General features: G+C 35.3%; 5 protein-coding genes and 1 long non-coding RNA gene across 8 annotated transcripts; 2 read left to right on the top strand and 4 right to left on the bottom strand.

Moving 5' to 3' along the window:
• The first annotated feature begins 4,716 nt into the window (after nt 1–4,716).
• LOC128203104 (activating transcription factor 7-interacting protein 1-like) lies at nt 4,717–34,541 on the top strand. Of its 2 annotated transcripts, XM_052904382.1 has the most exons (11): nt 4,717–4,845; nt 9,060–9,990; nt 10,283–11,727; nt 16,193–16,405; nt 17,762–17,806; nt 18,452–18,505; nt 24,734–24,901; nt 26,583–27,218; nt 27,459–27,573; nt 28,567–28,682; nt 31,541–34,541. In XM_052904382.1, the coding sequence occupies exons 2-11, from the start codon at nt 9,111–9,113 to the stop codon at nt 31,709–31,711; spliced, it is 3,843 nt and encodes a 1,280-aa protein (XP_052760342.1). In that variant the 5' UTR covers nt 4,717–4,845; nt 9,060–9,110; the 3' UTR covers nt 31,712–34,541. The 2 variants fall into 2 exon arrangements, with proteins under 2 accessions (XP_052760342.1, XP_052760351.1); XM_052904391.1 differs by lacking the exon at nt 18,452–18,505.
• On the bottom strand, nt 26,969–39,794 carry LOC128203120 (uncharacterized). Its single transcript, XR_008255866.1, has 5 exons — nt 39,420–39,794; nt 31,588–31,697; nt 28,317–28,413; nt 27,425–27,556; nt 26,969–27,099 (listed from the first exon to the last, which is right to left on the bottom strand). It is a non-coding gene; the product is annotated as an uncharacterized LOC128203120 (long non-coding RNA).
• A 6,232-nt stretch (nt 39,795–46,026) lies between these two features.
• LOC128211267 (ADP-ribosylation factor-like protein 6-interacting protein 1) lies at nt 46,027–58,539 on the bottom strand. Its single transcript, XM_052915859.1, has 6 exons — nt 58,433–58,539; nt 56,459–56,598; nt 52,585–52,704; nt 51,892–52,009; nt 51,236–51,320; nt 46,027–50,767 (listed from the first exon to the last, which is right to left on the bottom strand). The coding sequence occupies exons 1-6, from the start codon at nt 58,478–58,480 to the stop codon at nt 50,652–50,654; spliced, it is 627 nt and encodes a 208-aa protein (XP_052771819.1). The 5' UTR covers nt 58,481–58,539; the 3' UTR covers nt 46,027–50,651.
• A 121-nt stretch (nt 58,540–58,660) lies between these two features.
• Nucleotides 58,661–104,240, top strand: LOC128205132 (leucine-rich repeat serine/threonine-protein kinase 1-like). Its single transcript, XM_052906578.1, has 34 exons — nt 58,661–58,773; nt 60,680–60,912; nt 61,426–61,466; nt 64,404–64,569; nt 65,013–65,048; nt 65,456–65,582; nt 69,160–69,292; nt 69,549–71,305; nt 71,562–71,736; nt 74,233–74,400; nt 74,874–75,019; nt 78,593–78,701; nt 78,968–79,117; nt 79,405–79,527; nt 79,793–80,048; nt 80,204–80,336; nt 86,941–87,038; nt 87,647–87,766; nt 90,172–90,350; nt 90,583–91,632; nt 91,902–92,012; nt 92,609–92,674; nt 93,016–93,261; nt 93,565–93,819; nt 94,442–94,564; nt 95,174–95,260; nt 95,707–95,830; nt 95,973–96,088; nt 96,552–96,643; nt 97,540–97,821; nt 98,105–98,298; nt 100,080–100,187; nt 101,481–101,663; nt 102,361–104,240. Exons 2-34 carry the CDS (start codon nt 60,714–60,716, stop codon nt 102,603–102,605), a joined length of 7,398 nt encoding a protein of 2,465 aa, XP_052762538.1. The 5' UTR covers nt 58,661–58,773; nt 60,680–60,713; the 3' UTR covers nt 102,606–104,240.
• Nucleotides 80,392–86,902, bottom strand: LOC128205140 (uncharacterized). The gene is made up of 2 exons (XM_052906590.1): nt 85,411–86,902; nt 80,392–84,292 (listed from the first exon to the last, which is right to left on the bottom strand). Exon 2 carries the CDS (start codon nt 83,502–83,504, stop codon nt 82,125–82,127), a length of 1,380 nt encoding a protein of 459 aa, XP_052762550.1. The 5' UTR covers nt 83,505–84,292; nt 85,411–86,902; the 3' UTR covers nt 80,392–82,124.
• Nucleotides 104,241–107,300: 3,060 nt separating the features above from the next.
• LOC128219616 (uncharacterized) lies at nt 107,301–111,383 on the bottom strand. Of its 2 annotated transcripts, none has more exons than XM_052927497.1 (2): nt 111,278–111,383; nt 107,301–110,423 (listed from the first exon to the last, which is right to left on the bottom strand). In XM_052927497.1, the coding sequence occupies exon 2, from the start codon at nt 110,418–110,420 to the stop codon at nt 108,264–108,266; it is 2,157 nt and encodes a 718-aa protein (XP_052783457.1). In that variant the 5' UTR covers nt 110,421–110,423; nt 111,278–111,383; the 3' UTR covers nt 107,301–108,263. The 2 variants fall into 2 exon arrangements, with proteins under 2 accessions (XP_052783457.1, XP_052783446.1); XM_052927486.1 differs by lacking the exon at nt 111,278–111,383 and adding an exon at nt 110,693–110,786.
• Between the last annotated feature and the right edge of the window lie 598 nt (nt 111,384–111,981).

The raw sequence follows: 111,981 nt of genomic DNA, 5'->3' as shown, positions 1-111,981 counted from the left end.
GCTGGCAGATTCTCAATGTCATATTATTTTTCCTTTTCCAGTTCCTTGGGTATTTTCTGGCCAAGCAGCTTGTGTTCCTAGTTCAGCTATGCCTTCATCTAATTCGTTGCTTCCAATCTTTATTCAAGGGATGGCATCGAGTAGTAAAATTGGAACTCGAGTACTCGGACAATCTTCCGATCGAGTACTCGGGTACTCGATTACTCGGATAACTTGAAATGGTTTTCGGGAAAGACAAGGTTGTGTTACATGTATCGTTCATGTTCTTAGTGCGTTGGTCGATACATTGGCCATTTTCAACTTTAAATAAGACTGTCATGATGTACCTTAACAGAAAAATCAATAAAAAGAAAACAAATGTACTATAATATGAAACCGCATTTTGTCTTCCTGGAAACGCACCAGATCTGAACGTCTGTAAATTGTATATTTCGTAAATTAATTTTTGTTATAAAAAATCGCGTATTCGAGTAGTGATTTGGTACTCGGTGACTCGGATGTTTGATCGAGTATTCGAGTACTCGGGTACTCGTTGCCATCCCTATTTTATTCTAATTGCCATATACACATGCATCTCTGTACTGAGTGGATTTTCATTATTTCTCTTTCTGCGACGCGCTGCAAATATATTGTCTTAGCTTGAGATTTCACTGGCTTCCGTGTATGTGGTCTTTTGACGGATATGCTTTTCTGGTTTAGTCGTGCGTTTGGGTGTTCTGTAAGGAGTAAAAGACGCTATCACTGAAAATCGAATTACCATCGCTGTCATCACACAAGCGCGTTTTTTTCAGCAGCAACAGGAACGCATTTTCTGTTCGTGTATTGACGGATCTCTTTGTCTCCTCGGTCTTGGGTGACTTTCAGTTTAAGTACGAGTACGTTCCTGAAGTAAAAAGGCGTTGATTTTAAAGATGATCACATTTGAGCCAACTTTGAAACTGAAAAAAATCATTATCATCAACAATTCTCAGAACGAAAACAAATTCTCTCCTCTACCACAATGGATACATTTGCCCCGGGTTAGTTTATTGGACGCGCCGTTTTTATGACAATTGACGAAAAAATAATAGTTTTAATAAAATGTGCAATTTTTGCTTCATAATAAAATATATATTCATATCATTTGTTTTAATTATTCCCGAAATAATTTCAATAGTTTTTGTTGGAAAGTACCTTAGACATAATTATGAATCAAATATTATATTACTAATGTATGCTTTAGTATCAATATCTGTATTTAACTACTCTCCACTTTTCGATTGTTGCAGTAATTTCAGGAAATTAATAAATAAGAATTTAAAAATTACTGTCATACCGTCAGAAAAGATCTAAACAGTACGTGTTTATGTCCGTTTCTTTCTCAAAACAAATGAAGAATAAATATTAAGTTCAAGTTGATACCTTCCAGCGTATCAGGTGAAATAAGAGTGCGGTCGCTTTTATTTAAATGTATTTGAAAGCAAATACCCTATCTTATGAGTCACAACGAAAGACCAAATAGTCAAACATGAACATGAAATATTTGAATCAGACATAAACATGTTATTTCAAACATTTCACTCCTTTGTAGAAACAGCCTGGTGAGATATTTCAAAGAAGTTTTGGTAGAATAAATAAATTTGAAGTTATAACAATATCCTTTCTGTATGTGTCAATAAGCTACTACAAAACACTGCCAAAATCAAAATACCCCCGATGATTATCAATTGCAGCCTTTATGTGACATGAAATACCCACAGGTGTTAGTTCAACCCACCTCCTGACTTGGAACAAAATTTGCGCCCGAGTGTATATATGCGTTCATACACGTGGGCTTCATGGAATAAGCTCTCGCGCCCTACTGCGTTCATACAACATAAACGCAAGATGAAATTGGATCAATACTTAAACGTCTCTGTCGGCACATTAATCGGACGTCCCAAAACTATTTTTGCACGTAATGCTTGTGAACTATTTGACATAGTATCAACATAATGTACGGTCAAAATGCCAGTTATAATAATCAGGATCAGAATTCATTGTCCTAAGATTAGAAAACAATTAGTTTTTCACCTTATGGAAAATCATACGTTGACACCTTACAAAAGAAATCAGTTGAGATTTGTATGGAAGCAGCTTGCATATGAGTATTGTTGCCAGGCCTCAGCTTTGAATTAAAACAGAAATGCAGTTTAAAAGTTTCACGCGAGGAATGGTCATTATTTTACTGCCAAGGTCAGCTTTAACGCTAAAAATGATCAGTCATCGGATGAAAAAATGAACCCTTGTTCCATTTTAAAAGGGGTCAAAATTTGATGTTACAAATCAATGTCAAATATCTGCAAGGTTCTAGTGAGACAGCGGGGAACGTTTGCGAATTTAATATAGTCCTATACTATACTTTTCCACCCCATTACACCCGCCCATCTCAGCCTCGGCCATGGCGGTTGCTTGATGTAAGTCTTTCCTCTTTAAATATGATACCATGCTTTGGACTTGACTTAGTGTAATACTTGCATTGTTATTTGTTACACTTGTTCATTGATATCATCGAAGGATACGTATAAAGAATAACTGTTGACATAATTAAAGAGGGCAAATATATTCAATCTCCCGGAGTGAACACCAAAAGCTATATGCCTCTAGTGAAATGTATAGTTTTGGTATCCAAGACTGGGGTGACAGTCATCGCGATTTTACATTAAAAGTCACAGTGCCTCGGTTTTTTTTATAAAAAAAAATATGCGCGCGGGGGGGGGGGGGGGGGGGGAGTGTGCCCCCGTACCCCCATAGACCCTTCTGCCTCGGTGTTTTTTTTTTTAAGTCTGGCTACGGCACTGGAAACAAAACCAAAATTATCTCTATAATCATCCCTTTATATGCCTTAGTAAAACGGATCTAAAGTGCCAATTGTATATTTTTCAGAAAAACGAGTCCAATCTCAACGTCACGTTATTTCGCAAATATATGACGCCGTGTAAATGGTGTCAATATATGTATTTACTTGAGTGTGAAACAACAGTGAAAACGTATTATATTGATACGTTTGCCTTTTGCAGTCAAAAATGATAATATGCTGACAGTGAATAAACCTATCTAATTGTACGCTATACGACCTTTCAAGTATATGCAGCTTACGGTATAGTGGAAGGGAAACAACTCGAACTGTACTTGTTTTAAGCTAGCGTGTCGAAATGGAGAATATGGGACATCAGTGTTGATCGCGTTCTTTGCAATATAATGTCACATAGGCTATCAATTCCATTAAAATAAGATTCGCAATCCGCTTTTAATTGTGTACACTGCAGAATGGAACGAAGCGGGAGTCACGATATGATTTTGATGAGATTGATAATCTATATATACATGTACAGTACATGAAGTATCAACTTACTTTGTTTAACAAGCATTGTTTTTGCCTTTATAAACACTGAATCTAGGGGAGGGATCGGGAGCATTCTTCAAAGAGACGTCGAGGAAATGGAAAAGGTTCTTTGTTCACTGAATGTGGACCAACCGATAATATGGTAGAAATAGTGTAGACGTCTTTATATCCATACTCAGTACTGTAATCCGGATAGGCAATTCGTTATAATGTGTTAAAAATACTACCATTACAATTATATTAATGTCAAGATAAATCTGACAATTTGGTTAACCCAATATAACTTTACTGCGCATTTTTAAAATCTGACCGCTTTGGCACCATATTTGGATTATATTTACGCTGCACATGAAGTGAATGAAAAGCGATCTCCGTACATTCGTTGTTAACATACAATTCGATTATACACATTGAATTTCATGTTTACATAAAATATAATTTGCACTTAACTTAAACATTAAAGCAGAGTAAAGATACTCAATCTGTCTAAAATAATAATCGTTGTTTGTAAACCAGGTAATAAATAGTATGATTAACTCGATTTTCTTTTTACCGAAAAGAAATTTTCTTCAGCGTAAATTGTCCTCTTAGACTAAGGGGCGCAACTACTGATTTTCCAAAATGTGATCATCAATTTATGGTCTGTTTAGCACCAATATGGCAAGAATTTGTCCACTTGATGTTTTCTTTCAATAAATATAAGTACTTTAAGTTCAGCATGTGCCAATTAGTTATATATTTAGGAGGGAAAAACACGTAAACATACCGTGTAACAATTGACGAAAAATCTGTCCGGGTGAGCTGCTCGACAGCAAAAGATACGTCATGGACATCCGCTCGTCTGGGCATACATAATATTACAAATGTCTCAAATATAAAAGTAACTAAACCTGATACTTCTTATCAAACAGGACTATTTCAACAAACATATATACTGTATAGCTAACTGTACATAGCTTAATATAGCTAGGCTTAATACAAAGGGCTTGTCAGCCTATTAGACGACTCGAGGTTTGTCACGTGATTAAAATCATAATTAAATAAATTATTTTTAGGTTCGAAGTCATGGGTCTCTACATGATTTGAAGTTAAGTTACTTAGTTAGTGATAAATGACGCTGTGTGCGTTTAAAAATTAATGACAACGTTGCAATTCAGAATCTGACGTCAATCTAGTAGTCGGTCAAACAAATTTGTCATGTAAATTTTGGAAGTGTAGAAATGGAACGGATAACCAAAAAATGTTCACATTTGTAGATCCAAGATGACGGAAGTCCACGTCCCATATCAATGTATCTCGTAACGTACCAGTATAGCGATATTTGACGTCTCGAGTTTCAGACGTCTTTCTAGACTCTTTCCACATGCACGTTGTGTTTGCGCATGCGCAGTACAGCTGTCGTCGCCATCTTGTTTGTTATGCTCGGCTCTTCGTAGCGAACAACGAGAAAAACACGCTGTTTTGCTGATAGTTGCCGATCGGTATGCATTTTGTTTTAGTTCAATTTGTTATGTAGTTATTTAAGTTGATTACAATACAATAATTTGTGCTTAATATGTTCAGGTAGAACAAAACGCTGTCAAGTTCCATATTCTTTGTATCGGAAGGGTTCGGAAAACGGAAGGTTACGACGTCAGAATATTTAAAAAAAATCAATTGCACGAAACTGTTAACAGTGAAAAGCAACAATACAGTGTTCTATTTTAAAGTTTATTTCCTTAATGGCAAAAATATGCATTCTGTTTAAATAATGTTTTTATACGAAATTATCAAAATTAGTGTTTTGAGACGGTCCCCGTCGTCTTTAACAGTGTTGGTTTATCACGTGACTGCATAATGAGTAGTAGAAAACTGTTTATAATAGCGAAATTCAAATTTATATATATGTAAAAACTGGTTCTTTGCATTATATATAATATATATATTTACATATATAATAATGAAAAAATATTTAAATGTGTGCTAATTTTTAAAAATAAATATAGATTATGGTTAAAAATGGTCTGGTGTTTTAGAATCTATCTTTTGACAAGCTTTTGCAAGTGTAATTTGGATATTAAGATATTGGCACATTAATTGATATTTAAAGAGTTTCAAAGAGTACTTGGAACTTAGAATGGATTTTCTCGTTTAGGTGCATTTCACTGCTTTCGTCTGGAAATATAAACTGTATGCTCTCTGAACCCGCGGCCGCATTATCCGCAGATCTAAGCTCATCTTTAATGTTTAAGCATCCAGAGAGCCATTTGTTCAGATTTGTTCAGAACCAAATTGTTGTTGACATTTAAACGTAAAATATTTAATGATGTGAAGTATCCATTAATCTATCAGAGCAGTTAAGGTTTAAAAGTTAACAATGATGATGTAAATAACGTTGTTATCTTTTACAAAGTTATGAACAATCGGCCCTGGTATGTTTGCATTTGAATCCACCCGATCAGATTAATATCAGTTTATTCTATACTACAACTTATACTTAATACTTAATAAAAAAATTGTGAACAAAACCGACACGAACAATGATGCCTGAAAATGTAAATATCATATTAACTAATTATTATGCAGTCTTGCATTGTCATGTATAGCGATCATCCGATTATCAATTATAATCGAAAATTGATTGGTTGGGCCTGTTTTCAGAGACAGTCGATTGTTTTTGGTCCTAATCAACCATTGTCGGAGATTTGTTTTTCTTCATTCCTCTCATTATTTGCTTTGGTTTAATTTCAGCCAATTTTCTCCTTTGAGTTCGTTTATACACATTTGGAAATGTCAGTTGTCAACGCTAACAATATAAAATATATATATATATATATATATATATATATATATATATATATATATATATATATATATATAATATATTGGTTGAAGCAACAACAACACTAAATAACTTCAAACATACACATAATTATGAATTATGTGTTATTGTACAAAATTAAAACTACAATTAGGGTTACCGATTACCAACAAAAGTCATTTAAACCTGTTTTATTATCTTTCAAAATGATCATGTCTATTGAGGCTTGGTGAACACATGCACAGCCAATCGTGAAGGGTGCTTATAGTTTTTATTAAACTCATTCTTTTAACTGTACATTACTTTCGTTATAATCTTTAAATATTGTCCCAAAGAAGTTGAGAAAAATAAATATCCCCAACTAATCATTTTGTCCATTGCACAGTTTTACTTAATGAATCCATTCTAACCAGTTTCATAAAGCCTTGACATCCCTTCCACCTTTTGAAACAAATATTCCTTTATTTTCTATCCGAAGACTGTGAAAAAAATATTAAACTGAACCAATACTGCTTAATTTTCTACAAAAATATTGAAATGAGAGTCAGCATAACCAAAAATACCATTTTTAGCTTTTAGCACCGCAAACGTGTGGCATGCTTCGTACGGAGTACTGCTTAAAAATCCCCTCATACCACACAACAAAAAGTGGTCAGCCCTTATTTATAGTTGTAATTCTTTGTAATGACATTTAAAACAATGTTTCTTTTTCTCAACGGTAGGTAACCTATTTAGTCATCTAAAATGTTTTCAGTGGATCAACAGTGCTTATAAAAGTTGGTGTACATAAAATCTGACACTAAAAGAAAGTTTCAAAAACAATGGAGTTCTGTATTGTATTAAAATGTTTAGTACATGTATATATACATTGCTTAAACAGTCCGTTGTAAAATGATATCGTTTTGTGTTTGATTTTTATGATGACTCATTTTATTACTGTCAACTTTATGCATTTCCTGGAAGTATTTTTTTCATATATTTAGTATATGTTAACCATCAATACATGATGGTGCAAATGTGTATTCCCTACAAACGCGTGTTTTGATCAAATACGAGATAAGTTGGCCTTCGTGGCCAGTGTATTGATCGGAGTGTTTGCGTGGTTGCCAGTCTATTCATGCACGGTACACAGTTTACCGCTGAACTGGGTCAGTCGGCTAAAAATAGACCGTCGGCTGCAAGAAAGTTCGGATTATATCGCGAAAACCTCGAACTTTCAAATTTTAAGTTTATCAAGGATATTGAAAAAAACATCACCACTACTTCTTTCAACGAAACCACATGACGTGTGCAATCAAAATATTGTGGAACAACATAATGATTTAAGGCAGCCATAATTCCAATTCTATCGGCGTACACATTTTCTGAACAAATATTTTAAACAAAGTTAAAAAATGAAACTAAACTGGCGTTCTTATTATATTTAACCGATACAGTAGTGTTTTGTTTTATATTAACTTTGCATATACGATTAGGCCTATGGAAGTTTCGAAAAGGTACGTTAGTCAAACATATACACCTATGTGAAAGGCATATTTAATTGTAATAACAAACATATACCAGTCGGTGTACGTGCGATATTAATACGTTTTAATAAATGTAAACATGTGAAACGCGTGCGAATCTCTGTATCTGAAATAGTGTCGCCATATTTCTAAAATTTCGTCACAATACACCATGACATACGGACGACGCGTATAATTCACATGTGTTATACACATAGATTTTTTTTTTTTCTGTCGAAGAGCTAAGAGACAACGCTCCTAAAATGATTAAAAGAGTCCTACTGAAGTTAAGTTCTCTAGATGCATATTCATTTCGCCCATCATTCGAAAGAATAATCGATTGAACAATCAACAATAACGTTGAGAACTCCCCCATCAAATTACTCTGCTCACTGCTCAAATATTGGGCGCCCATGCGCATGCGTTAATGTGAACAGAGTCCATTTAATATTATTTTACCTAGTTTTTTCTAACTCTTTTACGCTTATTTATGTTGCTGAGGTGCTTAAAAGTGATAAATGAACAAATGTGCATAATAAGGTGTAAATATGGCACTTATGTTATACACATGTCTAGTGGATACGCTGAAAATACCCCATCCTTATATCAGCGATTTTAAAACCATTTGGAATGCAATGACCTTGCAATACATAACCTTGCAATATGAAAATCATAAGTCCACCTACTTGTATGTTTCCCCAATGAAATTATAACCCCCTTGCCAAGAAATTGAAGCTACAATTGTATAAATGTCGTATATAATATATATAATTTAATGCGTTCGTGGATTCTTTCCAGTTATAAAATGTTGATTGCCCTGGATTTTGTCCGTAATGAAGTTTGACTGACTTTGTATTATGAACTGTATACAATAGTAGAGGTGACTTAATTTGTTGCAGATACGACTGTAAATCGCTCTCTTACAACATGTTTTTTTTTGTAAATTTGCATACAGGTCGCTCAAAATTGGCGGCATCGCTAGATATTTAGTTTGATAGATGAGTCATATGCGTTTAACATGGTATGCCTTTGACTGTAGCTACATGCGACTTCAGAAACGCGGAAAAGCCCGAAAGTACACATAGCAGTTCGAAATTGTCCGATTCGAAATTGTCCGATTTATGATTAAAAAAACAACGTTATAATTTCCTGTAAATTCATGTTCATAATTATTCTAAATATCATCACAGACTGCGCGCGCAACTCTTACATTAATCGTGCGCAGTAAAATCTGCCGATAAAGCACCGCGTCTACATATTGACGAGTGTTTACATCGTGGTCGAGTGCATTCTCTCATCTGGCTATACTGAATGGTATCTACCGCCGGCCTGTTCACTGTATTGACGTGATTTGAATGCGTCATTTAATTAATTTGCCGATTGCGTTTAGTTTCAGTCGCGGTCCATCGCCTTCAGTCCTGGCATCTGTCCAACGTCCGCCATGGATGATATAGACGAGGGGATTGGCTCAAACGATAGCTCGACAGGCTGTGTTGCTATGACAAACATCTTGCAAGATCTCAAACATATAAATGGCCAAACTGTTTTAAAAGATCATAATGGAGGTGATATATGCGAGAGAGATTTTGAGAAAAATGGTACTGAAATCGGAGGGGATGACGGTGGCAGTGTCAAACACGAAATGAATGGCATTGTTAAAGAAGGAGAATATAGTATTGAAAATGATGACATTAAAGGTATTGAAGACTATGTAGATAATATCAATGAAAACAGCGAAGAGAAGGGCATGGTCATGGGAAAAGAAAAAGAGAAAAATGATCAGGACGAAAATGACACTGAAAAAGAAGCAGAAATGAAATACAATCAGTCACCCCCTTCTAATGACTCAGCTGCTGCTGATTTAGCAACTAACATAGAAGATGACATTGAAGAAAATGATGATAGTTTAACTAAATCACCTGAAAATAATGGCCTCACTATTGAAAAATCTGAACAAAAGTTGTACACTGGTGATGAAAGTAAAGCTGATATTCATGAACTGATAGGTCATTCTTCTGGGGACTGTGATCAAAAGAAGTGCAGCAATGACAGTAGTGATGAACCTAGTGAAACTAAAGAAAACTTAACAGATGATAAAGATAATGAAGACACTGAATTAAGAAAAGAAAATGAATGTTCACCATCAAAGTCAAATGTATCAGAAGCAGATGATGGGCACAAATCACCATTTGTATTAAATGAGGGCGTAAGAAACTCTTTAAAAGGTCTAGTTGCAAAAGTGAAGTCATTTGAAAAATTGAAAGATAATTCTAACATAGAGATGGAAAAGAAGTCTAAGATTGATGAAGTGGACAATGCAGGTAAAACTTGAAAATAAACTGTATACATGTATGTTTATACAATTACTATTATGAAAATAAACTTGATATGTCTAAAACTGTAAGAAATATTCCAACAGCGTACTTAATTTATATTTCACAAAATGAAAATGTTGACAGTTGTGCAGGTAGGTACAGAATGACTGTGGTTAAAAAGCAACTTTGTATAGTGTAGATTTATTTTGGACCTTTTGTATTTGAATTTTATTGTATTATTAATGTGTGATTTACATTTCCTGTTAAAAAATGCTGATTAACCAGAACCATATTTCAGATTTGATAACTGAATCACAGCCAACATTGGAAACTGTTTCACAAGATTCAAATGCTGAGAATGAAGATGATCTCTTAAAGGATGATGAAGAAGGAATAAGTATGGAGATAGCATCTGATGATGACCTACTTCTAGTTCTTTCACCTGATGAAAAAAACAGCAGTAAAGAGGATAGACAGTCTGATAATGTGGAAACCAAAAACACACTTGAAGAAGAAAACAATCAAACATCACAAGAAATTGATCAGAAAGTCCAATCAGGCGATGATGTCAATGATGTGATAAATATATCAGATTCTGCAATAGTTGATACATTGGAATCAGATGTAAAAAAGAATGAAAATATCAACAAAATAGGAGGAGATAAGAATGTCACATCAGCTGAAACATCAGAGGTTCTGAAAAACAATGAGAATAAAATGGAGGAGGAAATGGAAACTGATGAAACAGAAAATGTGAAAGAATTTGATCACGGTACAGAAGAAATGGCAATTGATCATGAACAAACTAACTGTACACAAGAAAATGGGCTTAATCAGGAGAATGAAGATAGTTTAGATGATGTTCAGATAATTGAAGATGATCCTGACACAACTGATCAAACCAAGACAACATTTGAGAAACCAGAAGATGATAAGTCTAAAGAAATTCAGGAAGTGACAAGTGACATGGAAAAAGAAATAAGTAAAAACCATGCTGTAAGTACTGAAAATAATGAAGAACAGCGCAGTGGTATAGAGAATAATAAAGTACAGTTACAAGAAGAAGCAGATGATGACATTATTTTTGAAGGTGAAAGTAAAGAAAGAGTATTAGAAAGCAAAATAACAACACAGGCCTCAATTGATAAAGATTCAAACATTGAGGAAAAGCCAAATGAAACTTGTGATAAAGTTGTAGAAGACTCTGTAGGAAAAGAGATTGATACAAAAACCAATGAGGGTGCTATTCCAGAGATTAAGTCTGAAAAAGATAATGTCAGTAATAATGTTGAAGAGGACGATGAAGATGATGATGTTATTTTTGAAAAAGAAGTTAAGCCAGATACCAGTCATAAATCTTTTTCTATCTCTTCAGACAAGTCTAGTCAGGAATGTGACAATTCATCTCAGACTACAGAAAAAGAGAGTAAAGGTGTTGTGAATAACCACAAAAAGGACACCTTAGAAAGTGATACAATGTGCAATAATTCTAAAGACTCAAACGATAGGAAAAGACCTTTAAGTTTCCCGGAACAAACGGAACATTCACCAAAGAGATCTAAATTGGATAACTCACCAAAAAAGAAGCGATTTGACTTAAATGGATTGATAAATAAATTGGGGTCTCGGGCTGAACCAGTAGAGGTTGTTGATTCAGACAACGAAGAAACTGACACTGCTCCAGAGATGGATGAATGTGATAAAGAAAAGCCAAAGGATAAATACATCACCATCTCTGAAAAGGTAATTATACATTAAATCATGCATTTCTAAACCTTAAACACATCGGTAGTGATTGGGAAGAATAAATATTTATACCATATTCATTTCTTGATGTCATGTTATTTTATACCAGAAAGCAAAGCCTTGAAACACCCATTTACCATTTCAATTAATTATTGTGTTCATATTAGAGCACCATTACAAACTTAAAAAAGATCTTTCACTGACCATAATGATAGTGTAACCCATAAGATTGTATACAAGCCATGCACTAACCTTTGTGCATTTCACTCAGACTGCTAAGCTGATAAATGTTTTGTCGCACTGGGGTTGTGGTGAGACCAAGCTAATAACATGCGTCACAAAAATTAATTTCTGTTCCAATATATCTTCTTTTTGAAAAGAGAAGAACGCATTCATACACAGTATAAAATCAGCAGTTTCAGTTTGATGGAGACGTCATGCACACGAATGGTATGTGCCACATTGTGAATGCAATGTGGACAAAGTATGGGGTGACTGTTTACAGACGTCCCTGGGTGCCAACGGCCCCCGGTTTGAGCTTAACATTCAGAAAATTAATGTATTATTTTGATATGGATTGTAGTGTTGAAATTATTGATGATAATCAGAACAAAATGTTCTTTTGATCGATCAAAATTGAAAAACGATCGATGATCTATTAATAATCATATATTTTCATCTTTTTCAAACACTTCACTGTTTGCATTTTGTCTTCATTATTTCAAACTACAAATTCATTGTGCATCACTTCAGCTGTCTGTTTTTGTTTTTTCTGTCACCTAGCATTGATCAATTTGTTTGAAACAAGTTGAATTTAAGAGGAAAAAATTTCTTTTTAGATGAAGTTTTTAAAGACAGGAAATGGGTCAAATGGTATATAAACCAAAGGGATACAGAGATATATTATGACAAAATCAGTATTGATGGGCGCCATTTCAAACATTTTCTACCGAATTTCTCCTATAGTCGATCAACGTACAACACAGGATGAATTACATTCTGGCACTGTTCATGACTTAAAATATACTACGATACCTACAAAAAACATTTGAATGAAAAGATCTTAAATTTTGAGAATGTCATTCTCACCTTCTGTAAATTTAAACATCGATTTTCCTACATCATTGGGAAAAATATTTTTATGTACAAGCACGAAATGCTGAGGTTTTAAGTGTAAAAATGATATTTAGTCGCAACATTTAATATTAAAAAAAATCTCACCTAAAAAATCAATGTTTTTTTTTTGGCAGTTAAATGAGAAACAAACAGAAACCTTTTTGCGACCTGACTCAGCCAAACTCTTTTGCCCAATACGCATGACGTTAACTGTTAACATCAATAAAATTAATAAATGGGATATATAAAAAGAACTTGCCTTTAATCAATTTGGTTTTAAGTTGTATCTAATGTGTACTTCGCCTATTAATATATATATAGATATGTTGAATAAAATACGTTTAAATCAATCAATTTGAGAGAACAAATATAAAATATATTGTATAATTAAAGCAAATAAAATGCCAAATAAAGATATACATTCAAACAGAAGTATAACATGTCCTTTTTAGAAAGTCAGTACTTCTAAGGGTATTCCCTTTTCCCACAATTGATGATATATATTGAAAATAATTGAAAACAAAAGTGTTTCTATGCCCCTGCAAAAAATAAGCAATGTAGGGGAGGTAATACAGCCTAGAAAAGAGATGTTATTAAATTATGCCCATATGTATGGCCTCCCTTGAAAACAAAATAAATGTATGGCCTCCCTTGAAAACAACTATATGTTCTGCTGCAAAAAAAGGTCTATGTGTGCACACAGCAGTTAATTCTATACACATGAAGAGAATTGGATTCGGCATGGTGCTAGCTATGAATTTATTTTCATCCCAATTTTTTCTTAGGATTGTAAGTTTTCAGAAAAGCCTCCTTAATTCACACAAATGACAATCTAACCTTTCAATCAAGCCTTTAAAAATGCTAAACACTGGTAGACTAGTAGAAAAGGATATCCATTTTTTGGACACAGACACTCTCAACAATTATGCATTTGCTTTGGATTTTGTTAATAGTAAAACAAGGGAGATAATGGCTGAATGTGAAAGTTTGTATCATTTGCTTCCCTTTCACTGTTAAACAGGCAAATGCCTACTCATGTTTTGCTAGGGGGAGGGAATAAAAAGTATAATTCATGAATTATACATAGTTTCATTCTTCAAAATCATTTAAAAATGGTACAATCATGCATTTCTCTTTTTTTTAGTGTGTTTATTTTAAAAAACAACATCAAGAAAGATTAATGCTAACATGTATGTCTGTACATGTTGCCTCCCTTTAACTGTTAACCATAAAATTTCATAGGGAGTCCATTACGAATGGATAAATTGAATTTGTTTGAAGTATTTTTGCCTATAGTATTAAGTAATATGGTAATAATTGTGCTCACAATTTCTTTTTAGATTAAATAAAAAATATGTCTGGTATCATTGCTGAAAAATTCCGTAATTTCTTTTGGGGATTTTAATAATATTTTTTCAACCATCCGTGAAGGACTGTGGTCGCATTTTGATATGAAAATACACAGCTTGACCGACTGAATCTTGCTGTTGATGTTGAAAGGTTATGTGCACACAAATAAGAATATTGTTGTAGACGCAGATGTTTTTTAATGCAAACAAAAACATCTCAGTCAGTTTGATTATTTTTTGGTTTCCAAATAGAGTTGTCAACATATTTGATCCAAGCAAAAGTTGGACGGTACTTAGGCGTAGATGGGGTTGCCTGAACCAAACGTATCAATTTCTATGGCCTTAAAAGATAATAGTTTGTAAAAAAAAAGTTATAAAAAGCCTTGATAGCATCTGGTTTCTGCTTGTGTGTACTGGAAGAAACAAGGAACAAAATGGCCATGACCTAATAAGATTTTAGCATGCGGATTGCATCTTATATAATATTGAGTTTGAATAACATATAGGATATGGTACATTAAGATGCTTGAAATATTCCTTTGTTGATTTACAATATTGGTCATGAGCTTGATCCTAGATGAAAATTTGTTTGCGTCTTGAGCAAAAAAAATTGCATGGCTACATTAGATGACACAGATAGAGTTGTACCTCAACATATTTGATCCAAGCAAAAGTTGGATGTTACTTAGGCGTAGATAGGGTTGCCTGAACCAAACGTATCAATTTCTATGGCCTTAAAAGATAATAGTTTGTAAAAAAAGTTATAAAAAGCCTTGATAGCATCTGGTTACTGCTTGTGTGTACTGGAAGAAACAAGGAACAAAATGGCCATGACCTAATAAGATTTTAGCATGCTGATTGCAGTTTATATAATATTGAGTTTGAATAACATATAGGATATATGGTACATTAAGATGCTTGAAATATTCCTTTGTTGATATTCAATATTGGTCATGAGGTTGGTCTTAGATGAAAATTTGTTTGCGTCTTGAGTAAAAAAAAAAATGAATGGCTACATAAGATGACACAAACGAGAACCAAACTTTTAAGCAATTTTAAAGCCACCGCCAACCTGAAATAGACCAAAACAACATTAAAAGGGACTTTGCAGAAATTTAGAGAAGAAAAACTGTTTTCTTTTTCATTTCATTTATGCGAAAAATAAAATATTTATGCAAGCAGGGTATTTTATTTTATATGTAATTGCAATTCAAACATATGCACACATGCTCTGATTCCTCTGAATGAGTAGCCAAAATTGATCAAAGTTCCTATTCACAGTGTATTCATGCTTCTACATTTTGTATTGTCAAGAAACAATGCCCCTCCCAGCTCTCAACAAGAACAAACTTCACACTCGTACATTGGTAACAGAAACATTTACAAACTGAAATAAAAATTAATGTGTTAATGATACACAACAAACAACTACGTCCTATATTTTCATCATAATTGTTATAATAAAAAACGCTATTATTTTATAACTTTGATGTGTACTACACCCTGCTTGCTAGTTGAATGATTTACCAAATCAGCTTCTCACTAAATACGTGTTTTTCCTTGAGGAAAATGTAAATGTTTATATAACCAATAGCACTGCCTTATAGAACCTTATCATTTCTGATTTATAATAAATTTATTTTGCTGAATTTTATGAACATTATTGAAACAGAAATTGGCAGATATTCATTTCAACCGAATTTTATAAACGCTAGCCTAACCTTTTGGTGCAAAATAGAGCCTTTCTCTGTCATGTTTTGAATATTTTTAATAATAGAGCTCTAATTTGAATTTTTGATGATGTTTTATTGTTAAAACAAGCATTTTGTTCACATTTCACACAGAATAAAAAAAATGATATCTGACCCTAAAAAACATGAATGAGTCCCTTTAATGTTATTTAAAAGCACTGAAAAATGAAAGCAAGCTATGACAATCATTATTGTGAGCCACAGAAGTCCTTATAAAACTTAAAATATTAAAACTTCCCCACCCAGGAGTTGGATGCCTTAGTAAGGGAGAAGGTGAAGGTGTACATGACGTCCCGACAAGACGTGCTTGTGACGAAACTCAGTGCCAAAGTCAAGGAGCTTCAAACAAACAACGACCTCTGGAAGCGACAGGTCAAGGACTTACAGATCAAGGTTAATGATGTAACCATTCTTCAGCAGAAACAGGAGAAAAGGAAAGCTGCGACAGCGGCACACAGGGTAGGCATGCAAGGGTACCTTGAGCCATGGTTACGATCAATCTCAAGTCTTGAGTTCATATTTTCAGACTCAAATTTGTAAATCTTTATTTCATTGTAAATTTCCTTCTAGCAAAGCATTGATGGTACTCTTAGCTAAATTATATAACTATTTGAATGTTTTTCTATTATTTACAAGAAATGGATTAAAACTGTTTTTTTGTTCCTTCTTAAAAATTGGCTTAAAAACACAGACTTGAGACTGTTCATAAACATGGGCTCTGGTATAATGTTATGCTTCACTGCTATTGTGGTGTAAGTACATTCTTTCTGGTGCCATCTTTTTTTAATGGTTTATTCTCGGTCATAATTAAATTGAATTTGAAACAAATAGACTAGGTTTATTTAAATTTATAATTTAATTTTTATGTTATCCCTCAATTTTCTTGCATCTCGTGAGTTTGGACTGTCAGCCATTATTATTTCAAATGAAATAATCATTAATTAAAAAAGCTAAAAATAATGAATTTTATTTATTTTATGATTATTAATTTCTTCCAAACTCCTTCCTTTAAAGGAATGTCATTGGTGCATCATTTTCTCAAAAGATTTATGATTATTAGTTGACACATGTTTCCCTAGCAACCGCGGTTTTCGTCCCGATTGATTTAGACTAGATTCATAGTCTGTGTTTAAAACTTAACCAATCGATTAAAAATACAAGAATGAATCTTCAATTTTTTCTTTATGTTCCATTAAGATTCCATGTTAGAAAAACAAACTAGTATTAAAAGTTAGTTGTACGTAATTGTTGCACATCATTTCAATACTGTACTTTCATTATGATGTCATGTGCATGATGTCAAATGTTGTATTCAAAATACACAATACATGGTCTCACCTGTAAACATGTATCTAACACAAAATGATCATCATGAAATGTTTTAGTATTGATTCCTGAAATTTCATTTAATTCAAATACACAATGAAATAATAAAAGCAAATTTAATGTTTGTCGTAACTCCGAACGCCCCAAATCAGGTGAGGTGACTCTTATGATTATGATCTAGTGTATACTCAAGTTCAAAGTGTAATTAGGATTATTGTTGTGGAATTTTGTTCATTCAAATTGGAATTACTTTGACAGGATTATTGTTTTTAGTATTTATTTTTTTTCTTGAGCATTAAACATTTATACATGAATAATAAAATGATGGACACAAAGTGTTTTCTGCCTTCTTTCAAACTTAGAATTTAATTTTGATTGCTTTTATATATGCTTTAAAGTTTTTCAGGTGTAAATAAAATTGAGTCAAGTAACCACTTTTATATATGTCAACATGGCTTTTTCTAAGAATCAAATATTTGTATATTTCAGAATATTACAACGCGCAATGTGGCAGTCCAAGTTGAGGATGGCAAGGTTGGTAAAATAGCAAAGAATTCTAAGAGTTTAGAATGTTTGCGAAAGCTTTTATTTTAGCATTGTAGCACTGTGAATTTTGTACTTGGGTGAATAATGATTGAAATTCATTTTAATGTATTTTTTAAGAAATAATTCATTCAAAATCAATGATATTTAAATGATTTTGTTCTTGAATTTTCAGGTAATTTTGAAGAAGAAAAAAATAATTTGTGCAATTATTTTTAACATTTATCCCAAGTATAAATATTTGTATGGAATGACATTATATCATACTGGGTAGTTGCATGAATTAATACATATGTATATATTCACATTTTATTCTCCGTACAAAAGTCAGCTGCTTGTGTGTTATTATTTCGAGACAAAGTAAAAAAAAACAACAAAAAACAGATCCACATTAAAAAGGAAAATTAAACTTCCGAAAGAAGTATTTGTTTTGTTTCCGTGACAATGTCCCTGATTATTGTATATTCAATACTAAAAATTAGTTGCCAATTTTAGTCAACAAGTTCAGTTAAAAAAAAAAGTAGTATGAAAATGCAATGCTCAAACTATTACACAAGTAACAATTACATTACAATTAATGGAAATGAAAAATACATATATAGACTGGGCCATACTAAAATAATGCACACATTTCAGAAATTGTCTGGATTGCCCCAATGTGTTAGTGAAGCGAGTGGTAGTGATTGTTTGGTACGTCTTTATTATTTGAATGGCTTGTGGTAGTATGCTTGAATGGCTTGAAGAGACTTTTATCCCTGTTTAAACAAAGTTTATTAAGCATGTTTAAATCTAACTATCTGCTTTCATTTGCACACTCATGACTGTTGATTCGTTTTTAGATCATTATTAAATAATGATGCTTAAATGAATAATATGTCTGTAGCATGTTAAACATATCTTTATGTAACTAAAAATTGAATGTTACTAATAACTGTTCAAGGTTAAATGATATCGCATGTGTGATTTCAGGTGATAAAGAAATACTGCATGTCGATAGTATGTTGCTGAAATCAAATTTATATCAACTTGTTTTTTTTGCACTTATTTGGAATTCTTCAAGCACAAATGTTTATGTATACTTGTTTTTAGCTCTTTTTTTAGGAAAAGTCAGTCATAGAATCATCATAGAGTAGGCTGGCTTTTGTTGTCTAAATTGTGAATATTCGGCAAACACCGACATGTTGTATTATCTTTAATGGCCATTATTCCAAAAAAGTTCAAAATATTCACCTGAATAAAACCATAGTTACTAAAAGGGTGGCCGAAAGCACAATTGACAAGACACACAACACCACAAGACAACAGTCACATGAAGAGATGCACACCACCACAAGACAACAGACACTTGACGAGACGCACACCACCTCAAGACAACAGACACTTGACGAGACACACACCACCACAAGACAACAGACACTTGACGAGACACACACCACCACAAGACAACAGACACTTGACGAGACACACACCACCACAAGACAACAGACACTTGACGAGACACACACGACCACAAGACAACAGACACTTGACGAGACACACACCACCACAAGACAACAGACATATGACGAGACACACACCACCACAAGACAACAGACATATGACGAGACACACACCACCACAGGACAACAGACATATGACGAGACACACACCACCACAAGACAACAGACATATGACGAGACACACACCACCACAAGACAACAGACATATGACGAGACACACACCACCACAAGATAACAGACATATGACGAGACACACACCACCACAAGACAACAGACACTTGACGAGACACACACCACCACAAGACAACAGACACTTGACGAGACACACACCACCACAAGACAACAGACACTTGACGAGACACACACCACCACAAGACAACAGACACATAATGAGACACACACCACCACAAGACAACAGACACTTGACGAGACGCACGCCACCACAAGACAACAGACACTTGACGAGACACACGCCACCACAAGACAACAGACACTTGACGAGACACACGCCACCACAAGACAACAGACACTTGACGAGACACACGCCACCACAAGACAACAGACATATGACGAGACACACACCACCACAAGACAACAGACATATGACGAGACACACACCACCACAAGACAACAGACACTTGACGAGACACACACCACCACAAGACAACAGACACATGACGAGACACACAAGACAACAGACACATGACGAGACACACAACACCACAAGACAACAGACACATGACGACACACACCACCACAAGACAACAGACACTTGACGAGACACACACCACCACAAGACAACAGACATATGACGAGACACACACCACCACAAGACAACATACATATGACGAGACACCACCATAAGACAACAGACACATGATGAGACACACACCACCACAAGACAACAGACACATGATGAGACACACACCACCACAAGACAACAGACACTTGACGAGACACACACCACCACAAGACAACAGACACATGACAAGACACACACCACCACAAGACAACAGACACTTGACGAGACACACAAGACAACAGACACATGACGAGACACACACCACCACAAGACAACAGACACTTGACGAGACACACACCACCACAAGACAACAGACATATGACGAGACACAAGACATATGACGAGACACCACCACAAGACAACAGACACATGATGAGACACACACCACCACAAGACAACAGATACATGATGAGACACACACCACCACAAGACAACAGACATATGACGAGACACCCACCACCACAGGACAACAGACACATGATGAGACACACACCACCACAAGACAACAGACATATGACGAGACACACACCACCACAAGACAACAGACACATGACGAGACACACACCACCACAAGATAACAGACATATGACGAGACACACACCACCACAAGACAACAGACATATGATGAGACACACACCACCACAAGACAACAGACACATGGCGAGACACACACCACCACAAGACAACAGATACTTGACGAGACGCACACCACCACAAGACAACAGACACTTGACGAGACACACACCACCACAAGACAACAGACATATGACGAGACACACACCACCACAAGACAACAGACATATGACGAGACACATACCACCACAAGACAACAGACACATGACGAGACACACACCACCACAAGACAACAGACACTTGACGAGACACACACCACCACAAGACAACAGACATATGACGAGACACACACCACCACAAGACAACAGACATATGACGAGACACACACCACCACAAGACAACAGACGTTTGATGAGACACACACCACCACAAGACAACAGACATATGACGAGACACACACCACCACAAAACAACAGACATGTGACGAGACACATACCACCACAAGATAGCAGAAATATGACGAGACACACACCACCACAAGACAACAGACATATGACGAGACACACACCACCACAAGACAATAGACATATGACGAGACACACACCACCACAAGACAACAGACATATGACGAGACACACACCACCACAAGACAATAGACATATGACGAGACACACACCACCACAAGACAACAGACACTTGACGAGACACACACCACCACAAGACAACAGACATATGACGAGAAGACACACACCACCACAAGACAACAGACACTTGACGAGACACACACCACCACAAGACAACAGACACATGACGAGACACACACCACCACAAGACAACAGACACATGACGAGACACACACCACCACAAGACAACAGACACTTGACGAGACACACACCACCACAAGACAACAGACACATGACGAGACACACACCACCACAAGACAACAGACACTTGACGAGACACACACCACCACAAGACAACAGACACATGATGAGACACATACCACCACAAGACAACAGACACTTGATGAGACGCACACCACCACAAGACAACAGACATATGACGAGACACACACCACCACAAGACAACAGACATATGATGAGACGCACACCACCACAAGACAACAGACATATGACGAGACACACACCACCACAAGACAACAGACATATGATGAGACACACACCACCACAAGACAACAGACATATGACGAGACCCACACCACCACAAGACAACAGACACTTGACGAGACACACACCACCACAAGACAACAGACACTTGACGCACACCACCACAAGACAACAGACACTTGACGAGACGCACACCACCACAAGACAACAGACACTTGACGAGACGCACACCACCACAAGACAACAGACACTTGACGAGACGCACACCTCCACAAGACAACAGACACTTGACGAGACACACACCACCACAAGACAACAGACACATGACGAGACGCACACCACCACAAGACAACAGACACTTGACGAGACGCACACCACCACAAGACAACAGACATATGACGAGACGCACACCACCACAAGACAACAGACACTTGACGAGACGCACACCACCACAAGACAACAGACACTTGACGAGACACACACCACCACAAGACAACAGACATATGACGAGACACACACCACCACAAGACATATGACGAGACACACACCACCACAAGACAACAGACATATGACGAGACGCACACCACCACAAGACAACAGACATATGATGAGACGCACACCACCACAAGACAACAGACATATGATGAGACGCACACCACCACAAGACAACAGACATATGATGAGAAGCACACCACCACAAGACAACAGACACATGATGAGACGCACACCACCACAAGACAACAGACATATGACGAGACACACACCACCACAAGACAACAGACATATGATGAGACACACACCATCACAAGACAACAGACACTTGACGAGACACACACCACCACAAGACAACAGACACTTGACGAGACACACACCACCACAAGACAACAGACATATGACGAGACGCACACCACCACAAGACAACAGACATATGATGAGACGCACACCACCACAAGACAACAGACATATGACGAGACGCACACCACCACAAGACAACAGACATATGATGAGACGCACACCACCACCAGACAACAGACACATGATGAGACGCACACCACCACAAGACAACAGACATATGACGAGACACACACCACCACAAGACAACAGACATATGACGAGACACACACCACCACAAGACAACAGACACTTGACGAGACACACACCACCACAAGACAACAGACATATGACGAGACACACACCACCACAAGACAACAGACATATGACGAGACACACACCACCACAAGACAACAGACATATGATGAGACACACACCACCACAAGACAACAGACATATGACGAGACACACACCGCCACAAGACAACAGACACTTGACGAGACGCACACCGCCACAAGACAACAGACACTTGACGAGACGCACACCACCACAAGACAACAGACATATGACGAGACGCACACAGAGACGCACACCACCACAAGACAACAGACATATGACGAGACACACACCACCACAAGACAACAGACATATGACGAGACACACACCACCACAAGACAACAGACATATGACAAGACACACACCACCACAAGACAACAGACACAGACTTCATAAATCTTATAATGTTTTATATAAATTTTTGGGTGACCGCTGCAAAGGTCAGTGAAAAAAATCCCTGGAGGCTCAGTGGAGGTATACAGATGTGTGTGATGAATCCATTCACTTAAGCTAAATAATTTACTTATTCAGGTATGCCAATTGATAAAGAAGAAATATGAGCATTCATGCTCATGTTTGGTCATATTTTGCCATTTTTTTCCAGCATCGTTCAGGTTAATGAGAGAAATATTTACTTATTTACTTTTCTTCTGATTATTCAGATACGCTCCATGCTTTTTAAAAAACACATCATGGACATATTGGCACCCAATGAACAAAAAACTTGGGTTGAGTTTATCGAGGATCTTTCCAGGGTAGCTAACAAGTTCTTAAGTTTATTGGTTCATTTTTATTCGCCCATTCATAGAACGGGACGTATTACAGTTTCATACAATAACTTAAAAAGCTTTTGTACAATCATCACCAAATTTGACTAGGACTGAGTATGGGCATAATATCTAGGTTTAATAACCAGCCATATCGCTTGTGTCATTTGAGAAGAAGGCCCATTTATTATAATAACTACCTAAAATCAGTTTTGTCCGATCAATAAAAATAGAAATCTTAAGTCAAATCATCACCAAATTTGGTCAGAATGTGTCACGCTATCTTGGGTCACGCTCTTTAACAAGCCATGTCACCTCATTAATTTAATAGTTATCACCCTTGAATTGGAAGAAAATGTATTTACTGTGTCTGCTCTCTAAATTTGGCTAACTTTCAAACAGTTATCACCAAATTTGGTGTTTAAAGAATAGGACAGGCATATTTTCAATAGTTGGCGCTCTTGTTTTTTGTTTGGTTTATTATGTTCTTTTTTCTTTCAGTTTTATAGGGTGCAAATTTTGCTTGGATTTTTTTGTCCAGGATTTTTTTTTACTTGTTAAAAGTGTTGCACCTTATTTTACTTTAATGATCAAATATTTTCATTTTCACCTGAATATGTGAAAATGAACACTCCACTGAAAATAAGTTGTTTTCAGAGTATTTAATGGTTGGTTATTAATTATTTGTTTGCATGCTTATCATTTTTTGCCCTATCACAATAATTGGAAGAAATACATGCTTGTTAAAATGAAATTTTAATTTTCGATGAAATAAATTATTTCTCCAAGTTTCATACACTAAGTACTGTTATATTTATGTATAATGAAAATCAAAAGTGAGGCTAGATAGAATATATTACAAGATTATTTTTACCAAAACATTTTGCAGTTTTATCAGGATGATTTTTTTCAAATTTACTGTGATATATTTTTTAAGTGTTCAGACTTGTGGTGTATTAAAAACATCCACTTATATTCCACAGACGTCAAGCGGGCGAGCATTGAAGCCAACCTCATTGCCAGCTAACACCACATACATCCAGATTCAGCAGGCTCCCCCTGGCAGTGCGCCAGGAACGGGAACCATCCGTCTGCCTATCCCATCCTCTATGGCCAAACAAGGAACTACTCTAGTCCCACAGCAAATGGTGGTAAGGACATGTATCATTTGCTAAACATTAACTGATGTATCTCGATTTTTATGCATAAAATCAAATATAGGCGGGCCACTGCTTATCCAATTATCCTCCATGGTCAAAAAAGGGAACCAGGCTTGTCCCATAGGGAAGCGTGGTAACTATGTCAGTAAATGGCTGTAAATGTTGTCTGCTTCATGGAAGATAAAATACAGGATTAAACCTGAAATAAGGATTGAGAGCATTACATTTCAGTTTGCTGTATTATTATGTTAAACAGTTGTTTTTTTGCATAACATATATGCATTACCTTGTTGTGCATATTAATGACTTTGAAAAAAATTTCAAGAGGGGTCTCCCTTAATTAACCCTACTTCCGGCAAGAATCTTTAATACTCAATCTTCCTCCATTTACCTTTTTTTTACAGATTAAAAAAAGTTAAAAAAAACAAAACTGGTTGATGATGGTAGTTACTTTATTTGTTGCTAGTATTGATACTCCAGTTAGTTTCAAATCTGAAGTCAGGAGAGCCGTCAAAAGGGCTTCTTAAAACTAAAGCTAGTTTTGCTTCTGCGGTAGGCTGCTTTATTCCCGTAATCCCCTATTTGGGGCCAAAGGCGCCCCCAAAATCCACGAAATGGTTTAAGGATTAAGTTGACATTTATTTTACAATAATTGCTATGAGCAATTTACAATATTATATAAAGTACTCTCCTTGGCACGATATTACACAAGAGTGTGGTCTTGTATTGTGGGGAAACAGGAGTACCAGGAGGAAACTCACTTGTCTGACTTGGTGACCACAAACTAGACTCATGCACCCAGGCTAGGAATAAGTCCTGGTCGCCTAGCTGAGAAGCCAGTGCACTAACCACTTCACTTACTGGACAACCGTTTCAGCCTATAAGCCACCAGGTCAATCACAACCTGTATTTGTCTGAAAGCAAACCAAAAAACTAATTGTATCAATCCAAGTAAAGCCGTTAGTTACCTATTTATTAGGTTATTTACCTGTGAATTGCTCATGTGTTGGGATCCTATTGCACTGATTTTGCAGTGATGTGTTTCTATTTTAGACGCATATCAATACACAGTTTTGAACTTTTGTATCAGTTTACAGATTGATTAATTGTAGTGCACATATTTAGTGGCAATCATAAATCTGACTGAAAATCTCGAAAATGGGTTCAATTACGTGCCCGCTGATAATTTTTCGGTCCACTACAATCCCCTTTATATCTGAGTTTACATACCAATAACAATGAGGTGCTTCCAAGAATAAGGATTACAGGAAACTAATACTTGTTAGTTTCAGTTTCATGATAAATGCGTGTCAAATAAGGAAATTGAGAAATACGCTGTACATACTATCAAATTAGTTAGAATAAATTAATTCATGATCACGAAATGTAACAGTTTGCTTATGAGTGTGGCAGAATAAAATCCAATCTTGCCCGTTTTGTGCCAAAAAAACCCCTGCATTCTGTGTAAGATACTCTGGCATGGTTACAAAAGTTAACATGACATGTGCATATGATTAAAATGAAGTATATTTTTTCCTGTTGAAAGTGATCAAATGATATTTAACTTGTTTCCTTTGTATTTTTATTAAAAAAACGATGAAATTTCAGTTTATAAAAGCAATCAGTTTGGTGGATTCAATTCATGTATTTGTCAGAATGTTTTACTTTTCAGGTTTCTGGTAACATAAACACTCCAAATGTGAAGACCCTTCTCGACACAACCCGGATCCAGCGAACTGTCGGCTCCATGCCACTTACTACAACGAGTACGGCTGCAACACCCCTTATAGTGCAATATCCCCCCGGCTTCATTCCAACCTCCTCGGGCGGACAAACATTTGTTACCATTCCAACTCAGTCTCTCACACCATCACAACCACAGACACACGTTCTGAATAATGTCTCACCTTCCCAACAGCCACAGAAACCCTCACCAGCTAAAATGTCCCCGTCGTCGAAAGTTATTGATCTCACGGATGACGATGATATTTCAAAAACACGACTTATGAGTGTTCCAAAAAGTAACAGTTTAACTGTTCCTGTAAACAATACTGGTGTGCGACAGGTGCTTACGCCTCAGGTTTCCATGGGGACACAATTTCTTTCACAAGGACTAGGGTCTCCACCTACGTACCAGTTAGTAATGACATCTCCTCCGGGAACAAGACCAGGCATGGTGACGGCAGCCCCTGCAATAGGCAGCAATCAGCTTGTTACATTTCAAGCAAGTCCTGTAACTCCAGGAACAGTTATGGCACGTGCAGCGGCATCCGCTACACCAATGGTCATCCAAGCTCCACAACCTAAGGTAATTATAAAAATAATGGTGTTTACTAGCTGCGGCAGCACACAAAACTGTTAAGTTGTTCATAAATTTATGTTATAGATATAACTTTCTTGAATTTATACATTTGTTTTTCCTCAATTTTGTAAGGAAGTTAGTTGATTGAATTCTTGTATCTTGTTATTATGCACATATTCACTCATTTCACAATTGCAGAATATATTTCATACCTCATTATTTCTAATATCTGACGTTTTCCTCCAGCCCGAGCCCAAGGTTCATCCAGCACCGTTCCCAATGTTACCCGCCAACCAACCGACTGCGGGGTTCAAGAGAGCACCTCCAAAACCTATACTCAGGATCTCCAGGGGAAACCAGGGTAATATATTCATGGCCTTACAAAAATAATCTTACCCTTTACAATATAAGTGTGGGGCGTCTGAAAGCATCTATAATTAAAGTATTTGCTATAGTCTTGCAGACATGCTTTGATATGTAAGGGATGGAAACAACTTTCTGTATTCTTAACACATTTTATATATACAATAATTAAGATCTTGGATGCCTGGCACCCCAGTATTATTTTGTTGTCGAGGGTGATAGAGTTAATAAGAATGGAAAGAAAATGTGAAAAGTATAACCCAAACACAATCACAAAGGTTTTTTTTGGATATGAAAGATTGCAAAACAGTTCATTTTGCGTTGACATGAATTGAAATAAAATGAGAGGACAAAAAATATAATCTGTCGTGACTTTTTAAATTTTGTCTGTGATTTATTTTACATAGTAGTCATCGGTAAGGAATAATCTCTCCTAGTGATACCAAAACGATATGGGGGTCACCAGACATAAACGTCCAATCTCAGGATAAAACAAATTTCTTATTTATACCTCAGATACCTTAACTGTGCAGGTTTTTAATCAGATGTAAAAAAATGATCTTGCTTAGATTATTGTCCTTCGTCTATCTATTAAAAATAAAGTACTGGTGAGTCTTGTTTTACCTGTACAAACAACCTTATCAATATGATGATGATATAATTCCAAACAGTCACCAAAAAAAACCAATGTCTTCACTGATTTCCATTTCATAAAAGCTCTGTCTTGTTCACCACTTTTACCTGCTGTGTTTGTTGACTCTATGCATTCAGTGTTCTCAAGAAGAACAGGTTGCCGGCCAAAATGGACGGTTCAAATGGCAATTGGGCTGGTTCAAATCTGGAAAAACAAATGAATTAGAAGTAGAATAAGTAGAAGCTGTTCTGTTACTTTTCTATTTGAGACGGTTTAACCAAAACTTATTGAGAACCCTGGCATTGATAGTTAATTTGATTTATCTTTTTTGTCATCATTGCACCAATCTGTTTCCAGGTATTGTCTTGTCATGGAATATGGCGATGATGCCAGACATGGCTATAATTGCTAGCTATCAACTGTGGGCTTACCAAGAAACATCTGCGGCCCCAGCACCTACATTGTGGAAAAAGGTGAGAGGAAATTTCTCTATATACAGGCGAGAGGAAGTTCTGATGCAAACTTTCCATGGTAGGACTTGGATCATTTAAAATGATTTGAAAAAATCACTTTTCAGCTATTAATAAAATCATACACGGAAAGAATTACATTTCCCCGGTTAAAACTGAGTTTTTACTAAATTACTTCCTTTATACTGGAAATTATTTTTGCAAATTGTTACTCATCACATCTGTCATGAGTCGTCAAAAATACACAATTTTATTTAACAAGTGCAGGAAATGTGATACTAAGCAACCTTTGGCAAGCTTACAGTGCTTATAGCTAACATATTTGGTGAACGAGTTGAATAAAATCATTCGATGATGATGAGTGTCGGATTCTTTTTGTCGCATGTCTTCTTCCAATAAATAAATAACAAAGAGAAGACCTTCCTGACCTGATTAGCACAAACTGACAAAGCAACGCCATTTACTACGCTACATGCATTGCAGAAATATAGTACTCAGAATAATTTGAAACAATAATTTCTAGATATCATCTCAATATTCAATTCACTTATATTATATATAGTTATCTTATCTTTTTAATTCCATTTATAAGTGAAATGAATATTGAGATGATATCTAGAAAGTCTTTCAGAATAAACTCAACTTTAACCAAATTTTCTGTCTTTGAAATGGTGATGTCACACCAGGATAGATGAGGTCATAATTTTTGTCCTATGTTCTTGACATCATTTCCTGTTTAAATATTGAAAGAAGTGAATGTTTTAAGAATGTTTGTCAAAAGCCAATAGGAAATATGTTTAATTCTATGAAGGATTTAAATGGAAATAAACTGCTATATTCAAATAAATATTGATCACTAAAACCAAATGAGAACTAATTGTTTATCTTGTTGGAATATTACCAATTAAGCAATTATTGTTTCCGAATAATTTTTAATCAATCATGCAGAGTGATATTAATGTATTCCACATGTATTAATTAATGCAGAAAAATATGTGATGGTTATATTAAACCAAAAACTAGACATAGCATGTGATTAAAGTGTACTCTAAATTTCATCGTAGTTTCGAGTTTATTTTCATAGAAAGATAATAACAAAATGCTTCATGGAATATGTCCCCCTGTTTTATAAGTTTATTTTAAGTAGTTATTGTTCCATTTTCAACGAAAGATTTAGATACTGATACTCATTTATGATGAGATAATATTTATGCAGTATGGCAAACTTAGATAGCTTACGTTACAAACTGCAGAATTATCCTTGTGAGAGGTTATGAGTGTCTTGTAACATAATGATGGAGTCGTAAACCGATATTTGAAAAATGCAAGAACATCTTTCCTTATTTTTCTTTTAGGAAAGGGAAGTTTATACTTGAGATAATAGATAATATTTTATGAGTTACCGGTATTATGTATTTATTTAATTACTACTCAGAATAAATGAATTACAAATATGGTATTGAAACATTTCAGAGCTTGTTTATACTTCTATGAACAATATATTTTATATCTCTCACAGCTCATGCTATTAAAATAGAATAAGTAGAATAAATGAAGTATATAATTAGTCATAGGCTGACTATGTATTATCATACACTATTTAATTCAGGCATAGTTGATGTACCAATCATGTCAAGGACACTATTCCTTGTTGAAATATTCGAGATTGTGATAACTTTCATAGAAATTTTGGAAATCTTTAAAATTTAATGAACTTGATACCAAAGGTCATATCAGTGTTTACGCTTATGTCTATCCACCAACAAGATTGTTAGGCAGTGTTTTATTAATGTTTGAGAAAGCTTCACGCCAATAAAAAGATAATCAATGTTTATATTTCTTGTTTTTCTAACCTAATATTGGCTGTAATCAGCTAATGCTGATTTAAGGCCAATGCTGATTTAAGTTTAAGTTTAAACATAATTATTTTTCAACGATTGTGAAACAAGTTATAACAACATTATATTAATCACTCTCATTGGCACGATTTTACGCGAGAGTGTGGTCTTGTGGGGGAAAACGGAGAACCCGGAGAAAACCCACTTGTCCGGCTTGGTGACCACAAACCAAACTCGCATGCGCCCAAGCCGGGAATCAAACCCGGGTCGCCTAGGTGAGAAGCGAGTGCGCTAACCACTGCGCTAACCGGACAACCCAATGCCGATTTAATAATTTAGTAAATCAAAACTAAACAAATCTATACATATACTATTGGGAACAAGGGAAACACAGCTGTACAGAAATTGATCATCATCATCATAGATTTCCAGTAAACAAAGCCTTCATGTATCTCTTACCATATCAATTCATTATGTATCTCTTACCATATCAATTCACTTCCCGCTTGGTTTGAAGCTTAAATGTCAAGGTAAAAAAATGAAAAAAACATAGGTGTAAAACATTACTACAATTCATGTGACACAAAAAAGTGTTAAACAAGATGTTGGACCAAATATTAGAAACATGAACCTAAAACAAATAAAACAGCAGGGAAAATCCCAGTCTGCCAGGTTTTGATTTAAGGTACCCAGACCTTTTGGCCCCAGGAAGAATTTAACTCGCACAAGACTTCTACATCATTTTTTGAAATCTTGGTTCAGAACTCAAATATTCTTATATTTAATGGTAAAAATACATACACCCTTTATTCTATGTAACTTTTATTTTAAAAAAATGCTCTTTTAGCCCAAATAGGTGAAAACATCAAAAGTGTAACTGAGGGTTTTACATACTGGCGTGTGTCAATTTTAAGCACTGAAAATAAAAAAAAGCTTAGTAATATTTTTAAATTTGCAATTTTAATTTGAATGTGAACCCCTTTGGGCACAATGATTACAATGTTAGCCTTGTTTTTTTTGTAGGTTGGTGAAGTTAAAGCCCTGCCACTGCCAATGGCCTGTACACTGACCCAGTTTCAGGTTGGGAACAAGTACCACTTTGCTGTTCGCGCTCTCGATGTGCATGACCGAGTCGGCAATTTTAGCGATCCAGGCTCCATCCATCTAACTGCTGTTGTGTCTGTAACAAAATAAGCATTTTTCTCGTCTGAACTTACCACGCAATGTCTGTGATGATTTTGGCTATTTATACATGTATTTAATCATGATCATGGCCTCTTACATGATAAATGAGTGTCATTATGGGAATAATTCAAATCTAGTAGTGAACTATTGTTTTGTCTTTTGCAATCTATAACCATTGCAAGAGCTTTTACCTTTGTGTTCAATTAAGCATTCTTTAGGATCACACAAGCTTAAACAGTGTCTGTCATGCAGAAAGTGTGTAAGCAAAACACTTAACAAACCTTTTTGACAGGGAGAATACCAGTCGTTTTGCATTTAAGGCTCTTCTTTAAATGTCCACATATGAGGTTACAGTGTATTACGAAATCTGTGTTCTTTAGACATTTTCATAGTTATCACATTAGGGGCCATCATTATTTTAGTGATTATTTTTCAAGCTCAAGGTATTATGAAATTTGAAGGCTTAGCATAAGACTGTTTTTACCCTGTCTATTTTTATGTTGAGTAGCAAAGGTTTTGCACTAAGCCCGCAAATTGTTTTCAGTTTTATCACCCATGTAAAAGACATTGTATGTATATGTTTGAAAGGTAACTTATTTATTATTCATTATTCATTTCTTAAATATTCTTTTACATTATTCAACTTTCATATCTACATAATTCATAATCATTTTATCATACATGTTTGCTATGGGCAGCAAAATTGATTGCAATGATATTTTGTAAGCAGTATCATTACATCAATAAATGTTCACATTTGCTAGTAAAATAGATGTTCTATGTTAGAACACAATTATGGGATGCTTGATTCCTTGGTATAACAGTCTTATTTCATTGGTTTTTAATTGATATTGCCACACAAGTTGTTACTAAGGCTCTGAATGCATGTAATGAATTAGACATGTTATTCATGGTTAAGAAGGATCATGCGATAATTTTGGCTTGCAACAGAATATAGATATCTTCGATATGGATAGATACCGAACTTTGAATCTAGAGATAATTAAGTAAAACATTATCGTCCAAATGCATGTATTTCATTTGATGTTTCCTCTTTATAATTCTGTGTGAAAAAAATACTTATATTTCAGTACAATTGACAATCTTTCATCACAATTAAAAGTTTCACAATATTACATCATAATGTGAAATCTATAAGTACACAATAGGTTAGTCTGACAAATATTTAAATGACTGTTCTATGACAAATTAGAATCCCAGAACTCATTATTTAGTTATGATGGAATGTAGAACTTATCATTGATGATTGATCAGAAATGGGAGCGTTCAATTTTACATTACTGTACTTTTTTAAAATTTGTTTTTTTGCTGGATGGTTGCATAAGAAGTGGAAAGAAATGTCTTGAAAAGTTTTTTAAGGGATTTCAAAACACTTAAACAACATGATTCTAAGCCCCTTAACCTTGCTTTGGGCCCAAATCCCTCGTACCTCAACCCAATTATCAGGATTGGTATTTTAGGTCTGTACTTATCCCTGTCTAAATAATGAGCTGACATCAGGTTTCCTCTATACATACTTGAAAGGTGATTTCATGTAATCAATAATGTGTTTATTCAATATATAACCTTGGGCTCAGTTTGAAAAGGACAGAGACTCATACAAGGAAGTAATGATCAGATTTCAGAAAATAGAATATCCTGCACAGGTACTCAATAAAGCAATGGGTTATGCCTTAGTTTTTGCCAAAGAAGATCATTATGTAACTTGAAGGAATGTCAGTACTGGTTTTAACCAAACATTTCAAACCCTGATTTAAAAGATTAGCCAATGGTGAGATACAATTCAGGGGTGGTCATGTTAGTAGGATTGAGGGCTGTAGTTAGAACTTATTCATTTAACACTGATTGTGAAGAAAGTTATATTAACTTAAGTCACTGTAGTTGGCATAAGTATGATGTTGCATGGTGTTGTGGGGGAGCCAAAGGAAATCAACTTGTCCTGCTTGGTGACCAAAAAAGTCACATGCATCCTGGCTGGGAATAAAACCAGGGTTGCCGTGGTGCACTCACCTGATAAACCTGGAAATGAGAGTTTCTGTTTGCAGATTGCTTTGAACTTGTAAGGTTTGTGTTTGGGCTAGATATTTGCATTAGAAATAGCCAGAACGACCTTAAAATGGATATAAATGGCTTTAAAAACCATGTCAACAGGGTCTTGGCCCCCTTTCCTTGCTTGTTGCCTGAATCTCTGATAGACTTAAGTAAGTTTTCAGGCTGGGGTTTTATGTCCGTTTTCATCCTGATTACATCAAGTGGTATTCAAACATGATTTGGTTCTTTCTTTATAGCCATTCTAAGCTGTAAAACACAACATTAAAAATGAAAAATTAATAATCTAAACATACGACTTCCAATTCTGACATCTAATTGGGAGGGGTGAAGGCAAACATAATGATGAAGCGAATAGAGCCATTTATTAAAAAAATATTTTTCTGTTCCAGATATACTTGCATATAATTCTAACTTACAACCAGTAAAAACATACAAGTAAAAAGTGTAAAAAGGTAAAGTTGAAATGCATGCATAAGCTTGTTTTATTGTTTTAAGTGTATGACGGTAGGACATGATTGTATGATTGTTTTGTTTTAATATTATATGTATATAAGAATTATATAGTTGTTGTAATTGTAATTATTTTACTGTGTTCATGTTACACAGAATCATGAAAATGTGTCTACAATGCAATTCAGGAGGACATTAATGTCTGAAGAGATCCTTCAAAAATTTAAACGAAAGGGGGTTTAACAATAGCCATGTCCTCATGTATGTTGTAGCTTAATTCGTATTATACTTAAGAAATAAATTTCTAAGATTTTTAGTCACTTATTCCTGAATGACCAACTTTGAATTTATATCTTGATTTGTACATGCAGAGGGTTGTTGCGGAATTTTACATAAAAATTACAAGTTCCGTTCACAAGGTTTGCAAACAAGTAAAGTGAAACGCGATCTACACGGTTTGTAGAAAGAATTAGATTGTGTATTTTTTTAAACGCTATATAAAGATTTCTGGTAGCCATAACAACACACCTATATGCACTTGACGCCGGTCAAAACTACCCCAACCTTTGCGAAAAGGGTATAGAGTATTTCTGGTTTCAAAAAGGATGCTTTTCTTGGTGGACTTGGAGCATTGATTCTAAGCATGGTGGATGGCTCACCCAGTATCTCGGCATCTTTAATTGGGTTTTCCCTGATCCTACATACGTCAGACTCATCAATAAACCATTGAGTGCATCTGCTGAAGTTTTGTTCAGATTCACACAAAACGAGGCATGCTTCAATGTTTTCATTTACAGACCAAAACTCGATGATCCTGGGAAAAATACGTAGCAAACGCACTTTTGTACATTTCACCAAAAAGCGCCTGCGCCGTACTGTCATCATAAAGCGCAGTAATTTTAAATCACTATTGGCGTCAAATACATGTAGTTCCTCTAAAATCGCGGTTTTACGATTATTTATTTTCAATTTTAATTAAAAGTCTTGCATACTTATATTTTTGATTGTGCTTTATTGAAATGGCATATGCTTTTCATAAACCATACAATAAATGAAATAAGAAGTGCCGCGTTTTTGCGCGTGACTCATCTTACATTGGGTGTAAGACGGATTTTTTCAGCACTGGTCACGGAAACACACGTCCGGTATGCAAGAAAACGTCTTCTAATTTTCCGAAATTGCTTCAGATAACGTCTTAAACATTCAGGAACTGATGTCAAGTTGTGACACAGCACACATTAGTGTGGGGAAATCATGGTTAGATGTTCGACTTGATGTAATGGGCAAATAAGGCTTCTTGAACCAGCTCTATTTCATCTATTTCTATATGAGCATTAATTCTTTTTGCTGATGCGATTCTTTGTTCTTATTCGGGGTTTTGGTCTGTCTATTGTAAAAAATATACATTTTTCGAAAATGTAATAATTTTGACGTGATTGTGTTGTCATGGATACCAGAACTCCAGATGTTACTTTGGAATACATAATGCCTCCATCATAAATGCGGATTGCAATGAACTTCTTTCTTTTCCCGAACAACCCTCATGTATATAATTTCGAAGTACTTTAAAGACTTACACTAGGATTGAAAGTGTTTTCGAAATATTTAATACAAGACAATTTTCAAATTGTAGTTATACGTTGTTAACTTATTTCTTTATGTCGACAATCTATTAGGGGATATAAAGTATCTATCGTTTGTTTCCGGTCCGGATTGAAAATTCGACCCAAGGACACGCGCATAAGGCGGTAACGAGGCTGCATTTCTTATTTCATTAATTTATGGGAAAAAACAACAACATTATGCCATTTAAATAAAGCACAATCAAATGTATAAGGATGCAAGACCTTTAATTAAAACTGAAATAAATAAACACCAAGAACACGATTTCTAGAGGAACAGTAATCTAAAATTACTCAACAACGTCGCTGGCGCTTTTACGTGTAATGCATGGGTGAAAGTTTTCAGTATTGATACTGAATTCAGTATTTTGGAAAATATTTATCCTATATAATGCATTGTAAAAATGGCATTTTCCTATGTAAACACCCTATTTTCAGTATTTTGAAAAATTCAAACTTTCACCCATGGCAATGTACAAAATGCATTTTATACGTCAATGTTTCCACAAATTGATAAGTTTAGGTATCCAAGAAAAAATATGTCTTCCGGTGCCCAGTTATTCGGCAAGCCTCGTAACCGGCTTGCGCGCGTGCCACCGGGTCGGGTATTTCGATCCGAATGTGTAGAAACACATGGTAGATACTTATATTACTGAATCGATGCCGCTTATAAATACACAAATACAGATGAAGTGTAATCAGGTTTCATGCTAACTATTTTTCCCCCACAAGTGATTTCTATCAGTTTTGATGTTTTGCTTGACTATACACCCGGGCATGAATGATAGCAGTTTCGTCGGAATGAAATATAAAAATAAAGTTTAACCACGTAACAAAGCAGCTAGAAAAGTTCGTGTTGCGGCTTAACCGGACACCCACAATTTAAAACAGAAATATACGAAACAAACCGAAAAAGCACGTGCATATAGCCAAAGAAAAAACGAAACAGTTTAAGCAGGCCCTAACAGTAAGTCAGAAATAAAAGGAAACAGTGAAGGCAGATCCACGCAGTCAGAAATAAAACATAGCAGCTTATGCGGGTCCATGCCATTTAAAATCAAATAAAACAATTGTGGTAGGCCCACAAAGTCAGAAATCAATCGAAACAGTTATGCACCACGCAATTGACCCCCCCACCCCCCACTTTTGTGCTTGAACAATTGTCATACAAGTATGTTCCAAGAAGAATGCTTGAGATCATTAATGAAGAATATTTGCTACTTATGACAAGGTATTGTTCATTTCAATTTTAAAAATATTCACACTTAAACCTTTACTGGGATTATAAACAACAAAATTGGAAAAATAAAACGGGTACTGTTCATTTATATGATTTCATCGGTGACCAAAAGTGACCAAAACTGTATATGTCCGTTCACCGAACATTACCAGGCCCATGATGACGAACAGTATCAAGCCCGAGGCTAGACTTTAGACTCAAAAAAGTACTTGTTTGAATTACAAAAATAATCATATATATTCCTTTGGTTTTACAAAACAATGTTTATGATAGTACCACTAGCGGATTCAGGATACTTTTATTTCAATAGAGGAGAAGAAAAGTTATAAAATACGCCCAAAATGCACCATTTCGGGCTAAAATTGAAAAATAATTCTTGGGGCTGGACCACCAAACACTTTAAACCAAATTAATTACGTTTTTGGGGGAGGGACGCAAGTCATAAGGGAACGCCTCTAAGTTACGCCCCCTCTAACGTCGAATCATGGAGCCGCCCCTGAGGACCGTGTGACTTTCAACTAGTGTTAAAATTCTGTAAATTTCATCATCAATACTCACTCTTCTAGAAGAAAAATTGCAATAAATGGAGATTTACAGTTTTAACACTTGAGTCTGAATTAAGACATGAGACTGTTCGTAGTCATAGCCTCAGGTTATTGTGTCCATCAGAAAACGGTCTGGTTTCCCATTGGCATAAGGCCAAGCTGATCTCATTGTCCGAGGTTGCGTGGGTTCCCGCGTCTTACAAAACCTTTGTCGCAAGGTATTTATTCCTCGACAAATTGTTCATTGTTTATCATAGAAGCATTTTATTTAAGATTTCTTCACTTTTTAGGCTGAATTAAAACAGCCATCAATACTTAATTAAACTATTTGAAAATTCGCGCTATCTGTTAAGTAAACCGAAATATTATTTTATCATTCAAATATTTTGTAACAATAATTTGCGACATTTTTTTATAACTGATGTTTTGGTAAACAAACAAATATTTGCTTGTATTATAAATATAAAATATCAATTAAGTAAATCTGAATCGGTATTTACAAGTAAATCGATCGTTAATCTATGTCTTAACGCATGAGACACACAAAGAGTCCTGCTGGTCCAAATATCACGAAAATACTTAAGACAAATATCGACCTCAATCTTAACTCAAATTACCACTAAAGAGCATATACAATGTGGAATTATTCAAAACATCTATATTTGTTTGTTTTAATTTTTTTATTGAAAAGGCTTATTTTCTCATAGAATTAGTGGATAAACCCATTGTCGATATTCAATTATACAATAAACTCTAGAGCAAACTGTTCAGTCGGGTGTTATGTTAAGAAACTATGAATTGCACTCAAATAAAATATTATATCATTTAAATATGGACAAGTGTTCATCAACATTTATGAAAGAATGCGTTTTTAAAAAAAAGGTAAAACGGAACTCGATTTTTAACCACTTTTGATGTTATCTGAATAAATGAATTGAGATTGAGATTTGACTTAAGTGTATTTGTGATATTTTGGTCTATACTTGAAAGCAGAAATTGTATCGCGTCAAAACTTGTTTATTCGATCAAAAAAACTGACTGGCTTTTTATTCAGTAAACCTGATTTTTTTGTTACAGTATTTGTGTGAAAACAAATGAGTACAGTATATTATATACGATTGTCTGTGTTTATTGGTAAACAAAACTGACATTTTCTTGAGCCAAAAAACCCTCTGTTTCTCCCTTAGCTGTCGGATAAAAGAAACGGACCATATCTTGAGTAAAATACACGAATATTCCCGTTTTGGGGTCCCTGCTTAAATTTGTAGTTCATATAGAAATGGATTAATATTTTAAAAACTCAGTGACCATTTGTTGAAATTGATGAGTCAACTAAAATAAATGTATAAATGTTTTACAAATGTCTTCATTACAGACCATTGTTGTTGTTTTCCTGAGCAATTGTGGCTGAAATTCGGCCTTATTCACATGTCTTGAACATATTCCTTTTTTCCAGTTGTGAAAATTTAAGGGACCCAAAACCGTTTCTAAATGAAAAGAGTTATTGTATTTATTTTATTAAAGAAACAAACTTATCATATTCTCCTTTCTTTTGGTCCATTGTTTTAAAACATTCTTGTTCATTTCTAGGCAAAATTGGATTTACCAATTTTAGCCAAAATGACGCATTTCTTTTCAATCTGAAAGACCCGGCCCAATTTCCAAAATGGCGAAAAAACGACGCTGCAAGAAAAACTGATATGCTTTTGTAATTGATATATACATGTAGCACAACACTTTATCGGTAGGAGGAAATTGTTTAAGGAAAGGATACAATTTTAACTTACCGTTGATTCTGTAACAAGACCCAAGGACACACACCCATGCGTCGATTTTCTAGGAGCTGTTTTGTCCGTATCCTGGTCCACTTGATGGAGTGATTGGGCACAGGAACAGTTTTTTGTCCGTATCCTGTTGTACTTGACGGTGTGATTGTGCAACTTCACTGGCTCCAGAAAAATACGGACACATTCTTCCAGCGACCATTTATGTTCATTCAGGCTGAACAACACTTCTTAAGTTCAAATAAAATAAATCCAATTATTATCAGCAAACTTTATTTAATTTATTTATTTAATTAAAATCAGTAACCATTGTCGAAATCGCCGTTTCGGCCTTCGGGCGGAAACTTCTTGGGGCATTGCAGTAATTTGTCAGTGAAATGCCAGAAGAAATCCCCATCCGTTAGGCTCAATATCTACCCGCATAATAAATAAAATGTCTTGGGGACCGCGCTTTTAAAACTCGAGCGTTAAGTCATAAATATAGATAGCCTTCTGTGAAAACGAAACGAAACCTGATACACAACGAATACGGGATTTTCCAAAACGTCATTTTCCTCGATAGACCGGCATCCGGAAGGCAGAAATGAGTCGAGATCGATGAGTACCAAGTCGAAACAAAATATATAGGTTTATATGCATATTATGCGACGGAATCACAGTCACCAACACTGCTACTAGTACTATAAGATAGTATAATTACATTCACTTGTGCCTGACCGCACCAAGGTGGTTCCACCAACATGCATCATTAATTAAGTGTTGCATGTGATTGTCATGTGTGGTTTACGCACTCGTAAACTTGTTTAACCCACTATGATTTAACTTTTAAATATAGCAGTTGTTTATATTTTTCAATGGTGTCGTTTATGGCGTATTTGTGATCTGTTCTTATAGCGTTTGATCATAATTTTCTGGTCATCTGTGAGCTCGTGGTTCTCCCCTAATAATTTTACTGAACGTTTGACGGTAATTTTAATATGCATAGGTACACGTACATACGAGTACAGCTACTGCTAACGTTCTTACGCTTTTTTCATACGCAATACTTCCAGAAAATAAAAATTGCCAACGGATGTTATTTAGACTTCTCGTCGATGTCTTGGGCAAACGGTATGAGAGAAGGAAAGGAGTTGTGACTGCAATGTTGACGAATACATGGAGATAGGGTAAATAATAGTTCTGGTCAAGGACAAAAATACGTCATATATGAGTTATTGGTTAATTCTGGTTTTGAGATTCGTATGTATAGGGTTAGTTCTGGTTTTGGGACAGAGGTACATCCAACCTGTCAAATCGGGTTAGTTTTGGTCTACATGTGCATATCGTTAGTTCTGGCCCCAATATCACGAAAATACTGAGATTGAGATTTGACTTAAGTATTTTCGTGATATTGGAGCCTGGTCAGTGACTGAGGTAAGTCTTTCCTACGTATAGGATAAGTTCTGGTCAGAGACAAAGGTACGTCCCATATGTGTTATGGGTTAGTTCTGGTTTTGGGCAGAAATGCGTCCTACATGTGTGAAGGGTTAGTTCTGGTTTTAGGATAGAGATACGTGCTAAATGAGTAAAGTGTTTGTTCTGGTTTTGGGACAGAGGTACATCCTAAATGTGTATAGGGTTAGTTCTGCGCCCAATTTCTCGAAACTTCTTAATTCCCTTATAACTAATGTAAATAGGTCAATGTTTATAGGGCTAGGGCTAGTTCTGGTCAGAAGCAGAGGTACGTCCTATATGTGTACATGGTTAGGTTTGGTCATAGACAGAGGTACTTTAGTTCCGGTCAGAGACAGAGGTGCGTACTTTATTTGTATGTGGTTAGTTCTGGTCAGGAACATAGGTATACGTCCTACTTGGGTATAGGGTTAGTTCTGGTCAGGGACAAAGGTACGTCCTTTATGTGTATATGGTAAGCGTTAGTTCTGGTCAGACACAGAGATACGTCCTACTTATGTAAAGGGTTAGGGTTAGTTCCGGTCAGGGACAGAGTTACGTCAGTTCTAGTCAAGGACAGACGTACGTCAGTTCTGGTCAGAGACAGAGGTACGTCCTACTTGTGTATAGGGTTAGGGTCAGTTCTGGTCAGGGAAAGGGGTACGTCAGTTCTGATCAGAGACAGAGGTACGTCCTACTTGTGCGTAGGGTTCGGGCTAATTTCGGTCAGGGACAGAGGTACGTCTTACTTGTGTATAGGGTTCGGGCTAATCCCGGTCAGGGGCAGAGGTACGTCCTACATGTGTATAGGGTTCGGGTTAGTCCCGGCCAGGGACCAAGGAACGTCCTACTTGTGTATAGGGTTCGGGCTAGTTCCGGTCAGGGACAGAGGCACGTCCTACTTCTGTATAGGGTTCGGACTAGTTCCGGACAGGGACAGTGGTACGTCCTACATGCGTATAGGGCTCGGGCTAGTTCCGGTCAGGTACAGAGGTACGTCATACTTCTGTATAAAGTTAGGGTTGGTTCTGGTCAGGAACAGAGGAACGACCTACATGTGTATATAACGTTAGTTCCGGTCGGGTACAGAGGAAGTACCTGTGTATATGGTGAGTTCTGGTCAATGTCAGGGGAAGGTCCTGCCTGTGTATATGGTGAGAGACAGAGGTAGGTCCTTCATGTTTATAGGATGGCCAAAGTCAGCTATACATGTACAAAGATTCGTTGTATTTGTTCATACAAGGGTCTGGGTTGGTTCTCGTCTGAGGAAAAATCTCTTGCATGAAAATTATAAGGTTTCAAACCAGTTAGAATTGCTACCGTGTGCCAGTCTATTTTGAAGAAACGATTCACTTCCTGCTCTGTGAAATAACTTAAGGATTGTCCGTTATCTAATTTTAAATTGTACCGCTCGTAAACACAAGTTTAGGAATAGGATGTCCTATTTCCATTCTCCAATGTCACTTAGAATTGTGTGATTTAATCAAGGTCAAATAACGAGAATTTCTTTTCATACCAATAACACTTCATTAGTAGGACTTTTTTTTATTTCCCCCAGATATTATGAAACTTATTTAGTCCGATAGAGTATTATTCTAGCAGTTTGCTTTGATATTTTTAACCAGATTGATGAGCTGGATTATTTAAGAGGAAGTAATACTTGGAATCCCCACCTCTTTGATAGCATGACCGCTGATTATTTTTAGAATTGGCAGTGCATTGGAATCTATTGATTAACATAAAAGTTTATTACCTCAGACAGTTTTGAAGAAGAACTGCCCTTATTTTAGGTTTTGCGGTTAACGTTCGTAATTTGTGATTCAAAACAAAACAGCTAACGTTATGCACTAGTAAAGTGTAACCACGCCCCACCCCAGGTCCTGGAAATAGCGGCGACTTTGATTTTCGGTCTAGTCAATCCCAGGTAAAACCCCCGCCGTGCGGGTACAAAATGCTGGTAATATCCCCGTGAAATGCCGCGCACCCACGGGATATTCTAGGTAAGGCCCATTCTCCGCTATATTCGGGGCACTGCGGGGCCACCTGGAAGGTAAAAACACGGCCCATTTCCCCGGCTATCTCCGATATACCCCCTGACCTGGGGGTGGGGGGCGTGGTTACAATTGACTGGTGCATTAATGGACTAGCATTTTATTATGCAATAAATGAAAACAACGTTTCTATATAGAGACTTTATAAAGAAAATGAATCACTGTTCCAAATTGTGTTTTTTATTTAATACTATCCTCAAAGAAGGATTAAAAAATGGCTTTGACATAGTTATAAGTTCAAAGCGTGTGTGGAAGGACGTGCATGTGCATGTGGATGAGACTAAAATCAACCATGTATGCTTAGAATAGGATGGGGTTGATTGTATTCCAGATGTTAAATGGCTCATTTTTTAACATTCAACTTATAAAAAACGGTGTCTTGTGATATATATAGTATACAGGGGGGTAGCTAGGACCTTAAACACTTGTAGGCCCGATGAATCTATGTGAGTTTGGGGACTTTAATATGCACATTACACACACTCAATTATACTTGCAATGATTACAATAAAATCAAGCAATACACCCTGCATGTTGTTGAAATAAACATTAAACTTGCTTTGGTTAAAATAAAACAAACTTTTGAGTAGTTTAAAGTGTTTAAGTAATTATTAGTTTTTATTGCATTTCTGGGTTATTTAAATTTTGTCAGTTTTTAAAAAAGTTGTAGGCCCAGGCCTACAAGGCCTATATGTAGTTACGCCAATTGTTACTTTAATAAAAATATTTCCAATCGATCGTCCACATCGGCTATGCGTTTTTTGGTATATTTTCAATATGATTTAAACATCTATAGAGCTATGCATTAAATTGACAACTGAGGAATGTTTACCCTTTTATGATTAAATATCAAATCCGATCACTTCACCCTGATCGAATCAAAAAAGTAAACCGAAACAAATTTTACAAGTCAAAAGCCCCCCCCCCCCCCCCCCCCCCCCCCCACCACCACCACCACCACCACAATCTCGTACCTCATAAAGACGTGATCGGGAAACAAAAAACCCATCTCTATCCGCTCTATTGGTGGGTTTAGCTTTTTAGGTTTAACCATGACTAAATGTGCAGGTATGTAACTTAATTAACGCTGTTTTTCCGCATTACTTTTTGAACGAAGCACATTGTGTATATTTAAAATCACTCGGTCGAGAAAAACCGCAACTAAATAAGAGATATTTTGAATTTTCTACAACCCACACAATGTCATTATGTTTACCCTCAACCCAGTTTCATGACTATCCTTGAATGTTTTATGGAAAGGGGGGAAACAAGAGCGCCGCGGAGCGAACACCAACGCTCATCTATTATTGTTTTTATTAAAAAGGGACAAAGTTCAATGATTATTAAGGCCACAGTTATGGGCATTGCTATAGATGTACGTACTGTGTCTGGCAACGCATGTACTACGGTTTCGTTTGAATATCTTGAACGTTTTTTTAATTATATCAAAGATTGAAGTTCTTGCACAATGCCGACGCCGACGGCGCGTTGCTATAACATGACATCGAAAAAAACATACAAACTAAAAATGCCATCGCTCAGATCCTTTTATTTTGAGCATGCTTCGTTGAAAAGAAAACTTTTTTACCATTCTAGATTTATTGGCAACCTTACCAGGTTGCTGTTTTAGATAAAAAAAATACCAACAATAAATATAATAATAAATGATATACATTACCAACATTGGTTACTGATTCATCATAAAAGTATGTGAAACTACATATACGAGTATTTCAACACTTGCTGTAATGGTAACAGTCAAGCAGCAGCCCCTGTCCGCTTTAAACGAGAACGGAACACACATCGCCTCTGTAAACTTTAAAGTACATATAACGTGCGTATCAAAATGAGATTGAGTCATTTTTTTTTTATTTTCAATAACACAATGTACTTCTGAAATGTCTGTTCCGAAACGCAACCAATTTCTTGTTAACTATTTGTGTAATTTAAATTCATCAAAATTTGTTCATACAGTCATGAATTTTATGAAGATATACTGTATAATGTTTTGCATTGACTTCGCTTTGAGCGAAGAGGATTTCATGAATTGTATATGACGTCTGAACGAAGCACCAACATTTGTTTCTAGTTAAGTTCACTTTGACCTATTAACCCCAAAGCAAAGTAGGAGTGACACTAACCGTGCTCAAAGTGTATAGCAATACATGGGCATGTATAACAAACATAAATTTTGAGTGATGAACCTTTAACTACTTACACTACTAATAAATGCATCTATGAAAAAAATAATTATTGATAACAAGATTGTAACCATGTATTTAATAGCTGAAAATGCTCAGATGTTAAATGACTGGTGGGTCCTAAAAGATAAACAATGATCAAATATGGTCTCATAAGGTAGTTATACTGTGTTTTCTTCACCCTTCCTTTAAATTAAACACTGTCCTTCATAAGAACCAATGTTTTCGATATTTATTCATCCTGTTCGGTAAATCAAAACATTTGAATTTATTGTGGTACTGCTTATTTGGGAATAAGAGTGCATCTTTAAAAGGTTATTCATGAGCTTGAACTGTTCAACTAATCAATAGTGATCATCGAGACCAATGCATATACTACACCAAATTGTTAACAAATTTATGACCTTGACCTATTGACCAAAACACCAATTTTACTGTGCATGACCAGTGTGCATACCAAGTTTACACAAAATCGTTCAAAGATATTGATCAAAAACGAACTCGACCATATATTTTTTTTTAATTAATGTCAACATGACCTTGACCTACTGACCCCGAATTCAATAGGGTCAACTAGTGACCATGACCAATTTACAAACGGAATTTAAGACTATACACCAAGTCGTTCAAAGGTCATTGAACGGAAACAAATGTGACACCGACAAAGAAAACTTTGCAAGTGAAACAAAAACTCATAGATTTCTAGAATCCATTGTCAATTAAACATAGGCTATCTGAATCTACCTTGAATTCCATATATGACAATAGTAAAAATATAACATTTGTTTTAATTTTATATTTTTAATGACAAGAAAAGAAGGATAACAGAATTTGACATGGTTATGTTAAACATACAATGTTGTTCACAAAGCAACAACAACAATTCTGAAGACTGTGACTGGTAAGTTTCAGACTTGAAAGATAAAACTTGTTTCTATTTTTATTATTCCTAAAACAAATCTATAATTGTAAGTGTACATGAATAGTGTCACAAAAATGCCTAGTCACTGTGAAATGCATGCCCAATTCTATGAATTCCTTATTTTCTAACCTTATAAAGTTCACGTTTCAGCGACAAACATCTACATAACATAGTGGTGTATCACTATCTGTTCTAATGTAAACATGGAAAAATATATCTGTCGCATAGAAATACTATCCTTCAGAGTTTAAACACACTTCCACCAAAACAGAAAAAAAGGGCATTCCTTTTTCAAGGTTATATCGATTTACCCAGTATACAATGTATGGGATAAAACACTCAACATAATTTGGCATAATCTGCAGTTTGATCATCGCTGGTGACCAAAGTTTTTAAGACAAAACAGATTTACGACACAATATTGACATGTTAAAAAAGTATAAAACACATACAACTTGACTAGACATTAACAATTCAATTGCATTAAAACAATACATGTACAGTCCAAAACAAAATGCAGTAAATGTCCTATTAGACGCGCTTGCCCTAATAGAAAGATGTTCAGGGTTGGGTCTTTTCATGGGTCTATTTTCTGATTCTGATTGAGCAATGCTTACCGATACTCAAATTTATTCCTATGAAGTGTTACATCGGTACCATATGTTTATAGTGCATAACGCACGTGCTCAGACAGTTATATGTGTTACCTGCTTGAGGAAAATTGTATACAGTTATTAAAGCCATGTTTTCAGTGACCATTATATTGACTTACACACCAGAGGGTGTATAAACCTATGTTCTAGCAGAGACTGATCGCTGATTGTTCAGTTGCAGACTGTTGACACGGGCTACCATCTAGGTATTGGGTAACAGTGACAAGAGTACTGGGTATTCGAAATTTATACATGACTGATAATCTAAATATGCTGATTTTATCAAGTTTGATGAAAGTGGAAAATGGTTCTTAATAAGCGCTCAGGGTTCTAAAAAGGCATGCGTCTTATAGGTCATCAACGGTAATTTATGCTAAAAGCTTATGGTTGGGGTTGCAAAACCTAATGTGTGCGTGTAGCTGCAGTCAAGTTTAAATGTTATGTTTTTTAATAAGGACAGAAAAGCACATCTTCTTGTGCTAAAATATAAAAAATTCTCTTAAAAGAAGTCCTCACATACACAAATGCACACACACAGTGTTTCGACACCTCTCCGTTAACAAAAAAAAAAGTATTCACCTCAAGCAAGTCAAGCACTATACAAGTACATGTACATCATTATAATGGTTATTTCCTGTTTGTTTTCCTTCATTATTTCATTCAAATCAGCAAGAATGTTTGTGTATGTTGCTTATTATGCCAAAGAATACTTAAATGATATAACTGTGATATGACTAAAATAAAGGGAGCCTTGCCAGATGGAAATGAATGTAACCCTTTCACATATGAGGATAAAACAAACACATACATTATAATAAACCAGCTAAAATATGTCAGATCTTTAATACTACAGGGGTTCTAACAGATGGTAAACATCGATCCTTAAAGAAAAGATGGGGGTTGTTTGAGTATGTTGAGTTCATGCCCAAAGTTGGGTTAAGGGGCTAAGACCCCTTTTGAAATTGTTTTCAAAGTAATTTATATTAATTTCAAGGTACTTCCTACTGTTTTTGATGCAAAGGTCCAAACAATTTACAATATTTTCAACTGTACAAAAGTCTGAAATTAAGAGTTCTCAATTCTGATTTCCTGATTAATCCTGAACTATAGAACCCCTGCATGCAGATGAAAAACTGATATAGAAATACACATGTATGAAATCCAATTGCAAACACACATAAAAACCAAAAAAACAACATAAAACATAAAAAAAATAATCTCTAACTTAAAGCGTATTCTTTAATAAATACATACACACTAGCTATGTACAGACTTATATACAAGCATTACACAAACAAAACAACTGAATGCATCAAATATTCTTGGAATGATGGATTTCAAAGTTGAAGGCATGAAAGGCACAAGCTAGCAGATTAAAAAAGTTCATGTAGATAGAATTACACCTTAATTAATATCTGTATATTGTTGTTGATTTTTCAGTCTTATGGATGGCCTATTCATTTTCATTAAAGATTTTCAGTTTTTTAAGCCATTCTCAAAGTATGACCAATATACAAATCAATTTCTGTTTTCCCGAAATGGCAAGAGCCTAAAATCAGGAGTGGTAATCAATAACATAGGGGTTTAAATACATGCAAATTCTAAAGGTTTCAGTTTACTGTAATATCACTGACTGTTGACATTTATATTTCTTGAAAATGGTTCTTCAAATACAATTATTAGTTTTTTAAAAACCCAAAGGAAGAGGATACAAAATAATCCAAGTGAATGGGGACACAACCTCTCAACCCAGGAGGCATTTTGGGACTAAATTTATAAAACACCTTTTCATGTCGATGGTTCACTCTAAAATACAGGAGTGCAATTCACAATGCCTCAGGTAAACCCCTGTCAGTTACAGTTACTCCACTTATTGACTCTTTTTATTCTGGTCTTCATTTATTCAAATCTATGCTCTTAAGATTATTCTGTTGTTTTCTACACAACAATAAAAGTAATTGATTTTAAGGCAATTAAATTATTTTCCTTATCAAAGACAGAAAAGTATTAAATGCCTCTATATGAAATAAATGCATAAAAGATAAAAAAAATAAATAAATCTGTAAATTGAAAAAAACATCAACCTAGTTTCAATACTGTCTGTTTCAATAGTAATATTTAAATAGATATACATTGATATCTCTTTTCATTCACATTTCACCATTATTTTGTTCATTACTTCCTTTATTATTGCTTTCTACTGTAATAAATACTCTTCTTTTAAATTGATTTGTATGATTTCTCATTTAATTCTCATTTTAATGAAGCTCACAAAAACATTTCCCACCTTAGTCACATAAACGCAAATGAAAAAAAAAAATGTTTCAATTTGATTTCAAAATAATACCTAGAACTTCAGCTAGTATATTATTATAAGCTTTGTAAAATTGAGGTCCAAACGTACTACATCTTATTTTCTGAAAGCACCAAGCAAAAACCTGAAGATACAATACTATAAAGTGAATACTTTTGTACAAGCTACAACAGCATAATTATAATTTAGATAACCACTATACATACCATTCATAAAGTTTGGACACTGTGTTTAAGATTGAAGCACCAATAATTTGCGTGAATTTCCTACATCAGACCTAATGCTATCAGAATAAATATATTCTAATCAAATCATGTCATTTCACAATAACAGGTTAAATATGAAAATTGTCTATATTTTATTTTGTCCACAAAAAATAGTTTTAGCAAATATTAAAGCGAATGCTTTTAGCGCTATTTCATGAACCTATATTGCTCCCAAATCAAACTAATGTAGCATAGGCAGTAAGGCTTTAGCGGAAGCTTTCAGCATCATTACATGTGACTGTATTCCTCCTAAATCAAACTAGTACTTCAACCATAGACTCAAAGCAAAAGCGTTGTATAATAAGTTTTCAGCTTCTAAAATACTATTTTTCATATTCAAATACATACATGTAGTTATGAAAAAAAACACAACATGAATTATTGCACAACAAACAAAAATAATTGACTGAAGAATGATTTATATCTATTTTCAAATCAATTTTCAATTTTAAGTAAAAAATAGTCTAATAGAGAGAAGATTTAAGCATGTTTTTACACGGATTAAATATCTCGGCAGTATTTATAAAATACCTTTTGTAATTTCTGAACTGAAGTCAACTTCCTTAATTTTTCATAGTCATATTAAAGATATTCAAGAGGTATTTATAAGAGCTTCAAACTTTAGAACAGTCATTGAAAATAAAAGTTTTTCAAATATTATTAAGTCATTATTTCATATGACCAGTTAGTTTACTTCAGAAAATGACTTCAGAAAAAACTTTAGATGATTTATTAATACCAACCCTGCTTTTGAATGTAAGAGGAAAAATTTCCCAATTCAATTAACTAGTAATACATTGTGGAGTGTCATTCTTCAGTCAATTTCTCATACTAGACAAAACACCAAACTTGGTAAAACATGGAAGCCACATTGTATTTTGATCAATAACTGACACTTTCACTATTAAAAATCATAAAGCATATCAATTTCATCTACTCAGGTGTAATACCCATTTCACGAATTATTAAAACTATGTTTATTTCTAATGCCTGTTGTATTGAATGTTGTAAGGAAATGGTATATTGATATTTCTTTTCCTGTTCGTAAAAATAAAAAGAAGAAGATTTTTTTGCAATATTCAAAGTTTCTGTAAATTTACAATAGAACATTTAGGTCATTTAAGTATAATATCAAATCTGCAACGTATCCTTTTAATAATCAATTGCTATCTTAATCAGATCCCGGATTCAGAATATAAAAAATTGTCTTGATAAATTAAATTACAAGACAGATACAACAAACTTGACTCATTCAAAAAATAATATCATCTAACATATGCTTATATGTGGGCCATGCTATGGCACAAAATGTAAGTTATCTTGGCTTGATGTAAATGCAGATTCATAACGAAGGACATGGTGCACCAGCAGCCGTCTTTCAAAGTCCGCTACTTGGCCTATTTCTTCTTGGATTTTCCGAGGACGACGGTTTTAAAGATGGACCCGACCTTGTTCAGGTATCCCTGTACAACCTTCTGTCTCCGCAGACCTGGCATCATCAGCGTTATGTTCACTGAAAATATGACACATGGTCTTAACAATGTTCAAGGTCAAGGTTTGTTGTTGATTTACATCCAAACTTCAACAACACTTGTGTCGATTTTTTATTTTGCCATATTGAAATACAATGCAATATTGTTTACCTTAAATTTGAACAATATTGCGTGGAGTGAACACTGATGGTCTCTTAAGTAAGCAGCATAATTAAACTACTATAAAAGTTACAGTTATGAGCCTTGCTCTGCATGTATCTATTGCCTGTCAACATGTGTACCAATTTTCAGTTTAATATCTTGAAAACAAATTGAGTTGCAGCCAAATCTTTGGATAATGATGCCCACCTGGACTTTTCTCCAGAGGAGCTTACAAGAACAGTACCTTTTTTTAGCTAGCAAATTCTGAAGATGGTAAGACTTATGGAAGTATGTTAGTACCCTATCAGTTTTAATGAACTCATACCAGATAGTCATTACAAACTTACACATAAGATAAGTAAGAAGCAGATTGTCTATTTGACTGCCAACCCATGCGAACACCGCCAGCAAACCCATCACTAGGATGAAATACTGAAATGGAAAATATATGAGCCAGCTTAGTAATGGCGCCACAATAGTGACAATACACTTATGAAGAAAACATTATATTCTTTTTTTCTAATGAAAACAGCAATAATCAGCAGCTGATACAGTGATACATCACAGTCAAAATAGTTTCCATATCCTGTCTTTAATATGACCCAAGACATCTGGGCCAAAGATACCTTTTGACAATAGGTCGACCTGCACAAATGGTCGATGAGCTGGTCGAATACAAGAATTAAAATCAAAATTTGGTAGAAAAGTGATAATAGCTAGATGGTGATATTACTATTTATCATACTAAATAGCCATTGTCAACTCCTTAAGCACTTGAGTGTTCAATTGACTGAATCTGAATCGATCAAAGCTGAACTATTAACTATCAGTTTACTTTCTGCTTTGTTGAAATCATCAAACATATGCTTTGTTTTATATGGATCTACCATATGAAACCAAAACCATGTTTGATTGAATACATACCATTCTTATTAAAAGCCATTATCTCCCTTTGTAAACAACCCATATAAAAAACTTTAGTGAATGAACACTCTTGTCATACCACTTTAGGTCTCTCGTTCTTCAGGGAAATCATGGTGCCTGTCATGTCAGAGAGATGGTAGCGGAAGTTGTGGATACGGATACAGATCTGCTCATATTGCTTCTCCTGTATGCCTGTCCTGTAATGCGTAACATGGTTTTTGGAAAAAACGAATATGTATTGAAACAAATAATGGCTAAATTCCCTTCTCATAAAATATATTACAGCTTGTGGCTGTACTCATGAATATATGTCTTTGTAAAAGCCATATAATCAACATGTGACTTGAGTACACTCATGTGATTACCAGCAATTAGGATGTCCTCATGGATAAGCTATATTTTTCTATTCACCAACTTTCACATTTCAGGCCCAATGAGTGGTTTTGTACATATTTCTCTTAATAGTCAATAGACAAAAGTAATCAAAATAACTTAATTTAAAAGAAATTTCATTGTGGCCTCATTTAAGATAATAGAACTTGTCCATCTTACATTGAGAACTATGTTAGTGAAAACCCTTCTTTAATTGGATATAGAGAAACCACATGAAAGTAAGATATCCATGAAACCAATTTGTAAGTGTAAAATTATCTAGATTTTAAACTGTACACATGATTTCAGCAGAACAAGATAAATACAGGACAAATGGTAATGCCATAATGGGAAACTCAATAAAGCAGAAACATAACCAAAACACTCTGAATTGACTTACCACTTGCTTCTTCCTAGAACTGTAGGCCCCACAAGGGGTACCAGGAAGTCAATGAGACTGAGTGTGAGGCCCAGCAGAGAGAACGTTGTCAACACTGATGGCTCAAAGTACCAGATCAACCTGTAGTCAAAAGTTGAACAGTCATTAAAACCCTGGTCACATCCACATTTTGAGCTCAGTTCAAGTAGGTTTTGCAAAATCTTAGTCTGTACAGACATAATTAGCTGGTACAAGCATCAGACGGAACTTGTTTCAACGAGCTCCATATATCTTTATACGATCTTTCATGAGTTGCAATTTTATACAAAAAGTTTAGGTTCGTTTAGGGAGAGTTATAAACCAAGCATTTTGGCGATCTTTAGAACTTTTCCTTAACAAGTTTCATAATAACATGTATTTAATGGCAACAATCTTAAAATTATTTTTATCACATGACACATTTGAAACAAAAATATAATTTTCTACGTTTGATTGAAAAGAATTAGGAGAAAATTGTTTCCCCTTGTATCGTTCCGAAACGATACGCCTGGGGGCGCTATGATTTCGCGCTCTATCGAGCACGTGTTTACCGTGCAATATTGATTGATTCATTCAGCGCATGGTCACCAAGCTGTGTACAAGCATGTCCGACGTTTTTTATTTCAAAAAACTTAACGGGTTCATTCATATCAAACATCGGAACTCATCATTATATTCTTGAAATCAGTATACATTATGATATACAAAATTTTGTCTTTATGTTTAACAAAAGTTGTGTTGTTACATAGATATATCAATGCTTTTTGAATAATTTCAATGAAAATGTGTTGTTTATGTTAGTATATGTTGAAATATGTGAAAATGTTTGTGTATGTACAGTTGATTGGCCATGACGCTTACAACAAATTAAACATTTGTATAATCTACATGTTGTTTTTCGTCTTAGTACAAGATCGAATTAGTAAGATAGAGTGAGTAAGGATTGATTCTAGGGGATATGAAGATTGATGCTATATTGTAAGACGAATATGAGTCATTGTTGAGTTATATTAAAGATGCACTCTTACTACCAAATAAAATTACCACAATTAATGCATTTTTTGATATACACCAAAAAGGGTGAATAAATGACAAAAACAATGGTTCTTATGAGGGATGCCGAGTTTAATTTGAAAGAAAGGTTCAGAAAGCACAGTATTTCTACCGTATGAAATGATAGTAGATCAGAGTAAATCTTTTAGCATTCACCAATCATTTAATATTTTTGCGTTTTCAGCTAGTAAATACACGGTCATAATCTTGTTATAAGTAATAAAGATTTTCCAAAAGTGCAGTAAGTTTAGTAAGTAGTTTAAGCTTTATCACTAAAAATTTATGTTTGTTATACATGTGTATGTATTGACTTTGAATAAGAGTGTCACTTTAAACAAGTGAAGTATAAGAAAATATGCTTTGGTTGTTTAACACTTGAAACACATAGTCATTTAATAAAAATAATACACTAATTTGAAAATGTGTCGGGAATGCCAAATAATTTTAAAATCTAACCTTGTATGACAAAGATATGGAATGGACACAAACTATCATCAGTAAGGCTTATATAGAATCAAAAACGCGAGGCGTTGAAAGACTATCTGCGGGCAAATATTTGAGAGTTTTATTTTTTATTTGAACTATGGGAATGGGTGAAGAGTACATAAATAAAAGTGAAAAATGTGCCGACAGCGCTTTTGCCCACACTGGGCTAAGGAACAAACATATCTATATCTTTATGGCGTCTTGTGTCATTTTGTTTTTGTAAATGTCACTTCAATCGTCGTAATCCCCCATCCCCATGTATTTAGTGTTACAATGTATTATGCCCCATTTCAATCGTTTCTAAAGGTTTTTCGTTGCTTTGATCAGATATCATACGATAGGAAAATACAATACATCATATATATATACTTGAAACACATAGTCATATATATCATTTCCTTTTATTAACATACACGTTTTGTTTAGGGAAAATTATTTTTTTACAAACAACTTCAGCAATAATTCCATTCAAAATGCACAATTTTATATCAATTATCGACGTATCCCCATGTATTTAAAGTTACAGGAAATGCTCTTTTCAACCGCGTCTAAACGTTTTTCGGTGCTTTGATTAGAAAGCATACGTCAGACAAATTTTATAAACTTACACGTTCTAATTCTTTAAGTAAAATGATTTTATTTTTACGAGCAACTTTAGCAATAACACCTTTTAAAATGCAGGGCTTATCAGATGGTCGTTTTCCCGTGGTGAGGACAAACATGTGGACAGTTAATGTATGTAGAAACTATGTTTCGATTATAGGTCAGTTAATGAAGTTGAAACTAGTTTTAGATTATCGGAACTAGTCTGTTTTTTATGAATGGGATTAGGATTGTGTTTTTTAAAGTTTATTGATAAATTTAATGTTATTTATGTTTATTTTTTTTTTTTTTTGTAAGTACCTGTGTAGAAACAGTACTAGTGCTGTTATGAATGCTTCGTACTCTTTGGATGTTAAACAGGTTTAATCCGAACTACTTTGCTTCACCAAACGTATGCACGACTCACTGTCGTATCAGGGCATGTGTGCTTATATAAATTGAAAGCCTAATGTCTAAAACTATGCCAAGAATACACCGGAACGAAGGTTTTATGCAAAAATGAAAACATCTCATTAGAAATATAAACGCCTAAAATCGTAGAATGAATAGTATCTTGTTATTGTGTAGCAGGTAAATTACAATGTATAGTATTTGAAGCATTATCAATGCGAAACCTGAGATACAACTATTTTAACACTATGACAATAATTATATTTGTTTCTTATCTCATAAAAGTCAAATAAAAAATCACCATTACAAATAAGCGTGCTTCAGGGTCACGTCAGGTTTAAATAACAAACCCTGCAGGCAATGGGACACTTGCGGTCAGTAATAATTCCTGAAACATCATGGGCTAAACTAGAGTGAATATCAATACTGTATGTTATCTTCCTACCAGAGCCTCCATTATCTTGACCCCCATTAATCTGATAAATATAACGATCTAAAAATAGTTATATTCAGCTAAAAAACAACGGGATACATAATTATAGCGCGGAAATAGCCAAACAAGCAAAAACTCATACTCGGACTGCAACACGACCAATCCATTTGTATAGTTTCGAGGTCATTCTGCTAAACATAGAGCGCATTGAGACAAAAAAATGGGTTAAAACGACATGAATAGAAGTAGTTCTTTGGAGTTTGTGGTCTTAAAGACTACCTGCGCGCATGCGCAGATAGTCTAAAAACCTACTAATTTCAGAGGGTTGCTGATACCTTGACCTTGAAGGTAGGGAAGTTGATCCTCATGGTGGTCACTTCTGCCAAATAATTTTAAAATCCGACTGAGTGGAAAAAGAAATGGACCAGACATTAAGGGACAGAGAGTCTGAAACATACTAAGTCATAAGGTTGCCGTTACCTTGACCTTGAAGGCAGGACACAGGTGCTGTACTCGAAACATCAGCATGCTATTGTGGTCTCTTCTGCCAAATTATTTTAAAATCAGACCCTCAATGAGAAAGATATGTTAAACACAATCCATTATCAGTAAGGCTTATTTAGCATACTAATTTCAAAAGGCTGTGGTGACCTTGACTTTAAAGGTAGAGACATGGGTCTTGAGCGCAATACATCCTCATGCTATGGTGATTACTTCTGTTAAATAATTTTACAACCTGACTATGAATAAGAAAGGTATGAACCGGACAAAAACAGGATCGAAGGACGTGATGACGCACATCATTCCAAATTAGCCCCCACTTCACTTAGTGAAGCAGGGGTATAATAATAAATTTTGACAGTTTTTCATTCATTCAATAATAAGTCATACAGAAAGATAAATGATGTGGTGGCGATGATGATGCCAGGGTAGATGGGCTTTTCCCAATTCAGGAGCTGGTTGAGAGGCAGCAAAACTTCACGCCATCCTTCAAGATCATTCTTAATCTGACTCAGAGGGTCTAGTGTCTCCTGCAAATGTAATCACATAATATTAGTGCTAGGTTTTGGACTACAGATATATCAGAGTTCGCGCAACCCATCTGACCAACCATTTAAGTCTGGTAAAATTAGAGTGGAACTGGTATTTATTTTTCCAAATTTACTATAGACAATAAGATTTTTTCATAAAATAGGATTTTTCTGTCTGGTAAAAGCTAGAAGCCTTTCGCATGTCTGAATAAAACACATATATTTAAGGTACATAATTACTTTAGGGTTGTAGGTAAAAGTTATGGCAGGGTGCTGTACTCTGTCCTGACACTTCTGCCCTGGGCAAACTTCTGTGTTATAATATATATAACATTACACAGACAGGTTATGTTTTTTAAAGCCTTTATATCTGAACATTTCGGCATTACACTTTCATCAGTAAAAAAAAGACAATCAAAAAAAGGGAAGTGACTTCAACTTTGTACACTGTTTAATGATGGCATGTCGTTTAGCAGCAAAACCAATGATGTTGATAGAAACAAAAATATGATATAGACATATACATAGAAACATAGAAGTATTTAAGATCACAATTGATACAATAGCCTATTAGAAATTGCACAATAAAATCTCAGAGGTCTATCTACAGTGCTATCAAATTCAAAATCAAATAAGTTTACCAATAGAAAAAGAGTGTGATTTAAAAAATAAATTAATTTGTATTGGATAAAGGCAGAAATAAAGAGTAAACATGCTGTAATCTATAAGGAAAGAAGGGTGCTTCCAAAAAGGGCAGGGTGCAGCACCTTTGAGGTTTTCTATTCTTCAAAACAAGTAACTTTAAAGTTGATTGGATCATTTTGTGTGTTCATTTTGTTTTGTCTGCTTCTTGGGTAATTTGCAGGCATGCCCACAGGGACTGCATTCATTCAGCCTGAACATAAAAGTTAAACATTTAATGCATTCAATCATTAAAACAACATTTGCCTTAATTAAAAAAGGTACCAGATGAAAAGTTTTGTTAGTATAATCAGTCACCTTTAAACAATTAGTTTTAAAGAAGCATAATTACTGATGTATAAATCAGCAGGTAGTTCAAGTTGATAATTTCCCTAATGATGCATTTTGTAAAAATGTTTAGTAGAGTGAGTCGCCAGTATACACATGTCATCTGGGTGAATTGCATAGACAGAGCGCCATTCAGTGGGACAACTGTCTTATCAAGCAATAACCCCCTTATAAAATATGATCCATCTACCTTCCACTATTTTCTACTTTAAGTGTGGCTCAATATAAAAAATTATCCACATGGTTGTTGAATTTCCCTTTGGATTTATTTTAGACACGCTCGGAGGCGGAGCATTATTGACTAGGAGGAATTTAAGAAGCTATGACTAGCTGTTGAGTACAAAAGAGTTTGCCTAAGCAAAAACCTAACAGAAACAGTGCTATCTCATTAAAATATAATTAGTTAATAGAAAAAGAACATGAAAGTCTGAATATGGCATTTACAGTTCATTTGAAAAGCAGATTTTCTTTGCAATAACCCATATCAATAAAGCGCTCTCCTCAATGCAGAAAATTCTACCTATGTGAACCTTGGTGCATTCTATGATATTGTACCACTGCATAGGATTTGTTTGTGTAAGGCTCAAAAACAAACAATGCACCTTAATAAATCTGGAAATGTAAGTCTACCAGCCAATAGGCAATATTATCTAGTAGCCATACATAATAATAATAATACCGTTATACGTATACGTATCACTTTTTAAGTAATACAATTGAAATTCGGTTAATGATTGTCCAGCTGTTAGCACAGCAATGCATTTATAAGGTCGCCAAATCATACAACAAATCATTGTCTAATTACCTCCCGATCGTCGTTAGAAATAAGACTATGATTCGTTTCTGACTCCATTTTGCATGAAATTTCTTTGGCTCCATGCTTGAGTTCTTTTATTTTGTTATAAAATTCAAGAGAAACAGGGAACCAAATATTAGGAATACAAGAATCAAGTAAACGTTTGGTCATTTTCTAAATAGACTTCATCGAACAAAATAAAGCGTCTGATTGATTCGGATCATCACATGAGTTGGAGATCCTTTGGTTTTTCCCTAAGACGCAAAAAGAAAGTTATTACACAAAATTAATATCAAAAAAAATAGTGAAAGTAAATGAATACACTTAAAGTGAATTATTTCATTTTTTAGGTAATGCCTTATAATTATTTTCACCATCTGTTGCAATGTCATACAGTAAATAAATCTGATGTCACTTTATATTGTGATAATTTAAGCTTCTGTTTAAGGAGACTGATCATGTCATAAATAATATCAAATACGTAATTAATATAATATCAAAAAAACTAAACTGGTTGTACAGTATTCTATGGTTGTTCAATTTTACACATTTCTTGTACGGCATATGTACAGCAGACAATAATCAGCTTTAAAACAACTTTTTCAAACTTAAAATATGGTGTATTGTGAATAATGTATTTATTGACAAACATGAACATTATCCGTTATAAGAAATATGTAAGTGAACATGGGTATGATACAATGGTACCTCAGCCAGGTTTTTATATAAATTTGCTGTATGATATGCCAATGTCGGCCAATTTGAGTGCAAATCTGGGCCAGCAATGTGCCATATCGTCTGTACCCCCAAAAAACAGTGCGAGAGAAAGTGAAACAATGCAAAACATTTTTTTGCTGTTTCACCTGGGAGTAGAATTATTGTTCCCAGATTTCACTGAACTGTCATATTCCATATATAGTGACACTTGCTGTTGTGGGTATTTAACTACCCGGTAGTTTTCAATCTGTCCATGATGCATTACATGTAGTTGTCAATCAATGATAATGGTGTTATATTATTTCTTGTTAATTTGGCATTAATACATGTAGGTTCATCAAAACTTTTTAGAAGAACCATGGACAAATGATTTTATTGCTGTTTCCAAATTTTGAGTAAGATGTTTTTTTGCTAATTAGAAGTGTTCTTTTTGTTTTTTTTGTTTTATTTTGGCAATAATACTTGTTAGAACCATCCTTCTCAAAAAAGTGCGCATTTAATCTGCTTTAAACATAGCGGTATTGACACCATATTTTTTGTTACAGAGTGGATTTAAAACTAGAAAAAAGTGCTCTTTTTGTGACTGAAGTGCATTAATTCTGCAAAAAAAGTGTACTCATTTAGGACTAAAAGTGCATTTTTGTGCATTGAAAAGCGCTTTTTTTTTTGCTAAAAGCATTTTTTTACTTCATTTTTTCTATAAAGGGCATTTTGGTAAAAGGGTATTTTTTGAGGCCTTGGCTGAGGCAAAACAATTGATATGATCTCATTCATGACTTATTACGAAATTCACCAGAAGTTTTTACTTCCTTATTTTTTGATGGCTTTAAAACTTCTTACAGTCTTAAATTAAGGTTTACATGTCTTCAATTTGAAGAATAAATAAAAATGATTGCAGTTCTTTAAATTTACTTTTTATATACTGTTGGTCTATGTGACAGTGTCTATTCTGGAGATATTAAATGTTCAGCAACAATTCAAATACCCTCATTGATGTATTTTACCAATGGTTCAGAAAGTTCTGTCTTATACATGCACTTAAGTGGTCTTTCAATACTCAGTGGTAGGAAATAAAAGCATAATTGACAGTCTACAATTTACATAGATAAAATGTGTCACTGTTGTTTTGTTTTGGAGACAGTCTGCGCAAATAGCACAAGCCTGAAAGCTTAAGGCTTGTAAAATCTCTTCTGGATCTATAGAAATTCCAGAGCTTCATTCCCAAGGGCTTGAACTTCTTTGAGCATGCTAATCTGAACAAAACTGTATGGGCTTTCAAGTCTTTCATTAAGACCTATGATTTTGATTATTCATCAGCCCTAAATTCTTCTACATATCATTTCTTTTCCTTTATTGATACTGTATATAAAGCAATAATAGAAATTAGACTTAGAACAAGTCCAAATTCTTACATTTTTATTTTGCTTAAGGAAATATAACAAGCCCAGCTATATAAAATTCAATTTTTGAACAAACCTGGCTATCATTTTCCCAGTGCTGGGCTTGTGCTTATTTCGGCCACTTATTGTTTTATTTTAGTTTCAGAATGATTTGACGAAAACATTTAAAAAGCATGATGCTTGAAGATGAATGGAAAGGTCAGACATTGCACCAGTTTGCAATGTTTGATCGACATGATGCCATGTCCGATATTCTCCTTGGAGAGGAACGCATGAATATCAATGCCCCGGACCGTCTTGGCAGAACGCCAGTATTTACAGCTGTGTCGAACAACAGCATCAAATGTCTGGAGGTTCTTCTACAACATGGAGGTGGGTGAAAGAAGAGAGGCAAAGTAAATTTCCCTCAATTTAATGTACTTACAATAGATGATCACATAATATCAGGGTACAAAATTATTCAAGGTTATAAGTGTATAATGCTCTTAATTACAATATATGTGTAATAGTTAAACAATATTGTGAAAAATCTTCTGAACTAATAAGCATGGTACTTATTGGAGGCTGATAGGCTGAAGGCTGAGATCTCATTGGCTGTAAATGTAGGTTTTAGTCTAAAGATATGTTAAGATTTATTCTACAGGCTGTGAAAAATATGAGCTTAATTTAGGGAGTTATGCCCCTTAATAATCTGAAAATAACAATTAAGATGATTGTTTGCATGACTAGCAGTGCATTTGTTTCTCCTAACACTCTTATAAGAAAAGATAAAAAATGTAAAATTAATATCAATAAATAAAATTTGTGTTCAGGATGTATATTGATATGTATGGAGGTGACATTGTAATAGAAATGATAATTATGTACATGTTTTCTCTATTTAAGCTGATTCAAGTGTTGCCACCAATGAACAGCTTAACAAAATGGTAAGGTATTCTTTTCCTGTAATATAGCAGTCGAATTTAGTCCATCTGTGCATTTGTATATCTGTCCATAACATTTTGCCTATAACTTATTCATTGATGAATTACCTTGATTTCAACTTGATTCAAATGTTGTCCACATTGAGACGATGTGCAGTGACCTTGACCCTGGTCCATACCTCAAAGGCCAAGGTCACACGAGACATTTAAAGGTCAGAGTACACATGCTCGTGGCCACGCTATAACTTATTTATGCATTGATGGATTACTATATAAATTGGTACAAATGTTGTCCTCATTGAGATGATGTGAATTGACCTTGACCCAGATCCATACCTCAAAGGTCAAGGTCACACAAAACATTTAAAAGTCAGAGTACACATGCTTGTGTCGGCGCTATAACTTAATTATACATTGATGGATTACTATATAACTTGGTACAAATGTTGTCCTCGAGACAATGTGCATTTACCCAGATCTCTACCTCAAAGGTCAAGGTCACACAAGACATTTAAAGATCAGAGTACACTTTGGACTGCCTTGTTCTAACTTAAGATACCAATAAATAGATATTTTATAAAATCGAATATGGAATCTTCATGTAAAGGCCCATTAGCGGTTATTTGAATTAATCCAATACAAAACTGTTCTGATTTTTTTTTACTTATATTTTATAAACTAAATAATAAAAAAGATATTAATATTAGAAATTAAAAAAAGTAAACTCATTCTGTCGGCATCGATATTCAAACAGGAGAACTCTAGGTTGGCAGTTGGAGACCATTACCATAACACCACTTTTTACTGATAAAACTAGAGGCGGTTATGTTGTTACATATAAACAAAATTTAGAATTTCCATCATGATTCATCAACATTGTTACAAAAGTTGTCATCATTTAAATGTTTATTGTTATTGTTTAAGGTGGTTGAACATTCTTTAGAACAAAGCTACATTTATGTTGACAATTTTTGGCTACAGGTTAGGTAGGGTAATGAAAAGCTTTCAAGAGGTGATATTCAACTTTCTTTTATTTCCCTATTAGCTGCTTTCATGTTTCAAGAGTATAATCTGTTGATTCAGATTGTTTCATAGAAAATGTTGAATATTTTGCTGACCTTATCTCAATTTTATCTTGTGTCATGCTTAAGTCCTTTAAGAATGTATGTGAAAACCCAGCCAAAGCAACTGGTGTTATCTATACTTTGTGCAATAACTGATATTGTAATGTAGTGCTCAGTTTGGACATGTACATGAATTTCAGCTTTTAGTTTGGAACAGACAAATTGATAAAAAGCTGCAAAGCAATTGAATTAGGAAAACTGAGTTATTGTGATCGGTCTTTGACCATTGTCCATCCGTCAATCCGTCGGTCAGTCAACAAGTACTTAAAAAACATCTCCTCTGAAACTACCTGGCCAAATTCAATGAAACTTCACAGGAAGTTTCCTTGGGTGACCCTCTACAAAAATACAGCAAGGGGTCGCGATTAATCAACAACAACAACAACGAAATGGCCGACTTCCTGTTTTGCTTTAAAAAGCATCGCCTCAGAAACTACGAGTCCAAATTCAATGAAACTTTACAGGAAGCTTCCTTGGGTAACCCTCTACAAAAATACAACAAGGGGTCGCGATTGATCAACAACAACAACACTCTGGCCAACTTCCTGTTTTGCTTTAAAAAACACATCTCATTTGAAACTACCAGGCCTAATTCAATGAAACTTTACAGGAAGCTTCATCGCATGACCCTCTACAAAAATACAACAAGGCATTGAGATTGATCAACAACAACAACAACAAAATGGCGGACTTCCTGTTATGCTTTTAAAAGCATCTCCTCTGAAACTACCAGTCCAAATTCAATGAAACTTTACAGGAAGCTTCCTTGGGTAACCTTCTACAAAAATACAACAAGGGGTCGTGATTGATCAACAACAACATTCTGGCCAACTTCCTGTTTTGCCTTAAAAAACATCTCATTTGAAACTACCAGGCCTAATTCAATGAAACTTTACAGGAAGCTTCATTGCATGACTTCTACAAAAATACAACAAGGCATTGAGATTGATCAACAACAACAACAACAAAATGGCCGACTTACTGTTTTGCTTTAAAAAAAATCTCTGAAACTACCAGGTCAAATTCAATAAAACTTTACCGGTAGCTTCATTGCATGACCCTTTACAAATATAAAAAAGGGCATCGTTATCAGTAAAGATATGTTTAAATTGCAACATTTTTATTAATGCTTTATCACAACTCTCTTTGCTTAGGTGAGCGCTTTAGGGCCATCATGGCCCTCTTGTTTCAAGTAGTTGTTAGAATATGTGGGGGAATAAGAGTTATTAAATATAATATATATATAGTGACCAGTTGATAACGTTTTTGTCTAGCTTTTGCCTGTGCAAGGAAAAAGCCTGTACTTTATTTTTTTTACATGTTTAAAAGTCCGTTCATTTAACTGGACATGTAATTGTTTTACCTGCCTCGAAGATACCGTTCCAGTATTATGTCTGATCAAGAACTTAAGAAGGCTTCAGAGTTATGACTCTTGAATTTGCAAAGAACAGTATTTACAGTGTCTGTTCTCTAAGTTTGGCTTTGGTGTCCTACAATGAGGATGGGAATATTTTATGACAGTTGAAACTCTGCTCTTTAAAGATAGTACATGTATGTTTGATTTGGAACACATTGTGAAACATGTTTACTTTTTGGCATTGAGGATGTATCCAAAGAAAAGCTATAAAGCAGCTTAAAGTCTTCTTAGCCAGAATACAATAGACCACCACAGGAAATTAAACAAATATCCCTATGCCATGGTGAATTATGTGAATTCAATTTTTTTTTTTATATCTGTAAGATGCTATTTTGTTAAAACAGAATGATGAGAAAACTCTTTATATCTCAGTAGTAAGACACAGTTTTTTTCTTATAGACTCCCCTGCACCAGGCAGTACAGGATGGCAAGATGGACGCTGTTAAGCTTCTTCTCACATACGGAGCTGACCTTAGTCGACCTGATATGACGGGGTTGTCGCCCAATGAACTTGTTAAGAGCATTGGACAGCGAGACTTGATAGATGTTTTTAAGGCAGAAGATGGTTCGCAAGATATTTACTTCTTGGACAACTATTTATGAAAAATAGCGTTATAATTTATGAGTTAAAATTATGCAAATTTTAATGTTTGAACTGAAGAGAAGTTACAAGAAAATACGAACACCCTGATTATTCAATTACTGACTTTTTTAGGCCCTTACAGTTATATCCAGATTTCTTTCATTAGTCTATGGACAGAATTAATGTAATCCACATTTTGCGCCACTAATACAAACAGGGACCTTTTACAGTAAAAACGGTGTAGACTATTTTTATTACATATAGAAAGAAAAACAATTTCTATAATATAACCCTTAAAAGAGGAAAGTATTATTATTTGTTTCCTGTTCTGCACTTTGCATCAGTTATTTAACCTCCCAATCTTAAGTGGCTAGTCATGAGCTTTAAAAATAGTGAATATGAATTTTCCAATGTTTTACTTTCAGAGAGAAGGAAACAGAATGCTTGGAACGTGATAGCTGGTAAACAGAATATTAAATATTAATACAGATATACTTCTGCTTTTGAACAGATTTTATGTTAGCAATATATGGATTAGTCAATATATGGAATACTTAATTTATGGATTACTTAAAAGAGAAAGATTTGAAATTGTTAAGAAAAATGATATATAATTCATAAAGAAAAAGAAAAAAATATCAATGTCATAGCTTTCCTGGTAATAATAAGACAAGAATCTTGGTGGTATTAAAATGAATAAGAATTTTATCACACAGACAGGTAGAACTGAGTGTTAGATTTAAACAATTCAATCTTTTCCTTAGCTGATTAAGACATGACTGAGGTTTGCAACATCCTTGGAACGCCACTGCCCACTTGCTTTGACTCCCGCTGACATCACACACTTATACTGTTACTTATAATGCAGACCTAATCACTGCCTGTGTGACGGAGGACATTGAAGAGGTTCGAGATATCCTTCGAGTGCCCCCGCCCGCCGGCTGGGATCTTGCTAACATGAGCCCTGACGGGGATGACAGAACTGCACTTATCGTGTAAGTCTTCACTTTGCTTTCCTGATATTTGCAGTCTAAAGTCTGATTAGAATTAGTGCAGTTGCTGAATGCATTAGAATTTCTGAAGAATAAACAAAATTATTGTTTTAGTTATCATCAAAAGTTTAAATTAGAGCTGTAATGTTGATATTTACGTTTTAAATGTGGCAAAAAAATTAAAGAAAAGTTGCTGTTTGGTTTGTGTTAAAAAAAAGCAAGTAAAATAATTCAATTTCAAGTTAAAAAAAGAATTGTTGCCTACATCAAATCTGTGAACGAGTCCATTTACAACAACCATTGAAACCTTGTCAAGACTTGTGTCTAAGCTATTAAGCTATAAATTTTTTGAAAAGTTTGCAAACCATTTTAACAACTTTTTTATTTTTTGTCTTGGAAAGAGCAATTTGTTGGGTAAATACCTGCAAACCAATGAAATAAGATTGCTGACAAAAAAGCAGATCGTAGATTTTTATATTTCCGTTGGAAAATTAATGTTTTATGACTTAAACTGTTACTAATTTATATAACTAGTTTTCATGAATTTTTGTAAAAATTGGCTCGTTCTGAGACAAAAAATTAAAAAGTTGTCAAAACATTCAATCTGTGAGAGTGCAGCTTTAATGGGCACATTCATCTCAAATTTATGAAAAAAGAAGGCATTAGGTCAAATGTTCAAAAAGCCTTGTTAATACTGTAGACACAATTGTGGTCACATTATTCTGACAATCTATCAAGTTGATGGGTAAAGTACAGCAGATCACATACAGCTTATAAATCACAAAGTATCCATGTAACTTCAAGAGCAGTAATGATTTCAAAGTTGTCAACGATAATGTTAACAATGTTGTTAACTTAAACAAAGTCCTAAACAATCGGCAAGTGATAAACAAATTCAGGACTAGTCCTAAACAATCGGCAAGTGATAAACAAATTCAGGACTAATCTTGAAATCAGGAGGGTGAGCTTTCAGTTTCAGAATATGGTAGATTCATAAAGTTTTTTTTTTAAAGAATTACCTTGACATGGATATAACAGCTTTTGAAAAAAGTAGGATCCAATGCCACTTAACCATGCATTGGGTCTGAATCCCTAATACTCAAACAAAATGTTCAGGATTTTCACGATGAAGTTTTTTTTTTATCTTTTATGCTCACTGGTGAAATGCATTCTACATCAATATGCTTGTTTTTCAAGTGGTTATCATCTTAGTTTTTAAAGTGTGTTTCAGTGACTGACTTTCTTTTAAGTAGTGAATGAGATAACTTTCATTTATTGATAAATTAGGCCTAGAATACAATATATGTGTTTTAGGTAACACACCAGGGTTCTGTTTCAATAAAGGTATTACGTCAGAACTTCAAAAATCTTAGAATAAATCTTTAGTTTTCATCTTTGATACTGGCTGAAATTCATTTCTTACTAAATTTTGCCAAATAATGAAAATATGACAAATGGATAATTTAACTTAAAGACAATGATCTTTAGTAACAGGTCCCAGACACTTAAAATTGAATGTTTCTATTCATTAGAAAAATCAGTAAATACATGCTTTTGACCCAAAACCTTACCAAAAACAATACACAATTGTATATCAGGGCTCTGGTGATGAAGCTTACTAATTACAAAACACATTTGTATATCAGGGCTCTGGTGATGAAGCTTACTAATAAAAAAACACATTTGTATATCAGGGCTTAGGTGATGAAGCTTACTAATTACAAAACACATCTGTATATCAGGGCTCTGATGATGAAGCTTACTAATTACAAAACACATTTGTATATCAGGGCTTAGGTGATGAAGCTTACTAATAAAAACACATTTGTATATCAGGGCTCTGGTGATGAAGCTTACTAATTACAAAACACATTTGTATATCAGGGCTTAGGTGATGAAGCTTACTAATAAAAAAACACATTTGTATATCAGGGCTCTGGTGATGAAGCTTACTAATTACAAAACACATTTGTATATCAGGGCTTAGGTGATGAAGCTTACTAATTACAAAACACATCTGTATATCAGGGCTCTGATGATGAAGCTTACTAATTACAATACACATTTGTATATCAGGGCTTAGGTGATAAGCTTACTAATTACAATACACATTTGTATATCAGGGCTCTGGTGATGAAGCTTACTAATTACAATACACATTCGTATATCAGGGCTCTGGTGATGAAGCTTACTAATTACAATACACATTTGTATATCAGGGCTTAGGTGATGAAGCTTACTAATTACAATACACATCTGTATATCAGGGCTGTGATGATGAAGCTTACTAATTACAATACACATTTGTATATCAGGGCTCTGGTGATGAAGCTTACTAATTACAATACACATCTGTATATCAGGGCTCTGATGATGAAGCTTAATAATTACAATACACATTTGTATATCAGGGCTCTGGTGATGAAGCTTACTAATTACAATACACATTCGTATATCAGGGCTCTGGTGGTGAAGCTTACTAATTACAAAACACATTCGTATATCAGGGCTCTGGTGATGAAGCTTACTAATTACAATACACATTTGTATATCAGGGCTTAGGTGATGAAGCTTACTAATTACAATACACATTTGTATATCAGGGCTTAGGTGATGAAGCTTACTAATTACAATACACATCTGTATATCAGGGCTCTGATGATGAAGCTTAATAATTACAATACACATTTGTATATCAGGGCTCTGGTGATGAAGCTTACTAATTACAATACACATTCGTATATCAGGGCTCTGGTGATGAAGCTTACTAATTACAATACACATTCGTATATCAGGGCTCTGGTGATGAAGCTTACTAATTACAATACACATTTGTATATCAGGGCTCTGGTGATGAAGCTTACTAATTACAATACACATTCCTATATCAGGGCTCTGGTGATGAAGCTTACTAATTACAATACACGTTCGTATATCAGGGCTCTGGTGATGAAGCTTACTAATTACAATACACGTTCGTATATCAGGGCTCTGGTGATGAAGCTTACTAATTACAATACACATTCGTATATCAGGGCTCTGGTGATGAAGCTTACTAATTACAATACACATTCGTATATCAGGGCTCTGGTGATGAAGCTAAATAATTGTCATGACCCTTGATCAACTGAGAAATAAGTGTTTCCCTCTCACCTCAGAGGTAGAGGGTCTGAACACGACCATGGTAACAATGTCTTGACCTCTCTAGAAGAACACAGTACTGGTCTCTGTCCAGGAAACGGACTTGAGAGTGATTCATATCATCTTTCAGCTGTCTTTACAATTAAGCTAAAATGAATTTGTATAATCCAACGAAAATCAGATAAGAGTTGGCATCCACTTGCGACTTGTTCTTGTTTTAAAAACATTACGCCTAAAACACATAAAAAACAAATCTCAGGCCTAAGACGTACACAACAGTATTAAATCATGCTAAATATCATCAGTATGAATCAACAAGAAGAGGGAAACAAAATAAAGTGAAGGTTTTCGAACTGCATCGTTTAACAGTATTGTCATTTCTTTGACTTGTAACGTAGAATTCATGTTTGTTTTAAAAAGTGTCTCATTTTGTGTTAAGGACTGCGGAGAAGGGTAACGTAACAATAATGGACGAACTGTTGGGTTCTGTAGCGGAGTTACGACAGCGTCCCTCAGTTATACATACGGCAGTATTAAACGGACACGCGGGTATCGTCAGAAGTATTATCAAGGTTTGTAAAAGGACAATCATTGATGCTTGTAAACTTTGATAAAGCAAATATTGCCATTATCAATTCTTGCAAATGGGTATCATGAAAATAAATTTTAATGTGAGAAATTATCGAATTTTGTCTCTTGAAATATTTAGGTGGAAAAATCAAATAAATTTGTTAAATGGAATATATTTTTACCTCTGTTTCAAATCATTGTGAATTAAAGAAAAACTAACTGGCAGTGAAGAAAATGTTAGTCTTGTTATATTTTCAGCGTCACCCAGAGTGTTGTCGATTAGCAGACGACAATAATGACACACCACTCCACATTGCCTGCCAGACTGGTTCACTAGAAATAGTAAAGCTTTTACTGGCCTGGGACTACCCACCAGCCTTGTACCAGTCTGTGCTTGATTCGACCAATCAAATTGAGTACAGTCTGGTTGTGCCAGTGAGTAGTATTAACTCGAGCGACAAAACACCCTTGTTTCTAGCTTGTGAAAACGGTCATGAAGAAGTGGTTGATTTTTTGTTGAGTTATACTGTAAAAGGTAGAAAATTTGAAGGCAATGAAAATTTGAGTGAAAATTCCTCACAAGACAGTCATGAGTCTGAAATCATTGACTTCCATCCAATCAGTGTTAAGTCTGAGCATGTAGTGCCAGTTAGTAATATAGGAATGGAAAGTAACGAATCAGTGATGTACAAGTCTGTGAACCCTGGCGATCATAAGTTGTCATGCATTTACATAGCAGTAAAAAACCGTCACTTACATATAGTTGACAAACTAGTAAGAGCTGGGGCCAGTCTAGAATTGCATGGCATAGAACATGATGTGAAATATAACGTTTTGTTAAAACTGGCATTGAAAAACAATGATCTACTTATGATCAATAAGTTGTTAGAAAATGATGCCAAGGATGAAAATAACTTTGTTCTGAAAGAAGCTGTGAAATCCAAGCCTAATTTCGTTGGCCATTTTTTAAAGTACAAAGCAAGTAATGATGCACAGAATAACATTAACAAAGCTCATATGAAGAAAACTTTCCACGAGTCATGTGCTAAAATGGAAGATTCGGATAAGCAGGTTTCAGATGATCAAAAATACCAACAAGTGTTTCCAAAAGAGTCAGTGAATATTCGTTGGCAAAATCTTGGAGTTTTGACCACAATAGAAGAGGAGTGGCTAAGCACAACTGTAAACTTCCGGAATCCTGCACTTTCAAACATGAATCTACGTCGACAGTTTGGCCTGTACGCAATAACGAGAGTTGATGTGTCCCATAACAACCTAACAGTTGTTCCAATTCCACTCCTCCAATTGCCGTCACTCACTTCGCTAACGGTTTCTGACAACATGATAGCAGAATTTCCGTCTCCGAGAAATTTTGACGTCAATTGTAATTGGTTAGAGGAAATAAACATCCAAAATAACAGGATTTCAACAATTCCAGAATACATTTTCCAACTTCCTAAGTTAAGAGTGATCAATGCAAGTAACAATGACATAAACACTGTTCCAGTAAGTATTTGGGACACGCCACAGCTGAAAAGCATTGATCTAAGTGATAACAAACTGAAGACCCTTCCTAGGCCAATTCTTTCATTTAGGACAGACTCTGAATCTACATGCGGTGATGGAGAAGACCCAGACATTCATTCCAGCACTGATACACAGCCCGGCCAATCAGGCACTGAAAGTCATGTGATCAAACACAGTTTGAAAAGAGCCAATCACTGGACAGGAGGCCTTACTGTCAATGATGAGGAACTTAAAACCTCTCAGATGAAAGGGCTGATAACTCTGAAGCTTAACAAGAACCAACTTGATAGGTTTCCAGAATTCTTGTCCTGTTGCTGCAATAGATTGGAAAATTTGGAGATGAAAAGAAACAGGCTAAAAAGCTTGGGTAACATTGCGGCTTACCCAAAGTCTCTGAAAGTGTTGGACCTTAGTTACAACATGATAGAAACAATGGAAGATTGGAAAGATGAGGATAAAACAAGGACATGCTACTTTAAAGAAGCCAGGTTTTTGCTTTTAGTTATTAAAATAATTCTATTTATGAGCAAGATTTTGAAATTGTTGTGCTATGAAATGTTGTATTTATGAAATGAGTTATTTGCTATTCTACTTGAGTCAGGATTTTATTAAATGGAAGGCTTAAATTTGTAAACACCTGTGAAAACATTTGACTAGTATTTAACCATAATGCTTGATTTTGTAGCGAGGCCTTATGCACGCTTTCTTAAGGTTTCTTTGGGTAAAAAATATGTTTTATTTTAGGGGTGTTGATGTGTCAAGATCGGGTAACTTCATTGGGCTCCAGCCTAGTGGAGCGTGTTGCGCCCACCGAGCCCACACCAGGCTTGATTACCTTGAGATGCTGGACTTCTCACACAATAAACTAGAGGGCCTTGTGGTCCTGAGGTCCAACCTGACATTCGAACAATCAAAGAACGTATGTATGACAGATTTTTTTACTAATTACCTGGAACAGTTTCCTTGTTGATTTTCATTTTTAGCTTGTATGTTTTTTAAAAAAAGTCCAGGTATTGTGTCAGTGACTCACTGATAGCCATGTTGTCTTGAGTTGCGTTGATGTGCTAAATCTTGAACCTTGTCCATTACTCAATAACTGTTCAAGATATGTTCTCATCTTACTAGTGAAAATATGCACATGTGTGTCAATGCCCATTACTCTGACCTGAATAAACGCCGTGTTACGCCCCTGTATTAACTGGCAAATCCCCCCAGATGAGCACTGGATTCCTTTGGAGGTGCTTTTCTTTCTTTATAAACTCATTATGTGAACTTTATTTCACATTTTGCAATTATAACAATTAGCATTTTAATTTTCTACAGTCCTTGTTGGCCTTTTCTTTTAAACCCTTACAATGAAAATATTTAGCTGGTTTTCAATTAGCTGGTTTTCAATTAACTTTCAGATAAATACTGAAAATGAATGATTTTAACATAAATCAAACAATTGAATTTAAAGTCACAATAATTAAATCCCTACAATTATTGCCTTCGTAATAGTGAAGGGTTTTAGCTAAAGAGTAACAGGAGGGTGCTGCACCCTGTCTTTGTTGGTAGGACCCTTCTGTCCTCATGGAGCCCAGCATGTGCACATAATCTCCTAAGAATAGAAGGCTCAGATGAATATAGAAAAAGTTTTTCTGTTTTGTTAAAAAGCTGATTTTTTTTATGATTAAAACTTACAAAATTGATGGTTTAGGTGGCAGCTGAGGGTTAAAATTACTTCAAACACAAATCTTTATTTATTGGTCGTGTTTATTATGCCCCCCTTCGAAGAAGAGGGGTATATTGCTTTGCACAGGCATGTCGGTATGTCGGTCAGTCGGTCCGTCGGTCCGTCGGTAGACCAAAGCTTGTCCGAGTGATAACTCAACAATTCCTGGACGTATGGTCATCAAACTTCACATGAAGGTTGGGCCTGACCAGAAGATGACCCCTATTGATTTTGGGGGTCATCGGGTCAAAGGTCAAGGTCACAGTGACCTTTAATGGTAAAATAATTTTAAAGCTTGTCCGAGTGATAACTCAACAATGCCTGCACCCATGGCCCTCAAACTTGACATGGAGGTTGGGCCTGACCAGTAGATGACCCCTATTGTTTTGAGGGGTCATCAGGCCAAAGGTCAAGGTCACAGTGACCTTGAATGGTAAAAGGTCGTCCGAGTGATAACTTGACAATGCCTGCACCCATGGCCCTCAAACTTGATTTGGAGGTTGGGCCTGACCAGTAGCTGACCCCTATTGTTTTTGGGGCTCATCGGGTCAAAGGTCAAGTTCACAGTGACCTTGAATGGTAAAAGGTTGTTCGAGTGATAACTCAACAATGCCGGCACCCATGGCCCTCATAATTGAATTGGAGGTTGGGCCTGACCAGTAGATGACCCCTATTGCTTTTTGGGGTCATCGGGCCAAAGGTCAAGGTCACAGTGACATTGAATGGTAAAAGGTTGTCCGAGTGATAATTCGACAATGCCGGCACCCATGGCCCTCATAATTGAATTGGAGGTTGGGCCTGACCAGTAGCTGACCTCTATTGTTTTTGGGGCTCATCGGGTCAAAGGTCAAGTTCACAGTGACCTTGAATGGTAAAAGGTTGTCCGAGTGATAACTCAACAATGCCGGCACCCATGGCCCTCATAATTGAATTGGAGGTTGGGCCTGACCAGTAGATGACCCCTATTGCTTTTGGGGGTCATCGGGCCAAAGGTCAAGGTCACAGTGACCTTGAATGGTAAAAGGTTGTCCGAGTGATAAATCAACAATGCCTGAACCCATGGCCTTCAAACTTGACTTGGAGTTGCATCTGACTTGTAGATGACCCCTTATGATTTAAGGGGTCATTGGGTCAAAGGTCAAGGTCACAGTGACCTTGAACGAAAAAAACTTGTCTGTGTGATAACTTGACAATGCCTGCACCCATGGCCCTCGAACTTGACATTTAGGTTTCTGGTGACCAGCTGATGACTCTGGATTTTGAGTTCGTAGAGTCAAAGGTCATGGTCATAACACACTCTATCCTCACACTTTAATGGTCATAATCTTAAAACTGCCTTAACGGCAACAAATCAGCTGTCATATCGGTCCATGCATATTTTATTCAATTGTCCATATAATCCTGACAACATGGCGCTCAGGGGGGGCATAATGTTTGACAAACATCTCTTGTTATATTTAAGTTTTCATAGCTAGTAAACATTGTGCATTTTCACCCTGTCTAAAACCCTATTACAGTTTTCTCTCAACTTACTTTTCGAATTGTTTTCAAATAAATACGGCAAAGAAAGCAAAACCAAACCCCAATGAGCAATAAGAGGTATGAAAGTGAATAGATTCTTTATTGATTTGAGAAGCAGGTAGAACTGTTTTGCTGATAAGCCCTAGATAATCTTCCATACTGTATGACTTTCCTCTATAGTTTGCAGACAAGGAAACCCAGGAGCAGGAAATACAGCGCCAGGTTCTGCTGCCATCGCTGTTTTCCCTTAACCTGAATGCCAATCGTCTGATGGCACTTCCATCTGACATCAAGGAGATGAGAGCACTGAGATCTCTGTACCTGAATCAAAACACCAAACTCAACATGGTATGTATAGCATCTCTTATACTGGTTTTGTTCAACATGATTGACAACCATCTGATAGCACTTCCATCTGACGCCAAGGAGATGAGAGCGCTGAGATCACCGTACCTGAATCAAAACACCAAACTCAACATGGTATGTTTGCACTGTTCTTGATCAGGCCTTGAACCATCTAAATGCTTCCCTGTCTGATGTCAAGGTCATGAGAACACCAATCTAATTATGGTATGTAAAAATTAAGTTGTTAAAATCTTGTACTGTTATGTATCATTTTTCCAAAAAGTTCTGAAATATGTCTTGTCAGTCCCAATTAGGTTTAAATTGTGCGGCACCCAAGAAAACGTATTATTCCTCTGAAAAATGAATTTTTAAGCCTCCTATGATTTAGAAGGTCTTAATCACATTACGGTTTTGTTCAGGATGTGATTGTAGGAGCTTAATGGGAACATATGTACTTTTAGTAATTATCATTTCAGCTTCCTCCTGATTTAGGCCTCTTGGATGGACTGCACCACATTGAGGTTCAGGGCTGCCCCTTGGAAGGCCCCATTCAGGATGTTATCAGAGGGGCACACAACAGGGCAGCTGATATTACAGGGTTTCTCAGATCTATTCTTGAAGAGTGAGTATTTGAATAGCCTTTTACTTAGGTTAAGATTTGTTTTTTCATCCAAGCTACCACACAGTAAATAATCATGATACTTTGTTAATTTGTCAAAATCTTTTACCAATCATAAGTGCTATTTTACCCATTCTTTTCTTTGTACATATTCAAATATCCCTTAAGATATCCTGTGTAAAAGTAAGCTTGTCATGTCATTTTATCTAGCCATTGGCTTTAATGTTCAATTTGGATGCCTGGTGACCCCGATAATTTTGGTGTGATTTGAAATGGTATTGCTCACTTATTATTGATGTGTAAAGTAAGGAGCAAAAATGAATAAAAGTTGTTGTGGTTTGTAATTTTGTTCTTTACTTCATCTCAAACTGGACGTGAAATATCATCCTTTCTTTTATATTGAGTTTTTTACCCATTTTTTTCAACATTTTTTGCTAGTGTCCTATACACAGTATAAGATGGTAGCCTATTTAGCAATCTTTCAAGGCCTAAACAACTTTTTTGTGCCAATTTTTGGAACAGGTTATGAGGTACTGCAATAATTTGAGGTCACATGTCATCCAAATTTGCATAATAGTCCATGGGCTACCTTAATGTCAATATTTTCTTTGCATCACAAGTGAGAGGTAAGTATAACTATATCACCTTGTTGTGTTTTGCATGTTATTTATGTCTCCCCTCATGCCATGTCAGATTGAGACATATAGTTTTAAGCACAGATGTCTGTCCACCCATCTGTCTGTCTCACTTTTGTGTCCACTCAATATCTTCTAACCCCTTGAAGGATTTTTATGACACTGGTGAAACGTTTAAAATATTGAGACAACTGCAATTTTCATATTCCAGACAGACTGCTTAAGGTCAAGCTCACAAATGGTTAAAGGTTTGAGATTTTATATCTGCATCGATCTTCTTAGTGATATTCTAATGGCGAAGTATTTTAATGAATCTCTAGTCAAATCTAATAAAAACCTTTTAGATTTTCATGAAACTTGTTTATGGTTTGTTTCTATATTCTAATACTGTGAAAATATGACTACCAGGCTCCAATTTCTTGAAATTTCTTAAGCTTAACAGGCATAAGTCGCTTATTTCAATTAGCCAAAATACATACTGAAAATGAATTTTGATAAATGAAAAATAGTTTATTCTGATAATCATACAGATTATTCCTACATAATTTCTAAAAATTCTTGAAGAAGTAAATATAACACATTTTATAGAACAACAAAAATAGTGAGATTAGCTTAATCCTGTTATAAGGGACTTAAGAAGTTTCGAGAAATTGGGGCCAGGAGATTAGGGTAATTCAGTACACCCTGAATTTTACTAACTGAAATTAATGGAGAATCCAGCAATAGTTTTCAAAAGTTTTATAGCGTGGGATCCTTAATTTTAAGGCAAAAATAAATGTTTTTCAAAAATGTCCATTATTTTGTGCATTAATAAAACCTTTCAATCGATACCTTTTTTGTTGCTGAGAATGGATTTGTCAAGTCCTTAAAGTAAAAAAAGGTGTCTTTATATACTTTTTTTACTTTCAAGACCTAATGACACAATATACACTGTCCAGTTACAAAAATGGTTCTGATTGAAAGGTCTTAATAATTTGATTCTGTGCACAGGATATTTGTTATAAAGATAATTAAAGAATATCTTTAAAAAGACACATTTTTCTTAACCAATTTAACTGCACCTGTTCCATTATATTTGTGTTTACTAGGGCTCGATTGTCCATTGTGTTACACAGTCATTTTTCGCTGCGTTTCTGTTGATAGCTATCAATGTTTTTCATTACATTTGTGTGGAATGTTCACCTCATCCACACAGCACCCACAATCGGCTCCAGATCTGCCAGCGTCAAATGTCAATAAACTGAATGAGATAAGCATGGGGGAGACATCTGGGTTTGGTTACCCAAAACAATTATCCAGTTTTTGCTTTACTTGTTTTTTTATTAGTTGTCAAGTGTATAAATCTATTGCAATATTTTCATGAAAATGAATTAAACTTTGTGCTCATCCAAAAAGGGAGATACAGGAAATATTTCCAACTTAAGAAGTGACCATGAAAAGGTGACCCTACCTAACGCATGCTAATTGGCTGTAAATGTTATTAGTGAACAGGGACAAAAATATCATGCAAGGACAAAGATGTTGTATATGTCATATCTTTGTTTCCCTATTTGTTGCCCGATCTAACCATTTTATATTGCGGATACCAACCAATGGGTGATTAATGGCTGTTTTGTCGGGTTATTAAATAATGATATTTTTATGCCCTGAAAGTGGGGCATATAGTAGTCGCACTGTCCTTCCATACATCTGTCAATCTGTCCACATACTGATGGATATATATTGGGTAGTTTATCCTTCATTCCATATAGAAAATAAATTTGTTTAATAGTACTTGTTGAGTTAGGGTAAGTTAGAGTAAGGGTATTGCTGGGTATATTTTGAAAATGGGTAGTAATGGGAAAATACTGAACAAAGACCCATGTGCGCATCGGTCCTTCCATCTGTCTTTCCATCTCTCCATCAGTCAATAACTTATATGATTGTTTAAGCTGTAGCCTCCTCAAAGGTCAAGGTCACAATTGGAGGTCAATTTAGTCTTACCTATATCAACAAGGATAAATCGGGGGCATTTGTCATAACCCTGTGACAGTTCTTGTTTTAGATTTAAATTATCTTAATTGTGTTTCATGCAAAGATTGTTAGATGTAGTGTAAACTCTACATCCAGTTAATAAAGGCATATTAACAAGTGATGCAGTCAACTTTCACTTTCAACAGATTCTTTTCTGCATTGATTTTTAGCTCGCCTGTTTAAGAAGTAAACTAGTCAAGGTTTTGTCATAATTTTTGTGTCGTCGTCAACAGCGTTTTTGTAAAAGCTTTCATCTTGGCCATTAGTCAAAAACCATTGAAGATGTTCAAAGTAAAATTTGCAAACATGTTGCCATAGGAAATACACATGTGTATATTAAGGCCCTTAACCCTGTCTTAATGAAATATAGTTTTGTCAACTTCCAAGTTTTAACAATCACTTGTACACGTTTTAAAAGCCAGTGTAAAATAGGCTTGTCATGTTCGTCAAATAGTGCAATATATCAAGCTTAAGCTGATATGGAAACAGAGATGAACATAAATTTTTTATATACAATTATTCAGTGCACTGTTTTTACAGCTTGGCCTTTCCAGTATTCTGACACTGTAAGCTGATATGCAAAAAAGAGTTGAACATGTATACATTTATTTGATGCACTGCTTATATAGTTTTGCCTTTCCAGAATTCTGACACTATGACATTGCTTAGTTGTCTGATAAAGAAACGTGTAATCTGGTCCTACTTTGTTTGGTAAAACCCATTTAAACTGACATGTTTGGCAAATGCTTATTCCAGGTGTTACCAAAAATGATATACTTGCACATTTCAGACATAGTCTGTAAGTTTAAATGTGTTTTACCTATGCATACAACAGATGAATCAGTCAAGTTTTACCCATGCTCATTCCAGAGCTTTAGCTATTCATGCAACAGGAGAATCCATCAAGTTTTACTTATGCTTATTCCAGGGCTGAGGAATACAATTGTATGAATATGATGCTGGTTGGTTCATTCAAAATTGGCAAGACTTCTCTGCTCAAACACCTGATGAAGAAAGGCAGAACAATGGCGTCCTTGGTAATTAAACCTCTTGCATCTTAAAAAATTGTAACACTGCCTGATTGACAAGAGTAACCTATAGAAAATAACTTATAATTTCAAAATAATTGTAAAAATTGAGTTATAATGTTTATCCAAAAATAGCTAATTTAAGATCATGTTTGATATTCAATGACATCAAATTAAAATCCGTGGACTTCTTGATCAATACCTACAAATAAAAAATAAATATTATGTCAACATAAATGCTGCTTTACTATAAACTCTACCAATGAACCTTCCAGCAACACTTCACCCAGCGTGAGGACAGCACACAGACGGGAGTGACGAAAGATGGAGATCCATTATCAACTGTTGGTATAGATATCTGTCAACTCATCTTTGATGGAAAGCAGGGTGCGGTCGAGTTCAGGACCTGGGATTTCGCTGGTCAGGTTAGAAGTTGTTGATTAATTTTTTTATTTTTTTTTCTAAAATTCATATTCTAAAGGTTTTTGAAGAGCAATGAGCTATGGTTTGCAGTGAGAGGCAAAAACTTAAATCTTGGCTACAGCTTAAAAAATCATTGAATTATACATGTAACTTATGACACAAGTTGCAAATGACAATGCAAATATGTGTCGTATAACTCATAATTAGTTATGAGTTATGCCCTATAGTCAGCTTGCGATTCTCTTGTTAATTTATGTGAATTTATATCATATTGCCTTCCATTCCTCAGAAAGAGTATTATGCAACACACCAGTATTTCCTCAGTCAGCGATCTCTATATCTCGTGTTGTGGAACCTTACAGAGGGGGAGAAGGGTATCAAGGAGCTGAAACAGTGGCTCGTAAACATACAGGTATGACAAGATAAATGGTAAGCTCGTCTGCCTTTTTGAAGAAAAAAGTCAACGTATATTGATAGCCTTGCAAAAACCTGGACCATGGCCATGACTCAAAATAATTTGCATGTCTTCTTTGTGTATAACTTATATGATAAGATGTCAAAAAGTATCGTTTATAAATAAACTGTGAGACCCAGTTTTGCTCTTCACAGTTCCAATTCTCTTTTTGTAAATGAAACATACAGTTTGTCTTGGATGTTTATTGTGATGGCTTCATCAGGCTCAGGCCAGAAATTCTGCAGTGATAATTGTGGGAACGCACCTTGACGAGATCACGAAGAGTAAACACTTCCCAAGCTCAATGGAGGCGGACATGGTAAAAAAGATTCAGGAGAAATATTGTCGCCAAGACAACGAGTACAGTGGTTTGCCAAATGTCATCAAGATTGTGAATGTGGCATCAGGAAAGAAGACTTTGAATATCGATAAACTGAAAAGTACCATCTATGATGTTGTGTTCAGACTCAACCATCCAGGTTAGAATTGAAACAATAAATAAGTATTTTTCACTTTTCCCTGTTACAAAATTTAAGTTTAAAAAATCTTATTGCCATCTTAAATGTTTATAATCTTATAATGAAGGATACCTTGCCAGAATGTATTTAAATCACATACTGATCTACTCTAACAGCTCGTAAGAATGAGAAGCTGTTGGGTCACAAAGTGCCGAAGAAATACCTGAAACTACAGCACTGTATCGAACATATTGCTGTGAGGAGGATGAGCGAGGGAAAGGATCCTGTCCTAGATGAAGATTCCTACATGTGAGTCTCTGCATTCCCATTAACGGTTTCTTAATTGTTCATTACACTTCGAAAATGTCCTTTGGCCCTTGTTATTCATTAGTTACTTCATGGAAGTATAAATTTCAAAACTCTTAGCCTTGAATAACATTGAAGAGTGCACAAACTTGAATCCATTCTTTTTTATTTTGTTGGCTTGCCAGTTTTTCGAAGAATAACAATTGCGGAAGTGTCATAGCTTTGATGTCAATTGTGACATCATTGTAAGTGTTATGCAAAGACTTGAAGTCTGGCTATAATTAAAGAATGGTTCCAAGATATTCAAATGAAAATTGGTACACATGTTTCCAGAGACAATACACACACGCAAAACAAGGCCCTTAACTCTAGATTTAATAATTTTCCCTTTTTTGACTGAATAACAACAGACTAGCTTTGGCATTCATTCTGCCCCATTCTTGTTTTAAATATACACATTTGGTAGGTTTTCATTTTATTCTGGGAAAAAGGCTGAGACATTTTTAAAGCACCAGGCACACTAGGAATTTTGTTCCTTTATGACATGGTAAGATTATCTATAAATGAAGATTTTTTAACATGTCATTGATAACTTGTAATTTCAGATGGGATATGTTTGGAATTCAATTCTATGGTATGCTTGATTTCAATCATAGATGCTGAGAGGTTGTTCACTAACATACTAAGTGTATAACAGTAAAACCCCTCTAATTAGACCACCTATGGGACTTTGAGAAAATGATCTTAAAAGTGGGTTGGTCTCGTTACCGTGTTTGTGCTGATAACGTTTGTGAATGGTCAAGTGTTGGAATACATTAGATTCTTACTATGTGTTGCTGGGTATTGGTATTGCATATTTACTTTTGGTTTTAACTTAAGTTATGTACCATGCAACAGGTGCCACTTTATTTCACAAATATGGAGCTATAGTTTGAGTCTGCATCTGTGGCCGAGTGAAAGCTTTTAAGCAGAGTAAATAAATAAAAAGTTCTGTCATTTATTCATTAAATTATAAATTATTCAATGAATAACATGTATCAAAACAACACTGTTTCAATTAACACATAGCCCTTAAAATACATGTTGTTGTGAATGTTGATGGAAAATAAATTTTAAGACTGTAGATTATGAGAACTCAATCTCAATCAATGGTTACTCAATTAATTAATTATCTATTTCAAAAGGGAAACTAATAGCTGCACAACATCATTAAGCACCTATCTTAGGTCCTGTAATTACGTTTTCACAGTGAGTCTCCCCCAAAATCTAATAAAAAGCATTAAATCAATCAAAACCCCACCAATTATCATGCACTAATGTGTATTTCACTCTAACCTTGACCTCTATCGTAAAGGGGCTACTTAGTTGTCGTTAAGTGGTTCCTTACAACAAATATACTCAATATAGTGCTTTTCAGTTAAAAAGAAATACTAGTTTATATAAAATGTTTTTTAAAAGTAGAACATGCCAAAACTTATGCCCGCACCAGAGCATTTAATCCACTGGTTCTCTGATCAAAAGACCGTGGAAAGACTCCCTGAAAATATGGCCTGTACTGTATGAAGTTTCATAAAGGAGAAAAAATGCAAATCCAAGACAGCAAGAAGCCAAATTTCAAAAGTTAATAAACAACATATATTTTCTTTTATTATATATTAATTACACATTTTCAATATGCTAATATTGATAAATATGTAGTACATGGCAGTTAACATGGTGTTGTTTATGAGTTTTCACTCTTTTGCAGCTTTCATACATAGTGTTGCAATATTTTGGTACGTGACTCTGATTTCAACCATTTAACTGATTGTGGACCATTCTAGCTACATGTACATGCCAGTTTGCAGAATTGTTTCTGGGGTAGATCTCCAGTGATTGTGTGTAGCAGATCCAGGCCAGATCCAGCCTGTTCTCCAGTTCCCAGCAGTGGCCCAGCATATTCCAGACTGTATCTATGTGGTCATAACCTTCACTTGAAGATATGTAGAAATGAAGATTGTTGAGTGCCTCGAGTTTACTCTGATGTTGGTTCAGTTGTCTGTGTGTGAGGTATTGGAGGTAGTGGAGAAATGGGATACAGTCAATCACTATATTGTCCATCCATTCATGGTCTATTGCTGGAAGTCTTTGTTGCCTGTCTTCACCTACAATTGTTCTGAACATTTCATACCTCAGATGTTGTGGAACACAATTTATTTCTTGATTTGTGAACAGGACATCAATGCCAGTATACTTTTGTAGCATGTCTTTGAATGATGTGTTGATTGCCTTTTCCATGAACTCTTTGCATGGACCGGTTAGATTTCTTCCCTTACATGAACAAAATTGCCACACTTTAGGTCCAAGTAGGCCCTCACAGCAGGTCAGCCAGTTTGTTGCTGCCTCATACTGCCAACTGCAGTACAACATTGAGGCAAACTTCAGTCTGTTGGACAGCAGGTCAAAGTCAAAGGACAGTCTGAATAGGTGGATAATATTCTGTGTGATAGGTTGGTTCCGGTAGATACACTTTGAGGCTTGGATGCAGGCAAGTCTGCCACACAACTGTGGTATTATCAAAGAAGTGAATTCAGGTTCTAATTCTTTATAATTATCAAGTTTAGATACCAGTGTTTCTAGGTATGCATTTATCTTTTGTTCTACATTAACCTGGTCACCAATAAGTATCAAATCAATATACTTACAGGCATATGATACATACCAACCAAACAAAGTCATTACTTGGACTTTGTTCAACTCAGATCTAGAGTTAAGATCTTGTGTATTCTCTAAACAACAAACAGAAGTTATTCTTCTTCCAAGGTTGTCCATTTCAATTGAAAACATGTGCTGGAAGTTACTGTTCATGATTTCTGCTATCATGGAATGCAGTTTGTTCTGTTCATGTTTGAACAGTTTTCCAGTGAACAGATTCACCCCATATATTGTGTAGTGTGGACAGTACTTGATCTTCAGCCATCTGTGAAGTGTGGTCAGACAATAGATGACACACTGAACAAGGTTTTCCTCCCTCCATATCTCTGGCGGATATGTCTCGATGGTAAACAACATTGCAGTCTTAATGTGGAATGGCCTGAAACGGTCATCGACAATCAGTTTTATGTTTGATTTTCTAAGAATCTTAAGGAATACATAAACTTTATGCTGCACTGTACTCATGTCAAACATCATGTCTTTCCATCATAGAAGTAGAAAATCTCCACTCTCTCTTAGATAGGGGATAGTTTGGATATTCTTGAGGCACATGGAATGTTGTGGATTTGCACCTGATTGGTCTTGAAGGATCTTCAGTGTATCCCTGTGGCACAAGGAACCCTCCTGTCTTTTTTGCCTGGGCCAGTGTGCCAAGACTTGGCCAGTGACCAGGGCGTGGCCTATTGAATAGGAACTTGCATTCTTCAGGAAGGCTGGCACAATGAATGGCGTAAACATTATCCGACATTTCATCCCAGCTTTTTGATGGACCATGCCAAACAATCTCTCCTGACTGGCTGTATTTTCTTATTGTTTCATGATACTCAACTTGAGTGTTTGTCCACAGTACACTTTCCTCACTGTCCACCATGTCACTTGGCCCTTTCTCCTCTGTCTCTGGTAAAGGGAGATCAGGTCTCACCCACTGTAGCCAGCAGTGCTGCGGTGGGCAATGCTTAGGCTTTACCACAAGGAGAGTCCTCATTCCCTGCTTCCATTCACCCCAGGCTAGTATTACTGGCATGTTACCATTACAATATAATGTGTCAATATCTGACTCCATCCCAAGTGTTGTGGTCCCCTCTGTCTGACTGCCAAATTGACAGTTAGGGCCCTAACGTGTGACTCATAAATGATCCTCTCAATTGTTTCCCTCAACAGCCATGTTCTCTTCCTCCTGGTGCGCATGTAACTGCTGACCCCAATGTCCTCCACACCCAGGACAGACCCAGGGACAGCAGCTGCATATTGTTTCTGTCCATTGTCTGGAAGGTTATTGCTTGATATAACTAAAAATGTGCATTTAAGTGATAAAATCAGACTTAAAGATAAACAAATATTTCTCATTATTGAGATGCCGCCACTGCTATTATTTTTTCTACTTTATTGATTTTCCTTGAAAAATACTATGGTATACTTTCTGTTTCAATGTTCTTCTTTTTCTTTTGTTTTTAATCAAATTTAAAATTTGAGTTAGTGGTAGTAATGAAATAATAATCGAGTACAATCGATAAATCGTAGCTGACAATGCTTTGTCGACGACAATCGATAGTGGTTGTCCAAAATCGATGTCGCTAATGTTACTTCCAGAAACTACATATTTTTTGTTGTGGTAAAAGTCGAGTAAATGTCAATTTTTGTTTCCGGTAAATTCTCGTTGAAGTCATTTTAACATGGGAGGTCACTCTCTTACACAAATGCGGTGAATGTAAACACTTTTGCTTAAAGACTTACAAACTCGTTTTTATTTGTTTATATATTTCATAAAACCTTCTTCAATAACCTGTTTCTATGGTGTGGTGGGTCCGGTCTTACCTGCTAATACCGGTGATCCTGGCTCGATGCATTCTGTTTTTAAAACCTTTTTTGGTATCGTTTGTAATTAACTAATTTACTTTTTTGTGAAAGTTTTATGAAAATAAGATTTTGTAACGAAATGTTCAATATAACAGTTTATTGAATGTTAAGCTGGTTCACAAATATTTAATATGTTTTTACATGGATAGCATGCTAAGATAACTTACTTGATGCGGTGTGCATCATTTTGCAATTAATGTGCAATTATTAAGCATGTGTTGTGTTGTTATGTTTTTTAGTTAAGTTATTAAAGACAGAAAAGGTTAAGGAAATTTACTTACTGTTGCAAATCACTCTTACTGATTCCAGGTTTAACCATTTAAATGATCATGATGATACTATGTATAAAGAATGAATTGCTTACTGATATTATGAACTTTCGATTATTGTCCGATAGTAAATCGAAATGCTTGGTACGATTCGATTCGATTATCGATTGCAAATGGAGTCCGATTTTCAAACACTAGTTAGTGTTATTAACATGTAACATAATAATATAACCAGTGAAATGATTTTGTAACATTACCTTCAATATGAATATAGGTAACCACAACATTTTCTGATTGATTTTATCCCTCAAAATATTTGAGAAAATATCATTTGAATGACATGAAGGAAATTCCTGCTCTCTATAAATAGAAACAGGTAAGTTTTATCAGATGATTGTGTTTGTCTATTGGTGATGTAGGAAGGACGGGTTTATGTCTCTTTATCTCTTTATCTTTATTATAAAGGATTAATTAAATAACTGCAATCTACAATATCAAGTCTATTTAAACTTCCGAAGTTCCAAAATGTCACCCTGCATGATTTTCTATTCTTAAGGTGTCTGACCCACAAATAAGCTGGCTTCCTGATGGCTCCATTAACCTAAATGTTAAAACTTGATGCCTGCTGTCCCCATACAAGTTTGGTATCATTTAAAATGTATTTACTTGCTGATTGATATATGTAAAAAGTTGACATGAAGTTATTACAGTTTGTATGCTCCTTGATATACCCCCACTTCACAGGAAACAAATGTGAATGACTGAAATTTGACACTAGCTTTTAAAGGATAATTTAAAATATACTATAAAGGTGGAAATTCAAATAATCTTATGATTAGATCTAAACAAGTCTCATATTCAGAACAGAGATCAATTGGCTGTCGTTATATTATTTTATAGGCAATCAATTTCTTCCTACAAGCCTAAATGCAAAATGAGTTACATCTGCCAAAACTGTAATTATGAACTTGTTTAAGGTATATGGATCAGTATCTGACTAATATCAGTCCAAAAACATGCTTTGGATTGGATACGTTCATGGAAACTCAATCTCACTAAATCTTTTTATTTTTTATATCTTTGTGAACCACTTATACAAATTCTGATTTTATAACAAAAATACATATTCATCCATTAAAAAATGTGAGGACATAAGGGTCAGCATGTAAATCTGCAACAGAAGGAGGTGAACGTGGCTGATGAGGGAGACAAGTGGGATGATCAATGATGAGTTGCATGGTGACAACTTCACTATAGGCAACCAGAGCGGATCAGCGCACTTGGAATGAAATCAGGTCTTGATGCAATACATTCATATCATGACACACCATTTGGAGTAAGTGGATGCAGGGGTAGAAGAATCTCCTTGTGGTATAGATGGAACGATCCCCTACCCCCAGCATTGCAGGTAACAGGGGTTAAAACCTGATCTTGCATGACCAGACATGAAGATGACAGAGCTAAATGACATGGCGGACAGTGAGGCAGAGGGATGATGACCAACTGTATACACTGGCACTAGCATGTAAAGGAAAATCTGTAGGTCATTTCAGATCTCCCATAACAAGACATAAAGGTGACAGGACTAAATTACATTGTGAAGACCAAGTGATGATGCCCAACCCTATACACACTGGCATTAACATGTAAAGGGTCATTTGCGGCACACATTGAATCCTTTTCCATGTTGGTCATTTGGTTTTCAAAAAATTATCACTAAGTCAGGTAGTAATAAAAGAATAAACTCAGGGGTTCAATAATTTACCATGTTGTTTCATGTTTTTCAGCATGATGGTTATGAATGAGATGTCAGTGGTGGATGATGGAATCAACTTCCGGAACAAAAACGACATTCACCAGGCTTCGCGTTTCCTACATGAGAATGGTATAAATGAAATATGCATTATGGGATTTTTGTATTCTTGAAATGATAATGTCAGTGAAGAGAGGTCTTCGAAAATGAAGAAATAGAAAATGATGAAAAAATAATATGTTCATTTGTTGAAGGTTGACAGTCACAAATTCTGATGCTGAAATATTTTATTTTTATGCCGCAGGACCATGAAACTACAGTGGAAGGTTGCCTTTGACCTGTACATGACCCCTATTGTTTTTGGGGTCAGTAGTTGAAAGGTCAAGGTCACAGCCATTTTTTAATCTGTCCCAACTGTGATAATAATTTGAGAACTGTTTGACCCAAGATCATTACACTTAAGAGGTAGAAAGCCCTTGACCAGTAGTTGACCCCTAATATTTTGAGGTCAATTGGTCAAAGGTCAAGGTATTTGCCAACAGTCTTAGGGATTAAGGATCAAGTATTTCAAAGGTTGAGATATTTTTTTTACTTTCCTTCAAACTTCATGAAATTGTAATATTTTAATATTTTTACAACTAACGCTTCCTGATTATCTTTAAAACAATGACGGATGTTAGCTTCCTATTGCGGTGTTTCTGATAAGTATTAAGTAATAAGTATCTTTTCCTATCTTGCAGGGGTAATCTGCCATTTTGATGACACTGCCCTGCGAGACCAGTACTTCTTAAAGCCCCAGTGGCTCTGTGACCAGCTTGCAAGAGTCGTGTGTAACAAACTAACTGGCATCGAAAATAAGGGTAACATATCCAACTTTAGTAGAATATGATTTATCTGAATGAAAAGAATTGAAACAGTGTCATATTATTGATGATCTATTACAATTTTTATTATAGATTATTTCTTTTATTGTAAAAATACCAGATACAGTGATGTATTCTACTTGACCCTCTGTTAAACTCTCACTCAATATATTGTATCCTATGATGGTATGACAAGTCACTATGCATTTATGATCTATGATGTTATGACACATCTAAACACATTTTTGTTCAATGATAGTATGGCAAATCTAAATACCTTTATGTTCCATGGTGACACATCCAAACATATTCATGATGGTATGACACATTCCAACACATTCAAGTTCTCTGATGTTATGACACATCTAAACACATTCAAGTTCTTTGATATTATGATACATCCAAATGCATTTATGTTTCAAGGTGGTATGACACATCAAAACCCATTTATGTTCTATAATGGTATGACACATCAAAACCCATTTATGTTCTATAATGGTATGACACATCAAAACCCATTTATGTTCTATAATGGTATGACACATCAAAACCCATTTATGTTCTATAATGGTATGACACATCAAAACCCATTTATGTTCTATAATGGTATGACACATCAAAACCCATTTATGTTCTATAATGGTATGACACATCCAAACACATTTATGTTCTATAATGGTATGACACATCAAAACCCATTTATGTTCTATAATGGTATGACACATCCAAACACATTTATGTTCTATAATGGTATGACATATCCCAGCACATTCATTTCATGCAATGATTACTTATTCTCTGATGTACTATCTGTCCATCCATCTGTTCCTCTTGATGAAATCTTGATCACTTGTATAATTGTGACTATGAGGTCAAAAACTTGGTCATAAGGTCAATCTTGTAAAATCTTTGAAGCTCACTAGAGACATCATATTTGGTCCAATATTCATCAAACCTCATCAGAATTGTTTCCTTTATAAACTGTTGAAACAAAATAAACTGGTTCACATATGATCAGAATAAGATAACTAGGTTTTTCTGTCTGAAACCAAATCATTGGAACCATATTTTTGTAGGGATTGGTTCGAATATGTTCAAATTGTTCAGAATGTTCTCCTTGATCAAGTCTCAAACGCTTGTAAAAGTAGGTCATATGGGGTCAGAAACGTGGTCACAAGGTCATATTGTAGAAAATTCTCTGGAACACACTAGAAGCATTTTAATTGGGATACTATTCATTAAACTAAATCATAATGTTCCCCATGATAAAACCTTGGAACAATCTAAAACTGGGTCATATTTGATAAAAATAGGTCACTAGGTCAAATCTTTCAAGATGTTTTTGTGTGGAATCATATTATGGTAATGATTGGTCAGATTATGTTCACAATTGGACAGAATGTTACCCTTCAGGAAATCTCACTGCATTTTTAAAGTGATTCACATGGGATCAAAAACTAGGCCACAAGGTTAAATAATCTGGGAACATGCTAGGAGCAGTACATCTGGCACAATATTTCTGGGAGTTTTAGGAACAACCCAAGGCTTTTTATCCACTCCAATCTATATGAAACTTGATCAAAATATTTGCCTTGATGAAATCTTTGGCTAGTTTTAAACTTCCTGTAGGTCACATGCGGTCAAAAACTAGGTCACTAGGTCAAGTCTTAAAAAAACCTTGAGGACATTCTAAAGGATTATTTTTTTCAGTATTTCTGGTCCAATTTTCATGTAAATTTATCAGAATGTTTGCCATGATGAATTTTTTTCATTAGTTTGAAACTGGCTAATGTGGAGTCAAAAACTAGGCTACAAGTAAATTTAGATGCTACACTATTTACAATATTATCTTATTTCAACAATTGTAAACAAACTCATATCCATCACTCTGCAGCCATATTGCATGTTTTGGTCATACTATTTTACCAACACTTGATTTCCATTTGATCTAATTTACCAAATAGGCAATTTGCTTGTTTTGACCAGTTGTCATATATTATTACTAGCGATGAGCACATTTTTTTGCTTTGGGTAATGTTGTGCAGCTCAATTAACATTTGACTTATGATTGAAAAGGGCTGCCAGTTTGTTTTTGATGACTGATTATAAAATATGAGGTGATTTTTGCAGTGACCTACATTACATTTTTTTCCTCTCACTCCCATGCCCTCATAAAACTATGGACTATGATGAATATTATTTAAAGAAAACAGATGTGTCTTTTTAAATGTACTGAAAATTCAATTGGCCAATACACTGAGAGGAATCAATGAGGCATATCAAAGATAGCTATATAGTACAGATTTCTACCAAAGAAATTGGCTGCAGCATGATTTCTATTGAACAGTCAATCTTAAACATGATAGTATGATCAAAACTTATTATAAAAACTTTTGTTTCAGGGGTTATGCAGAAAAAGCAGCTGGTTACGATTTACCGACACTCGGACCGAATCGGTCAGTACATTATCAGCCTCCTGAACAAGTTTGAAGTCGCTCTGGCCATCGATGATCAGAACGTTCTCCTTCCAACTCTTCTGCCGACACATTTTGAAATTGTTGACCCAAAAATTCTTGCTACGGTATGGATAGATTTGTGTTTGTTTTTTGGTTTTAACTTAATGCTGTATTCAGCCGCTGCAAGAAATGACATGTTTCATGTTGACCATTAAGACTTTTTTTATTCTGACTTTTTTATTCTGAAAACATTCATTTAAGACTTGCCTTACAATTTCGGCCAATATTTTACATTTAACAGTTTATTTGTTTTGTAGTTTAGGATTTCCATTATGTTGAAGTTTGAATACTTTTCAGGTACCAATTCGAAGAAAGGGATCACCTCCTAATGTGTCAGTGAACAGCGTCAACTCGTACCCGCTGCCATTTCAAAACCAGTCTACAAATCAAGGTGAAATGTCTGTTGCAAACACTAAACCAGACAACAATGTAGTATTCTCCAACACCCGTCTGTACCTGCTGACATACTTCCCAAGTGGATTTTGGCCTCGTCTGATCACCAAAGTCTTATCAGACGAGTCTTTCTATGATCATGTTGTGAATATGTTCAGTATTCCCCAGGAAATTAAGGACCGGTGCCCCCAGCTACAAAATACTGTACCCTCCTGGCGTTGCTGGCAGACTGGTTTTGAGCTGGTGTACTTTGATAATGTGATCATGCAGGTCAAAGAGGTGCAGTCGTGTACCGACTATGGTCGTGGGATGTGTGATTATGCCAACGATGGGCTGTGTATGAAATGCTTCTTCGATAACAGTTGGAATCCCCTGGATGTTGAGGATAGCGTCTTGTTGGAAATATCATTCCGGGCTGATAAGTTGACCTTCAACTTCAGTTTTAATGAAAGCACAGCATCAGGAAATTCGAATTTCCAGGCGATTGAACAGAGAGATTTTTATCATGATGAAAAAGCTAAGACCGGAGTTTTAGCAAAGGTTGTAGAACATATTGACAATTTATTGCAGGATTGGTTTCCGGAAATCGGAGAGTCTCGTTTTAGCCAAACTTGCTTGGGTCGATATTTGGTAACAAGGGTAATTCCCTGTCCTTCTTGTTTACAACAGGAAGTGAAGCACCAATCTTCAGACAAAGGAGCTTGGGACGTTATTACCCAATCAGCTACCAGCTCACAACCCTTTAGCATTTCTAACTTAAATCTGGAAATCAGTGTTGAAAATGGCCAAGTTACTGACCAAAAAAGAGTAATGTGCACATTTCTTGTTGAGCGTTGTATCAAGAACGTGTTAGAAGGGATGGATGAAATCTGTGATGTTCACAAATCAGTGTCACCATTGCTGATGCCAAATGAAGATGGAGTGATCCGAGAAATACACATTGCGCCAGACGCTGTAAGTTTGTTTTTGGGTTAAGGATAGACACCGGTTAAATGGTCAAAAAATATCATCTATTTTTTTCAATATTAAAGCAATAGATGGTAAAATAAACATAATGATACTTTACTTCTAGAAATAAAATTTAGTCACTGTCAAAGACAATTGATATATATATATATATATATTGCCAGAAGATGTTAAAACTATCATATTTAAATCTTGCTAGGTACTTTTTAGCTAGTGGTGTATATTTTCAACATTTAAAAAGGGCTACTTTTTTCCAGGTATTCCATGATCTTGATGTCTCCTTATTGATCGAAGATGATGCATTGACCGTAACTGACCAGCTTGGCCGAGGAGCGTTCGGCACTGTGTATGCAGGAAAACTCAGAAGGGTGTGTTTGCCATTTTTTATTTAAAATGTAACTTTTCATAATCCCTCTGCTTTTCAAAAATATAAGTTCCAAGTATTGTCATATCCATGGTATTGCCATGGCAGCGGCAAAGTCAAGCAAAAACATGTGGCAATCGCTTAAAACGTTCAAGATGTTTACATGAAACTTAGTGAACACATATGTAGCAAAGCACTAGGATCTAACTTTGATAACTGATATTATCATACCTCACGTGACTTTTCCTTTATACAATTACTTATAGTCATCATTATTTGCTCCGTATTGTCACATGTGATAATTTATAACAGCATCATGTGTTGTCTGAATACAGACTTCTTGCTTTCTTAAGTACCTGGTCGAGATAGGCATTTATAAATTATTGTAGAAAATCCTTATCAGTATAGGGTAGGCATTTTCCCATACGCAACCAGTGTAAACAATATTTGTTCGGTAATATAAAACTAATACCAAATCCCATGGATGGTGATAGCTAACATCTCGGTTGACATTAACTTTCATGGGCTAACATTTTATGATATCACCTTACATGGGATGTGATATTTATATTTTAACAAATGGATTTGGTTATCTTTCAGAGAGACCATAGTATTGATGTAGCCATAAAAGTTCTGTATGATCCAGCCAAGGTCGATAAAATGAAGGTAAGCAGCTCAAAGGTCACAATGTATCTGCAATAATGAAAATATAAAAACTTTACTAAATATATTTAGTACACATAAGTTATTTCTCATGTATAATTATTATTATTTTAGTGAAAGCTGTGGTCATGTATACTCAGACTAGAAATGGAAAAGCTGTACAAAATCATGTCTAACAAACCAACCTCAAAACTTCAAGGGACAAGACTCATGCAATGGAAACCATAGCAACAGTCCAACACCAAATGAATTCATTAAAGCTGTTTATGCTACATTTCAATATGTGATGTCAGTCTTTAAAAAAACTTTGTCTTTAATAAACAAACTTTAATATTTTTAACCAGAACCAGCAGATGCCGCAGATCAGCCTAGAAACTGTGTGCTCCGCATACACGAATGCCCGACAGGAAGTCAGTATCCTAGATACAGTAGAACACCCGCACATTGTGCCCTTACTCGGGCTGTCTCGTCGCCCCCTTGCCCTGATTCTGTCCCGGGCCCCTCTGGGATCCCTTAACCAGATTTTGGAGGTCCGACAGAGAGATGGGCTATGTCTGCCAATCTGGGTCATAAAGCAGGTTGTCATACAGGTATACACACATATTTGGATTTGTTTCTTAGAAAACTGCTTTTTTCAAATATACCCAATATTGAATATCATAGAGAGTTGGATAAACACTTTCCCTGCCAGGACTTTGCACATGCTGAAAGTCTGCTGACACACAGCAGATAATAACTGTTAAAAAATCAATATGAACCAGGAAACACATAATACTTTTCAAAATTTGGACTCAGAGGTAACATACCGGTACTGAGGCTTTTAAATACAGAAATATATATAAGAAAAAAACAGAAACAAAACTGTAAGTATGAGTCTGAAACCTTTCTTTTAGGTTGTGAGTGCTCTAGAATACCTCCACCATCGGAATATCATCTACCGAGACCTCAAGTCTGACAACGTCCTTGCCTGGCACTTACCCGAGCCAACCAACCTGAGCCCTACAGCACCAGTGCTTGTAAAATTAGCGGATTATGGGATCAGCAAATCAGTGTTTCCAGGAGGGGAGGCAAGGGGGTTTGGAGGGACCCCACCCTTCATTGCGCCCGAGATTATTGTGCACACTGGGAGAGATACATACACAGAGAAGGTATGGGGTAAACATTGGTCAGTGTTTGAATATTTTGGCTGTCATGTATCATCCAAGTCAAAATCATGCTTAAAGTGGGATATTCCACAAAATATAATGTGAATCCTTAAAGCAGAAAAAATATCCCAATGAAGTAAAACCAGAAACAACATTAAGGCAAAAATTTTAAAAAAAATCTGATACTTTGTGGATTAATTATTATTTGTGGATTTGTCAAGATTTAACTGATCCACAAAAGGTATGTTACTCTCCTACTTTATAACTCAGTGATAACCAGTTGTTGTTTTTTTATACTTTATGGATTTAATCTTCATCGTGGATTTATTTCTCACCTTTGTGTATTCACCTGTGTACTTGATTGCCTAAGTACATTTATTGCCATACATACAAAATAAATAAATTGATGCCCAAAAAATTGTAGGCATAGTCCCAATCAGTGGAACTTTCTCATGGTCCCACAAATTGGACATCATTACTGGTTTCCACTCAGGAAATGGAAATGAAGGTGATTCTTTAAGCGATCATCTTTCATCACAATTACAGTTTCAAATTCAATAAAACAGGTCAAATAAACCTTTCTGTTCTTTGCAAATATATCCCAGAGGTTTCCAATGTTTTTCAGGTGGACATATTCTCGTTTGGAATGTTCCTGTTTGAACTACTGACGTGTCGCCATCCCCTGGCAGACGTGAACAATATCAACATGCATGTGTCAAATGGGGGTAGACCTACCCTTACAACAGAGGTACAACTACATGTGTATTATGTTGCATTTTCCGTATGTGGTATGTACTCCAAAATTTTATTTACATTGAATATAGGGGAACAAATAGTAAAGCTGGAGCCTTAAACCTTATTATCACCCCTGGCAGATGTGAACAACGTGAACATGCATGTGTCCAGCAGGTGTTTACCAACCCGTTGATAGAGGTACTGACAGGGTGGGGATCAGCTGGTGTGAATTGTTAAGGCATTTGAATATGTAGTGTCTCTTAAAGTAACCTATTGCTGATGTTTAAACGTCAACATGCATGACCAAAAAAGAGTAATGTGCACAAACCTTTCAATTAACAGGTACTGGCAGATTATGTTTATTTTTGGGGGGTGTATTTAAGGGCTTCTAATTTGTGATATAATGTAGAATAACCCTTTATCCAAAACTTTGTGTAGACATGAATACATTTATATCTTCAAATTACTTCAGTGAAATAGGGAAGGCCCACACTTATTTTGAGTACTTTAGGTGAAATAGCATATCAAGATGAAACATAACGACATTGTATAATACAAGCAATTATGAGTATATTCAAATCACTATCAATATGGTAACACTGCAATTCTTCTTTTATTTAAGGAGGCATCCCTGTACCCTTCCCATATGCTTGACCTGATGACCATCTGCTGGGATCATAACCCACAGAACAGACCTTCCGCAACACAGGTAATGTTTTGAAGAAATAAGTTCAAGTCTGATAATTTGTTTTAACTTATATTTATCTCACATATAGAATAAGACTAACATGTGGATCCCTAGCATAAACCAAGAAACTTTAATCCTGATCCAAGTTTCTGAAGAGTTTTACCATAAAGCCAGATGAGGTTTATCTCTGTCACTTTAGCAACAGTCACCATGTGTCACCATCTGTATCCAGTTAATTGTTCTGTCACCATGCTCCATGTTTGTGCAGTATTATTTTGTACATAGTTATATTGTATCGATTTGACTTTCGGTGAAGCAGATTGCCATGACACCCCAGTTTTGTCTTCTTAGTCACGCAGTTTCCATAGAAACACAGTCTACCTTTCTGTTGACATGCATCATGTTAGTTGAAAAGACTTTTGTTCAAAGTCTTGGTACATAATTGTTATCTATTGATATGACTCTAGGTGAGACAGGTTGCCATGACACCACAGTTCTGTCACCTAAGTGATGCAGTTTCCATGGAAACAATGACTACAGTCCTGTCAGCATGCTCCGTTTTTGTGGATAATTCCTCTGTTCAAAGCTTAGGTACCTATACATTTAATTAAAATTTATTAAACAATATTGATACTTAGAATAAAAAAATGAGCAACAGAAATACAAGAAAAAAGCAAGTCATATCAAATTCTTAATATAAGACCATTTCATTTAATTGAAAATTTCCTTGTAGATGCAGCAGCGGAGAGCAGCCAGATATGGTTGCTGTCTCAACCAGAACACGGCTCTGAAAATCACACTATTGACATCCTAAACTTCAACACAGCCAACAAATGCTCCAGTAAACAGGTGGGTTCTCTTTAATACTTTAAGTAGATGTGTCAGGGAGAGAAACCAGATATGGTTGTTGTCACTTCGGATATCTTTCAACACATCTAAGAATAGCTAAGAAGGTGCATAGAATTGTTTTCTAGTATAGTTAAGGCTATGAATGAATAATTATCATTCTTGACTTATATGTGCAGGTATATGTTTTCTACAGTGCCTATGTTTAGCTTGGTCAGTATGAAGTTTAGCTTCCAGCAGAAGGCTGAATAGTTTCCATTGTTGAATGTTCCTGCATTTAAAACTGCAGCATTCACATAATGTACAACAATAAGAATCTAAGTGTAAATATTCAAATGTCATTGGTCTTATCCTTTCTCATTTACATATATTGAAAGTGATGTTCTGTAATTTCATACAGATGTATTGAATGGTTTTCAAGAGCATGTTGAAGACTTTATTCAATGTTCTATTATGCTATATTCAGGAACTGAAGCATAATGCCAGTTTCCTGTCTGTGTGTACAGTCGGGAAAACTGTCTGGTGTCTAGATTCACATGGAACAATACTTATATACAGGTGAGTAAGACATTATTCTTGTTACATCATTATTTCTTTTCTGCTATTTCACATGATTCCATAATGAACTTTGCCTAGATTCTAAGATGTTTAGCTCACATAAAGAGGAACACTGAAGCTTAATTGCTGAACTATTCCAAGAATAAGGAGGGCTATACTACTCCTGTCGGCGTCTGGTTAAAGTTTAAAGTCAAGTTGGCATTTTCACGCATTGATTCAATGCTGTACATTTAATTCACTTCATGCTTGACACAGTTGTTCAGAACCATCACACAATTAGGTTCCATGACTCCATATTGTCCTAAATACAAATTATGGCCCCAGATAAAGTAATTGACATTGGTCGTTTTAGGGCACATTGTTTTAAGTAAATCTTTTGGGCAAATTTGGATTTTCGCTCATAACTTCATACTTCTTCGAATTGTTGATGGCCAGCATACAATTAGGTTACATTAATTCATCTTATCTTATTTACAAATTATGGCCCTTGATAGACTTAAAAAGTTTGGTCAGGGCACCTTGGCCCTTTCACTTACAACTTCTATACGGCTCATTCAATGGACTTCATACTTCATACAGTTGTTCAAGGCCATCACACAATTAGCTTTAATAACTCCATATCAACCTAGATACAAATGGTGGCCGTATTGTTGACAGGCACAATTAACAGCATTAATTTCTAAGATAAAGTTGCGTACAGTCTAGTGTGCTGTCCTATGACTGCTCTTGTTGGTATTATTTTTTATTCAATTAAATTTAATCAAAATTAATTATCTAAATCTCAACATCTATGCTCAAATTTCAAGTTTTGTGCTTTGTATTATGCAATGCTGGTAATAACATTTGATTTTGTGTTATGCAGTAAAACTACAACTATTTTTTTACACTGTTTTCAGTCCCTACACATTTGACAAACTGGACACATATCAACTAGTTGTGTGTGACATTGACAATGTGTGTTCCATGACCTTTCACCCTTACCCTGAAGGTCATGATCCTGGAGCTGGAGGTCATGTGATGATTCTGGTAAAGGAGTGTCGCCAGTCTACGCAAGCCGTCACGTCATTGCTAAGCATAGAGGTGACCGGTCTAGGAATGGTTAACATGTCACATGACTATCAGCCCATTAGGATACACCGAAAATGTCATTGCGCAATACTTGTTCAGAATAGCAACAGGTGAGTTCTGCAGTAGATGACAAGCTAACTATGTTTAGAATGTTGTTTCAAGACTTAATTAATACTTCTTACCAAGTATTATATTTCTGTATTCCAATTGATTCTTAATGCGGATTATGAGTACTTTATATTATATCTTTGTCTACAGCTTCTAAGCTTCTTTGATTGATTAAAAGGTTATGAATTTTAAAACTGGTGTCATGTATTAATTACCTTGTAAGCAAACGTTCAATTTCCCACAATTCCAGTATTAACTGACCAATCACTATGCTTTCCTTCACAGTCAAAATATCTGGATAGGCACTGACCATGGTGAGATTCTGATTCAGCACCTTGACCACATGGACGAGATTGACCAGGCTTTAGTGGTCAGTCCAAATGTTGACCGAGGGCCGAAACATCTAGATTGTATCCTGGTGACCATGAGTGATCATGCGTCTGTGTTTGAACCTAATGTCTACACATACAATTACCCAGGTATTGTTGCTTCTGTGCTCAAAATGATTCTCTAATTTGACATTCCCACTACATATTATCTCTTAAATAAGTTTAGCTGCAGTTTTATTTGAAATTTTCTTATCACCACCTACTTCTTTACTAGTACTATGATTATTTGCGGGCTATATACATGTAGGAGTTTCACATGCCCCCTCTCTTCCTATCACACTTTATGAATTGATAATACTCAATCAAAAATCATAAGGGCAGTTCAAACGTTAAGTGTGATACTGTACTAAACCAATCATAGCCTAGTGGGTATTTACCACAGTATTGCAGTTAATGTAAAAGGTGAAGGGTTAATTACGTCTGAGTCATTCGCCAGACTCCTCCACTAATAGAGTAGTTCCATCCTTCTGACGAAAAAATGCACAAGGAATGTTTTTGTTGCAGAAATTTATACATATTTAATGAAAATGGAGAAAATATTATACTGACTATACATTTAGTTTGATATTATTACATATGTGAAAAACTACAGAAGCAAGTCCAGTAGCAAAAAGTTTAAACCTAAACCCGATTGAATGGCACAAAACTTTTAAAAGAAGAATGTATAAGCTCCTGAAACCTTATTTGAATTTATTCGTTGGCAAAACTTAAACATTCCATACCAATTATACCAATATTTTTTGGATGCAAATATATAGCACGGTGCATAAGGCTGGCTTAAAAAATAATTGCTTATGTCCCTTGTTCTGCTAAAAGAACAGACACGCAATTGGCGTTCGCTCTGTGGCTTTATTGTAAGGTTATAGTCTGTCTTTCACAGAAATAGTCATAATATTATTAGTCTTCATTGTCATCACCATTATCATTTTAAATCATTCTATCCCTCAAGAACGAATGCTCTCGTGGCGTGTTATAAATATTGAGCACATTCAGCCATGCTTGTTCAAGTGTTGTTGTCAATGTGGTCATGCAAAATGTTTAACCCTGACTGTTATCCAATAAACGTACAAGATGTACAAATGCAACTTGGTACAGATCTTGGTAGAGACAATACACACTTGCAACAAAACCTTTTACAATTACCCTGGTAATACATTCCATTTGACTTTGAAAAAACGTTACTGCCTTCAGTAATTTTAGTACTCTCATGAGACTAATTCCTTTTGAATATCTTTAGCTTAAACGTGTTAGGCCATACCAAATTGTTTTTTTTCCCTTTTTTGCATCTACCCTTAGTATGAAAGTCTATCTAGCTATCCAAACTCCTCCTTTCAAACTCCTCCTTTCCGCCCCCCGCCCCCCCACCCCCCGAAAAAATGAGCCACATACAGAGTTTCCTATATGTATGTCCATTCTGGATCATTATTAGTTGTTCCACTTCAAAATGATTTTAAATAAAACATAATTAAAGTGTGTTGATCAGGGGATCACACAGAATGCACCACTTTCTGATATCAAATGCCAAGAGTACAGGTACAAAGTATGAAGCATGTTGTTTGCACCTGTGTTCTGTAGTCAGAATTATAATAAAACGGAATTAAAAATATTTGTCAAGATCGTTGATCAAAATGAAGTGTTTTTGTTGTGATCAAGCAGCCCAAAACCTATTCGTTCGCAGAAGCTAATCATATACACATATGAGCTAATTTGAATCAAATTTGACTGAAGTGAATTTTGATCACTTTATATGCTTCTTTTTTGCATAGAACATGGAAATAGAAATATAGTGAGAATGGCATTGCATTGTGTTCCTACTAGTCTTATTTTAGTATGCATACATTTGATTATAAACATATTTTGCATGTCATCAGGTAACAAGATTTACCTGTGGAACGGGACAACCAATGAGAAGATAGGAGAGCTCGACTGTTCCTCCGTTATTCCAAAACTGGAGCGTGGCCATCTCAGCAAGTTCCCTGGTGCGTATTGTATGCATATCACCTTTTTACTGCATTTAGTTCCTTGATTCTATATTTATATTGCACATTATAATAGACATCATACTTCATAAGTGCATGCAAAATAAATGTAATCATAATACGTCCTTTAATGGATATGATTTATTTAAGAGTGAATGTCAAAGGAGAACAGCTATCTAATATTCTTAAGTTTAAACATATTTTATTCAACATATCTATATAAATATATATAATAATAATAATAGTCGATGTACACATTAAATACAATTTAGATATTTGCATTAATATATTGAATGGGATTGAAACAAAGCATAGCTTTTAAAGTTTCTCTCCGTAAGGAACAGACCTGGGTCTTCTTTGCTATCCGAACATTATGACAGGGATATTATATACATGATCTAATTGGCTTGAACAAAACTTTTAAATGTCAGGAATTATAATTATATCTACAACCTTAAGCAGTATGTGTGGTATTGTTCAATGTCTTAAATTTAAATCTATGGATCATCATCTGAATCTGTTAAAATATCTATATTTAAAGTCTCAGTATGGCGGTTAGTCATCATGAATAAGTTGATAATGTATTTTTCCAAATGGCTGCCAACCTTTACATTGTAGCAAACCAGTCTCTGACAACAGCTTTACATATTATAAACCAATTAACTTAATACTCTATTAAAAGCCTAAATATGATTGTCATTATCGTTTTCATCATTTAGTTTTCTTTTCACAACAAAATCTGGTAATACTGTTGAATCATATTGGCATCTTAACATTGCATTAAAAGGTCAAACTGCTGTGTGTAATGCAGTCTAACAAATATGTAAGGGATGAAGCAAAATGTCAAACTCAGATTTGTGATAAAGAGATAATTTGGTGCAATTCTTAGATTTAGTAGTTATTTTCTCTCTGATGAAACTGTACTTTTTCTTGAAAGTTACAAAAAAAAATGCTTCATTTTAGTGTTGTAAATGTTGAATGATATGCTTGTTTTCGATACATTTATGTCTGCCAACGAAATCAATGATATTAATATATCAGAACTTGGCCTTCTTTTAATTTTAGCCAAAGGTTGTCTCTTGCATCACCAATATAGTACAGTTAAATATAGTCTATAAGGCATTTTAGCTCGTCTGTTTTCCCTCCAAAACATTGACATCGACCATTATTAAAACAAAAGTCAAGATATTCACATGAAACTTGCTACACATGCTCCAGAAGACATGTACATAGCAAGACCAATTACTACATGGCTTTACTAATATATCATTCTATTCCCCTGTTCTGTTTCAGTAAACTTTGCCCAGGTGACAGATATGCTTGTCCATGGGAGGTCTTTGTATGTTGGCACCACATGGGGCTGTGTAATTGTTGCCGATGCCCAAACCTTACAACCTCGCAGTGTGTTCCGGTGCCATAGCAGGGACTTTCTCAAAACTATTCTTCCACTAGGCACTGCCAATCCTTTTAAGAGGGGTACATACATTGTTGTCAATTGTCAGTTTATACTTCATGTGTAGTTTTTTTTTGTTGTAGCTTAGTTTTAAATTAAATGCAGGTTAGCAATTATATCTGAAACCTACAACTGCATTATGTCCAATATGATATGGTTAAAGACAGATCCACTGTAAATGCATTTATGGTAGCGCTACTGGCCAAAACCAGAAGAGCAAATGTGATGACGCGGTATTTGTTGTCTGTGCAACTGTTATAAATTGCTTGTGGACGCGATTAAGTTTTCAATGATTGTATCTGAATCTAAATTATACAGTAGCAAGTCATCCATGAGAACTCAGTCAGTTTCTAAAAGTAAATAGCCAGATCTGTCCGTGTTTAACTTGATATTGGTTTTTGAAAATACAAAATAATTTTCTAAGGGAGACAACTTTGTACAGACCGTTGTGTATTATTGTAGTGTAGTAGCCCTTTGAAACATATGGTTACATGCTCTTAAGCAGGGGCTCTCATGGGCCTCTTGTTTGTCACTTCCCAAAGGGCTGAAGTAGTTTTAATGTAATTGCAAGACTCTCAGAGGATAAAAATGCATTTTTATATAAATATTATATATTAGATTCATTAAATAATGTCATAACTTACATGCATTATCATTTCTAAAACGAACAGTCGCGTCAAAGCAACAGCCATTAAATGCATGTGTACTTTATTTTATCAGTTGAAAATATTCCGCCAGAGGGAAAGGATAGTGATGGCGGGATAGTCACCATTGGTCGCGGATACATAGACGTCATCAATCACGTGATGCAGCTAGAAAACCAGGTTGTTAAGCATGATACCGCTGATGAGTTTGGGATTTTCAACTCGGGATCACAACGTGTGGAGGAGGGGAAGGGACAATTATGGAATGACTGCAATACGTTTGTCCTGGCATGGGATGCAAAACACTGGAACTATTATTGAATGGAGCTTAATGGCACTGGAATTTGATGAAATTGAAATATAGCATAACATTATAGTAATTACACATATTATAAAAGGAAGACTTTATTTACTGCTACATGTTGTACTAGTTAGGAACATTGGATTCTATAATCCTAGTACCTTGAATTATTCTGCTGTTACTGTGCAGACATCAGTATTCATAAAATTGAACGGTTGTTTTTGTTTTGTTAATGCATAATTTGCAGACATTATAATATAAATGTTTGAATGTATGAGCTGTTGTTTTGTAAGCTATTGTTGTAGGTATTTGGTTATGTAATGTTTGTGTTGTCTTTAACTATGCAAACTAACAGGCTGATCTTTCAAACTGTTGTTCTTTTTGTGGCAATTTGTTAGTTGTGTTTGTTATGGAAAATATTTACTTGCATACTGAACAAGTGTTTAGAGTGCTGTAATAATCCATTATCAACCTCCCTTCCCCTTCATGAAAGATAAATCACACACAACATGGTGCAAATTATTGAAAATGTATGGCATTAAAACATGGAATCATTTTAACACCTTACTGTGTGATTAAATTTTCTTAGTTAGTTTTGAAGGATTACGAAAATTTGTGATATACCAAGTTGTGAAATATGTTTACCGTTGAAAAATCAATTTCGTTTAGTTTACAAACAGGTTATAGTGGTCCTAACAAATAGATAAGTTATAGCTTTTTAATAAATAGGGAAATGTTTATTTTCATCTCATAACTAAAGGGAAAAAATATAGTAAGCCTTCTGATACAGCCACCTTTTTAACATGACAAAAATTACATTAATTATAAGCTTAATAGTTAAACTGTTGTAATTGCCTGTGCTAGTTGTTACAATATTTATTGAAAGTTGTAATTTTGTTGCCAAAATGTTTAAGTGATGTTTTATAATTGCCTGGATTTTATAACTGTAAAAATTGTTTGTGATTTATGTTGATTTATTTTTCAGATATATAAAATATGTGACTTTTATCTATGAATATAATTATATTGATCCCAGATATTAAAGAAAAAATATGTTTTGTTTATATATATTTTTTTCCCACTAATTAATTTTTAAAAATAGATGCTATCTTGAGTTGTATTTTCATAAACATTCATTTGACTCTTGAAAAGGAAAGTACTTAATATAGAAATGGATTTTTTTCTGGGAAAGATGCAAACGCTTAAAATAATTTGGTTTTATTGTTACCTTCAATCTTTGGGTAATACTTGAAATTGGAATAATGACATGAATAAGTTTCTTGGTTCTAGGAGCTATGATTTCTTGACATTTATGTTATTAATATGTCTTATTGTTGATATGTAAAACTATTTTTGAATTTTATTGTTCAAGACCTACAAAAATGATGCATAAAGTTTGTGAAAGGACAGCAGAAGATTTCTTTGCCATTGAATATTTTTTGTGATAAAAGTTTGTGGCAACTGACTTCACCTTTTAAGTTTGTGATATAATTACATTAAGTTGGTTTTAAGCTCAATTCCAAGTCAGTGCAATATGTATGAATGCTATCGATGTAGATGGTGTTTTTGGTTATGTGTTACTTTTTTGTTCATTTAATTATGTACATGTACATCTAAGTTTCTGTTTTATGTGATACAATAAACCACCAAATTACTTCTTTGTACTGATATTTACTAGCTCTTGGTTGCAAATATACATAAACTAATAGTTTATCTATGAACACATTTAATATTATTGAAGGAACAAATTTTCATACCAGTGGCTTTCATAAGCTTTTTTGCAATCCTATTGAATTCGGATGGAAAAGCATTATCTAAATTTAAATGTCTTTTATATGGTAGAACAGTTTTCATGATAACACTCATGTTAATGATGTCACCGCGTTCAGTCATCCCTCAAAAAATGGTCTACCCCGATTTCACCGCTAGGGCACAGTGACAGTGTACATGTATGGTGGGTGTGGAATGTGAACGTCTGGAAAGACAAGCTGGTTAAAACCATAAGGTAATCATATTCAGTCGAGGTAAGTTGGGACATAATTATATGATTCATATTAGTAGTTTTATTGTTCGGGGTTTGGTCAGGATCGCCCGGAAAACCCGAAGTGGCATGAGGCCCCAGGTCAGTCATTGGTAGTGAGATAACTGCCCCCGGAGCCCTCGTCAAAAGTTGTCGTCGTTGCTGATGCTTATAATACGTTCCAAATTCATGACCATAAGGTTCCTGCGGGCATATGCATTGAACCATGAAACTTGAAACAGACTATGTTTCATTGAATTACGGAAAAAAAAACCTTATAATAATAATAATAACCCCTTTGAACGTGGGTTTAACAATAATAATTATTTAAATACCCCCGAAAAAAACAGTTCATAATATGAATCAAGTTTATTTTCTACTTACTAGTAAAGAATGTTTAAACTTTCAATTAGTTATTACCGTGAACTAAATGCATGGGTCATGTGCTCTGTTTGAAAGTTACTTTCCTTACACATACATTTGCCAGGTCAATCGAGTTGTTACAGTTGAGGTTTGTGCGTATGAACAACAGTATGTTAAATATTTAGCGTTAAGATAAACATATGTTTCAATCTCTATTACAGGGCAGGGTGCGTGGTAATGCCACAGTGACACTCCGATTATCAATTACCAAAAAGGCAAAAGTATTACCCTGGTTTATAAATAAAGATGGTGAAAATATAACTAGTTTTAAATCACAAGAATTATAGTTTTTATACGCGTGTTTATAGTTGCGGCATTTGGGCGCTCGGGCTGGCAGGTAGGCCGTATGTTGTCCGAACCCTTTGTCCAGTCATCACCAAATTTAGTAAAAAAGTGAATTGGCATTAAATCTTGGACAAGTTCGATAACCAGCCAGATCGCTTATTCACTCGGGAGGTATCGCCCTTAAACTGAAGAATTTACCTTAAATCGGTCTTGTTCGATCCTTAACTTTTGAAACATTTGTCCAATCATCACCAATTAGGACGGGCGAATTTTGTGACTGGTGTTTGTGTACGACCCGACCGTAACCGGAAACAGTTTATATAATGATGTCATAATAACGCGGGAAAAATCAACCACTTGAAATCACTTTAAATATAAAATTGAAACACTCATTGCAACAATACATGCAACATCATAAATTAATACTTTCTTAAATGTTGATTTATTTGTACGGAACCTGCTGACACAATACAAACAATAACAAGATAAACAATGTTCATGTATATTGTTATGCGATGATTTGCGATCCGAACATATCCGAAGTTGTTGCGTTCATCGGATGATAATCGCCATTGCCGAAAGGCAGTTCATTTAAGGAATGTGAGCTGAGGTGTAAATATTATATTATGAGCTGTACACTTTAGTCAGCTTGCAATGCTCAATTTAATTTCAGTAAATTTATCTCATATTTTATTTCATTCCTAAGAAAGAGTATTACGCGACATACCAGTATTTTCTCAGTCCGCGATCTCTTTATCTGTAATGTGGAACCTAACAGAGGGAGAAAAGGGTATCAAGGAGCTGAAACAGTTGCTCGTAAACATACAGGCATGACGATTTAAACGTCTTGGTATTGTGATAACCTTGCCTTCGTTGTCGGCCTTGTAATCGGTTACATGCAAGCCTTTAACCGTGAACATAATTCGAAATAATTCACATGCCTTTTAATCTCACCTGAACACATTTAGTGCTCAGCATGAGCTATTGTGGTAAGTTGGATTGTCCGTCGTAACCGTCCGTCGTCAACATTTCCCTTCAAACAACTTTTCCATCTAAACCACTGTGACATTTTGAAAAAAATATCACATGAATGTTTCCAGATTCCATAAATTAAAGTGGTTCCATGCAGAACTCTTGTTGCCATTGCAACCGAAAGGAATAACTTTTCGCAGCAATGGGGACGGGGCTACTTTTGACTATATCTACATGAAAAACTTTGAACATCTTCTCCTCAGAATACGCTGGCCAGATTTCAAAAGAAGTTCACAGAAATGGTCCTTAGATGACCCTCTATTAAATTCCTTCACCCCATGGGCTAGTGACCACTAGTTGCCTATATGAAACTCTTGAGAAATCATTGATCCCATTTCGAAGTAATTTCACAGAAATGTTCCTTAGGTGACTCTTTATCAAATTTCTACACCCAATTTTGATTCATAAAAGACATGCCTGCCAGGGGCCGGGCTAGTTTCACCATATATCTATGTGGAAAACCTTTAAAATCTTATCTTCAGAAACCGTTATGTCCCTCTACCCTCTGTCCAAAATCAAGAACAGTAAACACTTCCCAAGCTCAATGGAGGCGGACATGGTAAAAAAGATTCAGGAGAAATATTGTCGCCAAGACAACGAGTACAGTGGTTTGCCAAATGTCATCAAGATTGTGAATGTGGCATCAGGAAAGAGGACTTTGAATATCGATAAACTGAAAAGTACCATCTATGACGTTGTGTTCAAACTCAACCATCCAGGTTATTATTGAAACTAAATATAAGTCATAGCCATTGCTCCCAATACCTGAGTTATAGGAATTTTACACAATGAGCGCGAAGGATGAGTAATGTATGATGTCAATCACGAGCGAATCAGAAATAGTTACTGTTTTGTATTGTATTTCCACTTTCCGTGCAACAGGTAGAATAATAATAAGATGTTACAAAATTTAAGCTGCAAAAATCTTATTACCTACTGAAATGCTTTTTACCTTATAAACGAAGAATATTTTGCCAGAATGTATTTAAATCCCGCACTGGTCTATTCTCACAGCTCGTAAGAACGTGAAGCTGTTGGCTCACAGTGCCGAGTTAGTATGAATTTAAAAACTTTTAGATTTGAATAACATTGAAGACTGAACAAACATTAAATCAGCGTTTTGTTTGATTTTGTTGGCTCGTCTTTTTTCAAAGAATAAATGTTGAGTAAGTGGCATAGCATTGATGTCATTGTTAGTGTTATTCAAAAACAAAGCAAGGCCCTTAACTCTGGATTTAATAATTGTCCTTTGTTTGACTGAAAAACCACTGGCTAGGTTTGGTGTTCGCTCCGCCCGATTCTTGTTTAAAACATACATTTATGGTAGGTTTTCATTTCATGCTGAGAAAAAGGTTAGGCTACCATTAAAGCCCAAGTTACACTACTATGTCACCAGGCATTTTTTTCTTTTATGACAATATCTATGACAGAAGATGTTTTAAAATGTCATTGATACCCTGTAATTTCAGATGGGTAATCGTTGGAATTAAATTCTATTGTACAAATACATTTCCTTTTCATTACAACGAATACTCCATACAGTGATTTTTAGTAAAAAAGAAATGCTGGTTTAAATAATATGCTTAATTTTAAAGTAGAACATGCCAAAACTATTGCCCGCGACAGATCATTTAATTCACTGGTTCACTTAGCAAAACACATTGGGCAGCCTTCCAGAAATACAGCATGTATGTTCCATAAGAAAAAATGCAAATTCAGGACATCAAGACTTTTATCTGCTCATTGAAGAAGTCAAAGTTCAGTAAATTAACAACATCTTTTTTTATAATGTATCAATTACACATTTTGAAAATGCTAATGTGTAGTATATGACAGTAAACATTGTGTAGTCTAGAGTTTTCACTATTTTGCAGTTTTCATGCATAGTGTTACACTTTTTTGGTACTTGACTCTGATTTCAACCATTTAACTGATTATGGACCATTCTAGCTACATGCCAGTTTGCGGCATTGTTTCTGGGGTAGATCTCCAATGATTGTGTGTAGCAGATCCAGGCCAGGTCCAGTCTGTTCTCCAGTTCCCAGCAGTGGCCCAGCATGTTCCAGGCTGTATCTATGTGACCATGATCTTCATTTGAAGATATGTAGGAATTCAGATTGTTGAGTGCCTCAAGTTTACTCTGATGTTGGTTCAGTTGTCTGTGTGTGAGGTATTGGAGGTAGTGGAGAAATGGTATACAGTCAATTACAACATGGTCCATCCATGTAAAGAAGCCATCTGGATGTCTTTGTTGCCAATCTTCTTCTCCTATAGTTCTGAACATTTCATACCTCAGATGATGTGGAACACAATTCATTTCTTGACTTGTAAACAGGACATCTATGCCAGTATACTTTTGTAGCATGTCTTTGAATGATGTGTTGATTGCCTTTTCCATAAACTCATTGCTTGGATGTGTTTGTTCTCTTCCCTCACACCCACAGCATTGCCACACTTCTGGCCCCAGCAGGCCCTTACAGCAGATCAGGGAGTTTGTTGCTGCCTCATACTGTCCACTGCAGTATAACATGGAGGCAAACTTCAGTCTCTTGGACAGCAGGTCAAAGTCAAAGGACAATCTGAATAGGTGGATAATATTCTGCGTGATAGGTTGATTACAGTAGGTACATTTGGAGGCTTGGATGCAGGCTAGTCTGCCACACAACTGTGGTATTAACAAAGAAGTTGATTCATGTTCTAATTCTTTATAATTATCATGTTTAGATAGCAGTGATTGTAGGTATGCATTAATCTTTTCTTCCGCATCAGCCGCATCATTTAAATCAAAACCTTCACATGCGTCATATACATACCACTTAAACAAATCAGCTACTTGGACTTTGTTCAACTCAAATCTGGATTCAAGGTCTGTTGTATTTTCAAAACAACAAACAGGATTTATTCTTTTTCCAAGGTTGTCAATTTCAATTAAAAACATGGGCTGGAAGTGACTGTGCATTATTGCTGCTATCATGGAATGCAGTTTGTTCTGTTCATGTTTAAACAGTTTTCCAGTGAACAGATTCACCCCAGAGATTGTGTAGTGTGGACAATTCTTGATCTTCAGCCATCTGAGAAGTGTGGTCAAACAATAGATAACACACTGTACAAGATTGTCCTCTCTCCATATATCTGGTGGATATGTCTCGATGGTAAACAACATTGCAGTCTTCATGTGAAATGTGCTAAAACGGTCATCCACGATCAGCTTTATGTTTGATTTTCTAAGAATCTTAAGGAATACATACACTTTATGCTGCACTGTACTCATGTTAAACATCAAAAGTCTTTCCATCAGTGAAGTTGAAAATCTCCACTCTCTCTTAGAATGCGGATAGAAGGGATATTTTTGAGGCACATGGAATGTTGTGGATTTGCACCTGATTGGTCTTGAAGGATCTTCAGTGTATCCCTGTGGCACAAGGAACACTCCAGTCTGCCTTGCCTGGGCCAGTGTGTCATGTCTGGGCCAATGGCCAGGGCGTGGCCTGTGGAATAGGAACTTGCATTCTTCAGGAAGACTGGCACAGTGAAAGGCCCAGACCATATCATTTGATTCATTCCAGCTTTTTGATGGACCATGCTGAACAATCTCTCCCGTCTGGCTTTGTTGTCCTAAACGTTCACTATACTCAATTTGAGTGTTAACCCTCAGCACTCTGCCCTCACTGTCCATCATGTCACTGGACTCTCGCACGTTTGTCTCTGGTAACGGAAGGTCAGGCCTCACCTTCTGTAGCCAGCAGTGCTGGGGTCGGGAATGCTCAGTCTTTACCACAAGGAGAGTCCTCATTCCCTGCTTCCATTCACCCCAGTCTAGTATTACTGGCATGTTACCATAACAAAATAATGAGTCAAGGTCTGACTCCATCCCAAGTGTTGTGGTCCCCTCTGTCTGACTGCCAATCTGGTAGAGAGTGAAGCCATCACCCTGTAATTCACTTGTGATCCTCCCAATTGTCTCCCTCATCAGCCATGTTCTCCTCCTCCTGGTGCGCATGTACCTGCTCACCCCAATGTCCTCCAATGCCCGGGACAGACGCAGGGATAACAGCTGCATACTCTCCCTGTCCATTACCTGAAAGTTATCTATTAATCTATAACTTAATATAGACCTAATTATAAAATCAGATTAAAACATAAAAAACATATTTGTCATAACTGAAATTCAGCCACTACTGTTATATTTGTCTGGTACTTTGTTTTACCTGTCTTTTTTTCTGTTTTAATGTTATATGTGGGTGTATTCATTTTAAATATTTTATTAAAATCTTAACCTTTATTAAATGTCGTGAATTAACATTTTACATACTAATTTGATCAGTGGAAATATTTAGAGAACATTACCTTCTGTATGAATATCAATGATCATAACATGTTCTAATTTATTTTATCCATGAAAAACAGTTAGGAAAATTACATTGGAATGGCATGAAAGAGCTTCCTGGTCTTTATAAATAGAAACAGGCCAGGTGTTGTGTTTAGTTCATTGCTGACATTGTATTGATTGGAGGTGTATGTGTCATTATTATAAACTAAACATAACATTCTAAATGATTTCATGTCTGGGAATTTTCAAGACTTTCTAAATGTCACTGTATTTTAGGGATCTGAACCACAAATGCGCTAGATATCGGATAGACCCATTTACTTATGTTAGATTTTGAACGTATCGATCCCATGCAAATTTGGTATTATTTGAAAGTAATTTGCTTGTTGATAACTTATATGTAGAACTTCTAACCGAAAGTACACCACACAAAGTTTTATGTTGCTATTTGATCTTTGTTTCAGTTGAAATCGGACGTAAATGACATATACAGTATTTGAAGGGCATTTTTATTATTCGGTGAATGTTTGAATTTTTCTTATTGAGCAAACAAACCCTTATAAATTATACCAAAATAATATTGGATAGCATTAAAAATTCACCTTCTTAGCTTGACACTACTTTAACACATCCCAACACATTCATGTTGTTCGATTGTATGACAGTTTCCAACACAATCATGTTTTATGATGGCATGACACATCCCAGCACTTTCATATACATGAAAAGACGATTTCTGACAAGTTGTCATGTTAATATGTTTGAGATGAATACGCCGTCTTGCTTTGTGCAATAGGGCAGCCGGTTTGTTTTTGATAACCGATTATGATAGTACCTTTAGTAACAATATCAAAAGTGGTTCCATAGTCATGGAATGATCATTTTGACACATATATAATTCACTATCGCTCTTAAGACGAGCACGCCATCTTCGTGTTTTCAATTTGATTTTATTTATTTTAAATATACATGAAGTTCACACAAATATTAATAATGTATACAAAAGAGCAACAGTTCTTGCTCTTGAATGATTGAAATGCAAAGCATTTTTGATGACAGAATATTGACAAATAACGAAACACTTTTTTACTTAAGGTGCGGTAGTGCTGTTACTTCCCTTCATTTAATTGAATACGATGGACATTATCCCAAAAGACAAATCTTATGATTTTTAATTGGATGTTTAGTAAATTGGACAATACACTAAGTGACATCAACGAGGCATATATAAAGATGTGGTTAAATAGCGAATACGGCAAAAGTACAGGATTCTACCGAAGAAAATGACGCGACAATGATTCATACA

The sequence above is a fragment of the Mya arenaria genome, chromosome 2, assembly GCF_026914265.1.
Source record: "Mya arenaria isolate MELC-2E11 chromosome 2, ASM2691426v1".
NCBI classification, from domain to species: domain Eukaryota; kingdom Metazoa; phylum Mollusca; class Bivalvia; order Myida; family Myidae; genus Mya; species Mya arenaria.
Note: the sequence above shows the minus strand (reverse complement) of the source record. Positions and strands in the feature narration are given on the sequence as shown.

Bases quoted from the DNA above. Each gene is read 5' to 3' on its own strand.
- LOC128203104 (XM_052904382.1), top strand. From the start codon at position 9,111: ATGGATGATATAGACGAGGGGATTGGCTCAAACGATAGCTCGACAGGC. The intron at 18,506-24,733 runs GTACGTCTTTAT...TATATTCCACAG, and splicing joins CGAGTGGTAGTGATTGTTTG to ACGTCAAGCGGGCGAGCATT. The intron at 27,574-28,566 runs GTAATATATTCA...ATCTGTTTCCAG, and splicing joins GATCTCCAGGGGAAACCAGG to GTATTGTCTTGTCATGGAAT.
- LOC128211267 (XM_052915859.1), bottom strand. From the start codon at position 58,480: ATGGAGTCAGAAACGAATCATAGTCTTATTTCTAACGACGATCGGGAG. The intron at 52,010-52,584 runs GTAAGTCAATTC...TACGCATTACAG, and splicing joins GTTCTAGGAAGAAGCAAGTG to GACAGGCATACAGGAGAAGC. The intron at 50,768-51,235 runs GTAAGTTTGTAA...TCATATTTTCAG, and splicing joins GCTTCTTACTTATCTTATGT to TGAACATAACGCTGATGATG.
- LOC128205132 (XM_052906578.1), top strand. From the start codon at position 60,714: ATGATGCTTGAAGATGAATGGAAAGGTCAGACATTGCACCAGTTTGCA. The intron at 93,262-93,564 runs GTATACACACAT...CCTTTCTTTTAG, and splicing joins TAAAGCAGGTTGTCATACAG to GTTGTGAGTGCTCTAGAATA. The intron at 95,261-95,706 runs GTAATGTTTTGA...ATATGACTCTAG, and splicing joins ACAGACCTTCCGCAACACAG to GTGAGACAGGTTGCCATGAC.
- LOC128205140 (XM_052906590.1), bottom strand. From the start codon at position 83,504: ATGATGTTTGACATGAGTACAGTGCAGCATAAAGTTTATGTATTCCTT.
- LOC128219616 (XM_052927497.1), bottom strand. From the start codon at position 110,420: ATGGACAGGGAGAGTATGCAGCTGTTATCCCTGCGTCTGTCCCGGGCA.